The sequence below is a fragment of the Macrobrachium rosenbergii genome, chromosome 9 (assembly GCF_040412425.1).
Source record: "Macrobrachium rosenbergii isolate ZJJX-2024 chromosome 9, ASM4041242v1, whole genome shotgun sequence".
Lineage (NCBI taxonomy): Eukaryota > Metazoa > Arthropoda > Malacostraca > Decapoda > Palaemonidae > Macrobrachium > Macrobrachium rosenbergii.
This window is the reverse complement of record NC_089749.1, coordinates 42839942-42955738: the sequence shown is the minus strand read 5'-3', so window position 1 is coordinate 42955738 and position 115797 is coordinate 42839942. Positions and strand designations below refer to the sequence as shown.

General features: G+C 38.5%; 1 protein-coding gene, 1 long non-coding RNA gene and 1 pseudogene across 3 annotated transcripts; all 3 read right to left on the bottom strand.

Moving 5' to 3' along the window:
• Window positions 1-13845: 13845 nt before the first annotated feature.
• LOC136841738 (uncharacterized) lies at window positions 13846-47023 on the bottom strand. 2 transcript variants are annotated; one of them, XM_067108992.1, is made up of 7 exons: window positions 46700-47023; window positions 25231-27444; window positions 18672-18910; window positions 18324-18481; window positions 18032-18191; window positions 17708-17899; window positions 13846-16372 (listed from the first exon to the last, which is right to left on the bottom strand). In XM_067108992.1, the coding sequence occupies exons 2-7, from the start codon at window positions 27424-27426 to the stop codon at window positions 16357-16359; spliced, it is 2961 nt and encodes a 986-aa protein (XP_066965093.1). In that variant the 5' UTR covers window positions 27427-27444; window positions 46700-47023; the 3' UTR covers window positions 13846-16356. The 2 variants fall into 2 exon arrangements, with proteins under 2 accessions (XP_066965093.1, XP_066965092.1); XM_067108991.1 differs by having other exon boundaries at window positions 17708-17895; window positions 18028-18191; window positions 46700-47010.
• A 20066-nt stretch (window positions 47024-67089) lies between these two features.
• LOC136841737 (uncharacterized) lies at window positions 67090-67874 on the bottom strand. The gene is made up of 2 exons (XR_010854073.1): window positions 67611-67874; window positions 67090-67134 (listed from the first exon to the last, which is right to left on the bottom strand). It is a non-coding gene; the product is annotated as an uncharacterized lncRNA (long non-coding RNA).
• A 3834-nt stretch (window positions 67875-71708) lies between these two features.
• LOC136841736 (uncharacterized) lies at window positions 71709-114458 on the bottom strand (annotated as a pseudogene).
• Between the last annotated feature and the right edge of the window lie 1339 nt (window positions 114459-115797).

Sequence of the window (115797 nt, the reverse complement as noted above, 5' to 3'; positions counted from 1 at the left end):
TTCTCTTAGAAGTTCCAACACGTGGCCAGTGAGGGGAGGACAGAAAGCACCAGACTTAGTGTGGTTAAGAGTATAGCGACCTTGCACTTCGGTGTCGGGGAATGGTGTGAGGGCGAGTCAGGTCACGGCATCGTCCCCTTGATTCTCATGGTGAGCACAGGACAGGGGTACATCTGAAAGAAGCAAATAACGGCCAGCACAAAGGTCATAGGGAAATAGGCCTTATAGTTAAGACTAACTAAGGGTTAGCCTAGCGGCCCATTTACCATCATGACATGGCCTTCGTTTTGGCCCAATCGGCTTTCTGTCCCCCCATATCTTACAATATTGGAGTAGGATGCCTACATTCTGTCCCCCCTAGTGGGGGTCTCCTCCAGCTGCCATGAAATTTGACTTCCTAGCTAATGGGCTAGAGAGACAAATATTTTAATATGTAATATATATGCATATATATAATATATATATATATATATATATATATATATATATATATATATATATATATATATATATATATATATATATATATATATATATATATATATATATATATATATATATATATATACATGGAGACCAAGGGAAGATGGAGAGGCACACGGACAATCAACAGTTTTTATTGTGGCCGACACTTGTTTCATAATAATCCATTGCATTTTCAAGGCTGCAATGACACAGTTTTGTTTAATAAAAAAGGGACGTCACTATATAAAATTATAAAGATAAAAAAATTACATACATTTCTCAAAATATCTTAAAATAAACCTCCAGTACATACATGGCTAAAAAGTGACTAAACAGAAAAAGGTAAAACTAGTCGAAAGCAAACAGAACCGCAGAGAAATTACAAAATAAACAAAGGTGTGGAAGACGTCTGGGCATTTAATTTCTCTGCTGTTCTGTTTGCTTTCGACTAGTTTTACCTTTTTCTGTTTAGTCACTTTTTAGCCATGTACTGGGTAGGTTTATTTTAAGATATTTAAGAAATGTATGTAATTTTATTTTTTTTTATCTTTATAATTTTATATAGTGACTACCAGCCAGTGAAGAAAAAGAGGAATTTGTTTCTGGTGATAGAAATTCATTTCTTGCTATAATGTGGTTCGGATTCCACAATAAGCTGTAGGTCCCGTTGTTAGGTAACCAATTGGTTCTTAGCCACGTAAAAATAAATCTAATCCTTCGGGCCAGCCCTAGGAGAGCTGTTAATCAACTCAGTGGTCTGGTTAAACTAAGATGTACTTTTTTTTTCCCTTTTTTATTAATCAAAATTGTGTCATTGCAGCCTTGAAAATGCAATGGATTATTGCGAAACGGCGTCGGCCACAATAAAAAACTGTTGATTGTCCGTGTGCCTCTCCATCTGCCCTTGGTCTCCGTATATTAGGCTTCCTCCTTCATCATCGTCATATATATATATATATATATATATATATATATATATATATATATATATATATATATATATATATATATATATATATATATATATATATATATATATATATATATATATATATATATATATATATAAAATGTAGTTATAAACCGAGTCAAATAAACGAATAAGAACATGCATAGAATAAGCGATGAACAGAGATGTAATAAACAAAACTATGAATGTTTCCCTTATGAGCGACCACCAACTTGACCCATATCGATTATGGTTGAGTATTGTAGGAAAATGGACTGCCTTCAGTGTCTTAGTGAAAAATCCCAGGTGTGAAAGTAAACAAGAGAAGGGGTATAGAAGACCACACTGAAGATATCTGTGTGTTCAAGTGGTGTAAAGACAAATCCCAGATTGCAAGCAAAGGCTCCCTCAATGTTTACAAAATGCAGACGAAGGTGAGTTCATCATCTTAACACTAGATAAGACCGATGATAGTCTCACACCTCTAGTGACACGTGAGAGCGCCAAGAATGAATCTGAAGCAAGTTGACCCTTGAGTGCTTAGAATTAATGTGAGAGGAGAAACTAAAAACTTAAACTCCTCCTCTAAGAGGTCAGACTTAACAGTTGGACCAATTGAGAGGCCAAGCTTAACAGTGCCAACCTCTAAGGGCGTGCTAAGGAAGGCCTGTGACCAGCGCCTAAACCAAGATGCCTAGGGCACACCCCAAGGGCCGAATAGAACAGAAGAAGGTGTTTCCAAAGGGGGTCACAGCCAATTATCAACAGGGATTCTATAGAAAAAACCTCCAAAGTCGAAATGGAATAACTAGGAGGAGGTGCTAAAAACAGAGATCAGCAAATATAAGCAGTAATGCAGGAGCAGAGAAGACAAAGAGAGAAGGCACAAAGAAAAGAGAGGAGTGTGAGTGGTCTGGGGAGGTGACACTGCGAGCCTCAAGCGTTTGTGGACTTATATCAAATTTCGTGAGTGCTCAGAGACTAATAATAAGTAAATCTTAAGTCTAAGTTTCAGACCTATAAAAGTTACAAGATGCCTTATTAAGACAAAGGCTCGGTCATTTGCAGCTACCCATATACAAGATGGAAGAAAGCTTATAAGAATTCCAAAACAGGATAAAGTAATTTTAGGGAAACATATTTTTCATTAAACCAAGAAAATCAGTCACTCATGAACTGGCACAATAGCATTACATCTTTGTACGTAACCCACCGGAAAACAGAAGTTTTCCAAGAAGAATGCCTACACGTATGTGTATGTATGTGTGTATGTTCCAGCATAACTCTGAAACGCATTGAGCAATTTCAACATATGACTTACTATCTAGGAAAGAATACTGTTGGGGGTAAGACATCACTGGCACCAAAGGGGGTTGTGGGAAGGGAGTGATATGTAAAAATAACCGAAAACGACAGATATTATAGTGTCTAATCCATAGTTTTTGAGGTCACTGAGATGAATAGTGACACTCCCAATGCCCCTTAAGTCCAAGTTCAGTAGGAAGTGGGGGGTTGAGAAGGGGTTAAAAATAAAATGTCAAAAATGTCAGATATTAATGTGTAATCCATAGTTTTTGAGGTCGCTGAGATGAACAGTGACACTCCCAATGCCCTTTAAGTCCAAGTTCAGCCCTGATAGGTGGGGGATGGTGAGAAGGGGTGAAAAATTAAAGGTCAAAAATAACATATTAGTATCTAATCCACAGTTTACAAGATCGCTGAGATGAATGTGACAGTCCCGATGCCCTTCAAGTCCAAGTTCAGCCCCAATAGGAATGGGGGGTGAGAAGGAGTGAAATATAAAATGTCAAAAAATGCTAGGCAATGTAATTGAAGCAAACATCTTAACAGGAAAGGTAGAGAGTGGGAGAGAGTGAGAGGGAGAGGAAGTGACAGAGAGAGTAGAGGGGGTGTTAGAGAGGAGAAAGAGGGAAAGAGTGAGGGGGACGTGGACAGAGAGAGAAGAGGGGGTGTTAGGGAGGAGAAAGAGGGAAAGGGTGAGGGAGACTTACCTTACTTACAGACCTAACCTTACAGTTCGTTCGGGTTTCCCCAAGTCCCTCAGTGTGAGGCACCTCTGAAGTCTACCAGAGAATTGCTATTGCATCTTCCAGTATATTTTGCATCTTCCAGTCTTGGATGGTCTGGGATGCATCTTAAATATTTGTCGAGCTTATTCTTAAACACATCTACGCTCACTCCTGATATGTTTCTCAGATGAGCTGGTAGCGCATTGAATAGACGCTGCATTATCGATGCTGGTGCATGGTGGATTAATGTCCTGTGTGCTTTCCTTAGTTTTCCTGGTATAGTTTTGGGCACTATCAGTCTACCTCTGCTTGCTCTTTTTGATATTTTTAGCTCCATGATTTTTTGGTAATTCCTTCTATCTGTTTCCATGCCTTCATTATCATGTAGCATTCTCTTCTCCTTTCAAGACTATATAAATTTAAGAATTGTAGTCTTTCCCAGTAGTCAAGGTCCTTAACTTCTTCTATTCTAGCTGTAAAGGACCTTTGTACACTCTCTATTTGTGCAATATCTTTTTGGTAGTGTGGGTACCATATTATATTGCAATATTCAAGTGGACTACGTACGTACGTTTTATAAAGCATAATCATGTGTTCAGCTTTTCTTGTTTTGAAGTGCTGGAACAACATTCCCATTTTTGCTTTGCATTTTGCCAACATTATTGCTATTTGATCATTGCATAACATATTCCTATTCAGCATCACACCAAGGTCTTTAACTGCTTCCTTATTTGTGATTGTCTCATTATTAGGTCCTTTATATGCATATAGCATTCCTTCTTTATCACCATGGTTTATTGGTTCAAATTTATCAGAGTTAAATACCATCCTATTTACCTCTGCCCATTAATGTATTTTGTTTAGGTCTTTTTGTAGCGAGTTCCTATCTTCATCACAAGTAATTTCTCTACTTATTCTTGTGTCATCGGCGAAACTTCTCACTACCGAGTCCATAACATTGCTGTCTATGTCTGCAGTCATAATCACAAACAGCAATGCAGCTAACGCCATACCTTGTGGCACACCGGATATTACCGTAGCTTCATCCGATTTCTCGTCGTTTGCAATCACTATCTGTTTTCTATTTTGAAAAAATTCTTTTTATCCATCTTCCTACTTTGTCCACAATGTTATGTTTTCTAGTTTTTTTCGCTAGTATATTATGGTCTACCTTGTCAAAAGCTTTTGCAAAGTCTAGGTAAACCACATTCGTATCTTTTTCGTTTATCATATTTTTATATAATGCTTTCATGGTGGACTAACAGTTGGGTTTGTGTACTTTTTCTGGGTACAAAACCATGTTGTCCTATATTAAACAAACTATTTTTCACTAAATGTTTCATTATATATTTTTTTTATTACGCTTTCATAAACTTTCATAATATGAGATGTCAGACTCACAGGCCTATAATACTTGCCTCTAGTCTTGATCGACCTTTGAAAGTAGGGGTAATATACGCTAATTTATGCTCATCATAAATCTTGCCTGTATCTTTACTTTTGTCTTAATAATATTGTGAGCAGCTTTGCGATTCAATGAACTGCTGCTGATCCATTTTTAATCTCATCAATAACCTGCATAATATCGGCTTCAGTAATATCTGTCCGATAAATATTCACTATTTTCATCTCTTATTTCTGTATCATTATCTTCATTATCAATTCTAGGTGTAAATTCACTGTTATATCTTTCTGCTAACATGTTACATATTTCCTTTTTTTTTATTTGTTAATCGCCCTTCAATTCTTAGAGGGCCTATTTCTACTTTTATTTTATTCTTCTTTTTTGCATATGAGTAAAAAATTTTGGGGTTTTACTTGATATTTTGTAGGGTCCTTTCTTTTAGGTCCTGTTTTTCATTTTCTTTTGACTGTATAATCTTTTTTTCTGCATTTTCTATCTCACTTTTTAGTTCCATCACTTTCCATGCATTCTTTTCTTTTGCAAGAGCTTTTTTCCGCTTTCTGATTTTATGGAACAAGATCCTTCTGTCTCTTGGTATGCGTGACTGATGTTTACTTTTCTTCTTCGGTATATATTTTTCCACTATTTCCTCTAATATTTTATATAATATATCCGTATTTACCTGTATATTATCACTTACGAATATGTTTTCCCAGTCTTTGTTCAATTCTTCATTTATTTTTGACCAATTTATATTTTTACTATAGAAATTGTATTTTCCATATCCTTCCCATTTTTTCTTCTCTTGCTTATCTCTGTTTTCATGTGCTCTGGAACGGACTGTTAATCTCTAAGACATTATGGCCCGAAATACTCATATTATACGCTATTATTTCTTTAACATAGATCACCTCGTTCACAAATACTAGGTCTAAAATATTATCCTTTCTTGTTGGCAGGTGATTTATTTGCTGAATGTTATGTTCTAGTAGCATATCTAATAGCTTTTCAAATTGCCTCTTATCTTCTGCGCTACTATTACTCTCCTTTTTATATGTATAAATACAACCACAGCCTCCTATTCGTTCTTTTCATTCTATGAAAGAAAAGTTAAAGTCTCTGGATAGGAGTATAGTCCAATCTCTGTGATTTCTACATATATCATCCAATTTGTCAATTATTATGTCAAACTCTTTAGTATTAGGGGGTCTGTATATTACAATGTTTACTAATTTTCAGATTCAAATTCTACTGCTATTAATTCACATTCTGTGTTACTATATTTCTCACAGATTTTTCCTTGATTTATGTCTCTCCCATATATCATGGTTCCCCCTTGATTCCTATTTTTTCTATCTGATCTATAAGTTTGGAAACCCTTCATCTGATCATCATTACCAGTCTCTTGTGAGTACCAGATTTCACTTATATTCATTATATCTATTTTTTCAGTTTGGGTTAGTTCTTCTAAGAACTCTATTTTTCTTTTTGAGTTACTCGAAACTAAACCCTGTGCATTGATCACTATGATGGTTTGCGTTTTATCCCCATTATCTAATATGGGTAATAATAAGAATTTTCCCATGTCTCTTTCCTGCTCTGATATGTTGTTCTTTTCTTCATTTCCATAACTTCAGACATTAAAAAATCCAACTTTTCCAAAATAGTTGATCGTCCATCTTCATAATTATTCATTTTGTGTTTGTATCTGCATCTATCTCCATATCTGCACCATCCATTTGCATCGTAGATACATTGCTTTGCTGCACTGTACCTGGGTGCTGATGCCTCATATTGTGGTGCTGACATTTCATAATGTGGTGCTGGCTTGCTTTTTTTCCTTCATCTCATACTCTTTATTCCTTTCTTTATTTGTTTCATTTTTACTTTGATTTTTTATATGTATTTTGCTCTTGGAGAGAGAGAGAGAGAGAGAGAGAGAGAGAGTGTGTATCAGTTGTCATTCAGAGTTTTCCCAGGCACTGCCAGGTTGGTCAGCTAGTATATTATATATATATATATATATATATATATATATATATATATATATATATATATATATATATATATATATATATATATATATATATATTATATATATATATATATAATATATATGCAAATGATTTATATTCCCCATTAGATTATGAATTTTCTTCTACTCCTACAGTTATCCCTTCTGAAAAAGAGCTCAGATGCATAGACAGTCGAGATTGGCACTCTTCACTAAGAATTGTGCATTACATTAATGTCACTGCAAGCATTCTCCCCCTAGCTAAAACCACATCTGTTTGATCTTCGACTTCAGGCGGGTCATGGGTGAATTGGGTGACAAAACAAGCAGTGTTGTTTAACCCTCTGACGGGGGATGACAGACCGTTGGCACTACTCTACTTGAGGGATAAGAGTAAATCTATCAACCTTGGAGAGGTAAGAACAGGTCGTTGGTACACCAGGTCTGTGGAATGTTTACTGGCTGGTCTTGATTCTTAATGACTCATGGTCAAATCTATTGTCCTGGTACAATTTCTTGATTGAAGTTAGATGTCATGACCGATTTATTTACTAGTCTTGAATCTTTGGAGGTTTGTCTGATTTTTCCAATTAACACGAAGTCATTTAGTCCTGATTTCTCGACTACAGTAATTGTTCACTGACTTAGTTCAGGACTTGAGCCATTCTGCTAATTCAGTTTTATATTCAATTTTTCATCGTAAAGTTTAATCCAATTTTTCCACCAGTCATACGCCTAACTACATAACAGGCGGCAATGCACAGAATTTTTAAATCCTCGATATTTTAATATTTCTGGGACAATTTCTACGTACATCCCGTGAAAATCTGAATATGGAGTATAGTGAAGTATTTTTCATTTTCCACGCCCAGTTTCGAACCTGTACCAGGGGATAAAAAGGAATGAATCAGGAAATTTAGACTATGGAGCCAAGACCTGGGTCACCTGCAGCCAGTAAGTGCCTAAGATAGTGACACGAGGGAGTTGATTTTGGAATGCAAGAGAACGAGATCCAGAAAACATATGAAATGAAGTGCAAGGTTCTAAATGTGAAACCGAATGAAACCCCACAGTTGAACTAAGAAGTAATAGGTAAAGCAAGGTTGAAGATCAAGCAGATGTGGTTTTAGCTAGGGGAAGAGTGCTTGCAGTGACATTAATGTATTGCACAATTCTTAGTGAAGATGTATTGCACAACCCTTAGTAAAGAGTGCCAATCTCGACTGTCTATGCATCTGAGCTCTTTTTCAGAAGTGATAACTGTAGAAGTAGAAGAAAATTTCATAATCTAATGGGGAGAATATAAATTATTTGTATATGTATATATATATATATATATATATATATATATATATATATATATATATATATATATATATATATATATATATATATATATATATATATATAAATTTCTGACTCACGTCGGGATCAGACCCAGGTCTCTCAGGTGGAAAGCAAGGGCGTTATCCACTGGGCCACACAAGTCTAAAAGAAGTTGGAACCTGAGAGCAACTGCACCAAGGAATTACCTGGGCAAGCTAACTGCTTGCATACTCGCTGGTATGCAAGCAGTTAGCTTGCCCAGGTAATTCCTTAGCAGTTGCTCTCAGGTTCCAACTTCTTTAGACTTGTGTGGCCCAGTGGATAACGCCCTTGCTTTCCACCTGAGAGACCTGGGTTCGATCCCGACGTGAGTCAGAAATTTATTTCTGTTCCACACGTGATTGTGTGTTGATGATATATATATATATATATATATATATATATATATATATATATATATATATATATACACACACACACTAGCTGACCAACCTGGTAGTGCCTGGGAAAACTCTGAATGACAACTGATAAACTCTCTCTCTCTCTCTCTCTCTCTCTCTCTCTCTCTCTCTCTCTCTCTCTCTCTCTCTCTCTCTCTATCTCTCTCTACCTTTCCTGTTAAGATGGTTGCTTCAGTTACATTGCCTAGCATTTTTTGACACTTTATATTTCACTCCTTCTCACCCTGCCCCCCCCATTCCTATCGGGGGTTAACTTGGACTTGAAGGGCATCAGGACTGTCACATTCATCTGTGATCTTGTAAACTGTGGATTAGACACTAATATCTGTTATTTTTGACATTTTATTTTTCACCCCTTCTCACCCCCGTCCCCCTTTCCTATCAGGGCTGAACTTGGACCTAAAAGGCATTGGGAATGTCACTATTCATCTCAGCTACCTCGAAAACTATAAATTAGACACTAATATCTGTCAGTTTTGACATTTTATTTTTCACCCCTTCTCACCCCTCCCCTCGCTTTTATCGGAGCTGAACTTGGACTTAAAGGGCATTGGGAGTGTCACTATTCATCTCAGCGACCTCAAAAACTATGGATTAGAGACTAATATCTGTCATTTCTAACATTTTATTTTTAACCCCTTCTCACCCCGCTTAACTTCGACTAAAGGGGCATTGGGAATGTCACTATTCATCTCTGTGACCTCGAAAACTATGGATTAGACACTATGATATCTGTCGTTTTCGGTTATTTTTACATGTCTGACCCCCAAAAGTATTCTTTCCCAGATAGTAAGTCATATGTTGAAATTGCTCAATGTATTTCAGAGTTATGCTGGAACATACACACATACATCCATCCATTTATATATATATATATATATATATATATATATATATATATATATATATATATATATATATATATATATATATATATACATATATATATATGTATGTATATATATATATATATATATATATATATATATATATATATATATATATATATATATATATATATATATATATTATATTTATAAGTGACTCAGCAGTACCAATCCATTTATCACTTATAAATTCCCCTTCGGTGATAATTCTCCATCAGAGATATTCCCAAGGTAGCGTGAATTTGATATTAAGCGACATTTGTAGCTTCATGATTGTATATAAATCAAGGTGTGATGAAAAATTTCATAATAAGAGCTGCGTGTTCCAAACGTACCAATAAACTATCATGGTGGAGGTGGGTTAATGCCAAAGCTAAGGACAACTCGCCCACTCACGATGGGTAAAAACAGTACAGCAGACCCGGCATTCACTTATATCTGTCTTGATAGCTCAGTGGTAACATTGACTCTGGACAAGTTCTGTGTCGAGGGTTCGTGACCCGGCAGTACCAATCCATTTATCATTTATAAATTCCCCGTCGGTGATAATTCTCCATCGGAAATATTCCCAAGGTAGCGTGAATTTTATATTAACAACATTTGTAGCTTCATGATTGTATATAAATCATGATGTGATAAAAAATTTCACAATAAGAGCTGCGTGTTCCAAACGTACCAGTGAACTATCATGGCGGAGGTGAGTTAATGCCGAGGCTAAGTACAACTTCCCCACTCACGACGGGTAAAAACAGTACAGCAGACTCGGCATTCACTTATACCTGTCTTGATAGCTCAGTGGTAACGTCGACTGGAGTTGCTGGATAAGTTCTGTGTCGAGGGTTCGTGACCCGACAGTACCAATCCATTTATCACTTATAAATCCCCCTTCGGTGATAATTCTCCATCGGATATATTCCCAAGGTAGCGTGAATTTTATATTAAGCAACATTTAGTAGATTATCATGATTATATATATATATATATATATATATATATATATATATATATATATATATATATATATATATATATATATTTATATATATATATATATATATATATATATATATTTATATATATATATTATATATATATATATATATATATATATATATATATATATATATATATATATATATATATATATATATATATATATATATATATATATATATATATCTATATATATATATATATATTTATATATATATATATATATATATATATATATATATATATATATATATATATATATATATATATATATAGGTATATATATATATTTGTATATATATATATATATATATATATATATATATATATATATATATATATATATATATATATATATACGCAAAAACAGTCGAATAACTAATTGTCGTTACTTATGGATAAATTCTGGAACTTCACAGAAGATATAGAACGAAAAAACTGTCATACATGAAACAATACACAAGTACTATAACTAAATGAAAGTTAAGTACAAAATTCTTGCACAAGAGAGGATGCTGAAAATCCATCCGACAGTGAGAAAGCTGAAAACGACAGCAGAGGTCTAACAAGGTAAAGACAGCAAAGTGAGGTCCATATATGATGACTGTGAACGGGTTGCCAGTAATTTCCGAGCCTAAGATTTCGTATTTGACAACAGTGGCAGTTTCATTGCAAGGGTAAAGGAAAATCTTTAAAAATAGATGATGAAATTTATCGGTATCACCATTTTCTTAATCAAATTATCCTTTAGTCGTAGAGAGAGAGAGAGAGAGAGAGAGAGAGAGAGAGAGAGAGAGAGAGAGAGAGAGAGAGAGAGAGAGAGATAACTATTTTCTTTGTGTTGTTCTTTAACCTCCTTTGAACACTGGATGTTACATACAGTGATTCAAACCTAACAATTGGCACTGATAATTCACAACGTTCGAGAAATCTAACAGTACTATAAAAAGAACAATTAGCATACAGATCAATGAACAGAGACAACATGATGTTTTATATGTATACTGTATATATACACATATATATAAAGTATATAAAGTATATATATATATATATATATATATATATATATATATATATATATATATATATATATATATATATATATATATATATATATATATATATATATATATATATATATATATATATATATATATATATATATATCTAATAATAGTATACTTGCCAGTAGAGGGACACATTTTGGTCTCTGAAATATAGCAATAACTTTCTACCTTTTGGCGTTTTTATGGGCTCTAGTAGATGGATTACTGTTTTAACAGAAAATATTTCATATATATATATATATATATATATATATATATATATATATATATATATATATATATATATATATATATATATGTATTCGATGTATTCAAACGAAAACGAAGGAGAAACCAGAGGAAAAAGGAAATGGAGTTCTTAATTTGTCCCAACAGTTTCGCCTTTACTGTTTGAAAACATGCAATGAGTTTGTTACTCTATGAATGAAGGCAATGAACTTTATGAACACAGGCGATGAGTTCGTTACCCAATGAACATAGGGAATAAGTTTGTTACTCATGAACACAGGCGATGAGTTATTACTCTATGAACACAGGAAATGACTTTAGTACTCTGTGAACACAGGTAATGAGTTTGTTACTCTATGAACATGGGCAATGAGTTTTCTCTATCAACACAAGCAATGAGTTTTACTCTGTGTACACAAACAATGAGTTTGTTCCTCATAAACACATGCAATAAGTTTGACACACGTGCACAAGCAATGAGTTTGGAAGTTGCTCTTGAATACTGGTAATGAGTTTGTAATGTTACTCATAAACACTGGCAATGGTTTTGTGATGTTACCCACGAATACTGGCAATAGTTTTGTTACGCCATCCATGAACGTGGGCACTGAATTTATTTTCCATTAACCCTGTCAAGTGCGTGTTAGGCCATCCGTGAACACAGAATAAATGGTACTATCGGCACGATGATTATAATGCTGTTCATGATCACAAGACACTGAGACATTTATACTATCCTTGGATAAGGGCAGTGCGTTGTGGGGCTGGTCATAGATGTTTTCTTGAACAGTGCGCTGTGGAACTGTTTCACGAACACAGGCAGTGATTTTGGGATGCTCTCCATCATCAAGGCATGAGTTTTCATTAGTATCCGTCAACAAGGCTTTGAGTATGGGAAATACGCATTAACATAGATAGTGAGGTTGTAAAGATATTATCACACGAGTTGGATGCAATTGTTGGTATCCATTAATTAAGTAAATTCGATGCTGTAATGAACGTCAGTGTTCGTCAAGCTATCCATGGCAATCAGGTGTTTGATCGTATTTGCTATATACAGTAGTGCCTGAAATGTTTAAAAGGTCACAAGACAGTAGTTAATGTATGTACTGTACATACCAATATACATTTTTAAATGCAGTGTACTGAGTTAGGAACTGTTGAATCTTTTTGGTGATGATTAGTGGCAAAACTGATCTATGGTGTAATCATTTCTTTCCTAATAAGAGCTCACTTTACACAACTTCGTTGCTTTATTTTAAAGTTCAGCGGTTTCTTTAACTTTTACCTGAATTCTTGAAAGACCAAAGGTATCTTTTTAGGAATACGACTTTGATCATAGTATGTGGGTTATCTTAATTTTGATTTTGGCCATTTTCAGAATAGTACATTTAGTATACTTATTTTGTTTGGAGTGGTTTCTACGTATAGTGAAAGATTTTAACTTTAAATGGCGTCAGAAGCAAAATATGGCATTGTAAAGTTATAAATGTTTGTTATACACCCTTAATGCATAATTATGGTATAAAATGTACGAGATAATCTTACTCCAGATGATTACAAGTTCTCAGTGGGTAAAAACCTTTTTTGGGCTTGTTTGGAGAAACGTAACTCGGTTTTTATATGCTAATTATCCTCGAAGTAAAAGATATCATACCTATTTCAAGAAATAGGTATAGGTCATAACTTTGGAGGAACCAGAATTCAAGAAAGTGTGCAGACACGGCGCGGATTTGCGAACCTTTCAGTGTCCGGCTGATATCTCTAGGGATGCAAGATGTCGACAAGACAAGATAGACGTATAGGCTTCTGTGCATTTAATTTCTAAATTTTCCCTGCTGCGCTTTTCATTAGAATCCTGAGAAGGTTGTAGGTTACGTTCCTCGGATATTCTGCAGTCGTAAACCTACCATTTGCCTGTGTATTATAATTTGTTTTTTATTTAGCCTATAAATAATGAGTCTTTAGTTTTCAGTTCTTGACTACTTCCTTGGTATTTTAAAATGGGAAAACGAAGTATGTGGAATCTGCTTTATTATCCATATAATTACATATGTTGAAGGTAAAAACTACTTAATTTCGAAATATATCAGACTGTTTAACAGTATTCACGTGTGAGTGAATACACATGTGAAAGGCCTGAATCAAATTTTAAACCTAAGCAAGTTAATGGAAGCCACCCTCACGGAATTGTTGAAAATTCCGTTGCTCAACACTTTCAGTGGAAATGTGGTTTGGGAATTGTTTGTGACGACTCAAATGCCCTTAGCTCATTTGTGGGACAACGAGCTGATATCTGACTCCATACCAATGAACAATGTACAGTACCAAGAGCGCCGTTAAATGTATTGAGATTTGGGAGCAAAAAAGAAATATGTAAATGACTTAATTTTACTACTTTAGAACAATGTGTAATTATATGGTAAAACTAAATATGAAACTGTTTGTTTCACGGAGCTAGCGCAAAGAAATTATTTCCATTCATTGGTATGAAAATTTGATAATGTGATGGTCAGTTACACTTCCAGGGACAAAGGTCTTAAGCTACCTGGCTAAATATAGGATTCAACGCAGGTGAAAAGAATTTTAAGTTGTACATGATAGTAAAAAAAAAATCTGAAATACTGACGTTAAATTCTTGTTAAAGTATTGTGCGACCTTTTTATGGGGGAGGGGTTTAGGGATGGAGATGTGGGGAGAGTGGAGGTCGTTTGGCAAGCAAATCTGGCTGACCAAAGCTTTGAGATACAAAGTTTCTTTCACCAAAAACATTTAATAATTTGTTGAAACGATTTCCGCTTAATAGGTCACTTCGATTCTGAATAGCCTCATAGGTCTCAGGGCTATGCTTTTTGCCTAAATTTCGTATTCCATTCAATTTAATATGTCACTAGTATAGGATAATGACCATTTATTTTACAACCATCCATGGGTGGTAGCGCCGGCAGTGCACCGTAGTCATAACTTAACTTGAGACGCTTTGCAGCGCCCCTTCGTCCCCTAGCTACAACCCCTTTCATTCCTTTTACTGTACCCTCTCCTATCAATTGTTTCATAATGCAACTGCGAGGTTTTTCTCCTATTACACCTCTCAAACCTTTCTACTCTCAATTTTCCCTTTCAGCGCTGAATGACCCTATAGGTCCCAACGCTTGGCCTTAGGCTTTAATGCTCTATTCTATTCAATTCTGTCCATGAAACCAATTTAAAGACTAATAATTCTCAGGGTTGGTTGTTTAGGATAGTAACTATTACGGGTATTAGTGGCTTAGTGAGTTTGTGAATTTGACGCCGAATAGGAGATAAATGAGCGAAATAGTCGAACTTAGTAATCAAAGACGTTTGGAGGATTTTAACATGACTGCCGTTAAATATGGAATGCTTCATGTGGCTGTATCATATGAAATGGTATTTGTGTTAATGGGTCTCTTTATTTGCTATCGTTTCTGCTTATTACGGAAATGAAAACTGTAAACTACCGAAGGAATTTGTAAATTAGCGAATGAAGTAAAATACAAATTCTAGAAAACTTAGTGGTACATAGGCTCCATATTTTACAAATGAATTCTCAATGCGGTTTGTAATAAAGTGGTTGCTGTAGAACAGAATGGTTGTGGTAAAATGTTTTTGCCTTTTAAATACGTCTAGTTGACTGTAGCCTAAAGACACGAATCTGAGAAACTGGTACCAGGGTAACTAAGATTATGGAGGTTACTTACCAGGATGATTGTCTTTGTTTATTTGGAAAAAGGTAAATGCCACTAAGGGTTTCTTTACGAAGACACACCTCGGGATGCTGCAAAGTCTGTTTTGACGCAAATCGTGCCGTCGTTTAATGTGGGTCGTGCTATAAAGGCCAATAGATTTGGTAAGTGAGCTTCATCGCAACTGAACGTTCTTTGAGGGGAAATGACGGAAGGGAAAGAAAGAGATGAAGAATTGGAATATAAAATTTAGGCCAAAAACCAAGCGCTGTGACCTATGAGGTCATTCAGCGCTGAAAGGGAAATTAACGGTAAGAAGGTTTGCAAAATGTATGAGAAAACCTTACAGCTGCACTCGGAAACAATTGTTAAAGAGGGTAGAAAGTCAGATGGAAGAAATAGCGTATAAAGGAAGGTAGAGAGAAAAAGGAATGAAAGGGGTTGCAGCTAAGAGCCGAAGGGATGCTGCAAAGAACCTTAAGTGAGGTGCACTGACGACACTACCCACCTACTTCAACCTCTGCAAAGGCACTTAACCTCGAACTTGGTTTCTCCCTGCTCTCCAGAGAATGGTTTGATAGCCAGCGGATTACTTCTATCTTTCTCAACATCGCTTCTATTGTACCTAAATGCATGCATTTTGTATTTTGTGTATTTTGTGCTTGAAAAGTTGTCAAAAATATAATGGAACTATTTATGATCCACGTGAGAAAGTTGTGCTGTAGTGGACTAATATAATGACGAATATCATCCTCTGGCCAAAAAGACTTTAAGTCTCTGGCCGGCTGATCTTCATCACCATGGAATCCAAACCTACACTAGGTTCACCATCCGTCGTCACTGAAATGAAACAAACGATTGTTTAGTACCAAGTGCTTCCGAGAAGATGGAGCTAAGGGGCATGCTCTGTTTTTTTTTGTCTGACATTACCAATTCTGTTTTGCCCTACGACTTTGGCCCTAAAATCGCAAAATGTGTAAACCTCCTGGGTCTCAGCAAGTATTTTGAGATGAGGTTGCTAGCCCTGTTCCCTTCCCCTGCAGATATGACCCACTTCAGTCGACAGACTACCAAACATCTCATTCACTGCTTAGGACAGCACAGGCACATTAAGGCTTATAAACATGCCCCTCGCTCGTGAGGTGACAAATTAGGTGTGAAAACATAACATTTGAACACCACTGAATTGAAAGCTTATCATCTAGAACTAATTAGACCTCAGCTTCGTGTCAGCTTTCTCAATCAGGATATGACACTCTCTATTTTTGTGGGTTTCCTGTATGCCATTCTCCTACTGTATTGGGAGTGCCCCATCTCTTTATCATAGACACACCTAACGCCTGCCACGCCACCTCATTTGTAGTAAGTCTACAGAGATCATCATTTCATGGACTGCCGGGTTCAGTAGCTATTGACCCTGTACTACCATCTTATCTCCACAACTTTCCTTGCTATGGTTTTTTTTTTTTATTCGAAAAGTTTTCCTCTCTTACTTGGGTCCATGGCAATGTCATTTCCATGGGTATGGAAAATGCAACAGAAGTATGGAATGGGATCAACTGGCTTTAATGAGGACTCACACTGTTTTGTACCATCATGATTAGGGGAAACTTTTGTAATCTTATCTTACCTGACCTCACATAATTCTAGTTCCACACTCAGTTAACTTCAAACCTGGACGTCATTATTTCCCCGTAAATACATTCACCCTCTGGATTGCATTGTATCCTTCTGTGGATTTGCCTTAACGAATCAAATGTTCTTCAGATCAGCTTCCCATCAGCCTTCATGTCTGATGTAGCTATAGACATATATTGCAATCGGCAAGTAAAAGAGACATAGCTCAGTTCCCAGCTATCTTCTTTGCAAGAGCTGCATGGTCTAATTCAAACAAAGTTCTGCTGTACTACAAAAGAAAACAGCTTATTTCACTTTGAAGTTACACACACTTTAGGGTGTCTTCAAAAAAAAAAAAAAAAATAGGGAGAATGTTTTCCACAACTTCACAGACAGGTTCTCACACAATTATAGATATATATTGTCAGGCATATGGTAAATATACTGTAACTAGCGAAAATGAAAAGTGGACTGCCAGATAATTCTGTTTGGTTAAGAAAAAACACAACAAATCTATTCATAAATGTTCCAAAAGAAAACTGAGAATACTGTACTAACCGGTGAAATGAACAGCCAAACAATTCCCTAGTAAGTTTCCTTACTTTTGGTACCTCATTCATACCAAGGACTTGAGAATCTGATTTGATACTCTTAGATATTTGCACCTCTTTCTTCTTTAGCTCGTTCAGCAGACGTTGGAATCCATCCAGTGACAGCTGACAACGAGGAAACATGACGCTGTGAAACTTCCTGCAAAATCATAATGAAACTTATTGAGTATTTTTTAAATTTAAAATTCACAGGTAGAATTTCTCCCAAAGCTTAGTATGAAATATAAGTACAAGATTTGAAAAATTGCTCCCTAATACCACAGATACTTGCATGTTTGGTGGATGCAAAGCCTTAATGAGACTACAAGCAATGGCGACGTCATTATCGCTGATGTCTGAGAGCCAAATGGTGCCACTTTCTTTCTGTACTGGCTTCACTACAGGCAGTGGTTTCAAGAAGGATGGTGATACTCCCTTCATTAAATGAATCCCTGCCGGAGAAGAAAATAAACAATTGTACTTAATTAAAGAAAGTAACATAGGGTGTGAATGGTTGGTCATGAACATAAGCACTCTTTGAATCAACAGGGAATTGGTCTTGAAACGAAATTATTAAAATTTACCAATATAACTCAGATGTAGCTTCTTATCTAGCTCTGCAATGCCTTTGCAGATCGATTTAGCCTGCTCATCACTGGAAATAGTTAATCTAACATCCTCCAGGTCCTTGGGGAGCATTTCAACGTTGTCCAGGTTCCCATTGAAGCGAATGACTCGGCAACTGGGATGAAACTTAGAGATGTATTTCAAAGTAAAAGAAGTGTTTCATTGCTAATACATCGTAAAGGAACTTAATTGTACAGTGTAATTTCCTTAAATACATTTAAATCATTGTGGCATTCTTACTATTAGATCGCACATTGTTTTATATTTTTGTCAATAAACCATCAGACAATGCATTATAAGAAAACCTTTCGTTAAACAGTTTCTCCAAATATTTGGTGGACAGTCCATTATCTGGGTTTTTCCAATGGTTATTCAGGAGAAGCTCCACAGCACAATCCCGCTCAGCCAGCTTCTCCACCAGGGTGTCCAGTTGCGGAATGTATTTAACTTCATTCTGAAGTATAACCACCACAGGTGTATTGGGTGCCAATTTCTTGAAGAGTTCAATTGCTGCAAGGGTGTGTCCATCTCTTATCACAAGCGTCTGAGAGGAATATAAGATCATACTTTTGTGCATAAATTTCCATATGTGTGAGAAATATTGCGTCAAAGAAAAAAATCAGCAGTAATTTATATTTGCATCACATGATAAGAGTTGTCCTGAACAATAAAGTAATGATAATAGTTGACAAGACATGTAAGAATAACATTACCTTAACTATCATGTACTCCAGTTTGAGATTATGGTATTAACATTCCATTTTAGTGTGACAAAACAGACAATCAAGGAGTAACTCAGCAGTTGAAAAGTTTGATAAATATGAGAGCAAGAATTTTTCACAAAGGAAATGAGTAAGGCTCAAATTAACTGTGTATTTCCAGAGACCCCTAGTGTTTGTCAGCTTGATCACCATATGAGACTAAGAAGCTAAACTACATTAATTAGTACCTGATTTTATGAATTCACTGATAATTTATTTATTCATCATTAGCGATTAAACTTGAGATGACCAATCCCATAAAAAGGAAAACTTCTTACTTCCATTCTCCTCGCCTCCCAAAAATGAGGATCAGATATTTATATTTGAATGCTTAATACATACCAAGACCAGCCTCCTACATATTCCACAATCATAAGGAGGAGTGCAGATGTTTGTTATGGCAGGACATCTTTTAAAGATGTCTCAAAATGTAAAAGGCCTTCAACACTGGCTGTGAAGAATACTGTAATAGGCAGTAGCATGTCATGCCCTCATATATAGCTCTGAATTATGATGTCTTAAAAATTGCACATTAAAGGTGCATGAGATGAATAAAGATGGATTTAAGAAGACTGCATATAAGTTTGTAGCTAAGCTACAGAGGTATTTCAATAGACAAACTGAAATTACTAAATGAAGCAAAGATTTTGATGAATCACCAGATTTACTTGTCATGGAAGTTTCTTAGTACATATTCGAATAAGATGACGTTATCGCTTAGGGAAAAAGTATCAATAGATATTGGCAAGATGGTGAAGCTTTTAGAATGACACTTAGAGGATCATAGGCTAAGCTCAGTGGAACACTAGAAGCCAATTAAGAGGTCCAGTGGGGGTATCCAGAGACTTAGGGGCTACAAGACGGCCAAACAGGCAGAATAATAAGAGCAAAGTAGGTGCTTTATGTCATAGGCCAGGACACTTAGCCAGAGATTGCATGCCTATTAGGAGTAAGGGCCAGAGAGAAGTAGACTGACAAAAATAAAGGCAGGTGCTTTATGTCACAAACCAGGACGCTAAGCCAAAAATTGTTTTCTTATTAACAGTGAAGACCAGCAGAAGTTTAAGCAAAACGTAGTCAGGCTATAGTAATGGAAAAGCTAAGGGAGGCGACCACTATCATGATTTGTGAGAATGTCGATGAATCCTAGGCAGATGGAGCTGAAGTACCAGTTGTATTAGAATCATGCAGTTCTTCAGAGCAGACAAAGAGGCACCCTAATTTACAAGTTAGTGGCAGGTATGTAAGCAAGAAGGTAATTGTACTATGAGATACAGGTTGTACAAGTGCAGTTGTACAGAAAATTTTGGTAATTGAAGAGCACATGATTAATAAGGAATGGATTTGTGTACTCACTGATAGGAGTATCAGCCCTTTGTTGGCCGAGTTGGTTGAGCTTCAGACCGTCATTCGATGGGCCGGAGTTCGATTCCCGCCGCCGGCTGATGAAGAGTTAGAGGAATTTATTTCTGGTGATTGAAATTCATTTCTCGCTATAATGTGGTTCGGATTCCACAATAAGCTGTAGGTCCCGTTGCTAAGTAACCAATTGGTTCTTAGCCACGTAAAATAAGTGTAATCCTTCGGGCCAGCCCTAGGAGAGCTGTTAATCAGCTCAGTGGTCTGGTAAAACTAAGCTATACTTACTTACTGATAGGAGTATCAGCAGATATCCATTTGCAAAGATTTATGTAAATACTCCATATTATGAGGGATAGTTACTGTAATGTGCTTACATAAACCTGTTTACAATCCTTTGTTTGGAAATATTCCTGGTATAAACAACCACAAAGAAATCGTCAAAGTTGAAGCAGAAATGGTTTGAAAAAGCTGCAGGGTCAGAACACCAAATTAAGAGTGCAAGTTCAATTTTTTTATGAGTGGAAAATGAATGTATAGAGGTGGATAAATGATGTTTTTCCTCTCTTTCATGACATTGGCTATGTGGTTGTCAAAGGAAGAAGCCAGAGGAAAGAAATGGATGGATGGATTTGGAGAGGGTTAGTACCAAGAGAGCAGCATTTGTGACCAAAGCCCACGTTCAGGAGACACACAGAATGAAGCTACAGGCAGTAGCTTCTAGCATCCCAGATGGAGGAGCAGAGCAGCTGAAAGAAGCCCAGCAGAAGGATCCTAGCCTGGCCAACCAGTGGGCGAGAGCCAAGATTAATGTAGAATGTAGGACTAAGGGTGAAAGAAGTTCTAAGTTTAAGGTTATTAATGACATTTTATGGGGTCTTTCAGGGCAAATTGATTGGAAAAGTGTGGCAAATCCTAGTGCTAAAGATACATCATGCCCATGCCCAAGGTATGAAGCTGGCCCATGGGTCCATTTTTGGTAATCATCTTGGAATAAAGAATTATAACCAGCAGTTTTCATTGACCAGAAGTGATTGCAGATATCACCAGGTTTTGCAGGTCTTGCAGAGTTTTCCATAAACTTTACTGTATGCCATAAAAGCACGATACCATTGAGAAAGATGCCTATGATGAAAGGGAGGAACTGTAGACTTGATTGGACCTAGATTGCCAGTGTCAGAGAAGGGCAACAGGTAAATCCTGAAGGTGGTAAACTTCACTACAAAGTATACAGAGGCAGAAGTACTTCTTAAAATAGAAACCAAGCAATTAACAGAGGCACTACTTGAAATTTTCAGCAGAGTAGAATTTTCTATGGAAGTTCTCATTAACCAAGGTACTCAGTTTACTTCCAAAATGATGAGGGAGGTGAGCCATCAGGTGAGCACCAAGCAGCTGTTAATGGCTCATTATAATCTGAAATTCAATAGATTGTGTGAAAGAATCAACAGTGTGCTAAGCTTACGCTGAAGATGTGCCAGGAGAGACCAAGGATCAGGACCGTTATTTACCATATCAAGACATACAAATACTGTAGTCAAACACCAAATTTTCACCATTCGAGCTACTTCATGGAAGGACTGTACAAGGTCAAATGCAGATTCTCAAGGAATTATGGATTGGAGATTGTGAGGATGAAGTGTACAACACCCTCCAATGTGTGTTGAAAATGAGAGATGTGTTGACTAACAAGAGAGAGAGTTTGTATGCTTCACCTGGAAGCCAGAAGTGTCACTACTGCAAGATGACTGGAGAATATTGGTTCAAGGTGAGGCAGAAATTGTGATTGGTACTATGAACAGAGGCAAACAAGCTAGTGCTGCAGTGGAGAGGGTTAAATGAAGTCCATGGACTGCAGAGTTGAGGTCAATGAAGAACTGAAGATTATTCACATGAACATAGTAACTGGCTACCATGAGGTAGGAGCGGGTGAAATAGCAGTAGCTATCATTGAAGAAAGATGCCTGAGTGTGACCATCAAGGAACAAGCTAAAGAGGACCAAGTAATTCTAGACAAGGGCTTAATGGAACTCCAACTGTAGAAGGAAGGATAGATTTACTAAGATCTCAACATTAGTGGCGACTCAAGAGAGAGCTTTACTGGGAGAACATTGCATCAGAGTGACGAAAGCGCAGCCAATTAGACCAAAGATGTTTCTTTTACTGTATGCTACCCAGGAACTGATCCAGGAAGAAGTTGAAGAGGTGCTTGTGATAGGAATCAATGAAAGGTCAACTTCTGCACACTGTTCACCAACCTGTAGTGATGGTGAGGATGAAGGATGGATTAAACAGGTTCTGAATGGACTGTGGTCGACTTAATTCCATAACCAGTCAACACTGCATGCATGGGAGATCCCAAGGCTATGATGGTAAAACTTTGCAGTGACAGATTTTTCTACAAGGGGGGTTTAAGCAAGAGATATTGACAGATCATGATGGAGGAAGCATCAAAGAAGTAGATGGTTTCCACAGTTTCAAACAAATTTTACTGGTTCAAGATTGGATTAATGAACTCAGCAGAAGTGTCTTTCAACAGGGTGATGAAGAAGATCCTTGCTAGAGCTAAGAACGCTGACCATTTTGTGGATGATGTGTTGACTTATACCATGTCAAAGGAGGAACACATCAAGGGACTCAAGGACCTATCCAAGAGAGTGAGTGAAGAAGGACTGTTCATCTGACATTCCAAGTATTACACTGGATACAGCAAAGTGGAATTCCTTGGACATAGGTCAAGCTACATGTCAGATCATTCCTAGGTTTAACAGATAATACAGTAAGTTTATGAATAACTACACAAGCCTAGCAGGGTCATTGCTCTATCTAGTGTACAAGGTGGAGTCAAAGAAGGCCCAACAAACGACACTTGATAATAAGAAGCAGGTGTTAGGAAGTGTACCGATACTACAAATAAAGTACCAGGCTTCAATAGGTCTTTCGTTGTGAGGACAGATGCATTCAATATGGGACCAGGAGGCAAACTACTATAAAAGGTTATTGATGGGACATTCCCAATTCCTTTGGCAAGTAGGAAACTGAAAAGAAAATGAGTTCAGAAGGAGTGCTTAGCTGTAATTTTTGCAATCAAGAGATTCCATCTATACCTGTATGGAGTGGATTTTATGACACAAACCAACCGCAAGCCACTTGCATACCTTCAACACTAAGAACGAAAGTTCAGGGATCATGAGATGGGCCGTACTACTCCATAGGTACAGGTTTAGAGTGGAGACCATTCCAGGGAAAAAAATTATGAGATAAAGTCTCTTAAATAGGGGTGTCTTGTCAAACCATAGTTTATGAAATTGTCATTTTCTCTTGTATAGTTCCCCCTAGCACTGTTTTCTGTTGCAGTCTCGAAAAGGTCAAAACTCATTTTATCATGAATGTTAATGACAATTTTCTCAGAGATTTTATATAATCTGTCTTGTTCAAGATGTTTACAGATTGTCTGAGCTGTTCAGAATTACTTATGTTCTGCTTAGTGGTATCACAGAGAGTAGGCTCGAATGCTTAACTGACCAATGAGGGTAACTGCATCCATAATGGTTAAGGAAGACAGCAATCAATATGATGGCACAGGAAACCAACACAAGACAGCCTGCCTCACTTCCCTTCCCGACACCTCACAAAGAAAAGAAGAACTCAGAGCTTCGTTTACAAGGATTTATTTTAGTAGCAGCTCAGAGCGAAGAGCATTCAGAGAGAGAGAGAGAGAGAGAGAGAGAGAGAGAGAGAGAGAGAGAGAGAGAGAGAGAGAGAGAAGAAGAAGAAGAAGAAGAAGAAGAAAAAAAAAAAAATAAAAATAAAAATACTAACAGAACCCCACTAGGCTGCATCCAATAAAAAGTGAAAGTGAATCATGAAGAGTGCAGCGAATAAATTTTGTAATCTGTTTTTTACTAAATGTATTAATTACATTATAAAGTCAAAAGGCCGCCTCCACCCCGTATTTTCATATAAAAAATGTGACAATATACATACATAAACATATATATATATATATATATATATATATATATATATATATATATATATATATATATATATATACATATATATATATATATATATATATATATATATATATATATATATATATATATATATATATATATACACAGTATATACTCGTATATATATATATATATATATATATATATATATATATATATATATATATATGTGTGTGTGTGTGTGTGTGTGTATGTATGTATGTATGTATATATATACTAATAATAACCTATTTTTTTAGAAATATGCTCTCCATTTTATGGAAAAACCTGCATGGTATGGGCCTTTCCACACAATTTAAAGACTGCATTTTACACCTGTTTTCTTCAGTTCAGTGGCTGCATCTGTATATACATTACAGTTCAAGAGCATTTTGCCCTCTCACAAACATTTAAGTTCGAGTAAGTGGGCATTCTCATTGCTAGACTCAATTCCCACTGATAATGACAGGTATTGTAAGAGCAAGTTGCTGTTGGAAGTAGAGGAATAAGACTTGTGCCTTCTCATATGAATGGGTTAAGTCAAAAGGAGCCTGAAGTAAGGCACTAATATAAAGAACGTATAGGAAGGGGAAGCGAACAGATACCCAAATCAAAATGTACACGTATCAACCTTATTTAATGAAAAAATCGAAGTATCATCTGCACTCTTTTCAGGAATAGATTAATAGAAAAAAATCGTTACATTCTCCTGGAAAATGAGAAAGCGATTAAGACCTTCAACTTACCCCTGATATGTGTTCTGCAATCGAGGTGGAAAGTAATGCGTCACAATCTGCCTCAGCTAACAGGTCAAGCCACTGAGAATCTTTGATTTCAGATTCCTCTAGAATATCCACAAGCTCAGTTCCATACTTGTGAAGAGCTTCTTTATCTTTAAGTGCCAATAGTCCTGATAAATGAATCAAAGTATTCTGATAATGAGGTAAAATGCTGGGATTTAAATCTTTTCCATCATTTAAAAGAGTTGCTAGTACACCCTTCAGTGTTTTTGGTGGTTCATCTTCCACTTGGTATGCAACTGATAACTCGGGGAATTTTTCTTTGATGGCTTTTAGTTCTTCCTTGCATCTCTGAGCTCTGTTCTCAACTAAGCAGGCATATATGTGATTGGCAGCAAAGAACTCCATTATTGATTTATGAGGGACAAAAAGATTAAATTTACAAGGACCACAGTCCACATTATAGTTATCATGAACAGCAAAGAATGCACCACGTATTTCAACAAAAGGCAGATTCAGTTTCTTACATTCATCTTCCAGCTTCTTGTAACACTTGTCACTCAACTCCAGACTGTGTTGCTTGTGCGTCTCTAAAGAGATCTCAAAAATTATATTTAATAATGTGTCCATGGACACCTCAATGGAATCTGAGGATACCTTAAGTATCCTGGAAACAACACGACCCTTTAGGAGGTTCAGGACAGCAACATAAAGTTGGGTAGCAGAAGTAACAGAGTTGACAGTCTTTGAATCATTAGCCCAGAGGTATGTTAAAAGGGTTAGGTTAAGTGGAAGACGATAATGTTCCTGCAAGCGGCACTCTGAATGCTTCATATAGTCCACCAACTTACTCGTGTCTTCCTCACTGAGGCCTTCTCTGACCATTTCATCATGAAGCTTTTGGACAAATTCCACTTTTCTTTCTGCAGGTACTCCGTTGATCTTGATGTGAATTTTAGGGAGCTCGTTCCACAGTGTTTCTGTAATCTTGATTTTCTGTGGCCGAGTTGTCATGATGAACCGGAATCTGTTGTCTTCCATTTTTTGGCAAATTTCAAGCATTTCAGTAAGAAGCTTCGCAGAGTTTTCATTCATTTCATCCAGGCCATCAACAATTATGAGGGTCTTCTTCTCCAACACAGAGCGCCGGAAATCTCTGTCTGTCATTTCGTCCGAAACATGCGGCATTAATGAAGTCAACAAATCCATAAAGTTAGAAATATACCTGCTCTTACACTCAACATAAAGAATTAAATCATATTCTTCTAGCCCTGTAATAGACGGGGAACTCTTAGCAACATCTAATTTAGCCCAGTCTGCCAAAATAAACTTAGCTAAAGTGCTTTTTCCAGAACCTGCTTCACCCTGTATTAAAATGATCTTTGGCACTATGCCATCTTCATTTGTCTGGCACAGCAAACTTTCATGTCCAACAGTAACATAAGAGCTGCTGTCACTGTTTGGTTTCAATTTCATTTCAAGCCTTACGTAGACCATGTCGATATTTAATCTCTCTTTCCTAGATATCCAAGAAGCTGGATCTACATTAGATAGCGTTTTAAAGGTTGTCTTCAAAGAACTCACGCCTTTCTCTTCAACAAGCTTTTCAAGGTATTTCCGATGCTCTTCCACCATTACCTTATAATCCTTTATTTCATATCCGGGAACAGGGCTTTCCTTGATCTCTTCAATTTTTGTATTCATGCGTTCTATCATACCCTTTATTTCATTCTCAGGCACTGAATAAACTTCCTTTGCTTTGTTTAAGACATCTACCAACATTTGCTGAAGGTTAGCAATTGCATCATTCATGGAGGTCTCATCTGTAACTATATCGTTGTGCATGACCTCATTCCGGAAATCTTTGATTTCTTTTACTATTTTCTTCGTATCAGCGTCACAAAATTCAGTACAAGTGGAGAAAATGCATTTACACAATAAACTCACATCAAATTCGTCCCCTTTTGGGTTAGCTTTAATCTTTGCTTGCATGGTATCATCAAACAATTTGTTATACTTGTTGTTGCTCAATCTGCGTTTTTTTTTTACATGATGCTCGAAGGACACTGTAAGGTCTCTTTTGCAACCCCAGTTCAATATATGGTATAGAACAATACGAGCTTCACTCTTCACAATCTTTGTAACTTTCAAGCATAAGTGGTCTACGCCATCCAGCCCTCCAGCGCTGCGTTTTGATGTCATTTTATGTTGCAGTGCCAGCTGAAAGAAAATGATAAGAATATAGATCAATAAGAGTGTCGTCTTGAATGTATCTTCAAAGTGTATCTTAAATTAATAATGAACTGTTCTTTGTCAATGCTTAATGAACATTCTCCAGTGTCAGGATGCCCAATCGTGTTATTATAAGCATTAGTTTACTCACCTTATGTTACTATTCCACTCTTAAACACTTCAGACCACAGTATTTGAATGTTTTCAGGCATTATGGGCTATACTCATGGATATAATCTACTTAGGGTTAAGTGGCGCATTCAAGAGATTGAATAGGGCAGAATGCAGTGATGATTTTCAAACAGCATAAAATGACTCTTATCCTGGGGACTTTTCCCGAGCCATAATTGGATCATTTTTGGCTGAGAAGTCTTCAGGCAATCAATGAAAAGCCAGTATTAGTTAATTGCTTGCTCTGCTCTTATTCTTGCCTCCAATATTGCAAACAGCATGAACATAAGAGTTATAAATAAAACTACTAATTTTTGTAAAGAATGAAATTAATTCATTTCATTCCCTTCTTTTTAAAAAGTTTACTATTTTCCTTGTTTACCTTATGTAGCATCACTAGATATTTCTTTAGGAAAATGGAAGTCTCTCTCTCTCTCTCTCTCTCTCTCTCTCTCTCTCTCTCTCTCTCTCTCTCTCTCTCTCTCTCTCTCTCTCTCTCTCTCTCTCTCGCTGAATCATTGGTGGGATAAGAAAGCGAGCCTCGAACAGTGTGTGGAGTGGTTGATGTTTTCCAGATGAAACATTACTAACTAGAGATAATGAAGGAAATCAGCAGACTCGAGTAACAAAAAGTTTGAGAGTTTACAAGAAGAGAAAATTAAAGATTAAAAGGGGTCTAGGGTAAGGTTATGAATGAGGGTAACGGGAAACTGGAAAGATGGTGCAACTGACATTAACAAGTTCAATTTGACGATAGGCGAATGTCAACAATTGATTCACTTGGGTATATATGTTATACCCCTTACAGATTCAACATTTCTTTCGAAATGCTACGTAACGTGTCTTGCAGTCTATCTCAGAGACGTGGTACCCTCAACTCACTCGCTCCCCTCTCTCTCTCTCTCTCTCTCTCTCTCTCTCTCTCTCTCTCTCTCTCTCTCTCTCTCTCTCTCAACCCACAGATTCCTCTCTCTCGGACATAATCCTCAAAAAAATGGATCTTCTAAGGAAACACAATCTTTCCTACATAAATAAATTTATTATCAAACAAACCCAACAAGTAATGAATTAACAAAGAAAAGATTAAAATGCATAATAAATGAATTATCAAGTCAAAAATAGTCTAATTCAAGATTTAATCTTACCCTGGCTAAAAACCCTTACTCTGGCTAAAAGCCTTTACACCCAAAACTCCCACACATTCCATCTTAGACATTATAATCTAGTCTTAAAGTCAACCTCATTGAAAGCAACCACTAAACTGCAAAGATTTGCAGTGTCCTTTCTCTATAACCACAGCAATCCCACAGACATCTGTTGAAAATCAAACAAATAGTAATCTCCCACAAATACAGTATACAAGCATGTGATATAATAATGAAAGTCTAAAATGCATGGTTAACCAACGTCAAATCAGAACACAATAAAATAGAATATTAAAGTGACATAAATGACTATGTCCAATTCTCCCCACAAATTCATAAGTGTCTTGGATATGGTAAATTCACAAGTTCACAGTCCACACAGAAAAAAGAGAGGTCTGGATTTACCTTAACTGCCGGTTTCTAAGAGATAGGAAACACACAAAGCCACGTCTGGACGATATCGCTCTCACTCAGTTAATAATCGATCAGACCTAACTTTTGGGCACAATTAGACAAACAATCTATATTTTCTAACGCACGAACTTACGTACTCACATACCAGCTCGGTCGGCTGCCTCACAAATCAGAGTCAATATTGTGTGTTCATCAAGCCAAAACAGCTGAAGTAATCGAACTATTTGCTGACTGCAATGATTTTGCGACTGTGCGATCGCCCTAGTTACACCTTGAAGCGTCTCTTTCCTTCATCACACTTACGACTGAATATACATAGTAATTCTAAAATCAAACGTATTATCCCATATAGTGCTCGGCCACCCCATAAGAGCGTCTCGCTCTCTTAATGGCGAACTAAAATAAAAGCATACGTATAAAACATAACAAATAGAGCTATGCTCAATTAGCAATGTCTACTGCACTGCAGTTTTAAGTACTGCTCTCATGAAGTATTGCCAAAGTCACTGGGGTCGTTTTCTCAGAGCCCTTGCATGTAGTCATACAAGCACAAATAAGCTTTACTACCCCCATAATAAGAATTATCAGTAAAATAGCCACTAAGATTATCAATATAGATGGCATTATATATTTCTGATACTCGATCATTATTGGATCATCTTCTTCTAACGGTGGAATAGTCATTGGTACCCCTGTTGTAGGCACTGGAACCACATCATGATCGTTACGCATATGACGCATAAATATCTTCTCGGAACTGTTGAACACAGCACGGCTAATTACGAGGAAGTCTGTTGATACCACACAGCATGAAGCATCAAACAGCTTAGATCCCTGAAGAATGAACGACGTCGACTTGTTACCCTGGCACATCATCGTAACAGGACATTCTTTGCAGTATACAGCAGTAAGAGTTCTGGTGGAGATTATGTGGTATTCAAGTGGAAACTGTACAAAGTCACATTCTGTCGGTGTCTCTCTATGAACTAATGACAATTCACAACCACCCACAGATACAACTCGCAACTGGAAAACATTACTGTCACACACATACTTCTCCCTAACTAAGTTACATCCTGTCTTATAATCAACTCCCGAACCTTGATACTGATCCCCTAAAATGAACATGGTCTCTAATCCATCCCATGTCACTACTAAGTCTCCAAAAGCACTCGGAAAAGGTCTAATAACAAAACTAAGAAAAGGTTTCATGGTACTGACAGGAACATATACTATTAATCCCCGATCAGACAATCTCACCCTCAAAACATTATAATATAAATACAAATCTCCTCCCGTGAATAATACTTTCGCCCCATGTAGATAAGCGGAATTCCTTAGAACATTTTATAGGTATCCTAAAGGTAATACATCACCATACACACGACCATCTGCTGCAGCAATAATTGCTTTTATTTGCATTTGCACTTCTATCCTTAAAGAATCAGTTTCTTTCTCAATATTAAGAAGAGTATGTTGGATCGTAAGAAGCGCTATTGTCACATCAAGATCTTCTTTCAAACCTTCTACTGTAACTGACAAATCATTCAAAGAATGTCTAATTGTTTCAAAACCACTTCTCAATTTCTCATTACTTTCTTGCAACTGATTTAACTGTTTCCCCTGAGCTATTAGGTCTCTTTGAACTTCTGCTACTTTGACTAAACTTCCAATGGACATAGCTCCAATCGCAGCAATCACACCAACACCTAGAAGAACCAAAGGTGCTACTCTTTTACGTCTCCTTTTCTCTACAGAAGGTGAATTTCCTGGAGTAACGTCAGGAATCCATTCTAACGTTTTATCTATCCCCTTATCAACTCTATCTAACGTTATTCTTACTTCTTTCATTAATCTAGTTAAAGAGACTGGCAAAATTCTCTTATTCTCTACTTCATCTAGAATGAACAAAAGACAAAAAAAAACAATAAATATCATATATATACAAATATCAACCCATTTATCGCTCAAACTATATACAAACGTTCCATTACATCCCAACTTTCTTCAACTTCGAAATATGGGTCAACTTCGTCACACCAGTATTTACATCCTTTATTACAAATCTATTCCCTTTTTTGATCTCTACAATCTCAAAAGGTCCATGGAACTTTGGACTTAATTTATAATTCGGATCATTCCGAACATTCACTTTAACAAACACTCTATCACCCATGGAAATATCTACACCCCGCGATTTAGCGTTACTCTTCTCTACCATTGCGCGTGAACTAAGTTCAAGTTCTTTACTAATACGCGCAAATCTTTCTCTTGCTGTATTTATCAACGAAGTAACCGTAACATCGCCCTTAATTTGCTCTGGTAACAAATCAAAAGGTCCTTTCAACTTTTATCCATACAAAGCTTTTGCTGGAGATATCTTAATTGTGTCATTCACCATAGTGTTGATACTATATCGAACTTCATCCAAAGACCTGTCCCAATGTGTATCGGAACCGCCCACTGTCATGCGCAATGCCTCAATTATTTTCCGATTCGCCCTCTCACATAACCCGTTAAACTTCTGGCCTATACGGGATTATAGATACCTTCTTTATTCCCAGTAAATTGGCAAGACCCTCCAAAGTCTTATTAATAAATTCCCTACCATTGTCTGTGAGCAGACATTCAGGGACACCATATCTACAAATTATCCCCTTAAAGAACGCTATAGCTACTTCCTCAGCTGACTTGAATTTCAGCGGGAAAATCTCGACAAAACGAGTCAACTCATCAACAACCACTAATAAATGTCTATACCCATAAGCAGATTCTGAGAAATTAATCAGAATATCCATATGCACTCTCTGAAACGGCCTATTTGGTATGGGATATGAACCCAAACGACACGACACCGTCGTCGCCGGCTTATTCGCATTGCAAATAGCGCAATTCTTCACAAAGGCCTCTACTGCGGAAAACATATTTTTCCAAAAGAACTTTGACCTAACGTTTTCATACGTCTTATCAACACCTAAATGAGGAGAACCAAATTTACAATGTACAATATCTAGAACTTGTGGTACTAGACTCTCTGGCACAATGATTTGTGTAGTTTCACCCATACTTAGACTACTTCGCAAGTTATACTTAACTTTCCTAACTAATAAATTATTCTCCAATTCTAGTCCAGAAAAAGGCAACTTATAACCTTTCTTCGGTAAAACTCCTCTGAGAAATGCCTTAGCATCTGATAATAATTTATCTTCATCTTGCTTCTCTTCGAGCAAGGGTATGTCCCAAGTGACATTTTCACCAGTAACATAACACACAGCGTTTCCCTCGATGTCACGATTAACAATCTCTTCCGAGACTGCCGACACACTATTTCTCTCAGAAATATGCACCGTAGGAACGTGTTTGTCCCCTACATGAGATATCTCAGAACTACTAGTATCTGAGACATGAGACTCCAAATGTCTGCTCTCGTCTTCCGCACAGGATTCGGTATGTACTCCCTCATCCTCAACCGGAAAATATCTGCTCATTGCATCTGCAACCACATTATGCTTACCTTCAATGTATTTGAGGCTTGCATCAAAATCTCTCAATGTCAAAAACCAACGTGCTCTCTTGGGCGATAAATTTGGCATATTGAAAAGCTCTGGCAATGGTTGATGATCTGTAAAAATCTCAACTTTATTTCCCAACAACAACATCTTGAAATGAACAAGGGTAGAGACGACTGCGAAGGCCTCCTTGTCCACAACTGACATCAGCCTTTCGTTACCACCACGCATTTTGAACTTTCTGCTATAGAAAGCAATTGGATGTAATTTTCCCTCAAATTTCTGCATCAAACACGCACCTATACCTTCCTGACTCGCGTCAGTCACCAAGGTGAACGGTTGACTAAAATCTGGAAACTTCAAAACAGGTGGGTTCACTAAAGCATTCTTAAGCTTCTCAAAAGCTAATTGCTGACTGTCACCCCAAACAAATTTAACGTAATAGATCTGTCAATGGAGACGCTATTGTAGAAAAATTCCGCACAAAACGGCGAAAGAAACCCCACATACCTAGGAATGAACGAATCTGCTTCCTGGTTTTAGGAACTGGAAAACTCACGATAGCCTTGACTTTGTCATCATTCACTCTGACTCCTTCTTTAGAGATAACATGACTTAGATAAACAATTTCTTTCTTCAGAAACTCACATTTAGCCAATTTGACCTTTAACCCAGCAAACCGTAATCGCTTGAGGACTTCTTTTAACACCTTTAGATGTTCTTCGATTGTATCTGTGCATATGAGAATGTCATCCATGTACACAAATACCGACTTTCCTAATAAACCGTGAAGTACTGTGTTAACCAGCCTAGTAAATGTTGTTGGGGACCCTTGTAATCTGAAAGGCATCCTATTAAACTCGTAATGCCCCTTTGGTATAGAGAATGCTGTAAATTTACGACTATTCTCGCTAAGTGGAACTTGCAAAAAATCCCTGCATGAGATCTATAGACGAATATATATTCTTGCCACCGATTTCAACAAACAAATCAGGCAAACAGGCTACAGGGTATCTATCTGGGCATGTCTTTTCGTTCAATTTACGAAAGTCTACGCATACTCTGATGCTACCGTCTTTCTTTGGGACCGCTAGTAAATGAAAATTAAAAGGCGAGGAACTGGGCCTTATGATACCTTCCGACTCCCACTTCTGAACTTCTTTTTCTACTTCTTCTCTGATCTTAAAAGGAATTCGATACGCTGGAATATATATGGGATTTGTACCTTTCTCTAGGCGGATTGAATGTTCTAAAACATCTGTAACCCCTAGCTTATCTCCCTTCAAAGCAATATTATCTAAATATTCTTTCAACACTTTCTCTACTTTATCTGTATACTCGGAATAATCAGCTTTAGCCAAATGTTCGTGAAGGACTTGGCTTCTGAATTGTAGCTCCTCGTTGGGAAACATATTACCGTCTCCACAAAAACTCACTATCTTATGTTCTTCCTTAAACTCTTCAAAATCAATTACATAAGTACCCTTGTGATATTTTTTTACTGAATCTTGATAGCTTACCAATTCTACTGCAGTTATGCCTGCAACTGAAACTTCATTTACTGATACCGTACTTACAACGTCTTTGAATTTCTCGGTTCCCTCAACAACGCACACTTGAGAAGGCAAATTCTTCTCTTTCATCGACACTTTAATTAATGTAGGAACTCGCGGGTGCAATTCAATATCTTCTAACAAAAATCCTTTGAAAGACTTTTGCGGAATGTCTTCATTCTCTAATGAATGTGTTACACATGTCGCAGTCTGCGTCTTGGATTTCTCACAGCTTTTTTCCATGTTTCTATATGGAATGAAACAACCTAGCTCACCTATTGTAATCCCCTTAATTCCCGTAAGAATATTGATGTTATGTCACATACAAGAAGGGTGTCCTAGCAAAACCATTTCACCTAAGGCTAATCCTTCTATGACCAAAAATGGTTCTACTATTGTCTTTTCACCGATACAAAGCGTAAGAGATGACGAACCTAAGATATTCAATCTTCTCGCCTGTACATCACACACTGTCTCATTAGTAGGGACTAATTTACACTCTGGAAACTTTGAGTGAAAAAAATCAGCATCTATCAGGTTACCTGAGCTGCCAGAATCAATGAAGATAGAAATTTCAATGCCATTAGAAAAACCACGTACAATCGGCCTAGGTTCTGGTGAGTCTAAGACCTAATTGCTCATTATCCTGTGTCCATCTTCGAACTTATCTTGTGAAAATTTTGATGTTCATTTGTGTACCTAGAACTTGCATCATGAGGAATCCTTCTGCCATATCTAGTAAAACCACCCCGTGATTTCCCTGAATAATCTCTATTCTTTGTGGCTGGGCAAAATTTCCACCCATGGTCTGAAGATTTGCAAGCTGAACAATATCTCACTCTACAATTTGACTTACTATGTCCCACCTTATCACAGTTAAAACAACGAATCGTTGTGACTGATCTCTCTGGAGTTTTCTTCGACTCCACTCGCGCACATGCCTTCACTCCTGCATCATTTCCTAGATGTGAAGTACTAGCATTATTCTGTGGTTTCGAAACCGCTGCTGAAATTTTAGCACCTCCCTTCACAAAACTACTGTCCAGCGTCAGACATTTTGATAAATTTTTGTTAATCTGAGCAAACAAAAAGGATTCATCTGTATTCTGATCAATTCTTTTATCAAAACCATCTACAATCACATCCGGAACCGTCGTCAAAAGGCAGGAGAAGTGTAACAATTTTTCAAAATTATCTAAGGAGATATTATTTCCATTTACCCATGGAGAGTTTTTCATAGATTTCTTTATCTCACCTACTGCATCAAATAAGCGAGTACTGTATGTGATTAGTGAATCATTACCTTTCCTAGTTCTGAAAAGCGCTCGTAAATTCTGAACAACGCATTCTCGGTCAATCCCGCCATACGATGCACGTAAAAATTCCCAAAGTTCTTTCCAAGATTTACACTTTCTGAACCCGAAACTGCGTGCTCGTTCTCCAATATCCCCTTTGTCTAAGTCTAAGAAAGCTTTTGCTTCTGTTAAAGCTTCGGCGCCATCTGTAATTTTCTTAGAATTCAGATAATTATTTACTGATTCAATGGATGTCTCAACATTTTGAGTCAACTTTCCGTCAACTAACCCTTTAAAATTTGTAATGCCTGCATTGAAGTTCGTCAACCTATGGCAAACAATTGATTGTGACGTACCTGCATCTGAGTCCGGCATTTTGTAAGTGATCACACGCCCCGAGCGTAATAACATGAAATAAAATTAGATAAGATGGACGAAAAAAACAATCCCCCAAAAAAAAGAAAACGGAAGACTTAGCTTATGACTTGTGTCTGCTCACAGAAAACGGAGCCCTGCGCAACTAGTGAGAACGGGAAGCCGCCAACTTGAAAAAAAAAGATGGAAGGTGTTTAACTTCGCTTCGATCTTGCCAAGTCACCACTCACTTAATTAACTCACAATCGCCACTATTCACACTTATCTGGGTGTTTTCTTAACCCCAAACTACTCTACATATCACCCAGACCTATTTTCACAATTCACCACTCCCGAATACTTAAATAGAAAAAAAAAAATTCACCGTATCAACGCGCAATTCTCGACATACAGTATTCCCATCGTGTGCGATCTTAGCACTGATCCTGGTTTGCAGTTATCAGCGAGTGCCCGAGGCGCAGTGTTATCAATTAGTCTATTTCTCCTATCCCTCTTTCGCTATCTTAACCCCAAACATCGCTGCTATCATTTAAACTTTTAACCAATAAAGCTAACGACTACCGCTGCCATCAATAAAAACCAACACCGCTGCCACCAATAAATTCTAACGACCGCCGCTGCCACCAATAAAACTTTCGCACACCGCTGCCACCAATAAAATCTGTTATACCCCTTACAGATTCAACATTTCTTTCGAAATGCTACGTAACGTGTCTTGCAGTCTATCTCAGAGACGTGGTACCCTCAACTCACTCTCCCCCTCTCTCTCTCTCTCTCTCTCTCTCTCTCTCTCTCTCTCTCTCTCTCTCTCTCTCTCAACCCACAGATTCCTCTCTCTCGGACATAATCCTCAAAAAAAATGGATCTTCTAAGGAAACACAATCTTTCCTACATAAATAAATTTATTATCAAACAAACCCAACAAGTAATGAATTAACAAAGAAAAGATTAAAATGCATAATAAATGAATTATCAAGTCAAAAATAGTCTAATTCAAGATTTAATCTTACCCTGGCTAAAAACCCTTACTCTGGCTAAAAGCCTTTACACCCAAAACTCCCACACATTCCATCTTAGACATTATACGTCTAGTCTTAAAGTCAACCTCATTGAAAGCAACCACTAAACTGCAAAGATTTGCAGTGTCCTTTCTCTATAACCACAGCAATCTCACAGACATCTGTTGAAAATCAAACAAATAGTAATCTCCCACAAATACAGTATACAAGCATGTGATATAATAATGAAAGTCTAAAATGCATGGTTAACCAACGTCAAATCAGAACACAATAAAATAGAATATTAAAGTGACATAAATGACTATGTCCAATTCTCCTCACAAATTCATAAGTGTCTTGGATATGGTAAATTCACAAGTTCACAATCCACACAGAAAAAAGAGAAGTCTGGATTTACCTTAATTGCAGGTTTCTAAGAGATTGAAAACACACAAAGCCACGTCTGGACGATATCGCTCTCACTCAGTTAATAATCGATCAGACCTAACTTTTGGGCACAATTAGACAAACAATCTATATTTTTTAACGCACGAACTTACGTACTCGCATACCAGCTCGGTCGGCTGCCTCACAAATCAGAGTCAATATTGTGTGTTCATCAAGCCAAAACAGCTGAAGTAATCGAACTATTTGCTGACTGCAATGATTTTGCGACTGTGCGATCACCCTAGTTACACCTTGAAGCGTCTCTTTCCTTCATCACACTTACGACTGAATATACATAGTAATTCTAAAATCAAACGTATTATCCCATATATAAAGGATTAAATGTACTGGATGGTGGTATGATAAGAGCAGAGGCAAGTTGCAGAATAACTGAGGCAACCAAGGGAGCTGGGTGTGTGCAAAAGATTGGAAAGAGAATTAGAAGTCCTGTGGAAGCCAAGGAAGGAATATATGAAGGGACTGTAGTGCCAAATCTGTTTAGGAGGAGAAGTGTGGATGCTGAATGTAAATGAAAGGAAAATGGTGAAGGCGCTGATATGAATTGTTTGCATGGTTTATGTAGGACAAGAATATCTAAAAAGATGAGAAACATAGAACTGGCAAAAAGTTTAACCTAAGTTGAAGGATGGCTCAGAATATTTTGAGATGCTTTGGTCATGTGGAGAGAATAGGAAATGATAGGCTAGCAAAAAGAGAGTACTATATTTCGGAAGGATTAAGGGCGAGGGGGAGAGGAAGACGAAGAAGGTATTAACCCAGTATGTATCCACCTTTGCCAAAGTCCAGGGTAAACTCATGCTAAGAAAAGATGGGTGGTGGCAATGTGATTGTTTAACTTCGGACCTACCTGTTTCATGACTGTTTACGATCAAATGGCGAACAAGAATTGTGCATGTTTCATGTCCTTCCCCAAAATGAAGCTACATTGAGGCCCATTATTCAGCACCACATTGCACCTGGTTCTACGATCATGTCTGATCAATGGGCTGCCTATTGAAATATTTATAATTGGACCATGTTCAGTTACATGCATCAAACCATTAATCATGAGCAGAATTTTGTTGATCTGGTTACAGGTGCTAATACTCAATGTATTGAGGCACTCTGGGGCCATGCCAAGACTGAAATCCTGAGAAAAATGTGTGGCAGTTCCCTAAATTTGTTGTCAGGACATTTGGCTGAATACTGGTGGAAAAAGCCTTATTTAAACATGCCATTTCGTGAGATTGTAAAGTCCTGCTCAACGGGTTCTCTATGATGAACATCCATTTTTCTGCGGTGCCTTCACAGGCGACCTAAGGTCGCATGTACACAATCTTATTATCATTATTGTGAATTGTATATTTATTACCTGTTCATTTGCCCTTGTACCACGTATGTGTCAGAGTATTTTTATGTTCAACCAGCTATTGTTAATCATCATGTTTTCTATATGTACCTGTCCTGTTTTGTGTAGAGAAATTGTTTGACCTCAGTTCACTTGTAAATTTTTGTACTCGCGGTCTTTGCATATACGCAGACGTCCGCACGCCACTTTATAAGCAAGTCGCTTCATGAATAAACCAGCAGTACTTGTCTTCCTGCTCATTATTTCGCACCTCTCTCACAGTGGTGACCCCTGGAATGGTTCCCCGAGCCATTAATGGACCCAAACGGTGACTTAGTCTTGGCCCAATGAACCAACCCACGCCCCTAACGGACTAACTACGGCGCTCTAACAAAGCGTTCAGGCGTTACCGACCCTTGTCAGCAATACGCCGGCATCATTAGCGGACCCACATGGCATGCTCCCAAGCATGTATTGACGCGAGTGTTCCCTCACACTCCAAGTGAGAGCGCGGAATGAGCATGGACACAGACATCCCCACCCACATACAAATTACCGCAAACTTCTTGGAGGCTGACATCTCCTTCGTGCAACCCCCTCCCGCGCACTCCTCCATGCTGGTGCCCGCTCCCCGCGCGATGCCTCTCCTGACGGACCAACCAAGGGCGGCCCTCAGCATAAAACTGCCGCCTTTCACCCATCAGAACCCAACGTCCTGGCTCTACAGGGTCGAGGGGCAATTCAGGGTGGCAGGCCTGACCGACAAGGTGTTGAAGGCAGACATCTCCATCAACGCCCTGTGGATGACAACAATGACGAGCCCTGCCACCCTCCAGGAGTTAAAGGCCACTCTCGTCGAGACCTGCTCCCTGCTGGTCTCCGAGAGAGCCGCCTGCACCCTCGACCTTGCCATCAACCCCCGGCAGGACAAGAACCTCTTGGAGATGTGGCATGCCCTCCAGGACCTTCTCCCCCTCCCTGAGACTGACAGCAGCAGCAGGCGCAAAGAGATTAGCCTGTCGAGGGAGATCCTCCTGTGGCAGCTACTCCCAGAGGTCCGTGGGCAGATCACAGAGCCATACACCCTGCTGGTCGAGGACCTGATCAAAGTGGCGCAGCAGCTGACGGACTCCACAAGGGCAGTGAAGCGGGCATCCACGCCCGCACACCCCATCAACTGCCTCCAGCCGGAGGACCCCACCACAGAGGGCATCAACGCCGTTGACAGGAGGGGGCCACCCCACCAGCAGAAGAAGGAAAGGTCGGGGCTTTGCTATTACCACCAGAGGTTTGGTAAAGCTGCTTGAAATTGCGAGGCCCCCTGCCTTTTCTCCCCTCCAAAATAAGGGGGAAGCGGCGGCCACCCTCACAGGCAACCATGACAGCAGTATCCGAAACACCCAGGGGTCCTACACCAGTAGGCTTCCACGTCTGCGACACTGTCTCTGGCTGGATGATGCTGATCGACACTGGGGCCATGCGGTCAGTGTTCCCGCCTTCCAGAGAGGACCGCAGATGCCTGCCAGACCCGGCTGCCTCTCTGACGGCCGCCAAGGGGCCCCCATCCTCCCCTACGGCACCAGGTTCCTGTCGTTCTCCATCCTTGGCCGGAGGTACAAGTGGGACTTCACCGTCACAGACGTTAGGACCCCGCTCCTGGGTGTGGACTTCCTTGGTGTGGACTTCCTTGCCCACTTCAGACTGGAAGTCGACGTCAGCCGCAAGCGCCTGCTGGACACCGAGTCCTGCCAGTCCCTGCCCTTGTCGCCGGGCCCCAGGGAGCCCACAATCTGTTCCATCGCTCCGCACAAGTACGCTCCCTCCTGAAGGAATTCCTGGAGGTGTTCAAACCCAAGCTTCGTCAGGTGCCTGGGGCCCCTGCCAAACACGGGATATATCATCACATCAAGACGAGGGTCCCCCAATGCACGCAAAGTTCCGAAGGCTTCCCCCACAGTGCCTTCAGGAGGCCAAGAAAGCCTTTGCCAAGATGGAACGGATGGAAATATGCAAGAAGGCTCCCAGCCCATGGGCCTCCCCCCTTCACATGGTACAGAAAGCAGACGGCACCTGGAGACCCTGCGGCGACTACAGGCGGCTCAACCTCGCTACAGAACCTGACCACTACCCTCTACCATTACATGCAGGACCTAACGGCCTCCTTCCACAGGGCCAAAATATTCTCAAGGTTAGATCTCTTGAAATCATATTTTCAGGTACCAGTAGCTCCAGAGGACATCCCCAAAACCACCAACGTCACGCCTTTCGGAGCCTACGTCTTCGCCTTCTCCACCTTCAGCCTGAGGAACATGGGGGCAACCTTTCAGAGACTGATGGACAGCATCCTGGGGGACCTCTGAACTCCTGCGTCTGCTACGTCGATGATATCCTAATTTTTTCCAGATCCCACAAGGAACACCTACGGCACATCCAGAAGGTCCTGCAGTGCCTGCAGGAGAGTGGCCTTGTCGTCAGGTTTGACAAGTGCACCTTCAGCGTCGATAAGGTGGAATTCCTAGGCCACGAGATATCCCCAGGAGGCGTCCACCCAATTTCATCGAAAGTCGAGGCCGTCATCAGGTTCCCCACCCCTACCTCCGCCAGGGCCGTACAAGAATTCCTCGGGATGGTCAACTACTACAGGAGATTCATCCCATGGATCGCGCACACAATGGCCCCCCTGACGGAGATCCTCAAGGGCCATCCGAAGACCTTGGAGTGGGGCCCCGACCAACAAAGGGCCTTCTCCCTGACGAAGACTGCCCTCGCCAAGGCAACAGCTTTGGCCCACCAGGACCCCAGCACTTCCCTCAAGCTGACAATGGACGCCAGCAACATCGCCTGCTTGGCCGTCCTGGAGCAAGTCGTCAATGGAGCTCCTCAGCCCATCGCCTTTTTCTGCAGAAAAATCAGCCCCACCGAGTCCCACTACAGCACCTTCGACAGGGAACTCTTCGCGGTGTACCAGGCAGTACAGCACTTCAAATTCCTCCTGGAGGGTACGCCCTTCACAGTTTGGATGGACCACCAGCCGCTCCACACCTTCACAAAGCTGGGAGATGCATGGTCCTCCAGGCAGCAGCAGCACCTTGCAGCCATTGCGGAGTTCACATGCACCATCAAGTACCTCCCCAGCAAGAAGAACCCAGTAGCCAACGCCCTCTCAAGGATCGAAATCGATGCAGTGCAGCTTGGGATCGACTACAAGGACCTCGCCCGTGAACAAGCCGCTGACCCAGAGACTCCAGCTTACCGCACTGCCATCATGTCGCTGAAGTGGAATAACGTGCCCCTCGGCCCTGGAGGGCCAACACTGCTAAGCGATGTAAGCACTGGCCACCCCCACCCACTGGTGCCTGGCCCCCCTTCGTTGGCTGGTCTTCAGCGTCATCCACGGATTGTCCCACCCCTCCGGCAGAACAACGGCCAGGCTGCTGGTGGAGAAGTTCGTCTAGCACAGCATATGGAAGGATGTGTACGGAAGGATGCGACGGCCTGGGCAAGGCAGTGCATACAGTGCCAGGCCAGCAAAATAGGGCGGCACAGCGAATCGAGGGTGGGCGACTTTCCCCAGCTGTGGAGACGTTTCAGACACATCCATGCCGATGTAGTGGGTCCTCTTCCCCCATCAGGAGGAGCAAGATACCTTCTAACAGTCGTCGACCGCTCCACCAGGTGGCCCAAAGCTATGCCTAAGGAAGAAGCCACCTTCAGTGTGTGCGCAGAAGCCCTCCTCTCCAGCTGGATCAGCCAGTTCGGCGTCCCGGACCATATAACTACGGACAGGGGCCCCGCCTTCCTGTCTGAGCTGTGGACCGCCCTGGCATGTCTGCTGGGGACCACTCACCACAGCACCACCACCTGCAACCCTGTAGCCAATGGAATGGTGGAAAGGTTCCACAGGTCCCTGAAGGCGTCCCTCATGGCTCGTTGCACCTCTGAGAACTGGAAGTACCACCTGCCCTGGGTCCTCCTCGGGCTGAGGACTGCCCCCAGAGCCAACAGCAACCCGTCCGCAGCAGAAAAGGTCTTTGGGGAGACCCTCGTAGTCCAGGGGGAACTCATCACAGAGGACCGGGATGACTTAACAATTCAGAGGCTCCGTGATAGGGTTGGGAGTTTAGGGACATTAAAGTTTACTGTATGGCTGAATGATTTATTTCTCCATTATTGGAAAGAGAAAAAAAGAATTTTCTTAAAATTAGACAATTTTTTATTCTTTTTTTTATTTATTTGGAGGGTTTTGTGATTTTGCTATTTTTAATGTGCTCTTGTGTAACCATATGTGTCCGTGTGTAACGTGATTTTAAGCTTTGTGTGTATGTATTTAAGTGTGCTCTTGTGTATGTAATTTTGAACAGCCTTTATAGATTTTTAGTGACTAATGTTTTAACGTAATTCAGTTTTAGCCGTTCAGTACTTTTATTAATTTATTTAATTTTCCATAGAATTCCCTGATGATGTGATTATGAATCACGAAACGTAGGAAGCAATAAAGGAAGTGTGAATCTCCAGAGTATTCCTGCCCTTGACTACAATTTGCGTGTGTGCATCGAATCTGCCAGATTTGTGTGATATATATATATATATATATATATATATATATATATATATATATATATATGTATGTATATATATATATATATATATATATATATATATATATATATATATATATATATATATATATATATATATATATATATATATATATATATATATATATATATATATATATATATATATATGTATATACACATACATACACACACACACACACATACACATGTATATGTATATATATATATATATATATATATATATATATATATATATATATATATATATATATATATATATATATATATATATATATATATATACACATGTATATGTATGTGTTCACATATATACATACAGTATATATATATATATATATATATATATATATATATATATATATATATATATATATATATATATATATATATATATATATATATATATATATATATATATATATATATATATATAGATAGATAGATAGATAGATACTAAGAGTGATGCAGACTGAGAACATCTGATGTTTATGTTCTCAGGACGAGACCATATCATGAGTAATTATTTTTCCCCCCAGATCGGACCTACCTTTGTAGGATCAGTTAATCTGAATGATCAACCCCAAGTATAGTGAAATTATAAACATGTGGATCCAAAGTACACAAAGACAAAATGGAGGTAAAATATTGACAGAGTATAATTGCCCTCCGTTCGGAGAGGCGATAGCATGGTTGCGACATCGACTGGTGGAAGGCTTTCGGAGTCAACAGCTCATCAAGCATCCTGTTATGATAGGAATGAACAGCCCTGTTCATGTCGCTAAGTAGAATAATCTCGCTTTCTTACGAAATAGTGAAAACCCGTTTTTGTAATTCCCTCTTACCTACGTGATTTGCAAGTATGTGCTTTTTAAAACCGATTAATTATATCAAAGCATGTATTGCACACACTCAATGTAATATATATATATATATATATATATATATATATATATATATATATATATATATATATATATATATATATATATATATATATATATATATATATATATAGTCAGTCAATATACATCCCTCCCTCCTGTAGATTTCCGTGCATTATTTAATTCTGAAATAATCTGCTATTCATTTGACTGTCGGGCCGGGGAAAATTGGCGGGCGACAGACGGAAACAAGCATAGTTTGAACTAGATCAGGGCTGTTAGTACCAGTGTGTAGCAGTGGGGGGGAACACCCCCCCATCGCCTGATCCTGGGAAACAATAGGCACTCCCTTTTTCACCCCCATCACGCGATGGGGAAGCATTTAGGTATAGGGGAGGTCAAATAGGCCTATTCAAGCTAGGGGCCAGGTAGGATTTTAATCTTAAATCACCTAATTCTAAGTATGCTTTTCCTCTGCCCTCTTTGCTGGTTCTCTTGACATATTTGCAGGGATGTCGGACTAACGCTGAGGCCCCACAAGACACAGCTGGCTTTGGGAAGACAGAAGCTTTCTCATCTCAGTACCGGTCTGATCTATCGCCCCTATTCTCCGTTTATGCTGGTTGAACTACCATCGACAGACAGCCGAGATGACTGTTGGCGCCACAATTATCAGACAAGGTTTGTCCATCGCAAATAGTCAGTAAACCAACCCTTCCCCCTTTTAATTAAACTCCTTAAAATTCCATTTCTTTAAACTTTAACTCCTTCCTCCACAAAGCAATCCTCCTTTGTAAGAGTCCTGCCTGGCCTCCCATATCTCGCCATTAATGTGCCTTGAATTCCAGTAGAGATCTCATGATAATTATCCATTTATCCCTCTCCCTCAGTGCAATTTAAGGGCTATTTAGGCTAAGCAATAAAAGTGTTAATTTTCTCTTTGTGCAAGTGCGTGTGCTTGTGTTAAAGCCCAATCAATTACGATTTCCATACTGTGCTTACGTGATCTCCTTATAATTATCTGCTGGGCTACGTAGTGGTTAATATTTAGTTGTGTAAAGTGTCCCCATTTATAAGGAGGATTCCATTTCCTTCTGTGTGTCTCCGTGGTTAATCTGGGACCTCTCTTTCAGGAGAGACAAGCTGCCCGATCGCACTCCGTGCTCCATTATTTAGCCTGCCACCCCACAATCCTGATATTCCTGGTCGCAGTCAATACCAAGTCCGTTGTGGCCCAAAAATGTTTATATGAATTATTCTCCCATCCTGGAGTTCCATCATTTGCATCATCTGAGACTATTTCGTGTAATCGGGGCATGACTAACTATTATTATTATCATTGGACTGATTGTATTGCACATTGGCCCCCTTATTAATCAGCTTGCTTGTTGCCAATCATTGCATTATTGTTCCATGTGTCCTATTAATGAGTCTGCCCATCAGTTATCATGTTGTATTGTTTGTCTCCTTGTTTCATTTCTAAAGTCTCTGTAAATAAACCCCTGTAAATTTGTAAAAGAATTCTAATTCCAAATGGTGACCTTTCTCATTCAATTGTAAATCCAGGAAAATCTAAGGTAAGTTTTCAAATAACTTTTCCTTTTGCTCATAAGCTGGGCTTTCTTGGTTTCGTGGCAGCATCAATATAAACCTTGTTTCAATTTCTCCCCAACCAAGACCCCAGTTTATGACAATATATATATATATATATATATATATATATATATATATATATATATATATATATATATATATATATATATATATATATATATATATATATATATATATATAAATATAATATATATATAATATATTGTGTGTGTGCAGTACCTGCTTTGATATAATTGATCGGTTTTAGCACACACTTGCGTAGATAAGAGGGAATTACAAAAACGGGTTTTCACTATTTCGTAAAAAAGCGAGATTATTCTACTTAGCGACATGAACAGGGGCTGCTCAATCCTATCGTAACAGGATGCTTGATGAGCTGTTGACTCCGAAAGCCTTCCAGCAGTCGATGTCGCAACCATGCTATCGCCTCTCCGAACGGAAGGCAGTTATACTCTGTCAATATTTTACCTCCATTTTGTCTTTGTGTACTTTGGATCCACATGTTTATAATTTCACTAGACTTAGGGTTGATCATTCAGATTATCTGATCCTACAGAGGTAGGTCCGACCTGGGGGGAAAAATAACTACTCATGGTACGGTCTCGTCCTGAGAACATAAACATCAGATGTTCTCAGTCTGCATCACTCTTCTTAGTTAATTTGTTTCTGACAATATATCCTTTGCTAGCGTTCTCTGAGCTTCCACACACCTAGGTGAGAGGGGCTGTTCCGTACATGTATTACACGACTCAACAGTTGTCTGAAAACTTTTAACACATATGGGCATTCTGAAAAGGAAAAGTGACAGGTAACCTCAAAAGGACGCTCAAAGTCTAAACAATTTGCAAGGCTAACACAATTTACTGAAATTCAGAAATTAATATCAACTAACCTCACATGCAACGCTGTGAACGGCCGTAGGACATGAATCGTTTTCGAGGTTTTCTTGCGTGTCGAGGTCCTTCTTGGGACGATGCGCACCGATGCTCAACGAAATGAGAACTCTTATTGTAAGCGATCGTGAGTGCACGGGGAATAAGGATTTTTCTGCCTGTGTTCAGCACTTAGAGGCACAAGACGACGAACGGACAATCAACTCCATTCGCTTTTTCAGCACTGGCAAATCCTTCCTAGTTGCCGAGCCCCACTACAGCGTTGCATTCAGGACGCGTCGATCCTCTAGCCACGTCACAGAGTGACGGTGTCGGCGCTTTGCAACTGCGCCCTTCCTACCAGTTTCTGCCAGATGTATAATGTATTCTCAGTCATTATTTTTTTCTTTATTCTCGTAGCGTAGTTTTGTATTTGTAAAGGCTCGCGAAGGTGACCTTTGAAAAGTTGGGTCAGCTATTCGCAGGGTCCATTTTCACTACACGCAGCAGATAGGAAACTGCTGAAACATTCGCATACCACAAGGGTCGAAGAAACCACCTTGGTGACAAGACACGGGCTGGCAAATGCGTTTTCAGCAAAGAACGTTCTAGAAACTGAACCAGTTACAAAATCCGGTTTTTGAAGGATGCTTCTTAATAATGTATGGTGTGTACGTGTACTTCGTGACGCCTTGAAATACAGAGGCGTGTCTTGCCGAACTTTGACCTCGAATGATGTCATACAAAAGTACGTTCGTTCGTGCGTTAGGCTACATAATGAATATAATGGGAGGAACCGTTGTTCGAATCGGACTTGTGAGATCCGATTCATGTGTGTCTGAAGATGTGTGATTTTTCACATGGAGACTGTCCCAGAGGACTTGTGGAGTGAGTATTTCTGTTCCACTCCATTCCTATTCCTTTTTCCTCTCTCCCTCCTACGAGGATGAGAGTGGTATGACATTTGAGATGACCTGTTTTAATTGATTGACGTGTTCATGATTTGACAGATGAGTTATTTTCTGTAATTGGGGGTTTATGATTTTGGAGCACTATTTCCTTAGAAGATTTTCTGATAGTTATGTGAAACATTGGATTTCATTCTTCGTAATTTTTAAGAAGTTATTTTTCGTTGATTTTTGTCAATAAAGGGTTTTAGTTTTGTACTTAGTGTCTCATTCCAGTAGTCCTTAGATTTTAGTTAGGGAAAGATATAACTTATGATGCCGGCTCACGTTACTGGTATCACACAATGTCTCGGGATAAGCGAGATCAAACCTCTGTTCATAAAACAGAGACTTAAATCAAGTATAGGCTCAGAAATGGCCGTTACAGTTTTTGGAGGCAGCGGTGTGCGAAAGGTAGCGTAAAAGGTAGCGTATAAGGTAGTTAGGGCAGTTAGAAGGTGTTAAATAATTAGGCATGTATATGTTTCCGAAGAGACATAAATTAGTGTTGGCATCTCAGGATAAGATTTTGTGGGAGTCAGCAGTTCCTGGGGGCGAGCTGCGAGCATCTCTCTCGCTAGCTAGTGTTCGTGAAGAGTGTTTTGGGTAGGGGGTAAAAACAGTGATGTTGTGCAATAATTGCGATATTAAGACCGCTATGCGTGTGTTAAAACACGTGAAGACGCGCGAGTGTTTTTGTTTCTCTCTCTTCGCTTGATGGAAATTCGCGCACTGCTAACGTAAGTGTTGTGATGTTATTTTTTTTTTTAGTTGTGTTAATGTGAAATTGTCCTTTTCGTTGTGTTGTAACTGGTGATAGGGACAACTGTGTGTTTTTTTGTCGTTGTGTTTTGACTGATATTTCGGTTGCAACGATTGTGTTACGTCATCACCACGGTGACATAGTAATTGCGTCATGAGTTTGGGCGGAGCGTCGTACTTGCTTTGCCACGCCTAGTGAAGCGCTGAGCGTATTATGGTGTGTTGTATTTTCTTTTTTTTTTTATAGCAATCTGCGGTATGCATCGGCGTGTATTATGTAAGGGTGATATTTGGTTGTTGGGTTATTTCAGGGAACTTTAATGTTTGAGTAATATCCTACGTGATATTTATGAGTTGCGGGGTGCAAAACAGTTTTTGCACAAGTGTGAATGCACTTCTTGGTTTTTGTAGTCACGCACGTGTGTGCGTGTGGGTATGTGCGTGTGAGTATGAGGGCAGAGCCCTTGCCTTTGCTTGAGTGACACTTTCCGTTTGGACAAAGGGAAGTGTTGATCCAGCAGTTTTTGACATTGAGAGATTTTGATGCAAACCTCAAATACATTGAAGGTAAGCATAATGTGGTTGCAGATGCATTGAGCAGATATTTTCCAGTCGAGGATGAGGGAGTGCATTCCGAATCCTGTGTGGGAGAAGAGAGTAAATATTTGGTGTCTAATGTCTCTGATACTAGTAGTTCTGAGATATCGCATGTAGAGGACATACACGTTTCTACAGTGCATACTTCGGGGAGAAATAGTGAGTCGGCAGTCTCGGAAGAGATTGTTGTTCGTGATATTGAGGGTAACGCTGTGTGTTATATTACGGGTGAAAATGTCACTTGGGACATAGGCTTGCTCGAACAAAAGCAAGATGAAGATAAATTGTTGTCAGATGCTAAGGCATTTCTTAGGGGAGTTTCACCGAAGAAAGGGTATAAGTTGCCTTTTTCTGGTCTAGAGTTGGAGAATAATTTATTGGTGAGGAAAGTTAAGTATAACTTGCGAAGTACTCGAAGCATGAGTGAGATTACACAAATCATCATGCCAGAGAGTCTAGTACCACAAGTTCTAGACATTGTACATTGCAAATTTGGTTCTCCTCATTTAGGTGTGGACAAGACGTATGAAAACGTCAGGTCAAAGTTCTTTTGGAAAAATATGTTTTTCCGCAGTAGAAGCCTTGTGAAGAAATGCGCTATTTGCAATGCGAATAAGCCAGCGACGACAGTGTCGTGTCGTTTGGGTTCATATCCCATACCACATAGGCCGTTTCAGAGAGTGCATATGGATATTCTGGGTAACTTCTCAGAGTCCGCTTATGGTTATAGACATTTATTAGTAGTTGTTGACGAGTTAACTCGTTTTGTTGAGATTTTCCCACTGAAATACAAATCAGCTGAGGAAGTTGCTATAGCGTTCTTTAAGGGGATAATTTGTCGATATGGTGTTCCTGAATGTCTGATCACAGACAATGGTAGGGAGTTTATTAATAAGACTTTAGACGGTCTTGCTAATTTTACTGGGAATAAAGAAAGTATCTATAATCCCGTATAGACCTGAAGCAAAATTGGGAAATAGATTTATTGTTGTGAATGAAAACACAGGTGTGTCTCGTTTGACACATATTTCTAAGATTAAAAAGACCGGTTAATGGGTATTAGCATGGATGCATTCCTGGGTTGTATTGTTGTTTTGGTAATGGGTAGTTACGGGTAATTTTTTTTTCCTTTCGGGTATTAATGGGTTGTAAATGGGCATGACTTGTAGTTTGTTGTAATTCAGGAGGACGTTACTCCGTAGAGTTTTACGAATCTTTAATAGTTCGGGTTCATTGTGATTTCTGATGTAAGCTGCAGTACTTAGTGTAAATTGTGTGCAGAATGCCGTAGAGTTTTGTAGATATATGAATTTGAGTTTTTGTTTTTTTTTATATGGATCGCAACTGCGGTTAGGGATTTCATCGTTCGCACTTGGCGATAGAAATGGGTTACTTTGAGTTAATGGTTTGTTTTCATATGATTTTGGGAATTGTGACATGGGCTAATTTCATACGAGATTTGACCCGTGTGTTATTGTGTTATTATGTTGTTATGTTATGATGTGTTTTGTCGTCTGACGCAATATCTTTGAATATAGAGTTACAGAATAAGGGTTTGTTGTTTAGGATTTTATTTTGGGGAGGTATTTAGTATATCGGACCGAACGGGTCTGATCTTTTTCGGGTTGGGATATGTCAGTTAGGATTTCGGAGAGGTTTAGGAAGGTTTTGATAGGGATATCGAATTCGAGTATTTGGGTTTTTTCAGTTCTCTTTTTAAACATAAGGGAGCTGTACCATGAGTAATGGTAGTTGTTAGGATCATAGGAGCGATTGCCATTAAGTCAATTGCTATTGTGTTGAGAATTAGTCAGGTATTGCGAAATGTTCGCTAACCGGAGTAGAACCTTGATGTCTTTTACGAGATATGATACCTTTCAGATGTTTAGGATTGCCTTTCGTTGTTCAGTGTATGGATAGGATTCTTGAGTACTTTTTTCTGTTGGATAAATTTTTTATGAATAGTTCTTTAGAGTTAGTGTACTTGGTAGTGAGTTGACTGTGGAAATTCCGGGTACCAACTTGGAATTGTTTCACATTGAGAACATATGACCTTTGCACCAGTAGTCTTATCTGGTTCAGTAATAATATGGTATAGGGAATAGACGAGTAACTTTTTGATATGACTGTCGATATGACCGACTCACGGAAAATACCACTCCCTCGAAATGGAGAGGTTGGAATAGCTTCACCGTCCTCAACATATGAGAAAGCTGTCAACGTTACTTCTGCACTGTGGTGGGACGATCCAGAACTTTGGAGAGATGTCGGGCAAGATGTCTTCATGTTGCCGTACTTTCGAGGAGACGTTGGGTTGGCGCAAAAAGGATTTGCGAGCCATTCATTTTCGTCGGATCGCTGGGCGACGCAAGAATACATTCAGCTTGGACTGGTGCAGTCGCAGGCCTTTCAGCGTGAGGCAGTACCAGGAGTGAAATCGTCTAGATTAATGCGTTTCTTGAATGAACTGGTTGTGCTATAATATCTGTGTTATAAGATATATATAAGTTTTGCACCTAGACATTTTGAGGTGGGGTCCACCTCAGGTGCGTGGACCGAGCAATCTGTAAAGGCTCGCGAAGGCTACATAATGAATATAATGGGAGGAACCGTTGTTCGAATCGGACTTGTGAGATCCGATTCATGTGTGTCTGAAGATGTGTGATTTTTCACATGGAGACTGTCCCAGAGGACTTGTGGAGTATTTCTGTTCCACTCCATTCCTATTCCTTTTTCCTCTCTCCCTCCTACGAGGATGAGAGTGGTATGACATTTGAGATGACCTGTTTTAATTGATTGACGTGTTCATGATTTGACAGATGAGTTATTTTCTGTAATTGGGGGTTTATGATTTTGGAGCATTATTTCCTTAGAAGATTTTCTGATAGTTATGTGAAACATTGGATTTCATTCTTCGTAATTTTTAAGAAGTTATTTTTCGTTGATTTTTGTCAATAAAGGGTTTTAGTTTTGTACTTAGTGTCTCATTCCAGTAGTCCTTAGATTTTAGTTAGGGAAAGATATAACTTATGATGCCGGCTCACGTTACTGGTATCACACAATGTCTCGGGATAAGCGAGATCAAACCTCTGTTCATAAAACAGAGACTTAAATCAAGTACAGGCTCAGAAATGGCCGTTACATATTCAATAGCGGCATATTTGATTTTATTCATCAGGCTCCTTATGCTTGTTTTTTATTCATGAAGCTCTTTATGCTTGTTTTTTATTCATGAAGCTCCTTATGCTTGTTTTTTATTCATGAAGCTCCTTATGCTTGTTTGTTATTCATCAGGCTCCTAATGCTTGTTTTTTTATTCATCAGACTACTTATGCTTGTTTTATATTCATCAGGCTACTAGTGATTGTTTTTTATTCATCAGGCTCCTAATGCTTCTTTTTTATTCTTCAAAATCCTAATGCTTCTCTTTTATTCATCAGGCTCCTTATGCTTGTTTTTTATTCATCAGGCTCCTTGCTCCTTATGCTTGTTTTTTATTCATGAAGCTCCTTATGCTTGTTTGTTATTCATCAGGCTCCTAATGCTTGTTTTTTTATTCATCAGACTACTTATGCTTGTTTTTTATTCATCAGGCTACTAATGATTGATTTTTATTCATCAGGCTCCTAATGCTTCTTTTTTATTCTTCAAAATCCTAATGCTTCTCTTTTATTCATCAGGCTCCTTATGCTTGTTTTTTATTCATCAGGCTCCTTGCTCCTTATGCTTGTTTTTTATTCATGAAGCTCCTTATGCTTGTTTGTTATTCATCAGGCTCCTAATGCTTGTTTTTTTATTCATCAGACTACTTATGCTTGTTTTTTATTCATCAGGCTACTAATGATTGATTTTTATTCATCAGGCTCCTAATGCTTCTTTTTTATTCTTCAAAATCCTAATGCTTCTCTTTTATTCATCAGGCTCCTTATGCTTGTTTTTTATTCATCAGGCTCCTTGTGCTTGTTTTTTATTCATCAGACTACTTATGCTTGTTTTATATTCATCAGGCTACTAGTGATTGTTTTTTATTCATCAGGCTCCTAATGCTTCTTTTTTATTCTTCAAAATCCTAATGCTTCTCTTTTATTCATCAGGCTCCTTATGCTTGTTTTTTATTCATCAGGCTCCTTGTGCTTGTTTTTTATTCATCAAGCTCCTAATGCTTGTTTTTTATTCATCAAGCTCCTAATCCTTGTTTTTTTATTGATCCGACTCCTTATGATTGTTTTTTATTAATCGTGCTCATTATATTTTTTTTTTTTATTCATCAAGCTCCTTATGCTTGTTTTTTATTCATCAAGCTCCTAATGCTTGTTTTTTATTCATCAGGCTCCTTGTGCTTGTTTTTTATTCATCAAGATCCTAATGCTTGTTTTTTATTCATCAAGCTCCTAATGCTTGTTTTTTTATTTATCAGGCTCCTTATGATTGTTTATTATTAATCGTGCTCATTATACTTTTTTTATTCATCAAGCTCCTTATGCTTGTTTTTTATTCATCAAGCTCCTCATGCTTGTTTTTTTATTTATCAGGCTCCTTATGATTGTTTTTTATTAATCGTGCTCATTTTACTTTTTTTTATTCATCAAGCTCCTTATGCTTGTTTTTTGTTCATCAGGCTCCAAATATTTGTTTTTTTTTTTATTCATCAGGCTCCTAATGCTCTTTTTATTCATCAGGTTCCTAATGCTTGTTTTTTATTTATCAAGGTCCTTATGCTTGTTTTTTATTCATCAGGCTCCTAATTCTTTTTTTTTATTCATCATGCTCCTTATGCTTGTTTTTATTCATTATGGTTTAATACTTGTTTTTTTATTCATCAGGCTCCTACTGCTCATTTTTTATTCATCAAACTCGTTATGCTTGTTTTTATTCATCAGGTTTCTAATGCTTGTTTTTTTAGTCATCAGGCTCCTAATGCTTGTTTTTTATTCATTAGGCTCCTTATGCTTGTTTCTTTATTCATCAGGCTCCTAATGCTTGTTTTTTATTCATCAGGCTCCTAATGCTTCTTTTTTATTCATCGTGCTACCAATGCTTTTTTGTTATTCATCAGGCTCGTTATGCTTGTTTTTTTATTCATCGGGCTCCTAATCATTGTTTTTTATTCATCAGGCTCCTAATGTTTGTTTTTTAGTCAACGTGCTACTAATGCTTGTTTTTTTATTCACCAGGCTCGTTATGCTTGTTTTTTATTCATCGGGCTCCTAATCATTGTTTTTTATTCATCAGGTTCCTAATGCACATTTTTTATTCATCAGGCTCCTTATGCTTGTTTTATATTCATCAGGCTCCTAATACTTGTTTTTTATTCATTAGGCTGCTAATACTTGTTTTTTATTCATCAGGCTCCTAATGCTTGTTTTTTTATTCATCAGGCTCCTTATGCTTCTTTTAAATTCATCATGGCTCCAAATGCTTGTTTTTTATTCATCAGGCTTCTCTAATGCTTGTTTTTTTTATTCATCAGGCTTCTTATGCTTGTTTTTTATTCATGAGGCTCCTAATGCTTGTTTTTTTTATTCCTCAGGCTCCTTATGCTTGTTGTATGTTCATCAGCCTCCTAATGCTTGTTTTTTATTCATCAGGCTCCTGATGCTTGTTTTTTATTCATCAGGCTCCTTTTGCTTCTTTCTTAATATATCAGATTCCTTATGCTTGTTTTGTATTCATCAGCCTCCTAATACTTGTTTTTTATTCAATAGACACCTTATGCTTGTTTTTTATCTATCAGGTTTATATTTTTTTTTATTCATCAGGCTCCTTATGCTTCTCTTTTATTCGTCAGGCTCCTTATGATTGTTTTTTTATTCATCAGTCTCCTTATACTTGTTTTTTTATTCATCAGGATCCTTATGCTTGTTTTTTATTCATTAGGGTACTGTTTTTTATTCATCATGCTCCTTATGCTTATTTTTTATTCATCAGGCTCCTAATTCTTTTTTTTTATTCACCAGGCTCCTTATGCTTGTTTTTTGTTCATCAGGCTCCTTATGCTTGTTTTATATTCATCAGGCTCCTAATACTTGTTTTTTATTCATCAGGCTCCTAATGCTTATTTTTTTATTCATCAGGCTCCTTAGGCTTGTTTTTTTATTCATCACGCTCCTTATTCTTGTTTTTTATTCATCGTGCTCCTAATCTTGCCTTTTATTCATCAGGTAGAATCTTTATGCTTGTTTTTTTTATTCATCAGGCTCCTTATGCTTCTTTTTTTTTCATCAGCCTCATAATGCGTGTATTTTACTCATCAGGCTGCTATTGCCTGTTTTTTATTCATCTGACTCCTTATGCTAGATTTTTATTCTTCTGGCTATCAGCCTCCTTATGATTGTTTTTTTTTATTCAATGGGCTCCTAATGCTTGTTTTTTATCCATCAGGGTCCTAATGTTTGTTTTTTTATTCATTAGGGTCCTTATGCGTGTTTTTTATTCATCTGGCTCCTTTTGTTTCATTTTTTTTTTCATAAGCATCATAATGCTTGTTTTTTATTCATCACCCTCACAATGCCTGTTTCTTACTCATCCGCCTCTTAATGCTTGTTTTTTATTCATCAGGCTCTTTATGCTTGTTTTTTTATTCATCAGGCTCCTTATCTTTTTTTTTTTATTCATCTGGCTCATAATACTTGTCTTGTATTCATGTGGCTCCTTATTCTTGTTTTTTATTCATCAGGCTCCTTATGCTTGTTCTTTATTCATCAGGATCCTTATGCTAGTTTTTTTTATTCATCAGGCTCCTTATACTTGTTTTTTCATCAGGCCACTAATGCTTGTTTTTTATTCATAAGGCTCCATGTGCTTGTTTTTTATTCATCAGGCTCCTTTTTTTATTCATCAGGCTCGTTATGCTTGTTTTTTATTCATCAGGCTCCTTTTTTTTATTCATCAGGTTCTTTTTTTTACTCATCATGCTCCTTTTTTATTCATCAGGCTCCAATTTTTTTACTAATCAGGCTCCTTATGCTTGTTTTTTATTCATCAGGCTCCAAATGCTTGTTTTTTTATTGATCAAGCTCCTAATGCTTCATTTTTATTCATCAGCTGCTAATTCTTGTTTTTTTTGTTTATCAGGCTCTTTATTCTTATTTTTTATTCATCAGGCTCCTTATTGTTGTGTTTTATTCATTAGGGTCCTAATCTTTTTTTTTTATTCATCAGGCAGGCTCCTTATGCTTGTATATTATTCATCATGCCCCTCATGCTTGCTTTTTATTCATCAGCCTCATAATGCTTGTTTTTTATTCATCAACTTCATAATACTTGTTTTTTATTCATCAGGCTCCTTATGCCAGATTTTTCTTCACTAGGCTCGGAGTAAATTTTTTTTATTCGTCAGGCTCCAAATGCTTGTTTTTTATTCATTGCACCCATTTTGCGTGGTTTTTATTCATCAGGCTCGTTATGGTTGTTTTTTATTCATCAGGCTTCTTATGCTACACTATTATTCACCAAGCTCCTAATGGATTTTTTTATTCATCAGGCTCTTAAAGCTTGTTTTTTTTGTTCATCAGGCCCTTCATGCTTATTTTTTATTATCAGGCTGCAAATTATTATTTTTTATTCATAAGGTTCGTTATGCTTGTGTTTTACTCATCGTGCTCCTTATGCTTGTTCTTTATTCATCAGGTTACTAATGCTTGTTTTTTATTCAAGCTCCTAGTGCTTGTTTTTTATTCGTCAGGATCCTTTTGCTTGTTTTTTATTATGCTTGTTTTTTTTATTCATCAAGCTCCTAATAAATGTTTTTTTTATTCTTCAGGATACTAGTGCTTATTTTTTATTCGCCAAGCTCCTTGGATTGTTTTTATTCTTCAGGCTCCTAATGTTTGTTTTTAATTCATCTCATTTGGCTACTGTTTTTTATTCAGTATACTCCATATACTTTTTTTCGTAGGCTCATAATGCGTGTTTTTTATTCATCAGGCTCCTTATGCTTCTTTTTTTTATTCATCAGGCTCCTTATGATTGTTTTATATTCATCAGGCTCCCAATGCTTGTTTATTATTTATAAGGCTCCTAATGCTTATTTTTTATTCATCAGGCTCCTTATGCTTGTTTTTTTCTTCATCAGGCTCCTTGTACTTTTTTTATCAGGCTCCTAGTCATTGTCTTTTATTCATTAGGCAGGATCCCTATGCTTGTTTTATTCATCAGGCTCCTTATGCTTGTTTTTATTCATCAGCCTCATAATGCTTTTTTTTATTCGTTAGCCTCATAATGCTTGTTTTTTATTCATCAGGCTCCTACTGCTTTTTTTATTCATCAGATTCGTTATGCTAGATTTTTATTCTTCAGGCTACTAATGCTTGTCTTTTATTCATCAAGCTCCCAATACTTGTATTTTTATTCATCAGGATCCTTATGCTTCTTTTTTATTCATCAGGCTTCTTATTTTTTGTTTTTTATTCTTCAGACTCTTAGTGCTTGTTTTTTTTATTCATCAGGCTTCTTATGCTTGTTTTTATTCATAAGGCTCCTTATACTTGTTTTTTATTCATCGGGCTCCTAATACTTGCTTTGTATTAATCAAGCTCCTTATGCTTGTTTTTTTATTCATCAGGCTCTTAATGATTTTATTTTAATCATGAAGCCCATTTTGCTTCTTTTTTTATTCATCAGCATCCTTTCGTTTGTTTTTTATTCATCAGCATCATAATACTTGCTTTTTATTCATCATGCCTTATGCTTGCTTTTTATTCATCAGGCTCCTTATGCTAAATTTGAATTCGTCAACCTCCTAATGCTTGTTTTTTTTTATTCATCAGGCTCCTTATGCTTGTTTTTTATTCATCATTCTCCTAATGATTCTTTTTTTATTCATGAGGCTCCTTATGTTTGTTTTTTTATTCATCAGGCTCCTTATGATTGTTTTTTTTATTCATTAGGCTCCTTATTCAAGTTTTTTTTTATTCATCAGGCTCCTAATGCTTATTTTTTATTCATCAGGCTCCTTTTGCTTGTTTTTTATTCATCAGACTCCTGTTTTTTTTACTCATCATACTCCTTATACTTATTTTTTATTCATCAGGCTCCTAATGCTTGTTTTTTATTCATCTGGCTCCTTATGCTTGTTTTTTATTCATCAGGTTCCTTGATTCATCAGGCTCCTAATGCTTATTTTTTTATTCATCAGACTGCTAATGCTTGTTTTTTATTCAACAGGCAGGATCCTTATGCTTGCTCTTTTTATATTCATCAGCCTCCAAATGCTATGTTTTTTATTCATCAGCTTCATAATGCTTGTTTTTTTTATTCATCAGGCTCCGTATTCTAGATTTTTCTTTATCAGGGTCATAATAGATTATTTATTCATCAGGCTCCTTATGCTTGTTTTTTATTCATCAGGCTGCAAATGCAAGTTTTTATTCATTACACTCCTTATGCGTGTTTTTTATTCATCAGGCTCCTTATTCTTGTTTTTTTTTTCATCAGGCTCCTTATGCTAGATTTGCATTCACCAGGCTCCTAATGGATTTTTTTTATGCATCATGTTCCTTATGCTTCTTTTTTATTCATCAGACTCCTAATCCTTGTTTTCTATTCATCAGGCTCTTATGGATATTTTCTATTCATCAGGCTCCTTATACATGTTTTTTTATTCATCAGGCTTCTTATGCATGTTTTTTTTATTTATTAGGCTCCTAATGCTTGTGTTTTATTCATCAAACTCCTAATGCTTGTTTTTTATTCATCGGGCTGCTAATGCTTGTCTTTTTTTTTACTTATCAGGCTCATTATGCTTGTTTATTCATCGTGCCCATTCATGCTTGTTTTTTCATTCATAAAGCTCCTTTTGCTTGTTTTTTATTCATCAAATTCCTAATGCTTATTTTTTATTTATCAGGCTCTTAGTACTTTTTTTTTTATTTTTCAGGGTCCTAACGCTTGTTTTTTTTTTTTTTCATCAGGTTCCTAATCCTTGTTTTTTATTTATCAGGCTCCTAACGCTTATTTTTTATTCATCAAGCTCCCTAGCTTATTTTTTAGTCATCAGGCTCCTAATGCTTGGTTTTTATTTATCATGCTCCTTATTCTTGTTTTTATTTATCAGGCACCTATTGCTTGTTTTTTTCTTAATCAGGCTCCTAATTCTTGTTTGTTATTCATCAAGCTGCTGCTGCTTATTATTTATTAATCGAGCTCGTTATGCTTGTTTTTTACCCATCATCAAGCACCTTATGCTTGTTTTTTATTCATCGGGCTCCTTATCTTTTTTTTATTCATGAGGCTACTGAGGTTTATTTTTTATTCTTCAGGCTCCTAATGCTTGTTTTTTATTCGTCAGGCTCCTAATGCTAGTTTTTTTATTCACAGTGCTACTAATACTTGTTTTTTTTTTATTCATCAGACAACTTATGCGTTTTTTTATTGATCAGGCTCCTAATGTTTGGTTTTCATTGTCAGGTTACTATTGCTTTTTTTTTAATTCATCTAGCTCCTAAAGCTTGTTTTTTATTCTCCGTTACTACTAATACTTTTTTTTTATTCATCAGGCTCCTAATGCTAGTTTTTTATTCTTCGTGCTGCTAGTGCTTGTTTTTTTTATTCATCAGGCTCCTAATGCTTGTTTTTTTATTCATCAGGCTCCTAATGCTACTTTTTTTATTCATCGTGCTACTAATGTTGTTTTTTATTCATCAGGCTCCTAATGTTGCTTTTTTATTCATCTGGCTCCTAATGCTTCTTTTTTATTCATCAGGCTCCTTTTCCTTGTTTTTTACTCATCAGGCTGCTTATCATTGTTTTTATTCATCAGGCTCCTAATGCTTTTTTTATTCATCGTAATCCTTCTGTTTGTTTTTTATTCATGAGGCTCCTTATGCTTGTTTCTTATTCATCAGCTTCCTAACGTTTTTTTTTTATTCATCAGACACCTTATGCTTGTTATCTATCATCCTTCTATTTTTTATTTATCAGGCTCCTTATGGATGTTTTTTATTCATCAGGCTCCTTATACTTATTTTTTATTCATCAGGTTCCTTATGCTTGCTTTTTATTCCTCAAGCTCCTAATGCTTGTTTTTCTTTTATCAAGCTCCTAATGCTTGTTTTTCTTTTATCAAGCTCCTAATGCTTGCTTTTTTATTCATCAGGCTCTTTATGCATGTTTTTTTTTAATTATCAGGCTCCTTATGCTCGTTTTTATTCATCTTGCTCATTATGCTTGTTTTTTTTTATCAGGCTCCTTATACTTGTTTTTTAATTCGTCAAACTGCTTCTGCTTGTTTTTTGTTCATCAGGCTCCTAATGCTTGGTTTTTTTTATTTATAGGTCTAATAATGCATTTTTTATTCATCAGGCTCCTAATGTTTCTTTTTTCTCCAACAGGCTCCTAATGCTTTTTTTTTATTCATCAGGCTCCTAATTCTTATTTTTTATTCATCAAGCTCCTTAGCTTGTTTTTTTATTCGTCACGCTCCTAACACTTGTTTTTTTATTCATCATGCTCCTTATGCTTGTTTTTTATTCATTATGTTCCTTATGCTTTTTACTCAGCAGGATACTAATATTTATTTTTTATTCATCAGGCTCCTTTTGCATGTTTTTTATTCATTAGGCTCATTATACTTTTTTTTATTCATCAGGCTCCTTATGCTTCTTTTTTTATTCTTCAGCATCATGAGGCTTCTTTTTTATTCATCCGGCTCCATATGCTTGTCTTTTATTCATCACGGCTACTTATGCTTGTTTTTTTATTCATCAGGCTCTTTATACTTGTACTTTATTTATCAGGCTCCTTATGCTAGTTTTTATTCATCACACTATTGTTTTTTATTCATCATGTACTTATTTTTTTTTTCATCAGGCTCCTAATTGTTTTTTATTCATCAGGCTCCTAATGATTCTTTTTTTATTCATCAAGTTCCTAATACTTTTTTTCATCAGGCTCCTTATGCTGTGTTTTTTATTCATCAGGCTCCTTGTGCTTGTTTTTTTATTCATCGGTCTCCTTATGCTTGTTTTTTATTCATCAGTCTCCTTATGCTTGTTTTTTATTCATCAGTCTCCTTATGATTGTTTTTTATCAGGCTTCTCATTTTTGTCTTTTATTCTTCCGACAGGATCCTTATGCTTTTTTTCATTCATTAGGCTCCTAATGCTCGTTTTTTATTCATCAGCCTCATAATGCTTGTTTTCTGTTCATCAGGCTCCTAGTACTTGTTTGTCATTCATCAGCATCATAAGGCTTCTTTTTTATTCATCAGGCTCCTTATGCTTGCTTTCTATTCATCAGTCTTCTTATACTTGTTTTGTATTCATCCAGCCCCTTATGCTTACTTTTTATTTATCAGTTTCCTACTGCTTGTATTTTATATATCAAGCTCCTTATGCCTGTTTTTTATTCATCAGTATCCTTATGCTCGTTTTATATTCATCAGGCTCCTAATGCTTGTTTATTAATCAGGCTCCTAATGCTTATTTTTTATTCATCAGGCTCCTTATGCTTGTTTTTTTCTTAATCAGGCTCCTTATGCTTTTTTTTTATTCATCAGGCTTCTAGTTATTGTCTTTTATTCATCATGCAGGATTCGTATGCTAGTTTTTTATTCATCGGGCTCCTTATGCTTATTTTTTATGCATCCGACTCCTAATGCTTGTTTTTTATTCATCAGGCTTCTACTGCTTGTTTTTTATTCATCAGACTCATTATGTTAGATTTTTATTCTTCAGGCCACTAATGCTTGTTTTTTATTCATCGAGCTCATTATGCTTGTGTTTTATTCATCAGGCTCTTAATAATTGTTTTTTTTATTCATCAAGCTCCTTATGGTTGTTTTTTATTCATCAGGCTCCTTATTTTTGTTGTACATTCTTCAGGCTCTTAATGCTTGTTTTTTATTCATCAGGCTCCTTATGCTTGTTTTTTATTCATAAGACTCTTTTTGCTTATTTTGTAGTATTAGGAGGCTGATAAATAAAAAAACAAGCATTATGATTAAAAACAAACGAAAGGAGACTGATAAATAAAAAAAGTACGAGGAGCTACGAATAAAATACTTCCTGATGAATGAAAAGCCAGTATTAGGATGACTCAAAAGAGTCTTATGAATAAAAACAGCTAAGGAGTTTGATGAATAAAAAACAAGCATTTTATTCATCAGGCTCCTTATGCTTGTTTTTTATTCATAAGACTCTTTTTGCTTATTTTGTAGTCATCAGGCTCCTAATACTAGTTTTTCATTCATCAGGCTCCTCATGCTAGTATTTTATTCGTCAAGCTCCTCGTACTTTTTTTTTTATTTATCAGTCTCCTTTCGTTTGTTTTTTATTCTTCAGCATCATAATGCTTGTTTTTTTTTTATTTATCAGCCTCCTAATACTTGCTTTTTATTCATGAAATTCCTTATGCTTGTTTTTTTATTCATCAAACTCATTATGCTGAATTTGTATTCACCAGGCTCTTAATGCTTTTTTTTTATTCACTAGGCTCCTTATACTTGTTTTTTTTATTTATCAGACTCCTAATGATTCTTTTTTAGTCATAAGGCTCCTTATGTTTTTTTTTTTTTTTTCATCAGGCTCCTTATGCGTGTTTTTTAATCATCAGGCTCCTAATGCTTATATTTTATTCATCAGGGTTCTAATGCTTGTTTTTTTATTCATCAGGCTCCTTATGTTGTCTTTATTCATCATGGTCCTTATGCTCGTTTTTTATTCATCAGTGTCTTGTTTTTTTATTCATCATGCTCCTTAAACCTTTTTTTTTTTTTTATAAGGCTACTAATACTTGTTTCCCATTCATCAGGTTCCTTATTCTTGTTTTTTATTCATCAGGCAGGATCTTATGCTTGTTTTTTTATTCATCACGATCCTTATGCTTGTTTTTTATTCATCAGCCTCATCATGATTGTTTTTTATTCATCAGCTCCATAATGCTTGTTTTTTTATTCATCAGGCTCCTTGTCCTAGATTTTTATTCACCGGGCTGCTAATGGATTCTTTTTATTCATCAGGCTTCCTTATGCTTGTTTTTTATTCATCAGGCTCCTTATCCTAGATTTTTATTCACCAGGCTGCTAATGGATTCTTTTTATTCATCAGGCTCCTTATGCTTGTTTTTTTATTCATCAGGCTCCTTATGCTTGTTTTTTATTCATCAGGCTCTTTATGCATGTTTTTTTATTCATCAGGCTCCTTATGCATGTTTGTTATTCATCAGGCTCCTTATGCTTGTGTTTTATTCATCAAGCTCCTAAAGCTTGTTTTTTTTATTCATCAGGCTGCTAATGCTTCTTTTTTATTCATCAGGCTCCTAATGTTTTTTTTTTATTCATCATGTTCCTTATTCTTGTTTTTATTTATCAGGCCCTAATGCTTGTTTTTTTTCTTCATGAGGCTCCTAATGCTAGGTTTATATTCATCCGGCTGCCAAATGCTTCTTATTTAGTCATTGAGTTCATTATGCTTGTTTTTTATTCATCATACTCCTTATGCTTGTTTTTTTTATTTATCAGGCTCCTTATGCTTGTTTTTTGTTCACTAGGCTTCTTATGCTTTTTTTTTTTGTTCATCAGGCTGCTAAGGTTTATTTTTTATTCATCAGGCTCCTAATGCATGTTTTTCGTTCATCAGGCTCCTAACGCCAGTTTTTTATTCATCAGCCTCATAATGCTTGTATTTTATTCACCTGGCTGTTACTGCCTGTTTTTTATTCATCGGACTCTTTATGCTAGATTTTTATTCTTCTGGCTACTGATCCTCTTTTTTTTTATCCATCAGGCTCCTTATGCTTCTTTTTTATTCATCAGGCTCCTAATGCTTGTTTTTTTATTCATCAGGCTCCTTCTGCTTGTTTTTTATTCATCTGGATCCTTTTGTTTCATTTTTTCATAAGCGTCATAATGCTTGTTTTTTGTTCATCCGCCTCCTAATGCTTTTTTTTTTTATTCATGAGGCTCCTGATGATTGTTTTTTATTCATCTGGATCCTTTTGTTTCATTTTTTTATTCATCAGGTTCCTTATACTTGTTTTTTTCATCAGGCCCCTAATACTTGCATTTTATTCATCAGGCTCATTTTTTATTCTTCAGGTTCTACTGTATTTTTTTTTACTCATCATGCTCTTTTTTTTTATTCATCAGGTTCTGATTTTTTATTAATCAGGCTCCCCATGCTTGTTTTTTATTCATCAGGCTCCGAATGCTTGTTTTTTATTCATCAGCGTCCTAATGCTTGTTTTTTATTCATCAGGCACGCTCCTTATGCGTGTTTTCATATCCATCATGCCCCTTATGCTTATTTTTTATTCATCAGCCTCATAATGCTTGTTTTTTATTCATCAACTTCATAATGGTTGTTTTTTTATTCATCATTCTCCTTATGCTAGATTTTTCTTCACCAGGCTCGTAATAGAATTTTTTTATTCATCAGGCTCTAAATGCTTGTTTTTTATTCATCACGCTCCTTATGCTTGGTTTTTATTCATCAGACTCCTAATGCTTGTTTTTTATGCATCATGCTCCTTTTGCTTGTTTTTTAATTGTTTAGGCTCCTTATGCTTCTTTTTTATTTGTTGGGCTCCTCATGGTTGTTTGTTATTCATCAAGCTCCTTATGCCTGTTTCTTTATTCATCGAGCTCCTCATGCTTGTGTTTTATTCATCAGGCTCCTAATGATTGATTTTATTCATCTGGCTTCTAATGCTTGTTTTTTATTCATCAGTCTACTTATGCTTGCTTTTTTTATCTCATCAGGCTCCTATTTTTTATTCATCAGGCTCCTTATGCTTATTTTTTATCCATCAGGCTCCTAATGCTTGTTTTTATGCATCATGCTCCTCATGCTTGTTTTTTATTCATCAGGTTCCTAATGCTTTTTTTTAATTCATCAGGCTACTTATGCTCCTTTTTTAAACTCATCAGGCTCCTGTTTTTTTATTCATCAGGCTCCTTATGCTTGTTTTTTTTATCCATCAGGCTGCTAATGCTTATATTTTATTCTTCAGGCTCCTTATGATTGTTTTTCATCCATCAGGCTCCTAATGCTTGTTTTTTATTCATTAGGCTGCTAATGCTTGATTTTATTCATCAGGCTCCTAACACTTGTTTTTTATTCATTAGGCTGCTAATGCTTGATTTTATTCATCAGGCTCCTAATGCTTGTTTTTTTATTCATCAGGCTCCTTATGCTTATTTTTTATTCATCAGGCTCCTAATGCTTGTTTTTTACTCATCAGGCTCCTTATGCTTATTTTTTATTCATCAGGCTCCTTATGCTTATTTTTTTATTCATCAGGCTCCTTATGCTTATTTTTTATTCATCAGGCTCTTTATGCTTATTTTTTTATTCATCAGGCTCCTTATGCTTTTTTTACCATGTTCCTTTTGCTTGTATTTTATTGATTAGGCTCCTAATGTTTGTTCTGTATTCTTCAGGCTCCTAATGCTTGATTTTATTCATCAGGCTCCTAATGCTTGTTTTTTTATTCATCAGGCTCCTAATGCTTGTTTTTTCATTCATCGGGCTCCTTATGCTTGTTTTTTATTCGTCATGCTCCTTACGGTTGTTTCTTATTCATCATACTCGTTTTGCTTGTTTTTTTATCAGGCTCTTAATGCTTGTTTTTTTATCAGGCTCCTTATCCTTGATTTTTATTCATCAAGCTCCTAATGCTTGATTTTATTCATCAGGCTCCTAATGCTTGTTTGTTTTTATTCATCAGGATCCTACTGCTTTTTTTTTTATCAGGCTCCTTATTTTATCAGCCATCTTAATCATTCGTGCCTATTGAAGAATGATTTTAAACAGTGGCTGCAAATTTGGATACAAACGATCGAGTTTTGTTAAAGATGGTGTAATAATTGCATGCAACTCCCCATGCTAGAGAGAGAGAGAGAGAGAGAGAGAGAGAGAGAGAGAGAGAGAGAGAGAGAGAGAGAGAGAGAGAGAGAGAAAAGGTAGTAAGGTGAAAATGCTCTTTGTTATTAAGTAGGATTATTTAACTGTTTCTGTACATTAATTATCGCTTTTATATACGCATCTCTCAGTATGTATATGCCTATACGTGTGCATTAGTGAAAAAACCATTAGTTTATATATATATGATAAAACCATTATATACATATAATATATATATATATATATATATATATATATATATATATATATATATATATATATATATATATATATATATATATATATATATATATATATATATATATATATATATTACACATATACAAACAAACGTCCCTTAATATCCAATTCGCTCTACCTCGGAAATAATATTTTCATATACGTTACTGAAGCGGAATTTTTAGGTGATAATAAGTTCGTCGTCCCGTGGGCTCGAACCAAGGAAGACAAGAACTCAGGACTACAGTGACGCCTTTACCCACACGGCCAACTCAGTATGTATATGCCTACACGTGTGCATTAGTGAAAAAACCATTATATGCATATGTTTATATATATATATATATATATATATATATATATATATATATATATATATATATATATATATATATATATATATATATTATTAAGCTACAAACGTCCTTTAATATCCAATATATTAAAGGAAGTTTGTAGCTTAATGCTTGTATATGAATCATTCATGATGTATATAAATATATATATATATATATATATATATATATATATATATATATATATATATATATATATATATATATATATATATATATATATATATATATATATATATATATATATATATATATATACATATATATATAAACATACATATGATGGTTTTTTCAATATATATATATACATATATATATATGTATATATATATATATATGTATATGTATATTTATATATATATATATATATATATATATATATATATATATATATATATATATATATATATATATATATATATATATATCGGAATGAATTACGGTCGGGGATATTACTATATGGCCCAGTTCTAGTATTTGCTAATAGGGCCGCAATTTTTTCATAAATCAAAAACAGTGTGAAAAGGAGGTGGAAGGTCGCCTGATAGAATACCTGATATACACTGATTTACAGAAGAACCACTCTGCAACATGGAAATTTGTTCCCCAGATAATTAAGGTATTCTTGACTGCAACAGTTCGTCAGGTTTGGAATTCAGGCAACTTGTGTTGGAGAATAACTTTCACTAATCACATACATGGGCATCGACTCCTGGAATGCAGAGAGATGTCTGATGGGAATAAATTACCTCGATAGCCCTATCATATGGACATAAATAAGAAAAGCAAAGATTCGAGGAGGTTATTAATTCACTGATATATATATATATATATATATATATATATATATATATATATATATATATATATATATATATATATATATATATATATATATATATATATATATATATATATATATATGTATGTATGTATGTATATATGTGTGTTATATATGTATATATGTATATGTATATATATTTATATATATATATATATATATATATATATATATATATATATCACTGTCAAAAGAGAGAATTAATTCATTAATTCACTGAATTCAAAGGGACACTTGACATAATTTCACTGCACTTGTAAAGAACAAGGAGAGGGATAATTGAAGAAGAAAAGTTTGAGGTGAAGAATAAAGCTTAATAGCAGACTCCTCTCTTTTACCAGACGTACCTTATACAATTTGTCTCTGCTTTTAGCACAGCATGAGTGGGCTCCTCCCTCCATCAGTAGAGTTGGCAAGCTGGCTGAATGGTAGCTTCACTTCAATCATCAATTGAGTGAAATCGGGATGCTGCCCTTTGGGATGCTCTGTAAGGTCGGAAGAGCCCTTCCTTCTGTGATGGTTCACTCAGCACTGACTCCTTGGCTCCAAAACAACAACTCTTCTTTGGCCAACAAGATGCTCTCGAGCTGTTTTTTCCTTTGTACGACTTCCTAGAACAAAAGAGGGTCCACAGTAGAGAGAGAATAAAACAAGACTTTGGTAATATAAGGACATATGCACATGTTCTCTCTGGGGAATAATTTAATACAGGGGGAAATTTGGGCTCGACTTTTCAGCCCATAAAGTACCACTTTGCTCTATCATTTTATTTGCTTCTTTAAAACTGAAAATGTTCAGTTTCTTATCAAGCCAAAAGGCCTGATATTTATAACAATATATATTGTCTTTATATATATATATATATATATATATATATATATATATATATATATATATATATATATATATTTTACATATTTTCCCTGGGTTTATGGTATTCTACAGGCCGGCAACGGTGACTTTATTCAATTGGCCATGGAGTCCTGACTTGCGTAAAGGGAAATCGTAAAAAAAATAAGAAAAAGGGGAGAATTTAGGAGCTGAAGGCTCTACTTCATAAGGAAATGTTACGTAAACACTTGGGCTAAATTAAAGAATTATATTTACAAAAGCAAGCATTTGAAGGGAAAATGGATAAGTAAATTGAGAAAAGGCTTGCAACGCCTGAAGATCCTTCTAAGGGAGTCTTGATTAAAGGTAGGGCACAGGCCAAGATGAGTCCACTGCGAATGGGTCCCTCTTAGGGGAAGCTGGTCTCTGACGAAATAAGGGCGAGGGAAGATCACACGTATGGCGGTTCTCTCGAGGATGACTGGAGACTGGAGTCTGGAGTCGGGAGTCGGACAGGGATGAAGGGGGAGCTCTCAGCAAAGTTACCGCTCGCCCGCGTGGAGGACTCTTACTGCGTCTGCATGTCTTATGCTCCCACAATTAACTGCTTGTCTTCTCTCCCATAACTAACTAACTACTACTTACTGCTCCTTTTCCTTATAAGGCACGCGGCCAGGGCTATGAGTCGGGTGCAAAGGATGAATCACGGCCAGGTGTTCAGCGAATCTGGGTGGGTGGGCGGGGCGGGCTCTTCCCAGGTCCTGCGGGTGTAAGACAATTCGGGCAGCTTAATTTGCCTTTAGGAAGGCCGTCTTAAGAGGATTAGTTGGGATAAACCCTCTTAAAAGGGAGTGGCATAAAATATCCTCCTGGCCCCTGTTATCTGTGTCATCTCAGTATCTGTTCCAGGTAAAAAGGGACACATCGGAATGTTGATAGCGGGCTCTGATTTCTAGTCAATAAACAGAGGGGTAAATTAGGTTGGGGGGAGGTGCATTGTGCGAGACTGCTGAGTTATTATAATAGCTTCCCATGGAAGAAAACATACGAGCCTTCATTTGGGCTTGTATGTTGATATCCAAGCAGTCTGCACAGCTGATTTACTGTATTCTTCTCCCAACAGGAAATGGAAAAACTTTTACTTTACTCTGTCCTCACGCAAAATGGAAAATACTTCCATCACATTAATACTAAAGTACTTTAACATGGCCCTAGAGCTGCGGACTGTCACTCGATGGGCCGGAGTTCAATTCCCGGCCAGCTGATGAAGAGTTAGAGGAATTTATTTCTGGTGATAGAAATTCATTTCTCGCTATAATGTGGTTCGGATGCCACAATAAGCTGTAGGTCCCGTTGCTAAGTAACCAATTGGTTCTTAGCCACGTAAAATAAGTCTAATCCTTTGGGCCAGCCCTAGGAGAGCTCTTAATCAGCTCAGTGGTCTGGTAAAACTAAGGTATACTTAACATGGCCCATTAATTTCTTCAAGTTTACGGTATACGTTACTTTAAGATTACGTGGACAAGATAATTTTGAGGCAGGAGGCAAAATTTACGAATTAATTTACATATAAGTTCTTTAATTCTAAATCAACAAGGCATGCGGTTAGTACAGTCTGCCTTGAAGAGGCTGTGTAAATGATAAAACAGCGTTTATATTTGTAAGTGACATCCCCTTTATGTGATACTGTAATGACGATACATATTCGCATTGGTAATTGCTTCGCTAATAGTTCAACGCATCGCCAACTTCGACAGTTGATGGCCGACCCTCACACTGAGGTGTTTGACAGTTGTAGGCGAGCGAGAGTATTCGCGAGTTTTAACTCGCTAACCTTAAACTACGCTAATTTTATGCGTCCACTGCCCACACTCGCGTACGAGCTATTTTTCTTATGTATTCCATTTCTTGATCCAAATGCTGAGGACTGACAATGCTCAAAGCTCGTAAAAACAGAGGAAAAAATTGATATTTTGATACTGAGGTGATGGCCTGAATAAAAATGGACATCAGTTGAGTTGTTGGTTGGTTTCCTGTAAATACTGAATTTGCACTGAAATGGTTCTCTATGTATTAAAACATCTAAGAAAGGGAGGCAATTGTCTTTTTCTAATTCTAAAGTAAACTTAATGGATGATACCTGGTTATTCAAATTAGAGAGTAAATCATTTACATCAATACCAGCAGGCAAAACAGCTAAAATATCGTCAACGTATCTATACCACTTTAAAGGAGTATAAATGATATTAGGTAAATATCGTTTTTCAAAAAATTACATTTACAATTTTGAGAGGAGTTGGGATAAATTTTTTGTTACAGTGTAAGAAACATTTTATATTCAATTCTCTCTTTCTTAAATAGCTAATAAAGCTGAACGAGGAGGGGCGGGCCCCTACCTATCCTGTGGGAATCTATTCTTTATTAATTTGGCTGCGTTATAAATTAGTCTTTGCAGCTTCTTCGTTAAATAATTTGGTGTATCATTTTAGAGTCGCTTACAGCAATCTACTTTTGTGATAAAGCAGTTGGGTACAAACATTCTAAATGCATCCATTTTGGGAATTTCTTGATGAAAGCTACAGTTCTTAGGTGACAATGTCCTATTTTCATTACAGTGAGTATTTGATCTGTCATATTTCGGTTTTCATGAACTCTGACTCTTAGGTATCTCATTGTTTTAACAGTCTGCCCCTCTGCATCATTTATTTTTGCGGTTTGAAAACAAATTTTTTCAAGTTTCTATTTTGACATTAATATACAATGTGTTTTATCTTGATTTAATTCCAGTCTTTCTCAGTTTATCTAAATCTTTACATCCCTCATTATGTTCCAGGTTTCTGCCCTTATATCTTCATTGCTGTTCATAATTAGGTAAAATTGCTTGTCGTCAGTGAAAAGTTGCATTTACGACATTTTTTATGTATACATTAATAATATTGAACGTTAGGAATGAAATCGGTCCAAAGACACCGCCTTGTGGTACTCCTCTTGGAAAAGATCATGAGGCAGGTTTATAGTCTTCGACTTGTACTTTAAGGCTCCTAATGGTGAGGTAGATCTTAAACCACTCTTAGTGTATCATCTTCATTGTCCATCCATTTTAGGACTCGTACCATAAGCTCATGTACTAGTGTCAAATGGTGCACTTAGGTATAACAACAATATTGCACAACGCACATTATTATTAATAATATTGTTTCAATGAAATAATTTGTTGCAAAAGTTGACAACTTTTCTTGCAAAATATTGCTGCTTTCAGTATGTTCAAGAGCTGCTGTTTACCATGGCTTCAACTGTTTATTATAGCAATGACAAATCTGGTATTGGTCTAACAATTCTAACAATTGTTCATCGCCTCTACTCTTTCTCTCTTTGGATAGTAATAGTCTTCTAGGCTTTTGTTTATCATTTTATTGTACAACTTGATGAGTTCATGAAAGTTTGCCAGCAAACCATAGGGAGATATTTAACTCAGTATAAGTCGCTGAACTGACCAAAGAAAATCGTTGGTTATATGAGTAAAACATCATTCTAAAATATGTATAATTTGCCCCTGGGGTACAAGTCTAGGGGAAGGGCGCTTAGTGCAGCGTTAAGATGCTGAAATTTCAATGTTTCTTTTTTTCGAATGGGAACGTTTGACAAGATAGTCATATATTATTATATATAAATGGAAAGATTTTAAATAGAAAATAACGAAAAATGTCGTTTCCCCTCCGTTGTGGGGTTGGCGTAGGGTTATTGTGGCAAAAATGCACATATTTAGGAACCCAGTTATTTACTTAATAAAACTAAAAATCTCTGTGTTTCATGAAGACGAATTTTAATTCTGTCCCTCCATGTTGGATTGGCGTCAGTGAGGTCAAAATGGAAAGTTTTAAGTGTATTGTATGTGACAGACGATTGGTGGTGGCATATAATACATGGTTGTGCATTTGTATTATGTGCTTGTTGATAAGCAAACACTTTCAGTGCAAGAGAGTATAATATGACTTCAGCACTCTGGTTCTCAATTTGTTTTAATCCAGACACTTCAAACTCTGCAAAGGCACTTGACTTTGAACTTGGTTTCTCTCTGCTCTCAAGAGAAGGGTTTGATACCTGAGGGATTACTTATGTCTTTCTCAACATCGCTTCTATTGTACCTAAATACATGTACTTTGTATTTTGTGCTTGAAAGATTGGCAAAAATATGATGGAACTATTGTTGATCCACGTGAGAAAGTTGTACTGTAGTGAACTAATATAATGACGAATATCATCCTCTGGTCAAAAAGACTTTAAGTCTCTGGCCGGCTGATCTTCATCACCATGGAATCCAAACCTACACTAGGTTCACCATCCCTCGTCACTGAAATGAAACAAACGATTGTTTAGTACCAAGTGCTTCCGAGGAGATGGAGTTAAGGGGCACGCTCTGTTGTTATTGACTGACATTACCAATTCTGTTTTGTCCTACGACTTTGGCCCTAAAACCACAAAATGTGTAAACGTCCTGGGTCTCAGCAAGTATTTTGAGATGAGATTGCTAGCCCTATTCCCTTCCCCTGCAGATATGACCCACTTCAGTCGACAGACTACCAAACATTTCATTCACTGCTTAAGACAGCACAGGCACATTAAGGCTTATAAACATGCCCCTCGCTCGTGAGGTGACAAATTAGGTGTGAAAACATGACTTTTGAACACCACTGAATTGAAAGCTTATCATCTAGAACTAATTAGACCTCAGCTTCGTGTCAGCTTTCTCAATCAGGATATGACACTCTCTATTTTTGTGGGTTTCCTGTATGACATTCTCCTACTGTATTGGGAGTGCCCCATCTCTTTATCATAGACACACCTAACACCTACCACGCCACCTCATTTGTAGTAAGTCTACAGAGATCATCATTTCATGAACTACCGGGCTCAGTAGCTATTGACCCTGTACTACCATCTGATCTCCACAACTTTCTTTGCTTTAGTTTTTTTTTTTTTTTTTATTCGGAAAGTTTTCGTTTCTTAGTTGGGTCCATGGCAATGTCATTTCCATGGGTATGGAAAATGCAACAGAAGTATGGAATGGGATCAACTGGCTTTAATGAGGACTCACACTGTTTTGTACCATCATGATTAGGGGAAACTTTTGTAATCTTATCTTACCTGACCTCACATAATTCTAGTTCCACACACAGTTAACTTCAAACCTCGACGTCATTATTTCCCCGTAAATACATTCACCCTCTGGATTGCATTGTATCCTTCTGTGGATTTGCCTTAACGAATCAAATGTTCTTCAGATCAGCTTCCCATCAGCCTTCATGTCTGATGTAGCTATAGACATATATTGCAATCGGCAAGTAAAAGAGACATAGCTCAGTTCCCAGCTATCTTCTTTGCAAGAGCTACATGGTCTAATTCAAACAAAGTTCTGCTGTACTACAAAAGAAAACAGTTTATTTCACTTTGAAGTTACACACACTTTAGGTGTCTTCAAAAAAAAAAAAAAAAAAATAGGAGAATGTTTTCCACAACTTCACAGACAGGTTCTCACACAATTATAGATATATATTGTCAGGCATATGGTAAATATACTGTAACTAGCGAAAATGAAAAGTGGACTACCAGATAATTCTGTTTGGTTAAGAAAAAACACAACAAATCTATTCATAAATGTTCCAAAAGAAAACTGAGAATACTGTACTAACCGGTGAAATGAACAGCCAAACAATTCCTTAGTAAGTTTCCTTACTTTTGGTACCTCATTCATACCAAGGACTTGAGAATCTGATTTGATACTCTTAGATATTTGCACCTCTTTCTTCTTTAGCTCGTTCAGCAGACGTTGGAATCCATCCAGTGACAGCTGACAACGAGGAAACATGACGCTGTGAAACTTCCTGCAAAATCATAATGAAACTTATTGAGTATTTTTTAAATTTAAAATTCACAGGTAGAATTTCTCCCAAAGCTTAGTATGAAATATAAGTACAAGATTTGAAAAATTGCTCCTAATACCACAGATACTTGCATGTTTGGTGGATGCAAAGCCTTAATGAGACTACAAGCAATGGCGACGTCATTATCGCTGATGTCTGAGAGCCAAATGGTGCCACTTTCTTTCTGTACTGGCTTCACTACAGGCAGTGGTTTCAAGAAGGATGGTGATACTCCCTTCATTAAATGAATCCCTGCCGAAGAAGAAAATAAACAATTGTACTACTTAATTAAAGAAAGTAACATAGGGTGTGAATGGTTGGTCGTGAACATAAGCACTCTTTGAATCAACAGGGGAATTGGTCTTGAAACGAAATTATTAAAATTTACCAATATAACTCAGATGTAGCTTCTTATCTAGCTCTGCAATGCCTTTGCAGATCGATTTAGCCTGCTCATCACTGGAAATAGTTAATCTAACATCCTCCAGGTCCTTGGGGAGCATTTCAACGTTGTCCAGGTTCCCAGTGAAGCGAATGACTCTGCAACTGGGATGAAACTTAGAGATGTATTTCAAAGTAAAAGAAGTGTTTCATTGCTAATACATCATAAAGGGACTTAATTGTACAGTGTAATTTCCTTAAATACATTTAAATCATTGTGGCATTCTTACTATTAGATCGCACATTGTTTTATATTTTTGTCAATAAACCATCAGACAGTGCATTATAAGAAAACCTTTCGTTAAACAGTTTCTCCAAATATTTGGTGGACAGTCCATTATCTGGGTTTTTCCAATGGTTATTCAGGAGAAGCTCCACAGCACAATCCCGCTCAGCCAGCTTCTCCACCAGGGTGTCCAGTTGCGGAATGTATTTAACTTCATTCTGAAGTATAACCATCACAGGTGTATTGGGTGCCAATTTCTTGAAGAGTTCAATGGCTGCAAGGGTGTGTCCATCTCTTATCACAAGCGTCTGAGAGGAATATAAGATCATAATTTTGTGCATAAATTTCCATATGTGTGAGAAATATTACGTCAAAGAAAAAAATGAGCAGAAATTTATATTTGCATCACATGATAGGAGTTGCCCTGAAGAATAAAGTAATGATAATAGTTGACAAAAAGTGTAAGAATAACATTACTTGAACTATCACGTACTCCAGTTTGAGATTATGGTATTAACATTCCATTTTAGTGTGACAAAACAGACAATCAAGGAATAACTCAGCATTTGAAAAGTTTGATAGATATGAGAGCAAGAATTTTTCACAAAGGAAATGAGTAAGGCTCAAATTGACTGTGTATTTGCATAGACCCCTAGTGTTTGTCAGCTTGATCACCATATAAGACCAAGAAGCTAAACTATATTAATTAGTACCTGATTTTATGAATTCAGTGATAATTTTTTACTCATCATTGGCAGTTAAACTTGAGATGACCAATCCCATAAAAAGGAAAACTTCTTACTTCCATTCTTCTCGCCTCCTCCAAAACTGAGGATCAGATATATATATTTGAATGCTCAATACAAACCAAGACCAGCCTCCTACATATTCCACAATCATAAGGAGGAGTGCAGATGTTTGTTATGGCAGGACATCTTTTAAAGATGAATCAAAATGCAAAAGGCCTTCAACACTGGCTGTGAAGAATACTGTAATAGGCAATAGCATGTCATGCCCTCAAATATGGCTCTGAATTATGATAGCTTCAAAAATGCACATTAAAGGTGCATGAGATGAATAAAGATGGATTTAGGAAGACTGCATATAAGTTTGTAGCTAGGCTACAGAGTTATTTCAACAGACAAACTGAAATGACTAAATGAAGCAGACTTTGATGAATCACCAGATTTACTCGTCATGGAAGAGTCTTAGTACATATTCGAATAAGATGACATTATCGCTTAGGGAAAAAGTATTGGTAGATATTGGCGAGATGGTGAAGCTTTTGGAGTGACACTTAGAGGATCATAGGCTAAGCTCAGTGGAACACTAGAAACCAATTAAGAGGTCTAGTGGGGTTATCCAGAGACTTAGGGGCTACAAGACGGCCAAACAGGCAGAATAACAAGAGCAATGTAGGTGCTTTATATGTCATAGGCCAGGACACTTAGCTAGACACTGCATGCCTATTAGGAGTAAGGGTCAGGGAGAAGTAGACTGACAAAAATAAAGACAGGTGCTTTATGTCACAAACCAGGACGCTAAGCCAAAAATTGTTTTCTTATTAACAGTGAAGACCAGCAGAAGTTTAAGCAAAAGGTAGTCAGGCTATAGTAATGGAAGAGCTAAGGGAGGCGACCACTATCATGATTTGTGAGAATGTCGATGAATCCTAGGCAGATGGAGCTGAAGTATCAGTTGTATTAGAATCATGCAGATCTTCAGAGCAGACAAAGAGGCACCCTAATTTACAAGTTAGTGGCAGGTATGTAAGCAAGAAGGTAATTGTACTATGAGATACAGGTTGTACAAGTGCAGTTGTACAAAAAAATTTGATAAATGAGGAGCACATGATTAATAAGGAATGGATTTGTGTACTCACTGATAGGAGTATCAGCAGATATCCATTTGCAAAGATTTATGTAAATACTCCATATTATGAGGGATAGTTACTGTAATGTGCTTACATAAACCTATTTACAATCCTTTGTTTGGAAATATTCCTGGTATAAACAACCACAAAGAAATCATCAAAGCTGAAGTAGGAATGGTTTGAAAAAGCTGCAGGGTCAGAACACCAAATTAAGAGTGCAAGTTCAAATCTTTTGTGAGTGGAAAATGAATGTATAGGGGTGGATAGATGATTTTTTGCTCTCATGACATTGGCTATGTGGTTGCCAAAAGAAGAAGCCAGAGGAAAGAAATGGATGGATGGATTTGGAGAGGGTTAGTACCAAGAGAGCAGCATTTGTGACCAAAGCCCAAGTTCAGAAGGAGAAATTAGAAACACAGCATGAAGCTACAAGCAGTAGCTTCTAGCATCCCAGATGGAGGAGCAAAGCAGCTGAAAGAAGCCCAGGAGAAGGATCCTAGCCTGGCCAACCAGTGGGCGAGAGCCAAGATTAATGTAGAATGTAGGACTAAGGGTGAAAGAAGTTCTAAGTTTAAGGTTATCAATGACATTTTATGGGGTCTTTCAGGGCAAATTGATTGGAAAAGTGTGGCAAATCCTAGTGCTAAAGATACATCATGCCCATGCCCAAGGTCCATTTTTGGTGATCATCTTGGAATAAAGAATTATAACCAGCAGTTTTCATGGACCAGAAGTGATTGCAGATATCACCAGGTTTTGCAGGTCTTGCAGAGTTTTCCATAAACTTTACTGTATGCCATAAAAGCACGATACCATTGAGAAAGGTGCCTATGATGAAAGGGACATTCAAGAGAGGAACTGTAGACTTGACTGGACCTAGATTGCCAGTGTCAGAGAAGGGCTACAGGTAAATCCTGAAGGTGGTAAACTTCACTACAAAGTATACAGAGGCAGAAGCACTTCTTAAAATAGTAAACCAAGAAATTAGCAGAGGCACTACTTGAAGTTTTCAGCAGAGTAGAATTTTCTATGGAAGTTCTCATTAACCAAGGTACTCAGTTTACTTCCAAAATGATGAGGGAGGTGAGCCATCTGGTGAGCACCAAGCAGCTGTTAATGGCTCAGTATAATCTGAAATTCAATAGATTGTGTGAAAGAATCAACAGCATGCTAAGCTTACACCGAAGATGTGCCAGGAGAGACCAAGGATCAGGACCGTTATTTACCATATCAAGACATACAAATACTGTAGTCAAACATCAGATTTTCACCATTCGAGCTACTGCATGGAAGGACTGTGTGAGGTCAAATGCAGATTCTCAAGGAATTATGGATTGGAGACTGTGAGGATGAAGTGTGCAACACCCTCCAATGTGTGCTGAAAATGAGAGATGTGTTGAATAACAAGAGAGAGAGTTTGTATGCTTCACCTGGAAGCCAGAAGTGTCACTATTGCAAGAGGACTAGAGAATATTGGTTCAAGGTGAGGCAGAAAGTGTGATTGGTACTATGAACAGAGGCAAACAAGCTAGTGCTGCAGTGGAGAGGGTTAAATGAAGTCCATGGACTGCAGAGCTGAGGTCAATGAAGAACTGAAGATTATTCACATGAACATAGTAACTGGCTACCATGAGGTAGGAGCAGGTGAAATAGCAGCAGCTATCATTGGAGAAGAAAGATGCCTGAGTGTGACCATCAAGGAACAAGCTAAAGAGGACCAAGTAATTCTAGACAAGGGCTTAATGGAACTCCAACTGTAGAAGGAAGAATAGATTTACTAAGATCTCAACTTTTACTGTATGCTACCCAGGAACTGATCCAGGAAGAAGTTGAAGAGGTGCTTGAGATAGGAATCAATGAAAGGTCAACTTTTGCACACTGTTCACCAACATGTAGTGATGGTGAGGATGAAGGATGGATTAAACAGGTTCTGAATGGACTGTCATCAACTTAATTCCATAACCAGTCAACATTGCATTCATGGGAGATCCCAAGGCTATGATGGTAAAACTTTGCAGTGACAGATTTTTCAACAAGGGGGGGTTTAAGCAAGAGATATTGACAGATCCTGATGGAGGAAGCATCAAAGAAGTAGATGGTTTCCACAGTTTCAAACAAATTTTACTGGTTCAAGATTGGATTAATGAACTCAGCAGAAGTGGCTTTCAACAGGGTGATGAAGAAGATGCTTGCTAGAGCTAAGAATGCTGACCATTTTATGGATGATGTGTTGACCTATACCATGTCAAAGGAGGAACACATCAAGGGACTCAAGGACCTATCCCAGAGGGTGAGTGAAGAAGGACTGTCCATCTGACCTTCCAAGTACTACACTGGATACAGCAAAGTGGAATTCTTTGGACATGGGTCAAGCTGCATGTCAGATTATTCCTAGGTTTAACAGATAATACAGTAAGTTTATCAATAACTACACAAGCCTAGCAGGGTCATTGCTCTATCTAGTGTACAAGGTGGAGTCAAAGAAGGCCCAAAAAACGACACTTGATAATAAGAAGCAGGTGTCAGAAAGTGTACTGATACTACAAATACAGTACCAGGCTTCAATAGGTCTTTCGTTGTGAGGACAGATGCATTCAATATGGGACCAGGAGGCAAACTACTATAAAAGGTTATTGATGGGACATTCCCAACTCCTTTGGTAAGTAGGAAACTGAAAAGAAAATGAGTTCAGAAGGAGTGCTTAGCTGTAATGTTTGCAGTCAAGAGATTCCATCTATACCTGTATGGAGTGGATTGTATGACACAAACCAACCACAAGCCACTTGCATACCTTCAACACTAAGAACGAAAGTTCAGGGATCATGAGATGGACCATACTGTAAAGTCACCACATCGGCGTCAGCGGAGTGCTTCACAGGCGTCATTAATTAAGTCTCCGCTGAGCAAGTTTTCTTTGGTGACTTCCCATTTTCTTCACACTCAATTAGTCACGCCTAAACGTGCCAGGTCACGCATTTTCTACCATTTCAACTTTATACGTATTTGTACATCTGTCATAAATTATGTATCATATGTCTCTTTATTCGCAGGCATCAAGACTGTATCCATATCGAAGTTCTGTATGTTTTTGTATTGTAAATTGTACTTGTTCGCCGCATATTATTGTTAATTGTTTTGACCTCAGGTCACGCTCAATGTCATTGTCTTCCGCGGTTCGGCGCCAGTCGGCCGCTATATAAACTGCCTGGATCTGTAATAAAGCAGCAGTAACTTTTACCTGCTCATTTCTTTTGCACCTCTTACAATACCACTCTAGAGGTAGCCTACAGGTTTAGAGTGGAGACCATTCCAGGGAAAAAAATTGTGAGATAAAGTCTCTTAAATGGGGGGGTGTTGTCAAACCATAGTTTATGAAATTTTCATTATCCCTTGCATAGTTCCCCTAGCACTGTTTTCTGTTGCAGTCTCGAAAAGATAAAAACTCATTTTATTTTAAGTTCTAGATTCATTAACTGAGTATATGTTCCCTTCATACATAAGTTTAGTTTGCAGAAATGTGTATTACTAAGGTGTTGGTGGGGGTAGTATTAATGTTTAATGATATCACGAATGTTAATGACAATTTTCTCAGAGATTGTATATAATCTGTTGTTCAAGATGTTTACAGATTGCCTGAGCTGTTCAGAATTACTTATGTTCTGCTTAGTGGTATCACAGATAGTAGGCTCGAATGCTTAACTGAGCAATGAGGGTAACTGTATTTATAGTGGTTGAGGAAGACAGCAATCAATAAGATGGCACAGGAGACCAACACAAGACAGCCTGCCTCACTTCCTTCCTGACATCTCACAAAGAAAAGAGGAACTCAGAGCTTCGTTTACAAGGATTTATTTTAGTAGCAGCTCAGAGCGAAGAGCATTCTGAGAGAGAGAGAGAGAGAGAGAGAGAGAGAGAGAGAGAGAGAGAGAGAGAGAGAGAGAGAAGAAGAAGAAGAAGAAGAAGAAAAGAAGAAAAAATAAAAATAAAAATGTTAACAGAACCCACCAAGCAAATCCAATAAAATATATATATATATATATATATATATATATATATATATATATATATATATATATATATATATATATATATATATATATATATATATATATATATATATATATATATATATATATATATATATATATATATATATATATATATATATATGTATGTATGTATGTATGTATATATATATACTAATAATAACCTATTTTTTTTTAGAAATATGCTCTCCATTTTATGGAAAAACCTGCATGGTATGGGCCTTTCCACACAATTTAAAGACTGCATTTTTACACCTGTTTTCTTCAGTTCAGTGGCTGCATCTGTATATACATTACAGTTCAAGGAGCATTTTGCCCTCTCACAAACATTTAAGTTCGAGTAAGTGGGCATTCTCATTGCTAGACTCAATTCCCACTGATAATGACAGGTATTGTAAGAGCAAGTTGCTGTTGGAAGTAGAGGAATAAGACTTGTGCCTTCTCATATGAATGGGTTAAGTCAAAAGGAGCCTGAAGTAAGGCACTAATATAAAGAACGTATAGGAAGGGGAAGCGAACAGATACCCAAATCAAAATGTACACGTATCAACCTTATTTAATGAAAAAAATCGAAGTATCATCTGCACTCTTTTCAGGAATAGATTAATAGAAAAATCGTTACATTCTCCTGGAAAATGAGAAAGCGATTAAGACCTTCAACTTACCCCTGATATGTGTTCTGCAATCGAGGTGGAAAGTAATGCGTCACAATCTGCCTCAGCTAACAGGTCAAGCCACTGAGAATCTTTGATTTCAGATTCCTCTAGAATATCCACAAGCTCAGTTCCATACTTGTGAAGAGCTTCTTTATCTTTAAGTGCCAATAGTCCTGATAAATGAATCAAAGTATTCTGATAATGAGGTAAAATGCTGGGATTTAAATCTTTTCCATCATTTAAAAGAGTTGCTAGTACACCCTTCAGTGTTTTTGGTGGTTCATCTTCCACTTGGTATGCAACTGATAACTCGGGGAATTTTTCTTTGATGGCTTTTAGTTCTTCCTTGCATCTCTGAGCTCTGTTCTCAACTAAGCAGGCATATATGTCATTGGCAGCAAAGAACTCCATTATTGATTTATGAGGGACAAAAGATTAAATTTACAAGGACCACAGTCCACATTATAGTTATCATGAACAGCAAAGAATGCACCACGTATTTCAACAAAAGGCAGATTCAGTTTCTTACATTCATCTTCCAGCTTCTTGTAACACTTGTCACTCAACTCCAGACTGTGTTGCTTGTGCGTCTCTAAAGAGATCTCAAAAATTATATTTAATAATGTGTCCATGGACACCTCAATGGAATCTGAGGATACCTTAGGTATCCTGGAAACAACACGACCCTTTAGGAGGTTCAGGACAGCAACATAAAGTTGGGTAGCAGAAGTAACAGAGTTGACAGTCTTTGAATCATTAGCCCAGAGGTATGTTAAAAGGGTTAGGTTAAGTGGAAGACGATAATGTTCCTGCAAGCGGCACTCTGAATGCTTCATATAGTCCACCAACTTACTCGTGTCTTCCTTACTTAGGCCTTCTTTGACCATTTCATCATGAAGCTTTTGGACAAATTCCACTTTTCTTTCTGCAGGTACCCCGTTGATCTTGATGTGAACTTTAGGGAGCTCGTTCCACAGTGTTTCTGCAATCTTGATTTTCTGTGGCCGAGTTGTCATGATGAACCGGAATCTGTTGCCTTCCATTTTTTGGCAAATTTCAAGCATTTCAGTAAGAAGCTTCGCAGAGTTTTCATTCATCTCATCCAGGCCATCAACAATTATGAGGGTCTTCTTCTCCAACACAGAGCGCCGGAAATCTCTGTCTGTCATTTCGTCCGAAACATGCGGCATTAATGAAGTCAACAAATCCATAAAGTTAGAAATATACCTGCTCTTACACTCAACATAAAGAATTAAATCATATTCTTCTAGCCCTGTAATAGACGGGGAACTCTTAGCAACATCTAATTTAGCCCAGTCTGCCAAAATAAACTTAGCTAAAGTGCTTTTTCCAGAACCTGCTTCACCCTGTATTAAAATGATCTTTGGCACTATGCCATCTTCATTTGTCTGGCACAGCAAACTTTCATGTCCAACAGTAACATAAGAGCTGCTGTCACTGTTTGGTTTCAATTTCATTTCAAGCCTTACGTAGACCATGTCGATATTTAATCTCTCTTTCCTAGATATCCAAGAAGCTGGATCTACATTAGATAGCGTTTTAAAGGTTGTCTTCAAAGAACTCACGCCTTTCTCTTCAACAAGCTTTTCAAGGTATTTCCGATGCTCTTCCACCATTACCTTATAATCCTTTATTTCATATACGGAACAGGGCTTTCCTTGATCTCTTCAATTTTTGTATTCATGCGTTCTATCATACCCTTTATTTCATTCTCAGGCACTGAATAAACTTCCTTTGCTTTGTTTAAGACATCTACCAACATTTGCTGAAGGTTAGCAATTGCATCATTCATGGAGGTCTCATCTGTAACTATATCGTCGTGCATGACCTTATTCCGGAATTCTTTGATTTCTTTTACTATTTTCGTCGTATCAGGGTCACAAAATTCAGTACAAGTGTAGGAAATGCATTTGTACAGTAAAGTCACATCAAATTCGTCCCCTTTTGGGTTATCTTTAATCTTTGCTTGCATGGTATTATCAAACAATTTGTTATACTTGTTGTTGCTCCATTCGAGTTTTTTTTTTACATGATGCTCGAAGGATACTGTAGGGTCTCTTTCGCAACCCCAGTTCAATATATGGTATAGAACAATACGAGCTTCACTCTTCACAATCTTTGTAACTTTCAAGCATAAGTGGTCTACGCTATCCAGCCCTCCAGCGCTGCGTTTTGATGTCATTTTATGTTGCAGTGCCAGCTGAAAGAAAATGATAAGAATATAGATCAATAAGAGTGTCATCTTGAATGTATCTTCAAAGTGTATCTTAAATTAATAATGAACTGTTCTTTGTCAATTCTTAATGAACATTCTTCAGTGTCAGGAATGCCCAATCGTGTTATTATAAGCATTAGTCTACTCACCTTATGTTACTATTCCACTCTTAAACACTTCAGACCACAGTATTTGAATGTTTTCAGGCATTATGGGCTATACTCATGGATATAATCTACTTAGGGCTGAGTGGCGCATTCAAGAGATTGAATAGGGCAGAATACAGTGATGATTTTCAAACAGCATAAAATGACTCTTATTCTGGGGACTTTTCCCGAGCCATAATTGGATCATTTTTGACTGAGAAGTCTTCAGGCAAGCAATGAAAAGCCAGTATTAGTTAATTGCTTGCTCTGCTCTTAGTCTTGCCTCCAATATTGCAAACAACATGAACATAAGAGTTATAAATAAAACTACTAATTTTTGTAAAGAATGGAATGAATTCATTTCATTCCCTTCTTTTCAAAAAGTCTACTATTTTCCTTGTTTACTTTATGTAGCACCACTTAATATTTCATTAGGAAAATGGGAGTTTTCTCTCTCTCTCTCTCTCTCTCTCTCTCTCTCTCTCTCTCTCTCTCTCTCTCTCTCTCTCTCTCTCTCTCTCGTTGAATCATTTGTGGGATAAGAAAACGAGCCTCGAACGGTGTGTGGATTGGTTGATGTTCGCAGATGATACATTACTAACTAAAGATAATGAAGGAAATCAGCAGACTCGAGCAAAAAAAAGTTTGAGAGTTTACAAGAAGAGAAAATTAAAGATTAAAAGGGGTCTAGGGTAAGGTTATGAATGAGGGTAACGGGAAACCGGAAAGATGGTGCAATTGACATTAACAAGTTCAATTTGACGATAGGCGAATGTCAACAATTGATTCACTTGGGTATATAGGATTAAATGTACTGGATGGTGGTATGATAAGAGCAGAGGCAAGTTGCAGAATAACTGAGGCAACCAAGGGAGCCGGGTGTGTGCAAAAGATTGGAAAGAGAATTAGAAGTCCTGTGGAAGCCAAGGAAGGAATATATGAAGGACTGTAGTGCCAAATCTGTTTAGGAGGAGAAGTGTGGATGCTGAATGTAAATGAAAGGAAAATGGTGAAGGCGCTGATATGAATTGTTTGCATGGTTTATGTAGGAAAAGAATATCTAAAAAGGTGAGAAACATAGAACTGGCAAAAAGTTTAACCTAAGTTGAAGGATGGCTCAGAATATTTTGAGATGCTTTGGTCATGTGGAGAGAATAGGAAATGATAGGCTAGCGAAAAGAGAGTACTATATTTCGGAAGGATTAAGGGCGAGGGGGAGAGAAAGACGAAGAAGTTATTAACCCAGTATGTATCCACCTTTGTCAAAGTCCAGGGTAAACTCATGCTAAGAAAAGATGGGTGGTGGCAATCTGATTGTTTAACTTCGGACCTACCTGTTTCATGACTGTTTACGATCAAATGGCAAACAAGAATTGTGCATATTTCATGTCTTTCCCCAAAATGAAGCTACATTGAGGCCCATTATTCAGCACCACATTGCACCTGGTTCTACGATCATGTCTGATCAATGGGCTGCCTATCGAAATATTTATAATTGGACCATGTTCAGTTACATGCATCAAACCATTAATCATGAGCAGAATTTTGTTGATCTGGTTACAGGTGATAATACTCAATGTATTGAGGCACTCTGGGGCCATGCCAAGACTGAAATCCTGAGAAAAATGCGTGGCAGTTCCCTAAATTTGTTGTCAGGACATTTGGCCGAATACTGGTGGAAAAAGCCTTATTTAAACACGCCATTTTGTGAGATTGTAAAGTCCCGCTCAACAGGTTCTCTATGATGAACATCCAGTTTTCTGCGGTGCCTTCACAGGCGACCTAAGGTCGCATGTACACAATCTTATTATCATTATTGTGAATTGTATAGTTATTACCTGTTCATTTGCCCTTGTACCACATATGTGTCAGGGTATTTTTATGTTCAACCAGTTCTTGTTAATCATCATGTTTTCTATATGTACCTGTCCTGTTTTGTGTTTGACCTCAGTTCACTTGTAAATTTTTGTACTCGCGGTCTCTGCGTATATGCAGACATCCGCACGCCGCTTTATAAGCGGGTCGCTTCATCAATAAACCAGTAGTACTTGTCTTCCTGCTCATTATTTCGCACCTCTCTCACAGTGGTGACCCCTGGAATGGTTCCCCGAGCCATTAACGGACCCAAACAGCGACTTAGTCTTGGCCCGATGAACCAACCCACGCCCCTAACAGACTAACTACGGAGCTCTAACAAAGTGTTCGGGCGTTACCGACCCTCGTCAGCTATACACCAGCATCATTAGCAGACCCACACGGCACGCTCCCAAGCGTGTATTGACTCGAGTGTTCCCTCACACTCCAAGTGAGAGCGTGGAATGAGCATGGACACAGACATCCCCACCCACATACAAATTACCGCAAACTTCTTGGAGGCAGACATCTCCTTCGCGCAACCCCCTCCCGCGCGCTCCTCCACGCCGGTGCCCGCTCCCCGCATTAGGCCTCTCCTGACGGACCAACCAAGGACAGCCCTCAGCATAAAGCTGCCACCTTTCACCAATCAGAACCAAGCGTCCTGGCTCTACAGAGTCGAGGGGCAATTCAGGGTGGCAGGCCTGACCAACGAGGTGTTGAAGGTGGACTTTGCCATCAATGCCCTACCGGAGGAGATATACAAGAAGGTTGCCCTGTGGGTGACGACAACAACGAGCTTTCCACCCTCCAGGAGTTAAAGGCCACTCTCGTCGAGACCTGCTCCCTGCCTGTCTCCGAGAGAGCCGCCCGCACCCTCGGCCTCGCCATCAACCCCCGGCAGGACACGAACCTCTTGGAGAAGTGGCATGTCCTCCAGGACCTCCTCCTCCTCCCTGAGACTGACAGCAGCGGCAGGCGCAAAGAGATTAGCCTGTCGAGGGAGATCCTCTTGCGGCAGCTACTCCCAGAGGTCTGTGGGCAGATCACAGAGCCATACACCCTGCTGGTCGAGAACCTGATCAAAGTGGCGCAGCAGCTGATGGACTCCACAAGGGCAGCGAAGCGGGCATCCAAGCCCACACGCCCCATCAACTGCCTCCAGCCGGAGGACCCCACCACAGAGGGCATCAACGCCGTCGACAGGAGGAGGCCACCCCACCAGCAGAAGAAGGAAAGGTCGGGACTTTGCTATTACCACCAGAGGTTTGGTAAAGCTGCCTGAAATTGCGATGCCCCCTGCCTTTTCTCCCCTCCAAAAAACAGGGGAAGTGGCGGCCACCCTCACAGGCCACCATGGCAGCAGTATCCGAAACACCCAGTGGTCCCTGTGCACCAGTAGGCTTCTATGTCCGCGACACTGTCTCCGGCAGGATGATGCTGATTGACACTGGGGCCATGCGGTCAGTGTTCCCGCCTTCCAGAGAGGACCACAGATGCCTGCCGGACCCGGCTGCCTCACTGACGGCCGCCAACGGGTCCCCCATCCTCTCCTATGGCACCAGGCCCCTGTCGTTCTCCATCCTTGGCCGGAGGTACGAGTGAGACTTCAACATCACAGACATTAGGACCCCGCTCCTGGGTGTGGACTTCCTTGCCCATTTTGGACTGGCAGTCGACGCCGGCCATAAGTGCCTGCTGGACACCGAGTCCTGCCAGCCCCTGCCCTTGTCACAGGGCCCCAGGGAGCCCACAATCTGTTCCATCGCTCCCCACCAGTACAGCTCCCTCCTGAAGGAATTCCCGGAGGTGTTCAAACCCAAGCTTCGTCAGGTGCCCGGGGCCCGTGCCAAACACGGAATATATCATCACATCAAGACGAGGAGTCCCCCAATGCACACAAAGTTCCAAAGGCTTCCCCCACAGTGCCTTCAGGAGGCCAAGAAAACCTTTGCCGAGATGGAACGGATGGGCATATGCAAGAAGGCTCCCAGCCCATGGGCCTCCCCCCTTCACATGGTACAGAAAGCAGACGGCACCTGGAGACCCTGCGGCGACTACAGGCGGCTCAACCTCGCTACAGAACCCGGCCACTACACTCTACCAAACATGCAGGAACTAACGGCCTCCCTCCACAGGGCCAAAATATTCTCAAGGTTAGATCTCTTGAAATCATATTTTCAGGTACCAGTAGCTCCAGAGGACATCCCCAAAACCACCACCGTCACGCCTTTCGGATCCTACATCTTCGCCTTCTCCACCTTCTGCCTGAGGAACACAGGGGCGACCTTTCAGTGACTGATGGACAGCATCCTGGGGGACCTGAACTCCTGCATCTGCTATGTCGATGATATCCTAATTTTTTCCAGATCCCACAAGGAACACCTACGGCACATCCGGAAGGTCCTGCAGTGCCTGCAGGAGAGTGGCCTCGTCGTCAGGTTCGACAAGTGCACCTTCGGCATCAATAAGGTGGAATTCCTAGGCCACGAGATATCCCCAGGAGGCATCCGCCCAGTGTCGTCAGGTTCCCCACCCCTACCTCCGCCAGGGCCATACAAGAATTCCTTGGAATGGTCAACTACTACAGGAGATTCATCCCGGGGATCACGCACACGATGGCCCCCCTGACGGAGATCCTCAAGGGCCATCCAAAGACCTTGGAGTGGGGCCCCGACCAGCAAAGAGCCTTCTCCCTGACGAAGGCTGCCCTCGCCAAAACAACAGCTTTGGCCCACCAGGACCCCAGCACTCCCCTCAAGCTGACAACGGACGCCAGCAACGTCTCCTGCTTGGCCATCCTGGAGCAAGTCGTCAACGGAGCCCTTCAGCCCATCGCCTTTTTCTGTAGAAAACTCAGCCCCACTGAGTCCCACTACAGCACCTTCGACAGGGAACTCTTCACAGTGTACCAGGCAGCACACCACTTCAAATTCCTCCTGGAGGGTATGCCCTTCACAGTTTGGATGGACCACCAACCGCTCCACGCCTTCACAAAGCTGGGAGATGCATGGTCCTCCAGGCAGCAGCGGCACCTCACGGCCATTGCGGAGTTCACATGCACCATCAAGTACCTCCCCGGCAAGAAGAACCCAGTAGCCAACGCCCTCTCGAGGATCGAAATCAATGCAGTGCAGCTCGGGATCGACTGCAAGGACCTCGCCCGTGAACAAGCCGCCGACCCAGAGACTCCAGCTTACCGCACTGCCATCACGTCGCTGAAGTGGAAGGACGTGCCCCTCAACCCTGGAAGGCCAACACTGCTGAGCGACATAAGCACTGGCAACCCCACCCACTGGTGCCCGCCTCCCGTCGTCGGCTGGTCTTCAGCGTCATCCACGGATTGTCCCACTCCTCCGGCAGAACGACAGCCAGGCTGCTGGCAGAGAAGTTTGTCTAGCACAGCATATGGAAGGACACGACAGCCTGGGCAAGGCAGTGCATACAGTGCCAGGCCAGGAAAATAGGGTGGCACAGCGAATCAGGTGGGCGACTTTCCCCAGCTGTGGAGATGTTTCAGGCACATCCACGCCGACATAGTGGGTCCTCTTCCCCCATCAGGAGGAGCAAGATACCTTCTAACAGTCGTCAACCGCTCCACCAGGCAGCCTGAAGCTACGCCCATGGAAGAATCCACCTTCAGTGTGTGCGCAGAGGCCCTCCTCTCCAGCTGGATCAGCCAGTTCGGTGTCCCAGACCATATAACTGTGAGCTGTGGACTGCCCTGGCACGTCTGCTGGGGACCACTCACCACAGCACCACCCCCTACAACCCTGCAGTCAATGGAATGGTGGAAAGGTTCCACAGGTCCCTGAAGGCGTCCCTCATGGCTCGTTGCACCTCTGAGAACTGGAAGTACCAGCTGGCCTGGGTCCTCCTCGGGCTGAGGACCGCCCCCAGAGCCAACAGCAACCTGTCCACAGCAGAAAAGGCCTTTGGGGAGACCCTCGTAGTCCCGGGGGAACTCATCACAGAGGACCAGGATGACTTAACAATGCAGAGGCTCCGTGACAGGGTTAGGAAGTTCGCCCCCTGTCGGTGGACATATACCGACAGGACATCCCCCTTCATGCCTCCCAGTCTGTCCTCCGCCACCCACGTCTTTGTCAGGAACGATGCCATACATCCACCCTTAACCAGGCCCTACAGGGGGCCTTTCCTCGTACTTGAGAGAAACAAGAAGGCATTCCGGGTGGCCGTCCATGGGAAGGAAGACTGGGTATCAATAGACCACCTCAAGCCCGCATTCCTGGAGGAAGACATCGGGGGCACTTCCCAAAGCCCCCTCAGGAGGTGGCGCCCCCACAGCCCTCCCCGTCCACCGGAAAACCTCGTGGGCGCCCTGGAAGGCCCCGGGTCCGGGTAGGAGGGCAACCCAACACACCCATCCACAAGGTACCAAAGAAGACGAACAGCCCCCACCCAGCTGGCATCGAGAAGGCAGGGCCCCCTCTGCCGCCCCAGCAGATACCTGCTTTGATCAGACATTACCTACGTCTTAGGAGGGAGTATTGTAAAGTCTCCGCTCAACGCGTTCTCTATGATGAACATCCTGTTTTCTGCTGTGCCTTCACAGGTGACCTAAGGTCGCACATACACAATCTTATTATCATTATTGTGAATTGTATATGTATTACCTGTTCATTTGCCCTTGTACCACATATATGTGTCAGAGTATTTTTATGTCTAACCAGCTATTGCTAATCATCATGTTTTCTATATGTACCTGTCCTGTTTTGTGTAGAGAAATAGTTTGACCTCATGTCAGTTGTAAATTTTTGTACTTGCGGTCTCTGCACATATGCAGACGTCTGCACGCCGCTTTATAAGCGGGTCGCTTCATCAATAAACCAGCAGTACATGTCTTCCTGCTTATTATTTCGCACCTCTCTCACAAGATAACAGCAGAAATCACCAGAGTTTCCGTTGGTATGAAATGTATTCACTTTTTACTTTTTACTTACATATTTTTTGTTGACAGATGTAAAAATAAATGTTTCAGTGTATTAACAGTGTATTTATTTTCTTGCCCCAATGTAGTCAGGGGAAATACTGTTGGTGCCTCTCAGATGTTACTAAAAGTTCGCATTGATTGTCACAGAGGTGTTAGCTTTTGTACTGGGGTCCAGTTGTCTAATCAGGAATTTCCAATATTCGAGAGCATGTGAAAAACTGAAAAACACATTTGAATATTATCAATTTAAAATGATGTCGAGGGCTCATACTCCTCAGCAGCTGGCAATCCTTGAGTCTCCTTGTATAAAACAGGCAGTTCCGTAGTTAAACAATCAAACTGCCCCCACTCCTCTTTCCTTAGCTTGAGTTTGTAAAGTCACCAATTCGGCGCCAGGATAGTGTTTCGCGGCGCCATTAATTAAGTCTCCGCTGAGCTTGTTTTCTTTGGTGACTTCCGTTTTCTTCAAGCTAAATTAGTCACGCCTAAAAACGTGCCAGGTCACGCATTTTTATCATTTTTACTTTATGGTATTTATACGAATGTCACACATTGTGTATCACATGTTTCTTCATTCACAGGCATCAAGACTGTATCTATATTGTGTCTCTGTATGTTTTCGTATTGTAATTGTACTGCTCACTGTATATTATTATTTATTGTTTCGACCTCAGGTCACAGTCAATTCCATTGTCTCTCATGGCCCGGCGTCAGTCGGCCGCAAATATAAGCCGCCTGGATCTGTAATAAACCAGCAGTAACCTTTTCCTGCTCGTTTCTTTGACACCTTTACAGTGGTGACCCCCGGAGTATCCCCGGCCATTAGCGGACTCACACGGCGACTCAGTCTTGGCTCCAGGGTTTCTCCAAAAACGCTCTTAGCGGCCTAAACACGGCGCTGTAACCAGCGTTTGAGCGTGCTGACTCGCCGGCGCACCCCATCAGCGTCACTAGCGGACCCACACGGCGCACGGTGCGTATGACGCGAAGTATCCTACTCCAGTAAGGGGGTCAAAGGAGCGAGCATGGACGCGGATATCCCCTCCTTCATGCAGTTAAACGCGACCCGCGGACTCCGAGGTTTACCTACCTCCCATCGCAGCCGCGTCTCGCCCCATCGAGGCCCTCCCGCAACTCCACACCAGCGCCCGAACACACGGCGGCCGGGCAACACAATCGCGGGCCGCCCTCACCCTAAAGCTGCCGCCGTTTCGCAGGGCAACCCATCGAGATGGCTGCGCGCAGGGTGGAGAGCCACTTCAGAATCGCGGACCTCACGGACGAAATCCTACAGGCCGACACAGTGCTCAACGCCCTTCCGGAGGACGTACAACAAATTCATCTCGCTGGTACCCGAAACACTCACCCTCACATACAGCATTACAAAAGTTCCTCCTCGCTTGCTCCCTGCCCATCGCCGAACGGGCCGCCCGTGCTCTCGACCTTGCCAATAACCCACGCCACGACCTCGAGCCAAGAGACGCTTTGGGGCATGGTCGAGATCTCCTGTCAACACCAGTCTCGGGTGACACAACAAGCGGCAGGAGATAAGCTTCATGGGAAATTTTCCTTCGCCAACTCCTCCCGAAGTACGCAACCAGATCGCTCACCCCTACACCATGCCTGTCGAGGACCTCATAGAGCGGCACAACACCTCACAGACTCCGTCAAGGCTTCACAACGGCTAAAACCGGCCACTCAGCCGGTCAGCTCCGTCCAGCCTGAAGAGGACGAGCAGCCCGTCAACGCCATCGCCAACAAACGTCCACCGAACCACAGTAGACGGTGGTCCCGGGCTTCTGTCGCTATCACAAGTGGTTCGGAAAGGACGCCCGAAACTGCCTGCCGCCCTGCTCGTTCAACCGTTCAAAAACGGGGGTGGCGGCCAGCAGGACAGGCCGCCATGGCAGCCGAAGAACCCAGGGCCTCAAAAGCAGTAGGTTTCTATGTCCGCGACACACGTCTCCGGCAGGATGATGCTGGTCGACACAGGAGCCCTTCAAGTCGGTCTTCCCAGCATCCAGAGAGGACCGCAACCAGACACCAGACCCGGCCGCCTTCCTGACGGCCGCCAACGGAACCCCATCCTCTCCTACGGCACCAGGCTCCTGTCGATCTCCATCCTTGGCCAGAATTACTCCTGGGACTTCATCGTCACGGACGAAGAACCCCACTCCTGGGGCCGATTTTCTGGCGCACTTCGGCCTGCTAGTCGACGCCGGCCAAAGCGCCCTCCTCGATCCCGACTCCTGCCGATCTCTCCCGTTGTCGGCGGGACCCAGACCCACCATCAGCGCCGTCGCCCCCCACCAGTACGCACACCTTCTGTCGGAGTTCCCGAGGTGTTTAAGCCCGAGCCGCCAAGTCCCCGGGGCCCCAGCCAAACACGGCATATACCACCATATAGTGACTAAAGGGCCCCCGACACACAAAGTTCCAAAGGCTTCCCCCCACAGCGCCTGCAGGAGGCGAAAAAACCATTGCGAAGATGGAACGGATGGGCATCTGCAGGAAAGCCTCCAGTCCATGGGCCTCCCCCTCCACATGGTGCAGAAACCGGACGGTTCCTGGAGACCCTGCGGCGACTACAGACGGCTCAACATTGCAACGGAGCCCGACCACTACCCTCTGCCCAATATGCAAGACCTCAACGGCCTCCTTTCACGGGGCCAAAATATTCACTAAATTGGACCTTCTTAAATCTTATTTTCAGGTACCTGTTGCTCCAGAGGACATACCAAAGACAGCCATCATCACGCCTTTCGGGTCCTATGTGTTCGCCTTCTCCACCTTCTGGGCTGAGGAACACAGGGGCCACCTTCCAGCGACTCATGGACAGCATCCTGGGGACCTGAACTTCTGCGTCTGCTATGTCGATGATATTCTCTCATATTTTCCAGGTCTCACAGCGAACACCAGAGGCACATCAAAGCAGTCCTCCAGTGCCTGCAAGAAAACGGCCTCGTCGTCCGTTTTGACAAGTGTACATTCGGCATCAAGAAAGCAGAGTTCCTGGGTCACGAGGTATCTCCAGGAGGCATCCGCCCTCTTACATCGAAGGTGGCAGCCGTTCCCGACACCCACCTCCATCAAGGCCGTCCAGGAGTTCCTTGGGATGGTCAACTTCTACAGGCGCTTCATCCCGGGATCACTCACACCACGGCCCCTGACGGAAGTCCTAAGAGGTCAACCAAAGACCCTGTCTTGGGGACCCAGCCAGCAGCAGGCCTTTTCCCGACGAAGCCGCCCTCACAAAACAACAGCTTTGGCACACCAGGATCCCAGGCACTCCCCAGCTGACGACGGACGCCAGTAACGTTGCCTGCGGTGCTGTTCTGGAGCAAATTATCAACGGCGCCCCAGCCCATCGCCTTCTTCAGCAAAAGTTCAATCCCACAGAGTCCCATACAGCACCTTCGACAGGGAACTCTTCGCAGATGTACCAGGCAGCACGGCACTTCAAATTCCTCCTGGAGGGGACGCCCTTCACAATCTTCACATGGACCAGCCACTAGTTCACGCCTTCACGAAGCAAGGGAGATGCATGGTCTTCCAGGCAGCAGCGCCACCTCTCAGCCATAGCCGAGTTTACCTGTTCCATCAGGTACCTCCCCGGCAAAAAGAACCCAGTAGCAGACGCCCTCTCCAGAGTCGAAATTGAACGCAGTGCAGCTTGGTGTAGACTACCAGGACCTTGCCAGAGAACAGGCCGCCCGACCCAGAAACCCCAGCATACCGCACCGCCATCACATCCCTCAAGTGGCGGGACGTGACCCTCGCCCTGGAGGTCCCAGCCTGCTCTGTGACATCAGCACAGGCCAGCCACCCACTGGTTCCAGCCTCACGCCGCCGCCTGGTATTTGACATCATCCACGGCCTCTCCCACCCCTCCGGCAGAACCACAGCCAAACTGCTTTCAAAAAGTTCGTCTGGCACGGGGTGCAAGGACGCCACAGCCTGGGCAAAACAGTGCCTGCAGTGCCAGACCAGTAAAGTGGGTCGTCACACGCGAATCGGGGTAGGCGACTTCCCACAACCAGGCGCCGTTTCGGCACATCCACATCGACGTCGTGGGCCTCTTCCCCATCAGGCGGATCAAGATACCTCCTCACGGTGGTAGACCGTTCAACCAGGTGGCCCGAAGCCACGCCCATGCAAGAAGCCACCGCCAGCGGCGTGCGCCGAGGCCCTGCTCTCCAGCTGGGTTAGCCAGTTCGGTGTCCCGGACCACATCACAACCGACAGGGGCCCCGCCTTCCTCTCCGAGCTGTGGTCTGCCCTGGCTCAACTGCTGGGAACCACGCACCACACCACCACAGCATACAACCCAGCGGCCAACGGCCTGGTGGAACGTTTCCACAGGTCCCTAAAATCATCCCTCATGGCCCGCTGCACCGCTGAGACTGGAAACATCAGCTGCCTGGGTCCTCCTCGGGTTGAGGACCGCCCCAGAGCCAACGGCACCCCATCCACAGCTGAACAAACCTTTGGGGAACCCTCGTGGTGCCGGGAGAGCTCGTGACGGATGATCGCCATCCCCATCTCTGCAGAGGCTCCGCGACGTGGGTTGGCAAGTTCGCCCCTGCAGGCGCTCATACATAGACAGAGCAACCACCTTCATGCCGCCACAGCTGTCATCCGCCACCCACGTCTTTTTGTCAGAGTCGATGCCGTCCGTCCACCACTAACTAAGCCCTACAGGGGACCCTTCCTCGTGCTGGAACGAAACAGCAAGGCATTCCGGCTGGCACTTCCAGGCAAGGGACGACTGGGTTTCAATAGACCACCTAAAGCCCGCCTTCCTGGAGGAGAGTCCCGGCAGCGTCCGCAGCACCCAGGAGGTGGCCCCCCACAGCCCTCCAGCACGCCCTCACCACCGCAGGCGCCGCTCCAGGAAGGGACCGCCAAACAGCAGCCTCACAGGCAGGAGGCCCCTCAGTTATCCTCAAGGAGCCGCGGCACCCTTCAGCCGCCCCCAGGTACAGGGATTAATCAGACGCGTCCCTCGTCTTGGGAGGGAGTATTTGTCTCCACCAACGCGCCAGGATAGTGTTTTCTGCTGCGCCATTACAGGTGACCTAAGTCTCCGCTGAGCTTGTTTTCTTTGGTGACTTCCCGTTTTCTTTGCAAGCTAAATTTTTTAGTCACGCCTAAAACGTGCCAGGTCACCTGTCCTGTTTTTATCATTTTTACTTTATGGTATTTATACTCTGCACAATGTCACACATTGTGTATCACATGTTTCCTTTATTATTTCTTCATTCACAGGCATCAAGACTGTATCTATATTGTGTCTCTGTATGTTTCGTATGTAATTGTTGACAGATGTAAAAATAAATGTTTCAGTGTATTAACAGTGTATATTATTATTTATTGTTTCGACCTCAGGTCACAGATCAATTACCATTGTCTCTCACAGAGGTGTTAGCTTTTGTACTGGCGTCAGTTGTCTAATCAGGAATTTCAATATAAGAGCATGTGAAAACTGATCTTTAATAAACCAGCAGTAACCTTTTCCTGCTCGTTTCTTTGACACAAACTTTACAAGTTTACCCTGGAATTTCACACAGGTGGATACATACTAGGTTCATACTGACCTAGAAAGCAGTGGGCAGATAACATCGTTGGATGAAATGAATCATGTTCTAGAAGTTTTCAGTACTTGGGATTCATTCCTAAATCAGCAATTAAATGTGAGGATTTGGCAGTGACCACTGTATTCTTCTTTGAAGCCACCTGACACGCACACACACACACACACACACATTATTATATATATATATATATATATATATATATATATATATATATATATATATATATATATATATATATATATATATATATATTATGTAATAATTGCATGTAAATTATTCTTCACTTTTTTAACATAGTACTTTTGCTTTGCTTTGCTCAGTCACCAAAAGCTGAAAGCTGGCCTTTTCCTGCACCAGGGTTTTTCTGTATTTATAAGTAGTACCTTGCCCCTAAGTGTTGTTTTCTTGTCTTTTCAAGTTTTGGTCATTCGACAGCTCGTCGTCTGCCCCTCGCTTGTTATCTCATTCTCACATACATTGTGAGAACCTTAGGGCAAGCTTTCAGAAGTGTGCTTGGCTCTTTTGTATTGGATGGACACCTTGACCTACGGCAGTAGTTTTGAGAAAGAGAGATCACAGCCTTCGGCTACTATTAGGATGCCCTGTTGCTGGCCGTGATCCTTCACCTCCGGAAATTTTCCTCTTCTTGGACCCATGAAGTGGGTTGCATTCCGGTTTCTCCCGAAGTTCTCCACTGTCTTTTTCTCCTGCTTTACCCGCTCTACTGCGGGTGTGATTTTGGATCTCCACACCTGCCACTTCTGCCATACTTATCCTTCCGAGCTGTAAAAAGGCTTTTTCTAAATTTTACATCTGGTGAGGTATATAGGCTATATTATTCTTTATTCTTTTGTGGCACGTCACTTACACATCAGTATTCACCCCACCAGAGTGTAGTGTTTGCTCATACCTCTTGGACAGCCTTACTGCTGTAGTGCTTCAGTGTTTCAGTGCTCCACGCCAACACACACAAACACACACACACACACACATATATATATATATATATATATATATATATATATATATATATATATATATATATATATATATATATATATATATATATATATTATATATATATATATATATATATATATATATATATATATATATATATATATATATATTTATATATATAGTATATATATTTATATATATGTATCTATATATTTTATATATAATTGTGTGTATATATATATATATATATATATATATATATATATATATATATATATATATATATATATATATATATATATATATATATATATACTGTATATATGTTAGCATCTTTATACGAAGGAAAATCTTCACATATTACTGTAAATATTTGCTTTTGGATATTGTGTAAATTCTATTTTTTCTTACTGTCTGTGCTAAGGTTATTTACGTACTAGTGTGTGAGATTAATTCCTACCTCTCCCTAATTTCTTTCCCTTCTGCTTGAGGAGTTAGAGTTAGCTAGGCGAATGAGGGCAGTATCTGTGTATTGTCTGTTAATGAGTTTTCCTCTCACCTAAATATTCAGTTTTTTGGGGACTGTTTCATTTACCAAGATTTATTTTTGTAATAAAGTGTTTGGTTAGTTTCTGGTATTTTTATCCCTCTGAGTATTCCATATTGTCCATTTGTACTGCTGTGATCCAGCTCTCTGTGTTTATATAAAAAACCATTGTTGCTCAGATCAGGAAAGTGTGATCGAGAGCCTGGTCTAGTTACGATCTTTATAAAATACTGTAACAGTCGAAGGTGGTCGTTACAATGTATATATATATATATATATATATATATATATATATATATATATATATATATATATATATATATATATATATATATATATATATATATATATATATATATATAATGTAAGGGTAAAAGGGGATTAAAGAACGTAAGAATTATAAAGGCAAACAGGAGAGATGCATGGCAGGATGTTCTTTGAGAAAGTGAAAGAGCTGCAGAAGGAGTCATAGGGGAAGAACAGCGTGGGCTTAGACAAAGAAGAGGGTTTGTGGATCATGAGTTTGTTGTGAAATAATTTTGTGAAAACCTCTAAGGTGAGGGGAAAATGCTGCATGATATACATGAACCTCGGAAGAAAAGCTAATGGCAGAGTCAGTAGAGAGGCCATGTGAAGGGTTGAATGTGTTTGATTTAGGAGTTAGCCGAGTGACTGAAAATACCAGTGATTAAAACAAAGCATGTGTTACATTATGTACTGTAGATGGAAGGATGACTGGTTTGGTATAAAAATGTGTCTAAGAGAAGGATGTGTTGTGTCGCAATGGTTTTGTAATGTCATCACGGATGGGGTAACAGTATAAAAAGATGGATCGTGAACGTTGTGTGGAATGACTAAAGTTCGCAGATGACTCAATGCTGATCAGAGTTGACGAAGAGAAGGCACAAAAACTGGTGAAAGAGCCTGAAAGTGTCTGCAAGAGGAGCAAGTTAAATTGACACAAAGTGTGTTTGAAGTCAAGTTAGGAATGTATGAAGGGATTGTTGAACCAACGCTCCTTTATGAAAGTGGAGTGTGGCAGCTGAATGACAGAAAAAGGGTTGGAGCAGTTTAGATGAGTCGTTGAACAAAATCTGTTAAAGTGAGAAATGTCAGGATTCATGGGAAAAAATGGGGTAAAAAGGTTTTACTTGGTGAAATGATGATTTGGTCTTGTCAAAGGAATACAGGTTGATGGGTCGACACGAAGAGTGGATCATTCATAGGTGCAAGAAGAGAGGAGGAGAGAAGAACCTAAAACTTGCTAAAATGATGACTTGAAATGAGCACTGGGAAGCAAAAGAGTCCAGAAAGTGCAAGAGCACATGCCAGATGGAGGTGGAGGCACAATGTTTACTGGGGATTCGAGTCACTGCTGATGTGCCATCATTGTTACTGTATGAAGCACTAAATATTTTGAAGGCTTTCTGCACAGAGATTTCATCCATGACTCAGCAATGTTTGTGTGAATAATTTATTATTTTACTTGCTTCACCCCATGTTAGCAGAATGGCTTTCTGCTTATGTATGTATATATATATATATATATATATATATATATATATATATATATATATATATATATATATATATACACACATACATATACATATATACATTGTAATGAACCAGCCATGGTTCCACAGGTTCCAAAAATCAAAACAAAAGAATGGGACTGAACTGACTGTCAGCAGTCAAGACAAACCACTGAGGAAGGAGCGTAACAAAACCACTGAAGCACTGTAAAACTAATTTATTAGAATAAGTTATATACATATAAGTGAGTCAGGTTTGGTTCAAAATAAATCAAGTAACACACTCAACATTACCACAATGAAATACAGTTACCAGCGGCAAACATTCAAAATAATAATAAATGATTCAGTTAATTTAAATATCACAATGAGTCAATTCAAAATATAAACGCATCTCCAAATACATAACAGGAGTCAGTTCAAAATCAAAATAACACTGATGTAACTAAACCAAAGTTACTTTATGACATACTAACTTCAAAGTTAAATAACAATGCACATACACAAAACGTTAGTTTAACTGCTGTAAACAGGATTATACAAATCTATAAACACTTGAGCTTCATCTCTCGACAGCATAAAACAATAACCAAGCTTAGCGCAGAAGCAATAAACAAGCAGCAAACAATAATCACCAAATCACGTAACACACACCATAATAGTAAATAACAATGACACCCAGTCAGCAAACACATGGCTTCAACAATAATCACAAACAATGATCAATTCAAATAAATACTAACAGGGTATAAATAACTCCAAGCAGCATCACACATAAAAACAGACGATCTCTGTAGAAACGTCAAGACAGACACCGCTGTCCACAAGGTCATCACCTAGGTGATTACGTTAGAATCATCACAAACAAAAACAGACGATCTCTGTAGAAACGTCAAGACAGACACTGCTGACCAAAAGGCCATCACCCTGGTGATTGCAGTAGAATCATCAAGCTGCTGAAGTCAACAGGCAGCCAATGCCTGCTGCTTAACAAAGTTACCATGCTGCCATGCTCTCAAGGAAAAAGTCAAAACTCAGATGATTACGGTAGGATCATTGCTAAGCTGCTGTACTGACGAGGACCTGACTCTCTGTTATCCCAAACTTGACTGCCGCTATTAACACAAAGGCGACAGACATCAACTTCATACATGCAAAAAACAAAAAAAAAAACACCACCAGGTAAGGAGACAACACCCACAACAAGGGAACAATCTGTGAACGATAGTTCTAAAAAAATCTCTAAACCTTACAATATATATACAGTAATATATATATATATATATATATATATATATATATATATATATATATATATATATATATATATATATATATATAAGCAAAACGCTATTCTGCTAACATGGTGTGACTCAGGTAAAATAATAACATTAGCCACATAAACATTGCTGAGACATGGATGAAACCTCTGTGTGGAAAACCTTCAAGATATTAGGTGCTTCATACACCTACAATGATGGCACATCACCAGCAACTCAATCCCCAGTAAACATTGTCCATCCACCTCCATATGGATATATATATATATATATATATATATATATATATATATATATATATATATATATATATATATATATACATATATATATATATATATATATATATATATATATATATATATATATATTTCTGACTCACGTCGGGGATCGAACCCAGGTCTCTCAGGTGGAAAGCAAGGGCGTTACCACTGGGCCCTTGCTTTCCACCTGAGAGACCTGTCCCCGTTTCTGTTCCACACGTGATTGTGTGTTGATGATTTCTATGTATATATATATATATATATATATATATATATATATATATATATATATATATGTGTGTGTGTGTGTGTGTGTGTGTGTAATAATATATATATGGAGAGAATATTTTCCACAACTATTAAACACTGAGAATGAGTGTGAAGAACTGGAAAATGTTCCTCCAATAGGACCAATAGCAAACATCAGAGTGAATGAAGTCGAGAATGCTATAAAGAAAGGAATAGTAAATAAAGCTGCAGGAAAGTCAGAGATAACAATAGAAATGATTAAAGCATTGGGAAATCTAGGCAAAGAGTGGGTGCACACACTATTGGAAAAGATCTGGGATATAGAGGAAATTCCAAAGGACTGGAATGATAGTTGCATGATTCAAATGTATAAACAAAAAGGAGACGTGTTAAACTATGGAAACTACAGAGGAATAAAACTTTTGGAGCATGTATTCAAGATACTAGAAGGAATAGTAGAAGGGAGGTTGAGAGAGGTAATAGGTATACATGAGCAGCAGTTTGGGTTTATGAAAGGAAAGAGCACAGTGGATGCTATTTTTATAGTAAGACAAGCCCAAGAGAAATATTTAGAAGGAAACAGGAAAGTTTACATGTGTTTTGTGGATCTTGAAAAGGCATATGACAGGGTACCAAGAAGAGTAGTTTATTGGTGTTTGAGAAAGAGAGGAGTACCAGGGAAGTTGGTAAGGTTAGTGAAGATGATGTATAAGGGGGCAAAAACCAGTGTGCAGACAAAATATGGGGAGACTGAGTCCTTCCCTGTGGAGGTTGGCCTCCATCATGGATCAGCACTGAGTCCATTCTTGTTCCTTGTCGTTATAGATACTTTGACATCAGAATTAAAGAACAACGAAGAACTGTGGGAACTGATGTTTGCTGATGATTTAGTCATTATAGCAGACACAGAAGAAGAACTTCAAGAAAGGCTTTTAGCATGGAAAGGAGCTCTAGAAAAGAAAGGATTGAAAGTGAACATTAGAAAGACAGAGCTAATGATTAGTAGTAAAGAAGGACATGAAGAAGTAAACATTCAAGCGGAAGATGGTACAGTGCTAAAACAGAACGGTGAGTTTAACTAATTGGGATCAACAATAGCGGAGGAGGGAAGTACTGAGAAAGCATTGAAACAAAGAGTGAAAGAAGCATGGGAAAAATGGAGGGAAGTAACTGGAGTTGTTTTAGAAAAGAAAATGCCATTAAGGTTCAAAATGAAAATTTATAAGACACTTCTCAGGCCCATACTATCGTATGGGGCAGAAACTTGGGCGCTTAAGAGGAAAGAGGAGGGACTGTTGGAAAGAACCGAGATGAGGATGGCGAGATGGATTGCTGGAATATCACTACTGGAAAGGAGGGAGAGTCAAGATATAAGAAGAATGTGTGGTATATGTAACGTTAAGGCAAAGGCTAGGGAAGCTTGTCTGAGATACTATGGCCGTGTAATAAGAAGAGAGGAGGAGAAACCAATCAAAGAGAGCTAAGAACATACCAGTGATGGGGAGGAGGAGTGTGGAGCGTCAGCGGATCAGATGGATGGATGGATGTGAGCGGGACTGGGGGAAGAAGATGCAAAGAATAGAAATAGATGGAGAAAGTTGACTCAAGTGGCCGACCCTGCTATACAGTGGGACTGAACAGGTCGAAAGAAGAAGAAGATATATATATATATATATATATATATATATATATATATATATATATATATATATATATATATATATATATATATATATATATATATATATATATCAGACCTTTATTTCTGATCCACACGTGATTGTGAGTCAGAAATTTATTTCTGTTCCACACGTGATTGTGTGTTGATTATTTATATATATATATATATATATATATATATATATATATGTGTGTGTTTGTGTCTGTGTGTATATGTATATATATATATATATATATATATATATATATATATATATATATATATGTGTGTGTGTGTGTATACATATGTATATACATGTAAATTATATATACATATATATATGTATGACCCCGACCAGGCCACGATTCTAATCTTACTGTGGGTCATGCATAAATCAAACGCTCTAGTTTAAATTAACACAGTTGCTATATTCTAGAGAAACTTACAAAAGGGCCCACGTAAAAATGAACTGAAATCTACAGTAAATGCAAGTTGGAGGCTGAGGGGGAAACCGGCAGAGGGCAGCAATGGGATGCATGTCTTCCCTTCCCCTGAACGAAACGTAGCTGACGTCATTCAAGGGGACGCTTTTGGCTTTCTCCTCAGTTCCTCTAGTTTCTCACAAGCCCCGATTCTTTCTCTCCTGGACGTGATTGGCTCCGGCACTTCTCCTTAGGCCTATCAGCCAATCGGAGCCAGGAAAAGGTAACGCCGAATCTCAACGAACTTTTTGGGGGTTATTTGGGGGAGGACCCTTTTCCCCCACTGCTAAGAAAAGATATCAGTTGGGCCTGGATCATGCTGCCTACGGCAGCTAAGGACTTCAGGACATATTGGCAAATGGCAAGCCCTCGAGAAGGACTTATGTGTATGTATGTATGTATATATATATATATATATATATATATATATATATATATATATATATATATATATATATATATATATATATATATATATAAGACAGAATACGTTGGCGCAAGCAGGCCACAGCACATAGAAGGACAGGGTGACAAGGAGATAGCCGGTCATCAAAAGGTGATACATTTATTGCCGACGCGTTTCGTAACAACATAGTTACATCATCAAGGCTAAAAGAGAAAACAACACAAATTAAAAACACATGGAATATAACTTTGACTTTAAGAGTCTCAACAAATTATACAAAACTTACATTAAAACAAAACAAGATTTAAAAAGCACCTGCTAGACTAAAGGCTGCAGGCTGAATGATTCGGAAAGGAGGGAGAAGCAGCGAAGAAAAACGGCTCAAGCCAGAAACATCTGTATAGAGGTGGTGTGATTGTTCAACTTGGGAACTAACTGCTTAATAAATAATGACTCTAAGATAAGCAGTTCGTGTAAACGGTTTGTTTGGCCCAAGACAGAGAAGTCAGAATAGTTAATGCTGGTGTTACAAATTTTTGTGTGATTTCTGATATTAGAAAATTCGGGAATGGACAATCTGCTGCCAGTACGATGGCTGACACCATTATGTGAATCAGCTCTGACCTTGAGCAATCGCTTAGTCGAACCTACGTAAGTCCCCAAATTACATCTGGGCAAGTATATTTATATACGACTGAGGATTGCAATAATGGGCAGATTTTGTCTTTAAATTTAAAAAGTGATCCTATTGTAAGGGGATTTTTTGGAATTAAAATAACTTGCAACATATTAAAGTGTTTTTCAATTGCAGACTTGAGATTCCTTCTAAATTTGTCATCTTGGATGTATGGAATACTGGCATACAGTTTCTTTCGTGGAACAGTGCTTATGGAAGGGGAGTCTGATAGTTTCTTATTTAGAAAAATCTTGCAATGTCTGAAGAAAACATGTGAGGGAAACCAGTTATCGGTAAAATATTTACACAAGAACAAAATTTCTTTATGATATGAATCCCAGGAAGAGGTTAGAGTGTAAGCCCGATGAAGCAAGGTAAAAATTGAATTGAGTTTAAAATGAGAAAAACGAGCACCATAAAAGTTTGAACCCAGACCTGAGAAAGTCTTTTTCCTAAAAACGGAAGTGTTAAAACTATTACCATGTCGAAACACCAAAACATCCAAAAATGGCAATCGATCGTTTTCCTCTATCTCTAATGTAAACTTGATATTCGGATGTAATTCATTAATATACGAGAGGAACTGGTCAGCATGGAAAGCTGATTTAAAGAGAACAAAGGTGTCATCAACAAACCGTTTATACACAAGAGGATAAAACCTCAGGGGCAATTTTCCAACATGTCCTCCTCCAGGGAGCACATAAAGATATTGGAAAACGTGGGACCGAGGGGTGATCCCATTGCCATACCGTCAACCTGTTTGTACAAACAATCACTAAAAATAAAGGCAGTGTCCAGCACTGCTAACTGCAACAATTTCTTAAAATAGCAACGATCATAGTTAAAATAAGTATCACTGGGTTCAATAAAAATTTTATCTAAAATAACCTCGATTTTTATTGAACCCAGTGATACTTATTTTAACTATGATTGCTGCTATTTTAAGAAATTGTTGCAGTTAGCAGTGCTGGACACTGCCTTTATTGCAATCCTCAGTCGTATATAAATATACTTGCCCCAGATGTAATTTGGGGACTTACGTAGGTTCGACTAAGCGATTGCTCAAGGTCAGAGCTGATTCACATAATGGTGTCAGCCATCGTACTGGCAGCAGATTGTCCATTCCCGAATTTTCTAATATCAGAAATCACACAAAAATTTGTAACACCAGCATTAACCATTCTGACTTCTCTGTCTTGGGCCAAACAAGCCGTTTACACGAACTGCTTATCTTAGAGTCATTATTTATTAAGCAGTTAGTTCCCAAGTTGAACAATCACACCACCTCTATACAGATGTTTCTGGCTTGAGCCGTTTTTCTTCGCTGCTTCTCCCTCCTTTCCGAATCATTCAGCCTGCAGCCTTTAGTCTAGCAGGTGCTTTTTAAATCTTGTTTTGTTTTAATGTAAGTTTTGTATAATTTGTTGAGACTCTTAAAGTCAAAGTTATATTCCATGTGTTTTTAATTTGTGTTGTTTTCTCTTTTAGCCTTGATGATGTAACTATGTTGTTACGAAACGCGTCGGCAATAAATGTATCACCTTTTGATGACCGGCTATCTCCTTGTCACCCTGTCCTTCTATATATATATATATATATATATATATATATATATATATATATATATATATATATATATATATATATATATATATATATATATTGTATATACCTAATAGTAGGAGCCCATAAAAACACCAAAAGATAGAAAGTTATTGCTATATTTCAGAGACCAAATTGTCTCCCTCTGCTGGCAAGTACGAGTATATGAATGAAGTAAGGAATACAGACAGGAGGTATTTATACCAAGAAATCCGGAGGTCACCCGTTACGTCACTCCAGCTGATGGCTTCTTAATCTTCTTAATTGCTGGTTGGAGGAAGATTTTATCTATAACATCTGAGTCCCATGATCCCTTTGATAGATTCATTGTATTTCTTTGTTTAATCAGTACTAATTCCACCATCTGGCTTTTGAACAAACGATTGCTGCTATAAATTATACGAGACATATTCCAGTTTACCCTGTGGTTATGGTTATTTATATGCTTAAAATAGCTGAGCTCTGTTGGCCATACCGTACTGACCTTTTATGTTGTATTAATCCCTGGGGGAGTGATTTACCTGTACAACCGATATACGATTTGTCACATTCGAGGCAAGGTTTTTCATATACCCCCTTTGTCTTTGGGGACTGGCTTTTGTTGGACGTTAATCAGGGATTTAGCTATGGTATTTGGTTAGGTAAAATCAAAAGGATTAGAATTTCCAAGAGTCTGTGTCAACGTCTTAATCCTGTCTAGGTGTGGGATTTTAATTTTATTGTTGGGAGTCTCTTTAGTCTTGTTTTTCGGGGGACGATAGAATATTATGTTAGCTTTATGGATCGCTTTCTGAATTATATGGTCAGGGTATTTCAAAGATGACAGCTGCCAATGGATTAGTTCAAATTCCTTTTCAAGGAAACCCAGGGAGGAAATCCGTAAGGCTCTTAAGAATAAATTGCTGGCAACGCCGATCTTGATAGATCTGTCATGATAACTAAAATAGTGTATGTATGTAAGTGAAAAAGTTGGTTTTCTGTATACGGTAAATTTGTATTCTGTCGTGTCTCTAATTATTAAAACATCAAGAAAAGGAATTTTGTTGTCTTTTTCCCACTCAACTTTGAATTTGATGCTGGACACTAATGCATTTAGTTTTGAGAGAAATTCGTTAAAATTGTCCCACCTGTCATCCCAAGATGTTAGGATATCATCTACATATCGCATCCACAGCATGTCTTTAGGTTTTATTGCATTTATTATTAGTTTCAAAATATTCCATGCATAGGTTGGCTAAAACAGGACTTAAGGGTCTGCCCATGCTGCACCCGAATTTTTGTTTATAGAATGACTCCCTGAAAGAAAAGACGTTGTTTTATACACATAATTCAGTTAGCTTTATTATTGCATCAAACAACGTCTTTTCTTTTGAGGAGTCATTCTGTAAACAAAAATTCGGGTGCAGCATGGGCAGACCTTCAAGTCCTGTTTTAGCCAGCCTATACATGGAATATTTTGAAACTGTAATAATAAATGCAATGGAAAGAGAAACCCACAAGATTCTTGTGTATAACTTGTTTACAGGTAAATATTTACATATTACTTTGATCTCGAGCACTTTCAGGTCCTAACTGTGACCCTTTTTCAAGAGATGAGGTAGTCAGGCTGGTTCAAGGCCCAGCAATCTTCTAATAAATGCAATAACCTAAAGACATGCTGTGGATGCGATATGTAGATGATATCCTAACATTTTGGGATGACAAGTGGGGGCTATTTTAACGAACTTCTTTCAAAGCTAAATGCATTAGTGCCCAGCATCAAATTCAAAGTTGAGTGGGAATAAGACAACAAAATTCCTTTTCTTGATGTTTTAATAATTAAAGACACGACAGAATACAAATATACCGTCTACAGAAAACCAACTTTTTCATTTACATACATACACCATTTTATTTATCATGACAGATCTATCAAGATCGGCGTAGCCAGCAGATTATTCTTAAGAGCCTTATGGGTTTGCTCCCCAGATTTCCTTGAAAAGGAATTTGAACTAATCCATAGGTAGATGTCTCTTGAAATACCCTGGCTATATAATTCAGAAAGCAATCCATAAAGCTAACACAATATTCTACCGTCCCCCACAAAACAAGACTAGAGAGACGCCAAACAATAAAATTAAAATCCCACACCTAGACAGGATTAAGACGTTGACACAGACTCTTGGAAATTCTAACCCTGTAGCTTTTACCTACCCAAATACCTTAGCCAAATCCCTGATTAACGTCCAACAAAGGCAGTCCCCAAAGACACGGGTATATGAAATACCTTGCCGGTTTTACTGGTAAATCACTCCCCTAGAGATTAACACAATATAAAAGATCAGTAAATCTGTACAATATGGCCAACAGAGCTCAGCTATTTTTAACCACATAAATAACCATAACACAGGATAAACTGGAATGCGACTCGTTTAATTTATAGCAGCAATTGTTGGTTCAAAGGCCAGATGATGGAATCAGCCCTGATTAAACAAAGAAATACGATGAATCTATCAAAAGGATCATGGGATTCAGATATTATAGACAAAATCTTCCTCCAACCAGCAATTAAGAAGATTAAGAAGCCATCAACTGGAGTGACGTCACGGGTGACCTCTGGATTTCTTGGTATAAATCCTCCTGTGTGTATTCCTTACCTCATTCATATACTTGCCAGTAGAGGGAGACAGTTTGGGCTCTGAAGTATAGCAATAACTTTCTACCTTTTGGCGTTTTTATGGGCTCCTTCTATTAGATGGAATTCTGTTTTAACAGAAAATATTTCATAGTCATGTAAGTCATGTATATATATATATATATGTATACATATGCATATATGCACACATATATGTATATATATATATATAATATATATATATATATATATATATATATATATATATTCATGATGCTGCCTTGTAATATATATATATATATATATATATATATATATATATATATATATATATATATATATATATATATATATATATATAGACAAGAAGGCACTAAAGCAGACAGCTTGGTACATGGTTTTTCCTTTATTCAGGGCGGCCTACGTTTCGAGATCCTTGTCTCATCCTCAAGGCTAAAATACAAAGTAAAATATACAAATACAGCAAGAAAATTTAGGATATATGTACAAATAAAATATGATAAAGTAAAACATCAGTAAAAAGGGTAAACCTAAAATAAAATTAAAAAAAAAAAAAAAAGAAAGAAATAAAATATTTTTAACTAACAGACCTTATTCCTCGAAGTTCAGTTGCTGTATGAAAAACAATAAACATAAGGTGGGGTGTGGTTTAAGCTAAATACAGGGGGTAATGGACGAGGAATGATTGTTCAAAGAGGGAACAAGCTTGTTTGATCGTTTAACGATTCAAGAATAGGAGGTGGTGTTCGTGTTGACTAGTTAGTATAATCTTAAAATCATTATAGTTTATTTTACTTTTGCATAGTTTTATGTGGTTTCTAATATTGGATGTTTCGGGATTAGACAACTTGTACCCAGTGCGAAAGCTAACGCCAATATGTGCGTCATCTGACCTTAAGCAGTCGGCGTGTGTTTCCCACGTATGTCTGACAATGGCATTGACAAAGTAAATAAATAAACAACACCGGACTGCATTAAAGGGGGCAGTTTTTCTTTGTGACGAAACATACTGCCAATAGTTCTTGGGTTCTTAAATATGAGCTTCACGTCAACTGCAGGAAAATAATTCGTTAAAATCCTTTTTAGATTGGGTAGGAAAGAGGTGTCATGCGTGAACAAAACTTATATAATATGTTAATTTATGTGCCAAGTGTGTGGTAGCAGGAGGGTGAAAGGACTTATCAATGCTCTCTTAACATACTTTAAAAATAAATTGGATGGGTAGCAGTTGGATTTAAAAATAATCATAAAAAAAACCTATTTCCTTGTGAAAAAGATGCCAGTCGGATGTAAAGTGTTATGGCCCTGTGGAGGAGAGTGGACAGTAATTTCAATTTAAAATTATAAAAATCTGAACTGTAAAAAATTTCTGCCCAAGACCAGTAGGAGTTTTCTTGCAGAACACACCAGTATGAAATCTCTTTTCTTCACGGATGACGATGGTGTCTAAAAAAGGATAATTGGTTATTATTTTCTAATTCATAAAGTAAATTTAATGTTATTATGTAGCGAATTAGCATACTGCAAAAACTGGTCACAGTGGTGACGTTCTTTAAAAGACAAAATTGTCGTCAACATAACGGCGATAAAATAAAGGCTGAAAACAGAGGGACAGGCTGTCAGCAGCTCTCTCTCGAATTTGTGCATAAAATATCAGCAAAAATGCAGCAATGGATTACCCATTCCTATACCTTCCACTTGCATGTAAACTTCATCATTAAACACAAAGGCCGTGTCCCTGACACCGCCAACTCCAATAGCTCTTTAAAATCTAAGCGGTTAAAACCGTGGTACACATTGTCCTGATCATTAAAAATAGTATCCAAAATATAATCGCTTAGATTTTAAAGAGCTATTGGAGTTGGCGGTGCGGGACACGGCCTTTGTGTTTAATGATGAAGTTTACATGCAAGTGGAAGGTGTATGAATGGGTAATCCATTAACCTGGGTATTTTTGCTGATATTTTTATGCACAAATTGAGAGAGAGCTGCTGGATCTCAAGATTCCCTCTGTTTTCAAGCCGTTATTTTATCGCCGTTATGTTGACGACACTTTTGTCCTTTTAAAGAACGTCACCACTGTGACCAGTTTTTTCAGTATGCTAATTATCACATAATAACATTAAATTTACATTTAATTAGAAAATAATAACCAATTATCCTTTTTAGACACCATCGTCATCCGTGAAGAAAAAAGATTTGCATACTGGTGTGTTCCGCAAGAAAACCTTTACTGGTCTTGGGCAGAATTTTACAGTTCGTGCTTTTATAATTTTAAATTGAATTCTTTCCACTTCCTCCACAGGGCCATAACACTTACATCCGACTGGCATCTTTTCACAAGGAAATAGGTTTTCTTTATGATTATTTTAAATCCAACTGCTGCCACCCATCCAATTTATTTTTAAAGTATGTTAAGAGAGCATTGGATAAGTCCTTTTACCCTCCTGCTACCACACACTTGGTGCACAAAATTAAATTAAAATATTATATAAGTTTTCCGTCTAAAAGTTTTGACACCTTGTTTCCTACCCAATCTAAAAAAGGATTTTAACGAATTATTTTCCTGCAGTTGACGTGAAGCTCATATTTAAGAACCCAAGAACTATTGGCAGTATGTTTCGTCACAAAGAAAAACTGCCCTTTAATGCAGTCCGGTGTTGTTTATTTATTTACTTGCTGTCAATGCCATTGTCAGACATACGTAGGAAACACACGCCGACTAACTTCTTAAGGTCAGATGACGCAAAAAATTGGCGTTAGCTTTCCACTGGGCATAACCTTGTCTAATCCCAAACATCCAATATTAGAAACCACATACAAAACTATGCAAAAGTAAAATAAACTATAATGATTTTAAGATTATACTAACTAGTCAACACGAACACCACCTCCCTATTCTTTGAATCGTTAGCGATCAAAAGCTTGTTCCCTTTTGAACAATCATTCCTCGTCCACGCCCCTGTATATAGCTTAAACCACACCCCACCTTTATGTTTATTGTTTTTCATACAGCAACTGAACTTTAGAGGAATAAGGTCTGTTAGTTAAAAATTTTCTATTTCTTTCTCTTTTTTTTTTTTTTTTAACAATTTTATTTTAGGTTTACCCTTTTTACTGATGTTTTACTTTATCATATTTTATTTGTACATATATCCTAAATCTTCTTGCTGTATTTGTATATTTTACTTTGTATTTTTAGCCTTGAGGATGAGAAATCTCGGAAACGTAGGCCGCCCTGAATAAAGGAAAACCATGTACCAATGTTGTCTGTTTTAGTGCCTTTCTTGCTATTTTGCTGAGGAATAGCCTGATTTCATGTAATATATATATATATATATATATATATATATATATATATATATATATATATATATATATATATATATATATATCCTCCTATAATTCTGATATATTTACTCTTTCATTTATCATGCACTATATGTAATGATAATGATTGTTGAAATATCGTATGTAGTGGTATCAGATCTCCAAAGACTTAGTGATTAAGAATTAATGCTTCAGATGACTTAATAACATAATATTTAGAATTAACAATTCTTTCCTGATAAAAACGTACTATATGAGGAACACGTGTGTCTTAGTGAAGGTCTGTTTCACCTCAACTGTCATCAGTTCAGGTGAGAGGAGCGTGTTGTTGTGGGTTTTTTGCTTTGTTTTAGTTCACGCGATGATAGGTCAGGAATAACAATTGCCATCTGTTTGATCATATTTAAGATTTCATGGCTCTGATCACGTATGCAATTTTGAGAGTAAGACCTCATGATCGATTACATCACGTATTGTTCCGATTGCGTTCAAAACGTGTTGCTTTCGTATCTCATCCCCAAAATGCCTTAATGACGTCATATGACTGTTGAATTTCATACTGGAATCCTCAGATTAATTCACATTGCTTCTGATTTTCGAGACCGACCAGTTTGGTTCTCTCTCTCTCTCTCTCTCTCTCTCTCTCTCTCTCTCTCTCTCTCTCTCTCTCTCTGTATTTCATCAAAAGAGAGAAATATTAACGGAGAATATTTGTGGTCGCTGGTTTTCAATATAGCTTTTGAGATCTGAATTTAGTAAAATTATTTAACTTGTAACGGCACCTGATAAAAAAGTGTGTTTTGTGAATCAAGATCAGCTGAATATCCTGTGATTTTACAAAGGTTTTCACAAGCTGTGTAAGGTAAAGTGAATTTTACTTATTGTTACCATGGTATAATAAGGTGTGTTAGGAAAATTTTTACACAAGTGAAATTATTATTGATAGATCTTTTGTGGATTTTTGTGTGTTCTTGTTTTTACAATCTCTTTATTTTTCACATAAAATATGATGGTGATTTAACATTTATTTACTGAGCATTTTAAATATTTCTTGATAATTTAACATTGAATACTTGATTTAATTTTCACTTATTAAGGTTTTCTTTTCAAATCTTGAATAATTCTTGATAATTTAAATTTTGATTGATAATTTAAATTCTTGATAAATTAAAGTTTTTATGATTTATTTTTGTTTAATAATTTAATTCAAGAATTAATTAAATTTTGTGTTGTTTTCAAGTAATAGTAAATTTTTCAGATTGTGAACTCTAATTATAAATTCTGAATTTAAAAATAAATTTTTGTATTTAAAATAAAAAAAAAGTGTTTCATTTATTGACCACCAGTGAATAGGATTAATTGTGTGCATAAGGCAAAGTGATAAACATGTTTTGTTCCTTTAGTTTTGCTGAAGTGAATTAAGACCAGGGAAACAGTTAAAGTTTTTTGATGGAGTGATGCCCTTTTACTCTAGTATATTTCGTGTTTAGTAGTGGATACCTCACACTAATCTTGATAAACTTAGTTTGATTTTTCACATGATTAATAAGCTTTTTAAGGGAACACTGTTACATTTAGAGTACTCAGTCGTAATTCTTTTGTTATGAGAGTTCAGGTATCTGGCTGAAGTGAGGTATATTTTTGAATTTTGTGATTAGTTGTGTAATAACCAGGTACTTGGTATGCATTGTGAATATAATTATGTGTGCAGTGCATGCTTTTATATAAATAATAATCGGTTTTAGCACATACTTTCAAATCATCACGTAAGTAAGAGGGAATTACAAAAACGGGTTTTCATTGGTTCGTAAGAAGTAAGAAAGAGAGATTATTCTACTTTAACGACAGAAACAGGGTCTGCTCAATCTTATCATAACACAATGTTTGATAAGCTGTTGACTCAGAGCGCCATTTCCGAAAGCCCTCCCCAACTCAAGGTCGTTCAAATATACTCTGAATATATTTCAACGACCTTGGTCGCAACCATGCTATCGCTTGTCCGAACGGAGGGCAATTAATCATACTTTGTCAACATTTCGCCTTTATTTATCTTCGTGTACTTTTGATCTACAGTTTTAATATCAATATACTGGAGGGTTGATCATTCAGATCATTTAATCCTAGAGAGGTAGGTCCGGCCTTGGTGTGGGGGAGGAAATAACTACTCATGATACGGTCCCCTCATGAGAACACAAATATCAATTCTCAGTCTACATCACTCGTAGTTTTAACTTATTTCTAACAATATATACTTTGCTAGCGTTGTCTGAGCTTTCACACACGTAGCTGAGATGGGCTGTTCCGCGCATGTATTACTGAGACTTTTTTTTTTTTGCATGACTCAACAGTTGTCTGAAAACTTTTAACACGTATGGGCATTCTGAAAAATAAAAGAGATAGGCAACCCCAAAAGAATGCTCAAAGTCTAAACACTGCGCAAGGCCAATACGCTTTACGGAAATGTAAAAATTACCATCTCCACTAACCTCACATGTAACGCTGTGTACGGTAGTAGGACATGAATGGTTTTCAAGGTTTTCTTGCGTCTCGAGGTCCTTATTAGCACTTATTAGGACGCTATGCACCGATGCTCAGCGAAATTAACACTCTTACTGCAAACAATCATGAATGCACGAGGAACACAGATTTTTCTGCCTGTGTTCAGCACTTACAAGCACAAGACGGCGGACAGACAATAAACCCCATTTGCTTTTTGAGCACTGGCAAATCTTTCCTAGATCCCAAGACCGACTACGCAACGGCCTTTAGAACTCGTCGATTCTCTAGCCACGTCCAGTTGCAGTTGGTGCCGTTGCCGTGCAACTCCGTCAGTCCCTTCAGTTCCTGCCAGACGTATAATGTTTCTCACTCATTTTTGTCTTCTTTTTGTAGTTAAGTTTCTGCAGTCCTACAACAGCTGTATGATCAAGCCTTTATCTTTTATTAGCTATAATGGTCATTCGTTTGTTGCAAACTTTCATGCACAAAGAAGTGAGTTGTTGTTAAAGATGGTGCAATCACTGCAAGCAAGTTCTGATACTATTTTCAGTAGAGAGAGAGAGAGAAAATGGTTTACCCTGGTAATAAGGTGAAAATCCTGTTTGTTCTTAAATAGGAACAATTTAGATATTTTTCGTTTTTCTACATTAATTATCGATTTAATACATACGTACACACATTATATATATATATATATATATATATATATATATATATATATATATATATATATATATATATATGTGTGTGTGTGTGTGTTAGTGTACGCGCGCGTGCATGTGTGTGTGAATGTTTGTGTGCGCTTATTCAGTGAATATGTACTGTACATAAGTGTTTATTTATAAAAAAAAAACATGGATGCATGCAACACATTTTAAATGAAAGGCAGCGTACGTAAATTCCCACTAAAGTCTATCCTTTTGCAAGGCAGTGTGAGAGGCTCTGATGCGCCAACCAGTAGATATTGGAAAGATAAGCAAGATATGAAAGGCAGTTTGACGCTTATCAAAATCCAGCTGATAATTCTTCGAGACCTGCAAAATCCAACAGGTTAATTAACAGATCAACTGTATTTACCAATTTCAATATTCATTCATTATCGATCTTCTTTTTTTTGGAAGGATGCGGTTGGCGGACAATAGCGTACCAAATTACACATTCTGAACTTTCCAGAAGTATTTTTAATAATCATGGAATGTATTTGGAGAAAAAATGGAAAGTTATAAACATTCTATATAATCTGGAGGCTTTCGCTTGTAGTGGTAACTGGAAACTCAATTTACTACTTTCTTGAATCACTGGTGAGTAGCACCTGTCTCAATGCAAAGTTATATGCAGCTCAGACTGTGTTGGAGAGTATTTGTAAATACAAAGGTAAGAGTTATCTGAGGCATCCCGATTACGGGAATAAGTAACTTGACTCTGTTCTGCCATTATATAGATTTATATTGTGTGTGTGTGTATATATATATATATATATATATATATATATATATATATATATATATATATATATATATACTGGTATTATATACTGGTGTTTCTCGAAATTAGAGGCCCCCTCCACAGAACAACTGGAAAGTTATGAAGTTTTCTGCTATAGCCTATCTCCAAGTACATTATTTCAAG

Bases quoted from the DNA above. Each gene is read 5' to 3' on its own strand.
- LOC136841738 (XM_067108992.1), bottom strand. From the start codon at position 27,426: ATGACATCAAAACGCAGCGCTGGAGGGCTGGATGGCGTAGACCACTTA. The intron at 18,911-25,230 runs GTAAGTTGAAGG...TATTCCTCTCAG, and splicing joins TTGCAGAACACATATCAGGG to ACGCTTGTGATAAGAGATGG. The intron at 18,192-18,323 runs GTAAATTTTAAT...CTTCTCCGGCAG, and splicing joins GCTACATCTGAGTTATATTG to GGATTCATTTAATGAAGGGA.